Source organism: Mercurialis annua, linkage group LG2 (genome assembly GCF_937616625.2).
Source record: "Mercurialis annua linkage group LG2, ddMerAnnu1.2, whole genome shotgun sequence".
NCBI lineage: Eukaryota > Viridiplantae > Streptophyta > Magnoliopsida > Malpighiales > Euphorbiaceae > Mercurialis > Mercurialis annua.
Window position 1 is genome coordinate 13,588,496 of NC_065571.1, and position 144,179 is coordinate 13,732,674.

General features: G+C 31.5%; 6 protein-coding genes and 1 long non-coding RNA gene across 7 annotated transcripts; 3 read left to right on the plus strand and 4 right to left on the minus strand.

Annotated features, from left to right (window-relative positions):
* Positions 1 to 23,038: 23,038 nt before the first annotated feature.
* On the plus strand, positions 23,039 to 29,155 carry LOC126668228 (uncharacterized). Its single transcript, XM_050361437.1, has 7 exons — positions 23,039 to 23,076; positions 24,943 to 25,099; positions 25,506 to 25,522; positions 26,555 to 27,173; positions 27,260 to 27,833; positions 27,949 to 28,562; positions 28,724 to 29,155. The coding sequence occupies exons 1-7, from the start codon at positions 23,039 to 23,041 to the stop codon at positions 29,153 to 29,155; spliced, it is 2,451 nt and encodes an 816-aa protein (XP_050217394.1).
* Positions 29,156 to 29,411: 256 nt separating this feature from the next.
* Positions 29,412 to 31,616, minus strand: LOC126668230 (uncharacterized). Its single transcript, XM_050361438.2, has 3 exons — positions 31,173 to 31,616; positions 29,539 to 30,372; positions 29,412 to 29,429 (listed from the first exon to the last, which is right to left on the minus strand). The coding sequence occupies exons 1-3, from the start codon at positions 31,470 to 31,472 to the stop codon at positions 29,412 to 29,414; spliced, it is 1,152 nt and encodes a 383-aa protein (XP_050217395.1). The 5' UTR covers positions 31,473 to 31,616.
* A 25,215-nt stretch (positions 31,617 to 56,831) lies between these two features.
* On the plus strand, positions 56,832 to 114,024 carry LOC130015144 (uncharacterized). The gene is made up of 3 exons (XR_008790135.1): positions 56,832 to 56,970; positions 57,425 to 57,472; positions 114,015 to 114,024. It is a non-coding gene; the product is annotated as an uncharacterized LOC130015144 (long non-coding RNA).
* On the minus strand, positions 61,006 to 65,480 carry LOC126670771 (cytochrome c oxidase copper chaperone 1-like). Its single transcript, XM_050364592.2, has 2 exons — positions 65,315 to 65,480; positions 61,006 to 61,467 (listed from the first exon to the last, which is right to left on the minus strand). Exon 2 carries the CDS (start codon positions 61,446 to 61,448, stop codon positions 61,209 to 61,211), a length of 240 nt encoding a protein of 79 aa, XP_050220549.1. The 5' UTR covers positions 61,449 to 61,467; positions 65,315 to 65,480; the 3' UTR covers positions 61,006 to 61,208.
* Positions 66,509 to 67,730, minus strand: LOC126670769 (uncharacterized). The gene has a single exon (XM_056104755.1). It carries the CDS (start codon positions 67,438 to 67,440, stop codon positions 67,006 to 67,008), a length of 435 nt encoding a protein of 144 aa, XP_055960730.1. The 5' UTR covers positions 67,441 to 67,730; the 3' UTR covers positions 66,509 to 67,005.
* LOC126669590 (probable hexosyltransferase MUCI70) lies at positions 72,745 to 80,731 on the minus strand. Its single transcript, XM_050363097.2, has 9 exons — positions 80,317 to 80,731; positions 79,295 to 79,579; positions 78,886 to 79,099; positions 78,061 to 78,170; positions 77,785 to 77,984; positions 75,178 to 75,281; positions 74,207 to 74,394; positions 73,922 to 74,121; positions 72,745 to 73,149 (listed from the first exon to the last, which is right to left on the minus strand). Exons 1-9 carry the CDS (start codon positions 80,549 to 80,551, stop codon positions 72,958 to 72,960), a joined length of 1,728 nt encoding a protein of 575 aa, XP_050219054.1. The 5' UTR covers positions 80,552 to 80,731; the 3' UTR covers positions 72,745 to 72,957.
* Positions 114,025 to 122,559: 8,535 nt separating the features above from the next.
* On the plus strand, positions 122,560 to 129,313 carry LOC126668018 (probable serine/threonine-protein kinase At1g54610). Its single transcript, XM_050361211.2, has 8 exons — positions 122,560 to 123,564; positions 125,003 to 125,287; positions 125,383 to 125,700; positions 126,202 to 126,429; positions 127,459 to 127,559; positions 127,848 to 127,962; positions 128,212 to 128,682; positions 128,775 to 129,313. Exons 1-8 carry the CDS (start codon positions 123,139 to 123,141, stop codon positions 128,979 to 128,981), a joined length of 2,151 nt encoding a protein of 716 aa, XP_050217168.1. The 5' UTR covers positions 122,560 to 123,138; the 3' UTR covers positions 128,982 to 129,313.
* The last annotated feature ends 14,866 nt before the right edge of the window (positions 129,314 to 144,179 follow it).

Sequence of the window (144,179 nt, forward strand, 5' to 3'; positions counted from 1 at the left end):
TTCTCAATTATTTTACTCAACCCTAGCCGTCACAAACGCCTTTGTTCTCTGACTTTGTTCGTCAAAGAAATCCATCAAATTGCTTGTAAAATCGGTAAGAATTCTTATCTAAATTTCAGTTTTAGTTCATTAACGTAACGTCCCGTTTTTCATCAATATCTCATTCGTTTTTGCACCAAATCAAGCTCCGTTTGTTTTCTGTCGTAGCTAGGTCAGCCCTCTTTGATTCTACGCTTGGAAATCATATTTTGGTACGTTATTCTCTCCGTACTAAGCGCCGTCGTTTCACCGCTTTTAAATGTTCTAAGGCTACTTGTTATTGTTTGTTGTTTCCAATCTCTCCTTATAGTTGCTGCCCTTGTTCTTGAGTACTGAGGTGTTTATGTGTTGTATTTGAGATCAGTAAATGATGGGTTTTGCTTTGATTATAATCTCATGTGTTTGCTGTTAATGATCTTGTTTTTAAATCGTGAAATTTCTGCATTAGTTCAATCCTTCATTGCGCGTTATTCTTGTTCATGATGCTGCCATTATTTTATTTTGCTGATGTGATTACATGGTGTTGAGTGTTAAACTTCTTAAACTTGCATGTTATATGATATCAGGGGAGTAAGTCATTATTGTGGGTTGGTTTCTCCTAACAGTTGCTTTTTACGTTGATTTCGTTCATTGTTGAACCAACGTGGTTGAGTTGCCTCTGTGCATGGAGTTACTTCATTTTCATGGGTGTTTAGGCATAATTAGGACTTGTTTATGGCTTGAGGCTTAAATGTTGGGAATGCTTAATGCTTTGACTTGGCGGCAATTTTGGCATAAAACTTTGGCCACTTGATTACATAATATGATAATATCATTGTTTTGGTTATGCTTATTATGATATCCATAATTGGCTTATTTATTTCAATTATTAGGATATTCATAATTGGTTTTTAAATTCCAATTATTATAATTTTAAGTTATTTAAAAAAATGAAACTATTATTTTGATTAATTACTGATTATAAAAAAAAAAAAAACTTTTGAATATCGTTTTAATTGCTAAATTGTTAATTGTTAACACTATTTTAAATTTAAAAAAAATAATATTATTTTATTTATAATTGGCTTGATATAAATAGTTATACTCTAAAAAAATCGATAATTATTTTATAGCCTAAATTCATATAATTACTTATGTAATTATTGTCTAATTTAAACTTTAGCTTGACGTGCCAATTTGTCTAATTTACGTTTTAGCTTTGAATTTTTTTTTTCTTAACTTATTTTAATTAAATAAATTATTAGTAACTATTGGTTACTTGCGTCAAGTTAGTGAGTTCCGTTTTAAACATTAATTTATTATTTTATCAAATGGTTATTTTTTTTAAATTATAAAGTGTGGTTTATAATTTTGGATTATGTGTGGGTCGGGTTAGACTTCGGTCGCCAGACATTTGAGGTTAGTTTAGTAGTTATCGGTAACTCGGCTAACCCATTATTTATAATTTAAATTATTTTATTATTTAAATAATAATTAAGTAATATTTTTCAAAACGGATTTTATAGCGAACTCAATAGACTTGTATTATTTTTGGCATTATAATTTATTTGGTTATTGTGTTACTCTGGATTGCTTTGCCATGATCTGTTGCTTGTGCTAGTCCTATATGGTGTCTAGTACTCTCTAGAGTTAGGGTCTGTTTTTAATAATGATTTTATACCTTGTCTAGACCCGTCGACTTTTCGTACTTTAAAGGCGAACCAGAGTTAGGTTGCTTGCCAGGTTCACGTGGAATAGCAAGCAGTGAGTTTATATCTCTATTTACCTCTTTATTAAGCAAATATTATATTTTGTATATGTATATGTATAAACAGCTTTTGAACTGTTTTTCGATATTGTGGATTTGATTTGGAACGTGCTACTCGATGGGCATCATCGGGACTGCGTGCGCACCGGTAATGATTATGATATTGAGGTAGGTTTGAGATACGTCTCACCTTAGTAAGGGCACCGGTGGAAGATACGTCTCCTGGGCTCACTATTTATTAAGTGTTAGTCGGGGATCGGTTATTGAGATACGTCTCACCGACACGACAATGGATTTAGAATTGTGGTTTAGGGTTTCATTGATAATCCATAATGAAAATGTTTTATTAAACGTTTTAAAGGTTTTTAACTTAATAAATGTAAATGGTTATATAAACTCTACTCAGTAAATCTGACCCCGTTGTTTTCCCAAATTTTCCAGGTTTGTGATTTGAGCTTTTGTCGATCTCCGTTTCTTCATTCTCGGAGGTTCTTTATTTATTTTCAAAATAAAAGAGTCGAACTGTTTTAAACTCTTAGACCGCAATAGTAGTATTGGATTATTTATGTTTTGGTCTTATACTTATTGTTTTAGACTATTGATTGTTGATATAGTTCAACTATGATTTTATCAGCTTTGGCATGATTACAGTAACTTTGGTATTATATATTGATTTGCCATGTTGTTGGAGTTTAATTTGAAATTAAGTATGCTTTGAATATATGTTGCTTAAATGTACTGCTAGACTAGGTTGGAGTCTCGGTTGCCCCGAGCATGTGGTTTTCTGCAGGTACATTATTTTAAATGTTATAAATTGGTTATCCGCAAGGCTAGCTACGGGTTTTGGTACAACCATACCCATACCCTAGCGCCGGTCACGATTCATGAAAATGGGTCGTGACAAACTTGGTATCAGAGCTTTGATTTCAAACCAAGGCCTTTTAAATTGTTAAGTGTTTAATTGTTTGACATGTTAAGTGGTCAACTTGTCCTAGGAACTACTGCGGAATTAGGATTCGTGTCATGTCTTTTGAAAAGTCATCTTTTGTTTTAAAACTTTCTGCCTACACCAATAGAAATGTGTTGAGTCAGTCAATTTGATGTCTTGATTTAATGCTAATACCTTATACTGTTGATGCAATCTCACTTGAGTGATTTTAATTGCTTTTAATTTCTTGGGAAATCTTATGTTGGTAATTTTCCTAAATTCATACTTGGGTATGATTTTGTTTGATAAATTTTGGCGTTTATGCTTGAAATGACTTTGAGTATATGGTATGGTTACGGTTATTTTACTTGATGCGTTGGATTGATTTTGTCTTATTATTAAAGTACATCTTGGCTTTGGCCTCGATTGTTGATTTTAGATATGATTGTATGATGGGCTTCAGACTTGTTTTTTTCTAGTAAAGAAATTTTGGGTTAAACTTTAAACGTGTCTTATGGTCATACATTGTTTGACCATATGTTGTTTTAAGAGTTTCATTGAGAAAATTGTTTTATTCGATCTGTGTTTTGACACAGAATCAGAAGAGAAGTTTGATTTTGATTAAGTTGCCAGTAAAAAGAATTTTCTTGTTTTGAATTTTTGAGATTTATAAAATGGCTGTTTGAGATTAAAGATTTCTCATTTGAGTATTTTTTTTAAACTGCTGTTTATTGTTTGGGTTTCGTTGAGCTCATAACTTTGAAAGGATTGAAATTTTATTTAAATATTTTTTCAGATTTACAAATATTTTTAAATCGTTTTATAAACGGTTGTTTTGGGTTCGACTTGGGTCCCCCAAATTTTGGAGTTAAGCTTGGTAGTTGTAATGACTCGGCTAACTCGATGGCTCTATAGATTGAGATACATTGGGAATTCTTTTAAGCAATGAAATTATAAGAAGATATTTTCTGGATTTTTTTTAACCATGGGGCTCAACAAATTTGGATGTTTTGTAGTTGACTTTAAATTTCAAATTGAATTTTGAAGCGTACTCTTGAAAGATGATTTATTACAAGTTGATTTGGTACGAAAATCCGAGCTTGTTGTAGCATGTCTGAATTTTGTCTTTTAAGTATGTTTGAGTTAATTGTGTTCAATGACATGCTTACGTGGTTTATGGTTTATAGAATTCGTAAATTTTTGTTTTGTTTTAATATGTGATGTGTTGTCTTCTTTTAAGTTTCAATTTATTTGGAGTTTTATTTGATATTACTTTATACTTATGAGTTTTAGTGCAAATATCGTTTTCAAATTGTTATGGTGGTATCATATGATTTGGTAGATTGTAAGTATGGAGTTGGAGGAATATTTTGAGGTTGCGTTCGAGATTTTAGTTGTGCTAAGTGCGGTACATAGTTATAAGTAGATTAGAAAACATTCATAGAAGTTTCCGATATTGAATTTAATTTTTATGGATTAAATGATTTGGTTATGCTCAACTTATGTAATTACACTATGATTTTAAAATAAAATTTGTTTTATTAATTTGATTTTTGTTCAAACATTTTGGTTTATTGATAGAAAGGTATTTTTGTAAATAAAGAGATTTACATTGGTAAATTTTACGTCCTGATAGGAAGAAAGGAATTTTGTCAAATTTGATTTAAAAAGAAAAATTACTTTTTTCGGTTGAACGATTCTTCATATCGTGTTTTTGTTTGAGAGTAAGACTTAAGAGCGACTTAAATTCTGGATATTTTGAAACTTTAATGTGAATTCTGAATATGGAGGATTTTTCCACAGTTTGATTATTTACGAGAAAATGATAAATCATTTAGCAAGTTTGATTTACCGATCACATAAGTTTATCAGTTGAAAGATTTCACAAATTGCAAACTTATTTAAAATTAAGGGGAATCTGCGAATTTAAAAATCCAAATATTTTGAAAATTTTCAGGGGTTTACAAAACTTATGGTTTTCCAACGGTAAATGTACTTCGATTTTGATATATAAAAAGAAGGTTTAAAATGTGAAGTTTTTTAAAAGAGAGGTGGAAAATTTCAAATATAAAATGTTTTGCGTATTTGAAAATTTTATACTTTCATAGGTTGGATTAGAGCATAACTAACAATCCGGTCGGATAAATTGGTCGTAGTGATTTTTTGTTGTATACGAGGTTATAGTCAATCGATGAAAATTTTTGAGAATTTAGATTTGATTTGGGTATATGAACTAGTTGATTTGAAAAAAATCTAATGATGTGTTTGGTGAGTTTCGACAATAAAGTTGGTTGGTCGACACTGTAAAATGAGGGTTTAATTGTTGAGAGTTTTGATATTGTTTTGTTCGAATATTAAAATCTAACTGTATGGAATAAAGTTAAGTTTGTGAGACATAGTTAGGATGTAAGTTGATGATTGGATACTTAGATTATTACGACCTATTTTATTTTTGAATTATTGGAGAAATAACTAGGATTGAGATTTTGTTGCTAATCTGGAGATTATGTTATCATGAGTTAAGTTTACGTATTCTTTTGAATGACGGTAAGAGTTTTGTGTTTATGATTCATGAAGTTAATGGTATTATCGAAATTGGTTTTAATCGTTGGATCAAATGATTCAAATAATGGTTGTTTTTGGCCAAAATATTATTTAGTTATTGTGGAGTATTGTTATCGATTGCTTTGGGTGTCGAGCTCATTATAAGTGGATAAGTGAGTAGGTGTTGTAGAACGCAAGATTTTATCAGCTTGTGTTTTCAAGACCCTGTATGAAACGATAGAGTTTGGAATTGTAAGAACTATAGTTGAGCTTAGGGCTTGTTCTTGCACTTTGATAATGTGGAGTTAGCAATCATATAGATTTAAGTTAGTTTTGAAAGCCAACTTGTTAAAGAGTATTTGTGGCTCTCAATTGGATAATTGTTGATTATTCACATTATGATGATCGAGTGATCGTTGGGGCACTAAGTTGTTAGAATCAGAATTTTGCGCATAAATGTGTTGTGACCGTTTAAACTGCGAGTCAATTTTAGATTTAAAAATTGGAGGTCGAGTTTTTCATAGGTTGGGGAGAATGTAATACCCCATATGTTTTCGGCGTGTTTTGTCTTGTGTTGACCTTTCTGAGTGGAAATTTTGTTTGGAGTTATCACTGCGAGAGATTCGAGGTTTCGTTCTAGATTATTTTAAGTTTTTTAGTCAAAACTTTAGTGGGAGAGTTTGTTTTCCCTCGTTAATGTCATCTAGATATGGTGCTATCGTTTATGTCAAGTGAAAGTTAGTGTTATTACTTTTTGTGACCATTTGAGATTGTTTAGTGTATGAGTTGTAGTATTGAGTCATTGTTCGAGGAACAACCTGTTGAGTTTTACTTACGTAAGCGCTTAAGTTGTTAAGCACAAAATTACTATGTTGTGGCTTGTGGTGCCATTTTTAGCATGTTTGTTATTTTGGATTTTATCGAACACTCTGGGTGCGCGTTTATAATTGTTGACTAGTTAAGTAATGTTGAGTTCCGTTAATTTTCAAACTTCCTGTCGTTTTATCAAATGATTTTTTAGATTTTAAACATTGGTTTATATTAGGGTTTCCTCGGTTCGGGTTTGACTTGAGTCGTCCGACACGTGATTTAAGCTTGGAAGTCTTGGTTGACTCGGCTAAGTACCATTTTGTTTTATTTTAAGTTGTTTTACCAAATGGTTTGAAAAGGTTTCCGGATTATATTTTCAAATGGAACTGGATAAGGCTTAACTGTTATATGGTTTTGGTTTTATTGGTTACTTGGTTGAGGAATGTTTTTAAGAGGCCGAGTTCGTTATGCAGAATTGTAATTAGTACTGTCCTTGATTACCAAGACTATCTTGTTTATGGGTTTTTACGTTGGCTATATGCGTTTTCGTTCAGACAGCATATGGTTTTATGATATTCTTTTAAGCGGGTTGTGTTGTGTTAAATTCGAGGACGAATTTTTATTAGGTTGGGGAGAATGTAATATCCCATATTTTTGTTGATTTTTTTTCCGTTGAACTTTCGGTAATTATTTGATTTTTTTTTTTTTGCCATTCATATTATTTGGCCATCTATGGGCCATTCTTATTCTTATATAGCCCATGCATTGTGCATGGCCATACCCATTTTATTAACAGGTCTCTTAAGAGACCTGTTATTATTCAAATGGCTGCAATAGCACGCCTATTACTTCCTATATCTATACTATATATACACACATGTTTTCTTTACCTCTGAATAAAACGTTTTTAACCCTAATCATTCTCAATTATTTTACTCAACCCTAGCCGTCACAAACGCCTTTGTTCTCTGACTTTGTTCGTCAAAGAAATCCATCAAATTGCTTGTAAAATCGGTAAGAATTCTTATCTAAATTTCAGTTTTAGTTCATTAACGTAACGTCCCGTTTTTCATCAATATCTCATTCGTTTTTGCACCAAATCAAGCTCCGTTTATTTTCCGTCGTAGCTAGGTCAGCCCTCTTTGATTCTACGCTTGGAAATCATATTTTGGTACGTTATTCTCTCCGTACTAAGCGCCGTCGTTTCACCGCTTTTAAATGTTCTAAGGCTACTTGTTATTGTTTGTTGTTTCCAATCTCTCCTTATAGTTGCTGCCCTTGTTCTTGAGTACTGAGGTGTTTATGTGTTGTATTTGAGATCAGTAAATGATGGGTTTTGCTTTGATTATAATCTCATGTGTTTGCTGTTAATGATCTTGTTTTTAAATCGTGAAATTTCTGCATTAGTTCAATCCTTCATTGCGCGTTATTCTTGTTCATGATGCTGCCATTATTTTATTTTGCTGATGTGATTACATGGTGTTGAGTGTTAAACTTCTTAAACTTGCATGTTATATGATATCAGGGGAGTAAGTCATTATTGTGGGTTGGTTTCTCCTAACAGTTGCTTTTTACGTTGATTTCGTTCATTGTTGAACCAACGTGGTTGAGTTGCCTCTGTGCATGGAGTTACTTCATTTTCATGGGTGTTTAGGCATAATTAGGACTTGTTTATGTGTAATATCCCGTAATTTTTTTTTAAAAAAAAATTTGTCTTGTTCTATAATAATTTAAGTCAGTTGCGGATTCGTGGTTCTATTCGGGGATGGAGTAAATTGTTAGTTTGTCATTAGTTTGGTTCAAATAGGTTGGGCCTATTTTGGTTAGCACAAAAGCATTTTCTGCTTCCCTTGCATGGCCCATGCAAGGCCCATATATTTCTCTCAAATTATAACAAGACATGGCTTCTTAGGGCCTGAGACATGAATTATGGAAGCAACTATATCTTTCTTTCTTTCCTTATTCTGTCACGTTCCCTTCCTATTTGTTCCTCCTATTTATATTCGTTTCTAAACTAAATTTATTCTGACAATTATAAAAACCCTAGCCGTCATTCCCTACTGTAAAACACTGAAATTCTCACGTCCAATTTCTTCATCTTCTTGGTTGTATTTTCTTCCAGGTTTGTTCAAGATCGACTCTTTCGTTTTTTTAATCGATATCTCGTTCGTTTTAGCATCGTTTTGTGATCTTTCTCGTCTCAACTGAAGCTCGCAATACCCTCTACGATTCTACGCTTAAATTTCATTATTTGCTACGTTAATCTTTCTGTTATTCACGCCGTCGTTTCATCGTTTTTATTTGTACTTAATGTGTTGTTCTTGAACCGTTTCTGCCGATTTTGTTATTTTACCACTGTTATAATTCTTGTGTTTGGATGATTATTACCTCATGTTTTATTAGTTTGTATCTGAATCGATAAGGTTTGAGATTGAATTCCTTGTTCGTTTTGCTTTGTTCTTAATTCTTTCGACTGTGGTTTTGGATCATGTTCCTGCCGATGTCCTTGTTGAATTGGTTATGGTCTTTGTTGTTATGATTACTGTGATGTTTGGTTCTTGATGAAGATGGGTTCTTAAATTGATTTGCGTTTCATGGCTTGATGATGGATGGCGGGAGTAATACGGTTTCTTATTGTTTTGATTTTGTTTTCTTTGGTGAATAATGTTAATGGTAGCAGTGGCATTCTTTCTGAATTCAAAATGTTAATCGGTTTTGGTTAAATATTTGGCAGTGGCTTCTGTTCTAAACAAACTATTTTTACTTGGTTGAAGTTTACAATTTGATAATTTGCTGATGATGGTCACTGATTTGGATTGATTATGGCGAGAATATTGCTTTCATTTGTTGAGTTGGCTACGTCTGTCACTTTTTTAACATGTTCTTTGCTAATTCTTCATGGCTTGCATGGTTTTGGATATATGGCAACAAATTATATTCAAAATGCCATGGCCATTTAATTATTTCATTTGTATTGTTTGGTTAGTATTATTTTAATCCAAGATTATATATTTTTATTACCAATTTTAAAACCGGACTTTCGATTATAGTTTTGATTTCTAAATTATTATTTGTTAACGTTATTTAAATGCAAATATAATGTTAGTTTCGATTTTATTCTAAATTAATATGGTTATTTATAATTTGGAATTACTTTAGGCATTCATATTTTAAATTTAGATTTAATATTAATCTTATTATAATATAAATGATTTTAGATTTGATTATTTATTTTGACTATACTAAATGGGAATTGGGGATTTAGTTTTAATTTGAAAGTTTATCAAATTAGTAATATTATTTTCAAAACCTAAAATAATATTTGAGTTATTTAAAAATTAAATTAATAATTATTATTAATTATTATTTAATTAATAATTTGAGATTTTGGCTTAGCGGGCCAAAGTGATATTTTAGCTTTAAATTTATTATTAAGTTATTTGAAATATCTTGCCGATAATTGTAATTACTTGGGTTTCAAGCTATTGAGTTCATTTTAATATTTAATCAGATTTTTATTAAGTATTAAATTATAAACTGTGGTTTATAACTCTGGTTTTATGGATTGGGTCGGGATAGACTTGGGTCGCCCGACTTGTGGGATAGCTTGGTAGTTTTAAGAAACTCGGCTACCCCACTATTTGAGGAATTGATTTTATTTATCAATTAAATATTATTTTAATAATATTTTCGGATTGGATTTAAGTACGAACTCAATAGTCTTGAATTAATTACGGCATTATAATTTATTTGAGAATTGTGTTCTTCTGTGATTTATCTGGTTATTTAATTGTGCTAGTCCTACGTGGTGTCTAGTGATCTTAGAGTTAGGGGTCAACGGATTTTAACCTATTTATTATTTTAGACCCGTCGACTGTTCGTGTTTCGGAGTCTACGCAGGGTTAGCTGTTTGCCAAGATCGCGTGGATAAGCAAGCAGTGAGTTTGTAGTGCTATTTACCGCTTTATTAAGTACCGCATCGTATTTTAATATTATAAATGTTTGTGAACTGTTTTTACGGATTATGGATCTGGATTGAAACGAGCTACTCGATAGGCTTGTATCGAGACTGTGTGCACCGGTAAGTACTCTGGGAAACGGCAGACTAAAGTCTTGCTTACGCTGGTATATTTATATGACGAGGATTTGTTCACGTCCACTCTGGGTTTATCGGTATGCTATGTCATACTTACGCTGGGATCATTTCAATACTGTTTTCCATAATCATATTATATTAGTATAAAAATGTTTTGATTTAAGGGTTTTAAACTTAATAAATGTAAATAGTATTGCGAACTCATCTCAGTATATCTGACCCCGTTGTTTTCCCAAATTTTCCAGGTTTATGATTTGAAAGCTGGTCCACTCCGATTCTTTTGATTCCTCGGAGGTTTTCATGTTACTAAACTAGTTTCTGTTTTCGAACTCTTAGACCGCAGTAGAACTAGTTATTTATTTCATTTGATATTTCACTTTGGATTTGTCGATATATTCGATTATTTATATTTGGCATAATTACTCTGGATTACGATATTATTATATTTAAGGCATGCTGTGGAATATTCAAGATATTTAAGTTATTTATATTAGAACCGTAAAATAAATTGCTAGACTTAGGTTGGAGTCTCGGTTGCCCCCGAGCAGTTTCTGCAGGTTTAAATGTTTAATTGATTTCCGCAAGGCTTGCTACGGGTTTTGGTACAACCATACCCATACCCTAGCGCCGGTCACGATTCTTGAAATTGGGTCGTGACATTATGGCTTGAGGCTTAAATGTTGGGAATGCTTAATGCTTTGACTTGGCGGCAATTTTGGCATAAAACTTTGGCCACTTGATTACATAATATGATAATATCATTGTTTTGGTTATGCTTATTATGATATCCATAATTGGCTTATTTATTTCAATTATTAGGATATTCATAATTGGTTTTTAAATTCCAATTATTATAATTTTAAGTTATTTAAAAAAATGAAACTATTATTTTGATTAATTACTGATTATAAAAAAAAACCAAACTTTTGAATATCGTTTTAATTGCTAAATTGTTAATTGTTAACACTATTTTAAATCTAAAAAAAATAATATTATTTTATTTATAATTGGCTTGATATAAATAGTTATACTCTAAAAAAAATCGATAATTATTTTATAGCCTAAATTCATATAATTACTTATGTAATTATTGTCTAATTTAAACTTTAGCTTGACGTGCCAATTTGTCTAATTTACGTTTTAGCTTTGAATTTTTTTTTCTTAACTTATTTTAATTAAATAAATTATTAGTAACTATTGGTTACTTGCGTTAAGTTAGTGAGTTCCGTTTTAAACATTAATTTATTATTTTATCAAATGGTTATTTTATAAATTATAAAGTGTGGTTTATAATTTTGGATTATGTGTGGGTCGGGTTAGACTTCGGTCGCCAGACATTTGAGGTTAGCTTGGTAGTTATCGGTAACTCGGCTAACCCATTATTTATAATTTAAATTATTTTATTATTTAAATAATAATTAAGTAATATTTTTCAAACCGGATTTTATAGCGAACTCAATAGACTTGTATTATTTTTGGCATTATAATTTATTTGGTTATTGTGTTACTCTGGATTGCTTTGCCATGATCTGTTGCTTGTGCTAGTCCTATATGGTGTCTAGTACTCTCTAGAGTTAGGGTCTGTTTTTAATAATGATTTTATACCTTGTCTAGACCCGTCGACTTTTCGTACTTTAAAGGCGAACCAGAGTTAGGTTGCTTGCCAGGTTCACGTGGAATAGTAAGCAGTGAGTTTATATCTCTATTTACCTCTTTATTAAGCAAATATTATATTTTGTATATGTATATGTATAAACAGCTTTTGAACTGTTTTTCGACATTGTGGATTTGATTTGGAACGTGCTACTCGATGGGTATCATCGGGACTGCGTGCGCACCGGTAATGATTATGATATTGAGGTAGGTTTGAGATACGTCTCATCTTAGTAAGGGCACCGGTGGAAGATACGTCTCCTGGGCTCACTATTCATTAAGTGTTAGTCGGGGATCGGTTATTGAGATACGTCTCACCGACACGACAATGGATTTAGAATTGTGGTTTAGGGTTTCATTGATAATCCATAATGAAAATGTTTTATTAAACGTTTTAAAGGTTTTTAACTTAATAAATGTAAATGGTTATATAAACTCTACTCAGTAAATCTGACCCCGTTGTTTTCCCAAATTTTCCAGGTTTGTGATTTGAGCTTTTGTCGATCTCCGTTTCTTCATTCTCGGAGGTTCTTTATTTATTTTCAAAATAAAAGAGTCGAACTGTTTTAAACTCTTAGACCGCAGTAGTAGTATTGGATTATTTATGTTTTGGTCTTATACTTATTGTTTTAGACTATTGATTGTTGATATAGTTCAACTATGATTTTATCAGCTTTGGCATGATTACAGTAACTTTGGTATTATATATTGATTTGCCATGTTGTTGGAGTTTAATTTGAAATTAAGTATGCTTTGAATATATGTTGCTTAAATGTACTGCTAGACTAGGTTGGAGTCTCGGTTGCCCCGAGCATGTGGTTTTCTGCAGGTACATTATTTTAAATGTTATAAATTGGTTATCCGCAAGGCTAGCTACGGGTTTTGGTACAACCATACCCATACCCTAGCGCCGGTCACGATTCATGAAAATGGGTCGTGACAGTATAACCCTTAGGTTTTATAAAAGAATTATATACCATCTATCCATATTCTTAATAGAACACTGAGACTAGTATGATGTTGACTGATAATTATGTTTTACTAATCATACATATGAGATATTAAGTCAAATCATAGGTGCTATTTGAGAAATAAGGCATTAGATGACCCACTATGAGAATACTACATAGATTAATGTCATAAGTAATTCTCATTATAGTTCTATTAGTATAATCCTTTTACCTTTAAATCATCATGGATTTCTACATAGCTATTTCATATTTTGATATAGTCTTACATTAACTTTAACAGGATAATGAATAGATTGTCATTGGATATGAAAGTAACTATATGAGAAATGTGAGTGACTGAGAAGGAATTTGTTCCTCATTTATTTGGGTAAGATATCTATGGGGCCCTTGAAAAAGATAGACTGAAGGAAATGCATGTCCATGCTAAATGAATTGATAAAGAGTTATCATTTTCAGTCTACTTAGAGTCAAGAAACTAACAATCAAATATTATAAGGATGACAGGACTATGCTTTATATTCAATATGGATATCGAGAGACAAAGGGATTAAAATATTATTGTAAATGGTTAAATCGGATTGTCGATATTCGTATAACTTGGGTATTCATAATGTCTTGCTAGAGGCCACTTATGACTTGTGAGCTGAAATAGGGATTTCGGGCCTACTGCCAACGTTATATGAACCTACAGGGTCGCACACTAAGAACAGGCCTAAAACAGTTATGGGTTGTACAAGCCCATGTGATTAAGTGATTAATTATTATATATATATATATATATATATATATATATATATATATATATATATATATATATATATATATATATATATATATATATATATATAATTCGTAATATATATATATATATATATATTAATAAATATATATTAATTTGAAATTAAGGATAAGTGTTTTCTTTAATTTATTATTTTTTGAAGATAATAAATACTATATATGGATGATTATTAAAAAAGGAGTTTTTAATAAACATAAACTTGTAAGAATTGCAATGAGATTGAAATTAGAATTTGTCTCAAACCCTAGTGTTGTTGTATCACTATAAATACACATTAAGCAATTGGTTTGAGAATCACGAAATTCATTTTTCACTAAATCACTAAAATTCGAAATTGCTTGTGAAGCAATAGTGCTAGCACACAAGCACTAGTTTTGGCTTAGGTCTGTTTGTGTGGATACTCGTAGAGGACGCATTCTTTTGGAGGTGTTTCTGATCCGAGGCCAGATATCACCAAAGTGAACCACCTCAATCCTTCCTACATTGCTGTTGAATTCGACATACAAGTAAGTATTAATTCTGTAGTTAATATATTTATTCGAATTGCATGGATCTTTATTTGGATTTTAGATAAATTTTTGAAATTTTGCTGCATTATGAACCTAGAAAACCCAACAAACAGTGATAAGGATTCTCCATAGACGTGGCCAATTATAGAAAAATTGGACAAAAACATCAATACTTTTGACGAACCGTTTCAAATATCCTTTTTCCTCTTGTTTGTGTAAAACGCGCGACGAAAAATGATTTATTTGATTTGTGTACACATTCAAGTGCGAAAAGGATGACACGTGGATGACTGATGGAAAATTAAATAATTACTATGAAAATTAATTAACCACTTTCTTCAGCTGTTCGTCTTCTTTCTCAATAACCCATCTTTCTCTTCTAGGTCAAAATTAGGGGACTCTTATCTTAGTATATTAAGGGAGTTATTTTTAAATTAAAGGCTCTGAAGTTTAGAGGGTTGGATTTACTTTTTATTATAAAAGAACCATGGCGAATTTCATCGATTTTAAGATATTGAAGTTCTTCCACCGTATAAAATGACCCGGTTAGATTTCTTTGTTTAGTATGTCGTTTCTTCCTTTGATACTCTCTTTCACTGATTTTATTTACTCTGATGCTATGAAAATATGAATTGTGAGTATCATTATGGTATGGTTTAATTTATTCATTTCTGCATGTCTTTTATTGTACATTACTGTTGTGTAGGTTTTTTCCTATTAATTGTAGTTGTTTACTTTTATTATGGCAGACTGAATTTGGTTGATGAGCGTATTAAAATATTTTTGAAAATTAAACATGGATATATATTTATTTTTGAGCTTGAATTCATATATTATGTGGAAATTACTATAGATAAACTATTTGAGATGTAGATAATTTAAATTCAAGAGGGCTGGCTAACATAATGATGGGTTTAAGATATGGTCACATGCTTAAGATGATTTTGTTATCAAGAGAAGGTGAAATGAAAGAAGATATCGGGAAAAAAATTATAATGAATTTCATAAAGATATCAAAGTGTTGCAATCGTAGGGTGAGGAAAACATGTGCATGACATTCGCGTTGTTTCCATATCATAAAATAGACCAACCTAAGTTTTTGTGTGAGCTTGAGACTAAATTGTTGTTGTTGTTAGAATGGAGAAATGATGATGGTCATTCAGAGAATGTTTAAAGGTTCGGGTGGTTTTTGACATGTTTCTATTTGTTTATGTGTTTATTTTTTAATGGAGTGGTGGTTTATGCATGGGTTCATATTGGTTTTTTATGAATTTTTATTTGGGTTTGGTTTGGTGGAATTTTTGTAAATATAATTAAAATTTTAAGCGAGAGACGATCGTCTGAAATGTTTGGATCATCTGTTTTTAAAATTTTGGACGATCGTTTAGAAGCTTCAGTTTATAAACCAAAATTTCGTTTTAAAATTATTTTTACTCGAGAATTCAAAACCAAAACACTCAAACACTTCTCTCAAACTGATTTACTCTAATCCTAACCAAGTTCTTGAAGATTTTGGATGATCCTTTGATTTTTAAGCTCATCTCATCATTCTTTAAAAGAATTTGGTTTGCATGTGCATTTGGAGACTTGGAATTTTCTTTGAGCTTTGATCACTTTCTTTTCCACTTAATTTCTAAGGTCCTAAGGTTCATCACAAGGGTATATTGTCTGGTCTTTATGAATTGTTGGTTGCATGTCAAAATTGAGTTTGATTTTCATGGATTTTGGTCGAATTTTAGCCAAGTGCTGAAGAAGATGATGAATAATGTATCATATGCCATTTTTGTCATGATTTATGTTCACGCATGTGGATTTCTTTGGATTTTGATTTCTGGAAAATATGATATTACATGTTGTTTTGGTGATATGGTGTTTAATTAGGTTGCATGTTGATGAAATTAGGTTAATATTGCTGGAAATAAGTGTTTGGGTTGTTTTGCATGGCTTTACATGTTTGGTGTTGTTTTGGTGCGATTTGGATAATTTGGAAGTTAAGGTGCCAAATTGTCATTTTTGATAATTTGAGGGGCTAAACTGTACTTTTGCCAAATCTGGATTATTTGACCCTTAGGGGATGTTTTGGATATTATGATGGTTGATGGTAAGTTTGGTTTGTATTTCATAGTTTCTTTGAGTCGGTCAATGCTCCAAAATAATTTTTTAAGTGTTTTTACGAAAAATGATATTTTCATGATTTTCCAGTTTTATTGAAGTTTTGAAAATATATTCATTTTATTAGTTTGGATAAAAGAATATTCCAAGAAAATTATTATCTCTCAAGTTTTAGCGGAATTGTCGTTTTTACGAGGTTTCAGATTTCGGGCTTCAAAACGGGTATTTCGGTGAAAACGAGCGATGATCGCTCTTGAATTAGAAAATGAGTTTCTAAAAGTATAAAATATTTTATTTAAATATTTTATTCCAGAAAATGTATTTTGTCATGGAGCATAAATAGGATTCGAAAGTTTTATGAAATAGCGGAATGTGTGGTTTAAAGTTAGTGTTTTTGTTTGCTTATTGTGTGGTTTAGAAATCTCTACAGTTAGGAGTTTTCGAGTTCCACTTTTTTATTTGAGTTTTTAGTAGACCCGTCAATGTTCTGAAGTGTTGATTTGGACTATGTCTATGTGAGCGGAGCAGGGTTCCCGGTCGCCCAAGGCTTACGGCTGACTTCTAAATCTGGAAATGGTTTGAAAAATAGAGTTGCCACCTAGTTCAACTAGAAAATGCCTTTTAACCGACTAGATAACCTTACTCGCCTCCGGTAAGATTATCGTGCATCAGATCAAAGACTAGGGTTTGTGGACCTCCCCGAAACTCTTGTGCTTGGCTTATCTTTTACTAGATTTATTTACTAGACATATTTGTTTTTTTATCATCTCAACAGTATATGCACTTCACATGATATAAAAGCTGTAAATAAACAGGGATGAAAGCAGTAAACAAGTTTGACCCGCATATGAGTCGATCTGGACTGACATTTGAGGCAAGTAGCAGGTACTCCTAAACTTACATCTAACCTTAGAGGTTTCTAGCAAATAGTCTATAAGTCTGGTTGGTCTAGATTGATTACATGCACAAAACCTAAAACCGGATGTTTAAGTGAGACTGATTGATTTTATTAGGTGAGTCTTGAAAAACCTATACAACCGTTTACTATATTTTCGTATTAGTCCTACGATGTCTTAAGTGATGGGTTAGAATTGCATTAATTGGCTAATTTTATGTGATTACTCCTTCAACCAGTTAATTGATGGGCTTTTGGAAAACGATAAACATTGCAAACTGGCCCATGTACAATTGGTATACATGCTTGGTTAAAGATACTATTAGACCTCGTTGACGTATTGAGTGTTTGGCACTCGCACGAATTTTGACCATCAGTCTGGTCAAAATGGGCTCTCGGTCAGATTATAAGAGTTGTGTGTCTCGTTGATCCGGTTCTAATGATTTTATTTGGAGTCGATTTTGAATTCGGTATAGCCCGAAATCGGCTCTAGAAGTTGCTGGGCTTCTGGCTCGTAGGCCCAATTTATACACTATGTTACGTATTTTGAATTCTGGGTCCATTTTTGCCTTTTAATAATACAAAATACTAAAGTACATGAAATTATCTACGTTTGGGTTCAAACTGGGCCTGATTCGGAGTCCGGATGAGTCTGTAAACACATTTTGAAGTTCAGATCGAGGTCTGAAAGATCTAGGAGCAAATCTGGGAAGTTGAGGAATGAAGAACACGACACGGTGTGACTGCCGCCGCCGGCAGTTCATAGTGGCGGCGCCGCCACTTTATTCTAGCGGCGCCGCCGGTTCGTGACAACAGTTTCAGAATTTTTGTTTTGCTTCGTTCTCACTCGTTTCAAGTCCGTTTCTCATGCAAAAGTAGTCAAAAGCGCATAAAATTGAACAAGAAATTCAAATATAGCCTTTACAGAGTGTTTAAAGCTCATTTAAACAAAAATTAAATTTGGGCTGCAACTATTTTTAGGTCTTTTTCATGGCAAAAAGAGCTAAAATCACCTAAAACATGCATCTCAGGACTTTAAATTGATTGAGTTTTTGGATTTGAGCATAAACATGATTAATTACAGCAAATTAACATGTCTATCAACAATTTTATGGTAATTTGGCAATTAAACTATCAGGTCTAGCATGGGAATTTTTATGGAAAATATTAACTAATAAGGTAAACATACACCCTAATTAAATCATGGCACATGAAAATCAAAGGCACAAAAATAAAGGGTCCTCATAATTACCGGTCTGAGTCTTTGACTCGTTTGCTGGCCAAGTGGCTGCGGAATTCAGCTTCAAGTCTGTGCAGGGCTACTTTTTTGGAGAATTGAAGCGTTCTTATGTGTTTAAAGGACTGGATTAAAGTGCGATTTGTGTTTGGTGTGTGTTGAAAAATTTGGCCTAGGGTTTCTAAGGATAAATTCGAATTTTACTCTATGGTTTTTACCTTTCCAATCCGACTATTGACTCAAATAACTTAAGCCTGAATATATAGTGGTCAATTAGGTCTAGGGTTTAGTTAGAGTGTTCGAGGCTTTAAAATGTTTAAATGATAAGCCTTTATGTATTAGGATTAGCTAAAAACACTTAATATCTTATTAAATTCGGATTTAAGCTTGATGGCTAAGTAAAAGAGTGCTAAAAGTGCATTTTGGTGCCCGAAGGTGTTAAAAAAAGTTCTTTGGACCCTATAGGTTTGGGTGTGATCAATTTCAGTCCATAAAACTTGCAAATTGGCCCATAAACTTCTAAGATATTATAATTAGTCCAATTTCTAAACTTAGATTACAGTTTATTTGGATTTTAATGTTCTATTTACGCCTAATTACGTTTTGATCCTCCAAGTTTTCAATTTTGCGCAGACTATGCCTGCTTAGATTCCTGCAAGCAAATCTGTAGCTCGTCACCCGGACGGATTTCTCTGAAAATCATCATTGGAAACTTCAATTCCTTACCACTTTTTACCTGTCCGAAAAATAGGTGTCTACAGCGTAACAAGGAGCTTACGTTGGAGTAATATTTGTGGGAAAGCAAGCAGTGAGTTGATGCTTCTTTTATTTAAGTAATCAAATGCTAGCGATATTTTAATTGGTTTTTGAAATTTTTAATTTGGTATCGTTATGGAGACAATGAAACATGCTTTTTTAATGAACGACATTAGAACTGTGTGTACACCGGTGCAATAGTATTTTGAGATAAGTTGTATACGCGTATTATGGGCTGTGTAGCAATAGTACTCGGTCGATTAATTTCTCGTGCTATACGTTATTGATGTACTCGGTAGATTAAGTTTTCAAGCTTCACACCTTAAGGATTAAGTGAAGTTGGTGATGTACTCAGTGATTAATTTCTCGGGTTTCACGACTCTTTGGATGGATTGAGTTATGGCTTAAGTGTTTGATTGTTAGAACGTCTCAGTGGATTAAATTCTCGGGAGTCACGATCACTTGGATTCGGTTTATCGGAATTCTAGGTTTAGGGTTTCATATGATTCTATAACAATGATAATAAATGTTTTCAAAACAATTTTCTTATTAATATTTAAATATATTTGTATGAACTCACAAGATTTATTTTGACCCATGGATTTCAAACATTTTTCAGGTGTTTGTTTTAAAGCGTGTCAATTCCGATATTTTACTTCTTTATAATCGTTTTCTTTGATATTGTAAAACTTTTAAACTCTAGAACCGCAGTAGAAATATTAATATCGTTTAGCTTATGTTGTTTATGTTGGTGTTTCCTCGGGTGTTGTTCGAAAGGATCAATTTGTATGACAGAGTACGATATGTTTGCGCTATTGGCAGGTTTTATTATTATGTTATTGAATGATTAGATTGGTATGTTTAGCTTCCGCGTATGTTTATTTTATCGTTAATTTCCATGCTAGACTTAAGAGTGGAGTCTCGATTGCTGCCGAGCATTGTGGAATGTATGCTTTTGCATGTTTTATTATTTTCTGAGGCTTGCTACGGGTTCTAGAGCAACCGCTCCTGTCGGTCTCGATGCTGAGAAACTCGGGTCGTAACAAATTTGGTATTAGAGCAATGGTTTAGGTCGCATGATCATTGCTAGCTGATTGCGATGCATGCCTATGTGTTTATATGTTGGTTTTATTTTCTATGACTACTGCGGTATTAGGATTTGTGTCATGTTTTGAACGTCATCATTTGTTTAAAAAGAATTCAGCTATTATAGATTGGTGTGAGTCGTCTGTTGTATTGTTTGTTATGTTGTGTTTGTTTAGTTCGTGCGCGTAGTTTTTAATCGTTTATTCGTCTATCAGAATAGTACTCATGCTCGTGTTGCGGCCCAACAAGCTGAAAAAGTTCGTGATGAGGGTTCTGAAGAAGTTAACTAAATGTACATGTGAATGAACCTGCAAATCAACCTGCGAGAGCTTTGAGAAGAGCGAGGAATCAGACTGGGAATAAAAATAGAAATCATGCTCAAACTGAAGTTGAGAAATAGAATCAAAATTTTCATTAAAGCGAAACCATCATTTAAATTCAATTACTTCGTTTTTGGATAATATGTCTCTTAGATCCTTATAGCTATGACAAACAAAAATGGCAAAATGGGATCGCCTTGTCTGACTCCGTGTTGTAAACAAAAAGGTTTAATAGTATATTAATTGTCTACCCTTTGAAATGTGTACATAAGGTAGTATTTATAAACTTTTTAAGTAAAGTTAACTAGGGTTTAGTTTAGATTAAAACTCTTATTTTAGGTTGATTAAAAGTTAATTTCGAAATAAATAATATATGCCATGAAAAAATTGTAAAATGATTGTTTGGATCCTTGTGTCAAAAAGGACTTTTAAAAACACTAAGGTTTGACTTTAGGTAATTTGATCCGCAAATCTATAAATTGGCTTATAAACTTTTAATGCATTATGATTAGTAAAAAATTTAGACTTTTATCACAATGTTTAAATTTTTATTGAATTTTTGTGCCAAAAATGCTTCAATCCCTTAAGTTTTTTGCTATACGTCTATCTAATCCATTTGTATTTTGACAAGCAAATCGCTAACTCGTCATCAAGACGGGTGTCTCTGAAAATTATCACCGGATAATATAATTCATTTCAATTTTTTATCTATTTGAGAAAAGGGTGTCTATAACTACTATTATAATTAATTATGATTATTTTTACTTATTAATTTCATATTAGTAATTTGATAATAATTTTATAATTTTCAGTATCTTATATTTTAAATATTTTATAAATCTAACAGCAAAAGTTGAAAAATTGTTATTTTCATATTTCTATAACATAATATTTTGTTTGACTGCTCACAGCATTATTTAAACACACATTAAATTAGATGCCTGCTTTCACCAAACTATTTACCAGTTCAAACGCATTATTTTAATTATGGATAATACCAGCTCACCGAATTATTTAATTGTGCAAACGTCAAGTACATTAAATTAAATAGAGAAAAAAATTAAAAAAATGGGAGCAGGGACGAGGGCATGCAAGCAGAACATGCTGATTATAATAGTAACATAGTTTTCAAACGAAAGGATATAGTTTTTGCAGCTGACATTCATTTCTGCAATCTGTGTAGCATGGCCACTCCAAAACTCTCTCTTTCAGAAGCTATCGGCCGCCGTTTCGTTACGACATTCCTTACATCCTATATCTCAACTGGATATTTAAGGGTTACGATACAAAAATGACCCTAATATTTACCCCGTGGCTCACCTGACCCCTTAATGTTTTTCGAGTCTCAAAAATGACCCTAACGTTAATAAAATGGAACATCTAAACCCTTCCTCTAGACGGCACTTTTGAAAGAACGTTAACTAATCTACTTGGCATCTAACATAGCTAAAAGCCAATTTTGAAGGGATGTAAATGCCACATGTTCATGAATGTCTCTATCTCAAAGACTCCAACATCATCTGTTCTCTTCCCCGTCGTTACAGCCTCTCCACCTCCACTGCCATCTTCAACATCGACCTTTAAGCCACCACCATCCGCTCTATTCATGTCGTTTTCCCTCTATCAAACTCTTTCCACCTCGCTATTAATTTACATGGCTGTCATCACCATTAATCCCTCCGCCACTACCAGCTCGGACTGAAATTGGTCATCGATAACTATATACAGTACCATGAATGAGAAAGCGGAAAATTAATTATGAAGCAAGAGACTAAGAAAAGCTAATAATCTTTACATCTTTTATTTACTCAAATGATTAAACTTTGAAATTCATGGTTTTGTGCTAACTTTTTTATTGACTGGCAAAAAGAAAAAGAATCAAAACTAATGAATGTTGTTTCATGATATCTTCAAACGATTTGTCTCCTTTATTGGATACTGATTTTATTTTTAAACCAATCTTTCTATGTGGTATTTTTTGTTAATTCCATTTTCTTTTGTTATCTTTAGGAAACTGTTTACACCGACCCAAATAATTGTTGGATAAGAGCTTCATGTGGGCTTACAAGGGATTCAGGCCCAACGAAAAGTCTTTTAATTATTGCTTTTTTCTTCTTATTAGGAGTTTGTAACTCATTAGGAGTATTTTACTTTTTAGAATTTTAGTCCTAGTTGAATTAGGAGTCTTGATTATGAGGAGCTATAAATAGCTCAGAGCTTCATTATTTTTGTATCAACAAATCAATCAATCAAAAACCAAGCCCAGTGCTTTTTATCTCGCAATCTCCGGATTGTTTTAATTTAGGAGTAGTTTTCGGTATTAATCTCGCCTGAGTTCTTAACTCCCAGATTATTACTTCTTAGATCACGTGGTTAAGTGTCTTTAACCAAACAAGCCCTGTGAATATCTGCATAGGTTCGTTAAAGTATCAAACCTCAAACCGATCCCGATTATAAATTCAAAGATTCGAGTCCGGAATATTTCCAGGCGAACAGAAACTAACTACTTGGGGGTGATAATAATGATGCTAAAGACATGTCTAACAAGGTAAAGGAGGTAGTTCAACAAGCTCTGTAAAGAGAAATTCCATAAGTGATTATTCCGATGCTGGTCTCATCATTAATATTCATTCTTTTTTCTTGGATGTGTTCTATTTAACTGGCTGGTCTGTTAAAACACAACTCGTCCATGTTATTATGGCGAGAAATTGTAGAGAAAACTAAAGAAATCAAACTAAAAAAGTTGCTCAAAGTTTTTTAAAATAACCAAAGTAAGCATCATCAAACCAAGATCATGTGTTGATCAACTGTGCATGATTCTATCAATCTTTCTTCATTTGTCAATAAACGTAAGGAAATATACAGTAATCAGTATCCAATCCCTCAAATTGTCGCTCTTGTAACAAGAACAAATCCAACAAGAAGAATCAAATGAAAGTAAAAATGAAAATAAGGAAGCGTGCCTCTTGTCTTTGAATCAAATATATCTGATTAGAAAGTTGTAGAAAATTTCAACCAAATTTGCCGACAGGTTTTTGTGTCGAAGTAAAAAACAATTCAATTATCAAAAATAACAAAAAAACCCATCGGCAGATTTTGTTAAAAATGACTACAGCTTGAACTCGCTTGTTGGGATTCTGTTGAATCAATACCCACTTCAACTGAACTAATTTTGTTGGATCCAAAGTGATTAACACATTCAAACAGGAAAAGCCAAAAAAGAAGAAAAAAAGAAACAGGAGCCAATTTCTCTTGAAAGTGATAAATGATGCAGTAGCTATGAGTTAAAACGAAGAAGATGAAGATAAAAGAAAGATATAATTTTTTATTTAATCGTCTATGTGGCACTAGCATATTTTACATATGCTTTGTAAATATATATCTTTTTACTGTTTTAACGGCCACGTAGATTAGTTAACGTTCTTTCAATAGTGCCGTCTAGAGAAGGGTTTAGATGTTCCATTTTATTAAGCGTTAGGGTCAATTTTGAGATTCGAAAAACATTAGGGGTAAAGTGAGCTACGGTATAAACATTAGGATCATTTTTTTACCTTAACCCGATATTTAACGTGCGTCTCTTTTTCACAAATATAGCGTTTTCAGTGTATTAACATATCCTAAGAATTTTGTACTTTTTTTATTTTGTCATTAGGCATTTATATTTTTTTACTTGATCGCTTTCAAAATAGTTATATGAGATTTTTCTGTTTCTTTTTAGTCTTCCGAAATTTTTTTGTTTAATATCTGAGCGTGGATATATATTGACATTTTTTTTAATAAAAAAGACTATAAACTTATTTTTAAAAGTATAAGAACCAAAACAAGATATTCTTTTTTATAAGGCGAAATAAAAGAAATGAAAAAATACAAAAGTTTTAGTATAGATTTTGCCTTTTTTCAGGTATGAAATTTTCAGATCTCCGATAGATAATCTGTTTCTTTCCTGCAGTTTACAGGAACTCTTACTTTTTAGGGAACTAATCAAAATTGTCCCCTAAAAGTTGATTTGCAGGTTCATAATCCCCAATTTTACTGGAAGGTACAGTTATTTAATTATGTGAATTATTATTATATAACGTGAAATAAATTAATAAAGCGGTTGCTATATTAGAGTATTTAATAATATAATATTATAGTTACAAATTTGTAAAATGTTTTACAGGTAATAACACGGGCAGATATAGGTCTTGCTGATGCTTATATAGATGAGAAAAATACATATTTACCTAAAATACAAAAATAATATGTTAATATACATCAGCGCGGAAATCTTACAAAAAATACATCACGAATTTAAACCTTTTATTTTTTTACTCTCCTCACTTTTATAATTATAAATTTACTTCCACTATATAAGCTCATTAATTTCACTAACAACGAGGTTCCTTCCTTTTCTCTCTCAATTTTCTCTCTCTATTTTCTCTCTCTATTTTCTCACAGCTCGTTTTCAAGCTCTCTGTTTTGGAAAAATCTTCTCCGATTCTGCAAATTCTTAAATCCAGATCTCTGTAACAACTTTCAGATCTCGAAAAATAGTTCGTTCCTCATAATCTGCTCGAAAAACAGCTCGCTCTTGAAAAAACGGAGATTCTTGAAGGTAATTGACTATATTCGTGAATAAAATTGCTTTTTATATTATCTTCTTTTGATTATACGATTATAAAAATATGATGATATTTGAATTTTAACCTATAAGAAAAATCAATCTGATACTTATATGATATTGTGATGCAAATCTGATAATGTGATCCTCATCTGATAATCTGATACTCATATTGATGTTGTCTGATAATGTAATGTCATATGATTATCATATGAGTATCTGACAGTCTGATTATGACACAATGTGATTCTCAAATGATACTCTTGTGATAATTTGATATACTCATACTCATATGATAATGTGAAAAAAAAATACTTATATGATATTGTGATGCATATAATCTGATACTCATATGATAATGTGATAGTCATTGATACTATGAGTGTCATATGATAATCAGATAGTCATATTGAAGCTGTGAGTGTCATATGATTATCATATGACTATCTGACAGTCTGATTATCATATGAGTATCTGACAGTCTGATTATCATATGAGTATCTGAAAGTCTGATTATCATATGACTATCTGACAGTCTGATTATCATATGACTATCTGAAAAAACTGATTATCATATGAGTATCTGACAAAACTGATTATCATATGAGTATCTAACAGTCTGATTATCATATGAGTATCTGACAGTCTGATTATCATATGACTATCTGAAAAAACTAATTATCATATGAGTATCTGACAAAACTGATTATCATATGAGTATCTGACAGTCTGATTATCATATGAGTATCTGACAGTCTGATTATCATATGACTATCTGACAAAACTGATTATCATATGACTATCTGACAGTCTGATTATCATATGAGTATCTGACAAAAACTGATTATCATATGAGTATCTGACTATCTATCAGACTGTCAGATACTGTTATGATAATCAGACTATCAGATAGTCATATGATAATCAGATAGTCATATTGAAGCTGAGAGTGTCATATGATTATCATATGAGTATCTGATAGTCTGATTATCATATGATTATCTGACAGTTATCATATGAGTATCTGACTATCTATCAGACTGTCAGATACTGTTATGATAATCAGACTGTCAGATAGTCATATGATAATCAGATAGTCATATTGAAGCTGAGAGTGTCATATGATAATGTCATATGATTATCATATGATAATCTGACAGTCTGATTATCATATGAGTATCTGACAGTCTGATTATCATATGAGTATCTGACAGTCTGATTATCATATGACTATCTGACAGTCTGATTATCATATGACTATCTGAAAAAACTGATTATCATATGAGTATCTGACAGTCTGATTATCAGATGATACAATCTCATCAGATTATCATATGTTATTGTGATACTCTTATGATTATTTAATAATGTGATACACATATGATAATGTATCAACTGATACACATATGATAATATTTCAACTGATAATCATCTGTTTATCATTTTCAGGATGGAATTTATCCAAGTACTAATGCAACATGATGGGCAATGGACTGAAGATGGAAAGTATACTGACTTCAAAACGACAGGAATTTTATTGGAAATGAACTGCACATTCAATAGTTTTATCGAATTAGTATATCAAAGTTTGCAAGTTCAAGATACTGAAACTGAATTAGATATTCAATATCTAATCAGTGATGATTATCCTCCAGTCAAAATAGCAGATGAAAGAAGTCTCAGATTCTATATACAGTTAAAGAAGAGTGAACTTAACTTCACAAGATATCCAATCTGCATCATATTGAATAAATCTGCTTCTTTTTTGGAAACATCATCATCAGAAGCTGCAAACAATTCACTTCTTGTTCATGAAGACAATATAACGCAACTGGATGAACAAAACTCTAAAGAAACAGAAATGTCTTATTCAAATTTGGATATGATTGAATATGCAAACCTTCTCTGCACACTTCAAGAAAATCTTCCAGAAACAGATTTTGATGAAGATCATGTTGCAACCAATCAAGCAAATCAGAAAATAGAAGAAGGAGGTATATTCACAGATAAAGAAACATTAATATCAGAGATGAGCCTATATGGACTAAAAGAACACTTTCAGTTCAAGGTACATTTCAAATATTCTGATTTTGACATTTTATTATCATAACAGTTTCACAAAAATCTGATACTGTATATTATTAATAATTATAGGTCCAAAAATCATGCGCAAGACAGTACCGATTAAAATGCATAGATGACCATTGTGATTGGAAATTTTATGCCTCGAAAATTGGTCATACAAAAATGTTTCGAGTACGTAAGTTCAACAATTATCATACATGTTCTTTGGAGATGAGAATGGGAGACCTGAGGTTTGTCAGCTCAAAAACCATAGCAAAAATAATAAAGTCAAACTTGTTGGATATCAAGACAATTTACACACCTAATGACATAATCAGAGACATGAGAAATGATTATAGCATTAAATTGGATTACTGGAAAGCTTGGAAATGTCGAGAAATTGCACTAGAGCTTTTAAGAGGGAAACCAGAAAATTCATTTGGTCTACTACCGAGATATCTTCACATGGTGAAGCAAACAAATCCAGGATCAGTTGTAAGCTTACAAAGAAATGTGGATCATACTTTTCTTTATGCATTCATGTCACTTAATGCATCAATAAGTGGATGGAGTCACTGTATGCCTATTATGGTTGTTGATGCTACATTTTTGAAAGGACCATTTGGAGGTTCTCTGTTTTCAGCTTCAACTCTTGATGCAGCAGGTATGATTAATATCATTATCATCACGATATCATCATATTATCATTACAGTATCATTATAATATCATTACAGTATCATCGTAATATCATTATTTTATTTTGCTTCTTATTTTACAGGAAAAATCTTCCCTCTTGCCTTTTCAATAACAGATTCAGAAAATGATGCATCTTGGAATTGGTTTTTTAGACAAATCAAAACTGTTTTTGGTGTAAGGGAAGGAATGTGTATAATTTCAGACAGACATATGAGTATTAAAAATGCAATAGAAAGTGTTTTTGCTGGAGAAGTTCAACATGATATTTGCTTATATCATTTACTAAGTAACGTGAAAAGCAGATTTAAAAAGGATCAGAAGACAATTAAAGACCTGTTCAAAGCAGCAGCAAGAGCTTATACAAAGGAAGAATTCAATACTCATATGGCAGAAATGAGCAACGTAAATCCAGGAGTTACAGCTTATCTCAAAGATGCAGGTTTTGAAAGGTGGGCAGTTTCACATTCTGTGAACAAAAGATACAACATAATGACTTCAAATACTGCTGAGTCATTTAATGCAGCAGTAAATAGAGCACGAGAATTACCAGTTACGATGCTTATGGAATACTTGAGAAATTTGGTTCAAAGGTGGAGCTACAAGAACAGAAATATTGCTAAAGGAACCTTTACAAAATTGTCTTCAAAATATGATGCTGTCCTAAGGCAAAACTATTTAGATTCACTCAAAATAGAGGTACGGATTCATTCTTATCACAGTTAGAAATATTTTCATCTTATCATGCTATTATCAGTTTATTATCATTCTATTATCATATGCTATTATCAGTTTATTATCATTCTATTATCATATGCTATTATCTTTTAATATTTTTGACATTATCACATGTATATCAGGTAGAGCCATCTAATGATGACATATACACTGTTACTGAAAATGGTGATACCTCTACTGTTAACATCAAGGAAAAATCTTGTACATGCAACAGATATCAAGAAGAAATGATCCCATGTAAACATGCTGCTGCTGTATTAAACTACAAACATCAAGACCCAACTGAATATTGCTCAAAGTACTTCACAAATGAAGCAATGCTTGCTACATATGCACAAACTGTATACCCAGTTCCTAAAGAAGAAACATGGGAAGTCACTGCAGAGGTTGAGGATATCATTGTCTTACCTCCTATAGGGAGAACTAAGCCAGGAAGACCAAAAAAGAGAAGAATAAAAGGAGCAGAAGAACAAAAGAATCAAAACAAGTGCAGCAGATGTGGATATTATGGACATAATCGTAAAACTTGTAAAAATATTCCAAAAAACAGATAGAAAACTGTGATTTGAGATTTTCAATAGTACTATTTTTCAATAAATAAAAAAATATCATTCAATATCTGATGGAGTAATATCATGTTATTATCATAATATTATCATTACATTATCATCTTATTATCAACCATATATCATTATGATAAAATATTATCATATGTTTATCATCTAAGTATTAAACATATGATAATCATTAAAATATATAAAATCAGATAATCATAAATTTGATAACAGTAACGTATAATTATCATATGAGTCACAGTAAACCAAACATCTGATAAATGGACAACAGTTTATTATCATTTATGAATGTTATTATCATAATATTATCATTACATTATCATCATTTATGAATGTTATTATCATAATAAGAATCATAATACCTTTTCAGTTCCATCATCAAAAACCTGAAAATCAAAGTTCTGCATTTTCTTAATATCCTTCGGACTCCAACGCAGTAATCGAGGATAAACAGCAGCATTGCTCAAAGTACACAAATACTCAGGCACAGAAACCAATGTTTCATAAAACCAAAACTGAATAGCATGCGGAAAACCATACAAACGATAGAAAGCAGATTGACTTGATGCATTATGTTTAGTCCACAGCTTGTTCTTAGTAGACTGAACAAATAACTGGAATGAATATTTTCCCCATGGAAAATCATCATAATCAGGGCAGTCAAGCAAGTGAATGAACCGATCGTCAACCAAAGTAGTTCCAAGATGACCCAATAAAAAACACTGAACCATGTAAAGCTTTGCAAACTTTACAGCATCTTCATCATTCTCCCACACAGCCTCTTTAAATTTCGCTTCAATAACCTGACGGGTAATCTTGCTCACATCACCAAAATATTTATTAAAAAAATTACTGTCCTTAAAATGACCAGAAAACCTTGACTCATCACCAACACAAACAAGTCCACTAACAAGACCAAACTCATATAGACTGAATCGCATATTCTGCGAACCGTAATGAAACCAAAGCTCTGACAAATTGTTGTGATGAACTTCCCTTAAAAGTATGGCATGTATGAGTCTAAGACTCAGTACATCCTTGTCAAGTTCTAGAAAGACACCAAACCTACTGTTCTTGAACGTTGCTAACTGATCTTCACTAAGCTTCGATTTAATATGTTTCAGCACTGCATTCTGTGAAGCATTTCCAACTTTACCGACAAATCGATCCTTTGGACCAAGTAACAAATCAAATGTCTGCAATAAACACAAATACAAAGAGTATTATAAATGGTATCATAATGTTATCAGTTATACAAAAATATTATTATAAAAAAACATCATTATCATCATGGTATCATACTGTCATAAAATTGTCATCAGTTATACAAAGAGTATTTAAAAACATCATAAGAGTATCAACAGAAAACAAATATTTTATATTATCATCATATTATCAAACAACTGAACACATACAAGTTGCACAACATTATCACAAAAAATGACATATTATCATAATATTATCAGTATACACATTTATACTAATATAACGCTATCATCATGTTATCATCAACTTATCATCATGTTATCATCAACTTATCATCATGTTATAATCATATTATCATTCGATTATCAGTACACTTACCATCATGGTATCATACTGTCACAAAATTGTCATCAGTTATACAAAAACTATTAAAAACATCATAAGAGTATCAACATAAAAGCAATATTTTATATTATCATCATATTATCAAATAACTGAACACATACAACTACCAGAAAAAAACAACACTCTCAAAATGACATACTATTATCATAAGAGTGTCAACAGATACAAATATTTTATATTATCATCATATTACCAAACAACTGAACACATACAAGTTGCACAATATTATCACAAAAAAGCATATTATCATAATATTATCAGTATACACATTTATACTAACATAACGCTATCATCATGTTATCATCAACTTGTCATCATGTTATAATCATATTATCATTCGATTATCAGTACAATACGAAAAAAACACAATTAATCAAAAAAATACCTGAAATGAATCATTCTTATCCAAATTATCAGTACCAAGCCTTTTCCTCTTAATATCTCTTTTAGGTACCACAAAATTTGCTTTCCTTTTTCCAGCAACAGACTTCTGCACAGATTTTGATTTCTTTATTGCTTTCTTCTCTATTTTAGGAGCAACAGGTTTACTACCAATAGTCTTTTTCCTCAAACTCATACGGACCGGAGAATCAGAAGCTTCCTCCATTTCTTTAGGAGCAATGTCAGGATTCTTCAATTGAATCAAGAATTCCGATAATGTTTGATCAAAATCAGTATCAGACATAATGTATAATAAAAACTGGAGATAAAAAGTATAAAAAAACAAAATCAGTGATAAGAACTAACAAAATATCAAATAATTGTACATGCATTAACAGATTCACAAATTTTTAATACAAAATCATTTGCAATTCATATTGTAAGATAAAAAAAACTATTAAAATCATAAAAAAAAAACACAATCCTAGATCTAACACAACAAAAAATAAGATATAACAAAAGCATAACCGTTAAAAATAAAATAAAAAATTAGAGAAATCACTCACCGATGAACAATGCAGATGATAGAGCAGTAACAATGGAAGATACAACAATCAAAAAACGATACAGTGAAGAGCAAATAAATCAGAAAACACGAAAAGTGAAATAGAACGAGAACGAGAGAGAATAGAAGAGAAGAGAAAAGAGGGAAACAGGAAATAATGAGCAATAACTGCCCTAAGAGTATAAAAGAAAACTTTTAAATAAAACGGCGTAAAAAAACAATGAAACAGCGCAAATATAATTAAAAATGACACGTGGGAGTAAATACACAAATAACAATAAAAGAGGAAGTATTTTTTATATCTTTTAATAAGGGAGGTAATCTATATAAATATTTTCAAAATTGGAGTGTATTCCCTAATTTTCTCTATATAGATGGGGATATATCTTTTGCAGAAGATATTTTTATGTAGACTCGGTCTACCACGTCATCCGTAAACTAACCTATCACATTATGACACGTTATTAAAATGATGGCAATCTTATAAATTTGTTTTTTATTTATTTACACCTTTGAGTAGTAATATTACAAGATTGCCATCATTTTAATGATGTGTCATAATGTAATAGGTTTGGTCTACGGATGACGTGTTAGACCGAGTTTGAGGAAGGGCTTTTGCATCTTTTCATGGTAAAATTAAAATTTTGGTTCGTTTTAAATTAAATCAAATTAAATTTATTATTTTTTTCAAACCGTAGTCGGATTTTGAGTGTGGTTGATTTTGCGTCTTTTTCCGGTAAAATTAAAATTTTGCATCTTTTCATGGTAAAATTAAAATTTTGATTCGTAAGAAATTAAACCAAATTCATTTTACTTTCTTTTCAAACCGAATTAAAGTGAATCGGTCATTTTGGTCGAATTTTCAGTTTTACAAATTTTCCTTTGGTTTCTACCGAGCTGAATTGAATTTTTTCACTTTTAAAATCAATAGAACCAAAAAAACTCATTTTTAATAATGTTAAATTAAGCCGAATTAAATTCATTGATGTTGTATATTCCTTTCAAATACAAGTATGGTAGTTTCTTTTTACCATTCTGGTCAGTCACTATTTTTTTTATGATCGATTTAGATTTATCATATATATGGATATGTTTTAATATTTTAAAAAAATTCTTTGGTTCATAATAATGTTCTTATTTTTCTATAATATAGCAATTTTTATATATTATCCGGAAAAAAGGAATTATAGAAATACTGTTACAGAAAACTTATTTTCAAACTATTCCAATATATATCTATACTAAATTAAAAAAAAAAAAAACTAAAAATTCAAGAAATCCACCACCGAAGTTGGCCGGGGTGCATTTTTTTAGTATTCAAATCATGTCGTAATTTAGATTTAACGTGAATCTAATGGATTCCAGTGGTTTAATTTTTTATGAATCTTATATTATTGTGTTCCAATAAGTAATATTCACCTAAAATTCACCTACAATCCATTTAAAATCCACTCATATATAATAAATATTAATATATAGATGAAAGTCAACAGTCAACGGTCAATCTTCCACTGGTTAATAGATATCACCATTGCCAGCCGTTGACCACTGTTGACCATCGTTGGCCGGCTAAAATTCTGATAAATTTTAGCGACTAGTCATCGAACTTTGGTGGTTGGATGTCGGCCACTACCGCCGAACCACCACGATGTCTCTCAATTTACAGCTCTGTAAGTTTCAGTAAATTAAATTTATAAATAAAAAAAAAAAAATGGTAAAATAAAAAATATAAACTTTTAAAAGTTTAAAATATTTTTATAAATAAATTTTTAAAATAGATGAAATATATACTTTCCTCTAATCTAATTCTGAAAAAAAAGTAAGCAAGTGATGGTGTGTGACCAAGTTTTTATTGCATGCAGCTACTAACTGCCAACAGAGATGCAAATAAGTCGGCTCAAACTTGAACAAAAAAAAGGTGATATTTATGGAATCCGATCAGGATAATTCTCTCCGTCTCCGGTAATATTCTGATAATCGATGTTGGTTTTAGGGGTTGGTTGTTCTTAACAGCTGCTATGGCATCTCTAAAACTTTTTTGCCACCATGTTTTACGACAAAACAGTCTTACACAAGCTCGTGGGAATATCTCTTATCACTATGACTTGGTAAGAATTATTAAATTATATCATGAATTTCTTCCTAATACTTCCTAATATATATATATATATATATATATATATATATATATATATATATATATATATATATATATATATATATATATATATATATATATATATATATATATATATATATATATATATATATATTCCGTTAAAATTCTCGTCAAACTACCTTTACATATAACATTACCACCTTTATACGATTTTTTTGAAAATAACTCCACTTTTAAAACGTACAATTCAAGACATCACCTTTCATTTCTTTTCAAAAACAACATAAGCACGTTTTTAGATAAAATTTCGCTGACTTGGACACCCGATGTGTCTGTCACATGTCCTATCACGTCAGCAAAAAGGCACAAAAAATTGCCGGTGTTATTTTTGAAAAGAAATAAAAGGTGGTGTCCTGAATTGACACGTTTTAAAAGTCGAGTTATTTTTGAATATTCGTGTAAATGTGGTGATTTTATATGTAATTAATCCAAAAAAAATTGTAAAAATTTTAAGTTGGAATGATTTTTTTTATGATGATACAACTACTGTTAATATATTTAAAAAAGTAATTAAAGTAATCAATTTAAATACATCAAAAGGTAAGGATGCAGACTTTTATTTTTAATTTTTAAATATTGTCTAGTCTTTTTGTTAACTGAAAATGTGTATTAGAAGAGTTTACCATCTTACCTGTTGATATTGTTGAAATAAAAATAACTTTTGAAAGGTTAATGGTAGTTCGATTCATCCAATTTCTCTCAAGAGAGATGTCCGTTAGGGTGATATGATCTCTCCATATTTATTTGTTATTGCCGTAAAAGGATTAAAGCAGATTCTTGTTAGATCACGTGCCTTGGATTTCACAGAGGGTTATCGATATTCTGCGGATCAAGAGCCAATTTCTTTGCTTCGGTTTGCAGACGACACTATTTTATTCATTCCTTATAATATTGAGAGGTTAAGGAATTTGACTTATATTCTTCGTTGCTTTGAGCTGATTTCTGGATTGACTATTAATTTTCAATGAAACTCTATCATGAGAATTAATGTTACCGATCTTGATTTATTAACAGCTGCGCAGACGGTTGGCTGTAAGATGATTCTTTCCCAATCAAATATCTAGGTCTCCCCCTTGCTAATAGAAAGTTGTCTGTTAATTTTTGGGATAGCATGGTGGAACGTTTGATATCTCGTTTATCTTTATGGAAAGGTTCTCCGCTTTCACCTACAGGCAGGTTAATTCTTATCAAGTCTGTTTTGTTTAGTGTGCCTGTTTATTTCATGTCAATTTTTAATATGCCGAGTTTGATTCGGAAACAGCTGGAGTCATATATGATGCTTTTTCTTTGGAAGGGTGATGGTTCTTCTAGAGCTTTGTATAAGGTTTCTTAGAAGATTATTTGTCAAAGAGTTTTAAAAATGGGGTTTGGGTATCACTAATCTACATATTAGAAACCAAAGTCTTTTATTTAAATGGATTTGGAAGTTGAGAATTAATAATGAGGACTCTTTCACTGGTAATGTTATGTCTAATTGTTCGTTTGTGTGTGATTGGAAATTTTTGATGCTTGTTACACTAGTGGTTGATGTTTTTACTAAACTCATCCATTTCTGCAGCCTTACCTCGCCCATCTCGGTCTCCTCCTTTACAATCCAGTTACTATCGGAGTTGCCTTTCTTTGGGTCATGCAATTGAGTTCCTGAGGGATCATGCGTATTTAAGCCAATGGTTAAGGCTTTTTTATTTTGTGAATCTCTGAAGGTAAAGCAGAATAGGTCTACCAGTTAAGGTATTTAAGTAGCGTAAAGTTATCCCAATAAGACGTCCTTCTAGGCTGTTTTCTTCCTATCACATTTCCTGATAGGGCTTTCTCTTTCATTTCTCTATTTTTGAATGACTTTACAGTGTAATAAAAAAGTCTGAATAATTTTAATAAAGTAAGACATAATTTATGCTCAGCTAGGGATTCTATTCGCTTCGAGTTTTCTTGCCATGATAGACGAAGAACAGATTTGTTGCACGTTAAAGTAGTGAAAACATAACATAAGAGTAAGCCCAGACTCCTAGCCCTTTATAGCTACTTGAGGCTCACAGGAAAATTTATTAAAAAAATAAAAAATGGGCCATCGAAAATATTTTATAAATTTTTATAATTTTTTTTTTTTAAATTTTGAAAGGCGGGTTCAAGACTAAATTTTAATTTTGATATCAATTTTTCATTATTTTTTCAATTTAGTTATTTAACTCTAATTTTATTTTAATGGGATATTTTTCAGCCAAAAATGCATACTTACATAGCATCCGATTTTGCTTTTTGTTCTTTTTTGACAAAAAACTAGTTATGTATACATTATTTTCTAAAAATCTACACTTAAATTAAATTATTCATGTATACGTGATAAGATTTAAATAAAGAGACAACACACATTCAGGGCTCGCTTGGTTGAAGGTAAATAGGTTAGGAATGTTGTATTTTTTGAGAAGTAGCAATTTATTTTTTTACTTAGTTCAATTTATATATTTTACTTTCCGAAAATTTAGATGTTTGACTTCCCTTTGACTAGGGAAGGTTCCCTAGCTGAACCCAAAAAAAGTAGAACTTGCCTAGCACTTTTGTTGGATTTTCCTAATTTAACCTTAACTCTTTATTTGTTTTTTTTTAAATTTATATAAAAAAAATTAACACTTTAAAAAATATACCTATATTATTTTAAAATTATTATTTATAATAAAATTAAATTTTTTTATTTATATTCTTATCGATAATTTTTATATTATGTTAAATTAAACTAAAAAAATATAATTTATAAATTTTAATATTTAAAAAACTCTCTCAAATAGTACTTGAATCATAAAATAAGAGTTAATAAGCAAAAATAAAATTATGTATTGCTCGATTTAAAAAAGAAAATGTGTATTTGTTTAACAATATACAAATTATCAAAGGACATTTGTTAATTAAAAATATAATATATTATATTAAAATCAATTTTGTATCTCCCGGGAAGCAAAAATCGAAACAAGCAACATTATCAAACTTCCTGCGAAGTTAATTTCCCAAAAACTATACTTCCTGAAAAGTTGTCACGGCGCGATTCTCGGCTTTGAGACCGGCGCTAGGGAAAGGGAGTGGTTGCTCCGAAACTCGTAGCAAGCCTTAAAAGCACGGAAAACAACACATTTTCAAACATTTTAAAAACTCCGTTTAAAATGTTCCGGTAAAAATCATAATTAAACTTTGCAAATAATTTTCTCTTTCATTATTGCATTCTAGTTTCATAACCATCTCATTATTATTTATATTGCATCTCATTATGCATACACCATTTTATTATGGTTAATACTGCATTTCATTATGCATACATTTCGTCACATTTATCTTTGTGCAGACACTCGGACTTTCGCACATCATATACACATTAATATATATCAGAATTTTAGTGTTATAATAATATAAAGCATAAATAAGTCCGACGACTACTAAGGTGTTACCGTTCAAAATTGTAGCTACTACAACTCTATACATTATAAGCAAAAGGTCATCATACTTTATTCAGCCAGGGATTTCCAGAACAAGGAATTGAAAATCAGTACTTCAAACGACTCGCTTGTAAAAATTGTAAATTCAACGGGGTCAGTTATAAAAACAGAGTGAATGTGTATAACATGTACTAATAAACATTAATATGAAAGCCAATGGATTCCAAATTACCGATTCAAATGAAACCCTAAACCATGATTCCTGTTCCTATATGCTTTCAGAATAAGAATATAAATTTATTCCACTTTATTCCACGTTATTCTGGTTAACCTTTCAGGCCGTAAATTATTATTGTCGCCTTTTCACTTTTTAGATTTAACCATTCAGATCTCGGCAGTACTCTTGACTAGCCTTTGGTCGTATGTTTTCTGTTGCCTCTTAAGATTTGTTCCACTTTATGTCTAGGCCACCTTAAACTTCCAGACCGTCGCCTGTATTCACAGAGCATTTTCACATGCAAACACATTCTAAAATGCAATACCAGTGATCACACAGCACTGTTGCCGCCCAATAGTAAGCATGTTTCAATAAATTTAAATCGGTTATAAAACTAAATATTAGTTCATGCGATTTAAATTCAAAATAAAATAAAGCATTTACAAATCATGTAAAGCAGTTCACAAATATTTTTAATACTAATATTCATCAGTATAAGTTTTAAACACACTCAGAGTATTCGCTTATTCCAAATTTAAAATATCGCCCGTCGAAATTCAAAGCCTTTGTTCGCCGGTACCCGCGACAAAATTCACTGGATCTAATTTAGAAATTAAACATCAATAAATGTACGAGCAAAGGGTCAACGAGCCCCCTAAACTTGTGACACGGAGTAATCTAACCCAATTTATACTTTTTTGAGCAACTAACCCCAAAATTCTTTATTTTTTGAGTCAAATAACCAATAATTTTATTTTTAAAACATGTAAAATACAAATTGGAAGTGAGAGATGCAAAAAAATAATTAAGTATTTTTCTTATTGTTGCGATATAATTATCCTAAGTCCATTTTTAAAATAAAAATATAAATTATCGGGTTATTTGACCCAAAAATAAAGAGTTTTTAGGTTAGTTGCTCAAAAAAGTATAAATTGGGTTAGATTATCCCGTGTCACAAGCTCAGGGTGCGTTTTGTTCATAAATGTATTAACCTCTAAATTCTAAAATATACTCTAGACCGACTCACCCAATAAACTAAATAATCAATTATCCAAATTTTGATTCCAAATATCTCTTTCCGTGTCATCATATATCAATACGATAAATCCTATCCACATTTGTTTATATAAATTAATAAATAAACATAAAATTATAATTCTACACTTTTTAATATCCACATTATTTGTAAAATTTCATTTTTAGAAAATCCACACAATAATAACACACGTTAAAATCTAAAAATATTTTTCTGTCAAATATTCTTTGAAACCAAAGGCTCCCTCTCCCCCCCCCCCCGCCCCCCCCCCCCCCCGCCCCGATTACTGCAGGTGCGGTTCCGACAGTTACAACTGCCGAATGAGCATGAGACTGAGCCACCTTGCTCTGTTTCTTCTGCTTCGTTGCCGGTCACCGGATTTCGGTGATCCTTGGCCGGAAAACTCAAAACGCTTTAAAAAGTTCAAAAATCCATTTTAAGCATTTTAAGCACCAAAAATCATTTTGAATTTTTTTTTAGTTTCCACTTTCAAAAACAGCAGCTCCAAAAATTTAAGTAATTTATTTTCCATGATTTTAACATTATAAAGCCGATTAAATCATTAAAAATCAAACCTGATTTTTAATCCACCAAAACTCATCACTTTAACACTTGAATTCCATAAATCTCAACAAATAAAACTCATAATTTATTAATAAATAATTATTGCCCAGAAATTTAAAATAAACTAATTACCCACATTTTAATAATTTAGAGTTTTAAAACTCATAAAAACTGAAACCCACTTTTAAAAATATATATCCATAATCTTTAACATTTTTAATCCATAAAATCAAACTTAAAAACATATATTAAACCACTTTAAACAATCAGTCCATAAATTAAAATTAATTTAACTACCCATATTTAAAAAAATGATCAAAACCGAATCATAACAAAATAATAATTAACAAAAACCGAATAAACAACCAACAAGCCACAATCTTTAACTACCTAAGTATATATTTTAAACTCAAATGAAATCGAGAAATGAATATAAAAGTTTGAGCCGGAAAATATATTTTGATCGTAAATTTGTTTGTAGATTAATTATCTATGGAAAATGCTTGATGTTTTTTGTTTAGAACTTTTTGTGAAAAAATAAAAGGAAATGGATGTTGTGTTTTGGGTTGAGAGCTCGGCAATCTAGCTCTAACGGTGAATGAATATGTCAGAAGATGATAGAAAAACGGACTTAAATTACTCAAATACCCCAAAGCATTAAATCATAAATATATGGGCTGAAATAAATATTTTTGCGCCTTTAAAAATAATTAAAATAATTATTTTGACGTTTTTAACTTAAAATGGTAAAAATCACTTTAAACATGTAAAATTTTCAAAAGTCAAACTTATGGACAAACATATTCCAAATCACATTTTCACATTTATAAATTCTTTTCGTGAATTTAATAACTATTTTCGAGGTCATAATTAATTAAAATTGGACGTGCCGCGAAAATGGACACTTTAAATAATACGGGGTATTACATAAGTTAACTTCTCGAGAATTGCTATAAAACGAACCAAGTGAGGTCTCAGAGTCTCTTGTACAATATCATTTTTGTTCAGAGAGCCCTATAATATATTTTTGTTCTTCTAGTCCCTTATTTACTTGTTTCTTTTTGAAAGCGTCACCGGATGAGTTTAGCCAATAAAAATAAAAAGAAGAAAAATGTGACGATTAGTGATACCCAAACTCCCTTTTATTGTTTTTAAAAAAATGATCATTTATAAAGTACAATCAGGAAGAGTGGAAGGAAAAAGACCCAAAAACGGGTCAATCAAAAGATATCAACATAACAATCAAAACAATTAAATACATTATTGCCGGAAGAAGGAAAATGTGGATGAAACGAAGCATAAAACAAAACTGCCGTGTAGATACTCGAGCAAGCCTAATAATCAAGGAAACATAAACACCATTGAACACTCTCTTATTTCTTGCTTTCCATAACTTCCAAAAACTAAAAAATTAATAAAACGCCAGAAATCCTTGTAAATACCATGAGAAAAAGAAATCCATAAGCTGAAAAATTGGTCCATCGAGGAAAGATCAACGAAATATCACACTTAGTTAAGATAATGGACCAAAACTTCCAAGTAAAAGCAGAGGCGGATGTAGGTTATAAGGGGTGGGGTCCATGGACCCCACCTTTTTTAGGAAGAAAATAATTACCTATATATACATTTATATATATTTAATTAAACCTATTAATATATCATCTCTGTCTAATTTAATCAAAATCATTATATAATTACTTAGATAGTTTTTCTATCAAATTAGCTCATAATAATAAAATGATAAAATTTATTATCCAAACTATTTTTCTATTAGATGTCTAATATATATTTTGTTAGTTAAAAAAAATACTATAATTTAATTTTTTAAAAAATTTAAAATTCTTCACATGTATCAAATTAAAATTATAGATTTCCTATTAAATTGAAATGCACATTATAAATCATTGAATACAAACTAAAGTTCTAAACAATTGAAGTATAAAATTAATTAATGTACATATAAATTATTTATTAAGTTATTTTTATATTTTAATTTAATTTATATATAAAGTATAAATAGATATTTAAAATTATTTATTTTGTTTTATATTTTATTTATTAATTATTATTAAACTTTTAAAGTGTATATTAAACTAAATAATTTTTTACATTTTTTTATAGTTAATTATATTGAGATATATGGAAACATAATAGAATATAATTTAGTTTTTTAATTATTCGAATCTATACGAAAATAAATTTCTAGCAGAAATAAAATGGTGAATAATTATTTATTCACACTATTCAATATATACTTTTTTGTATAAAAATTATACATTCTTTAGAGGATAAAAAATTATACATTGAATAGTGTACATAGTAATATATTTATTAAATACTTTAATGATATAAATATTTATCAAAAATAATTATAAAAATATTTATATTATTTTAATATTCATATATATGGACCCCACCATTCAAAGTTTCTGGATCCGCCACTGAGTAAAAGGATATTGGAAAATAATGTGATTGCTTGATTCAGGCAAATTGCAAACCACACAACCAACACGATCCATTCAAAAAAACCTGGTCCCTTGCTAATAACCAGCTGAAAAAATGAACCCTTGGAGGAAGCTTTCAGATTGAAGAAATAAGAAGACTGCTCTTGGACTAATTGGAATCTGAAGACAATGGCTGCAAGGAAGCATAAATATCTGTGGGAATGAACAATGAACCGTCCCTTTCCAGCAGAAAATATTTGACTCAGTTAGCAGACTTGACAGCAGTTGTTGTTCTCCGTCGCCCACGCGACGCACCAATCTGGCTAAAAACACGTTTGAACAAACTGTCAAACCGAGAAGACAAAGATGAATTACTTAAATAACAATCCCTCCGAAACTAAGATACATTTTAGTCTTTAATGTTAATATTTCCGTTTTAGTTTTCTTTTTTGTAAGACAAAACCAATCTTAAGGTCTCTGTATTTTCTGTTTTTTCTTTTCTTCGACTCTGCATTTTTTGTTCATTACTTGGTCTATGTATTTTTAAAAATAGTTTTATAAAGTTCTTCTGCGAACAGAAGTGCAGAAGTGTGATGCACTCTTTGTTAGTACAGGGATCAAGAAAAATTGTTTTCGGTAGTATATAGACTAAGTAAAGAAATAGAAAGTGGTTAAAAAAATGTTTTCAAAAATAAAATAATCAAGTAAAAAAAAGCAAAAAAATCTAAAGACAAAGTAAAAAAATAGGCTTAATCACCAAAAAAAACCCCACCTTTTAGCCCCTTTTCAATTGCACCCTGACGTTGCAATTTTGTCACTTACACCCTAATTTGCAGCTTTAGTTTTCAATTCCACCCTCAAGTACTAAATTGATCTCTTTTCCATTTGAAAAAAGTTAAAATAAGTCATCCATTTTTAATTTTTTGTGTGTAAAAGAGTTTAAACGAGTAATTTATAAGGGTTTTTATGAATTTTTTTCGAGTGAAAAAGAGTCCAATTTGATCTTAAGGGTGGAATTGAAATCTAAAGATGCGAATTAGGGTGCAGCTGACAAAATTGCAACGTCAGGGTGCAACTGAAAAAGGGCTAAAAGGTGAGGGATTTTTTGGTGATTAAAAAAAAATACATGAAGCTTATGATAGGTATTGCCTTTTTATAAACAAAATCTCCTTAGAATAAAAATACACTGAGCCATACCATCACATAACCACTTAAAAACCATTTCATAAGGTATAAGCTAATTTAAAGTAAGATACTATTATATTGATCCAATACAAATATTTAAATTCATAATTTTTTTCATGTAAAACGTCATACATCTAATTATCAATAAGAAACACACTATGTAATTGATGAGTGTTTATCCCATGCAACTGTTGCGCCACGTTATTTTTACATCAAGCCAATGAGCATTTGCGATAGGGAATATTTTAATTATTACTTATTTTTTATATCATTTAATTTTCCACATGGCTAACGCACAATTGATTTGTTGCACGAATGACATGGCGCAACGGTTGTGTGCAATAATTTTTCGTAATTGATACTAGATGGATGAAATTAATTACGTGTGAAATCAAAGACACTGAATAATGTGGGTGTTTGGTTGAGTTTTTTGGTGGAGTTTTTAACTTTTTCTTTTCAAAAAACTCTACTAAATTGTTTAGTGAGAATTTTCTTGGAGTTTTTTGAACCTCCAACGGCTGCTTTTTGAAAAGCTCCATTTTAGCTTTTTACCAACAGCTGATAGCTTTTTTAGTATTTTTAATTATTTAAACAAAAATATCCCTATTAAAATATATAATTTTTTTAATATATATATATATAGTTATTTAAATTATTTTAAATACTCTAATCATTTATATATTATCTAATATTATTTATTTATATTAACAAAACTATAACTTAATTATTTTTTAAAATAAATCATAAATTTATCAAAAAAAATATCTAAATAAGTTTAAACTAAACGTTCCTTTTTATAAAAAAAATAATTTTTAATATTTTTATTGAATATTATATAATATAATATATTTATAAATTAATAAATAAAAATAAAAATTATGCTCTTTACGATCATTTTATATCTAAATAACAACAACTAATCAAATCTCACCAAACACGTATGGTCTATCAGCTATCAGCTATCAGCCAACATCTAACAACTATCAACAACAGCTAATATCTATCAGGTATAAGAAACAGCTGAACCAAACATGCTCAATATGCCAATTTGTTTTGCTATTATGAGTTTTATGTTTGTTTTAGACTCTGCATATCTAATTTATATAGATAGATATTTGTAAATATACAGTTGTATAACTGCATATACTATTTCCACTATTCCGAGTGGATTATTTAGTGGCTTCACAACTTATAAAACTACAATACTACTAAATCAATAAAGGTACTTTTTGCTTCCTTAATTTGGCATAAAATATTAATTAAGGACAATTTCATGTCTCTGGATAAAAACATCCATAAGTAGGTTAATTTGACTCATATTATCTCTTTTACTGAGGTGGCAAAAAATAATTGGAAGAATTGGAATTGAGATGGAAACAAAATATTGATCCATTTAGAATTAAACGGGTCAAACTAACTCAAACTCTTATTTTAAAGATGTTTTAGTTCAAAATGCCTAGTTTGAGGGTATTTTTATTCAAAGCCACAAAATTGACCCTATTCGACCTTTTGTTCCAAGTTGAAAGCCGAAATGAATCTTTATTGACTATTAAATAGAAATAACTTCCATGGCGTTTTAGTGTTTAAATATATAATATATAATAAATATATAAATATAATGAGCAAGAGTAAAAATAAAACGATGTTGAAAAATAAAGATTTATACATGAAAATTTAGACCAAACAAAAAACGCTACAGTATAAAATGTAAATTCTTTTAAAGATTAATAAAAGAAAAATTATAAAAATATAACAAATTATATTTAAAGCCCTAGAAAAATTAGACACTAAATGTCTCGGAATAATTGATTTTAGATGGCCACCTCAAATTTTTTTGAGAAAATTAAAAGAAAATTTCAAATATGGTGAATCTTTTTTCAAATGCCCACTCTATAAAAATTTACATTTATTGTTCTTTTTTTGTTTATACTTTTTACCCTTTCAATAAGAAAAATGGCAAGTGTCGTGTCAGTGTCAGTCATATCAGACTTGTTAGTGTGTCAGATGCGACAGCGCTCCTGTCACGGCCCATTTTCATGAACCGTGACCGGCGCTAGGATATGGGTATGATTGTAGCAAAACCCGTAGCAAGTTTTGCGGATAACCAACTTAAACAGTTAAAACAATGTACCTGCAGAAACCCACATGCTCGGGGGCAACTGAGACTTCAGCCTAATCTAGCAGTGCATATAAACAACATATATTTAAAGTACGCTTATCTCAAATAATTTCCAACAGCATGGCAATATATAAAATACTAACACTGTAATCATGCCAAAATTGATAAAATAATAGTTGGACCTATCTAACAAACAATAGTCTAAAATATAAGTAAAAGACTAAGACATAAATAATCTGAAACTACTACTGCGGTTTAAGAGTTTAAAACAGTTCGACTCTTTTACTCTAAAAATAAATAAGAACCTCCGAGAATGAAGAAACGGAGATCGACCAATGCTCAAATCACAAACCTGGAAAATTTGGGAAAACAACGGGGTCAGATTTACTGAGTAGAGTTTATATAACCATTTACATTTATTAAGTTAAAAACCTTTAAAACGTTAACAAAAAATTTTCATTATGGATTATCAATGAAATGCTAAACCACAATTCTAAATCCATTGTCGTGTCGGTGAGACGTATCTCAATAACCGATCCCCGACTACCACTTAATAAATAGTGAGCTCAGGAGACGTATCTTCCACCGGTGCCCTCACTAAGGTGAGACGTATCTCGAACCTACCTCAATACCATAATCATTACCGGTGCGCACGCAGTCCCGATGATGCCCATCGAGTAGCACGTTCCAAATCAAATCCACAATGTCGAAAACAGTTCGAAAGCTGTTTACATATACATATACAAAATATAATATTTGCTTAATAAAGAGGTAAATAGAGATATAAACTCACTGCTTGCTATTCCACGTGAAACTGACAAGTAATCTAACTCTGGTTTGCCTCTGAAGTATGAACAGTCGATGGGTCTAGGCAAAGTATAAAATCATAATTAAAATCAGGCCCTAACTCTAAAGAGTACTAGACACCACATAGAACTAGTACACATAACAGCAAGCCAACGTATAATCGAACACATAAGATTAAAACGTATTAAAACTATAACCCAAGTAGTAGAAATCAAATTATAGAAGTTATATACTAAATTACAATTCTAGTAGTTTATTAAACAATTTAATTTAACCCTAGTTAAAATCCACATCAGTGAGTCAGCCAAGTTAATTAAAACTACCAAGTTTCTTCCCACTTGTTGGGAGACCACAGTCTAACCCAAACAAAAACTTATTAAATTATAAACCCGAGTTTATAAATTAAAATACTTGATAAAATAATTATCTATTTAAAAATAAAATTTAATATCTTCAAATCCAAGTAACCTAAGTTACAACCAAAACTTAACCATTTTAAGTTTATAAAAGTTTAGAGACTAAAATATAATTTAGCCAATTTGATTTTCAAAATCAAAATTAATTACTCGTTCTCAATTTACTAAATTATAGAATAAACAAAATCCAAAAAGTTATCCTATAGACAAAACTTAACTTGAATAAGTTTTTTTTTAGAAACTTTAGGGGCTAAATTGTAAATTTGCCAAATTAATATATCAATCAAAATTAAATATAATTAACCGAGTAATTATATTAATTTAGATTATAAAATAATTATTGTTTTCAAGTTGTCAATTAAAATTGAAACGAAATCAAAAATTGCTATCAAAACAATAACAAAAGATAGAATATAACTTGTGGGATTTAATTAATATAAACAATATAAGTGAATGATCAACTTAGCCTATTAGCCATCCCTTCTAATTCAAACCAACTCATCCCTGCCTAGTATCACAATTTGAAAAGCCATTACAGTAAATGTCCATGCAATTTAAAGCTAACATTACAAGTATTCAAAACTAACCAAACCCATGAAGAAACAAAGCATGTCAATCTCACAACAAGAAAAATATGGCCACTGTCGAAGTCAACCATACATGTAACAACTACTAGAATTTAACACTAGCTATGATAAATCAAGGAGACTAATGGTCCTAGAGATTACGCATGGCAGCTAACAACGGATTCAGACGACGGCCGAAATCAACAACGACGGGAACAACAAAGAACAAACAATTCAAGCAATTTGATTTATCATTATTAACCAACATAGGTTACGGAAAAACAAGGTAATGGCAGTGGTAATAATGACATAAAACAGTAGACATAAAGGAAACCACACGGTAAAGTGAGACAGCGAGCAAAGGAATTGATTTTACGTACCGTAAACGATTTCGAAGCGAAACTATTATAAATATTGATAAGTAATGATGAAACGTCGTAGGGGACCTCAGCTTAATGCTACAACATGAGGGATATGAATCAAAACATGTCACGACCCAAAATATTGAGCCGCAACCGGCGCTAGGGAACGGGAGTGGTAGCTCCGGAACCCGTAGCAAGCCTAAAATCACTATTAATTTTTCGCAATTAATATAAACAAATAGCATAATACAACAGAAGAAAATATATAACATATATAAACATTTACACTAACTGTTCTGTTAACCTCGCGGGCTCTAGTTACCGTACCCTGTACGAACTGGCCTCGCGGTACTATATACATCAGTTAGTGTCTCAAAACATCTCACCGGCATCTGGGGCCGTGGATCATATATCAAACACGTAGCCTATCAAAAAGCATATAAAACAATGACAGCAGTTAATATATACAATCAAAATGAACTGCTGTCTAGGCTACTATTCTGTCGACACAGGACCACTACTGCAGCATTCACAGAAGTCAGAAACTAACATACACAGCTGACTCCTGCACTCCAAAATTGGCCTCTAGCTAAGTCCACAGACTAAGTACCTGAAAGATATCAAAGGTGAGGGGTCAGTATTTGGGAAAATACTGAGTGAGTTGACATTTACTAACAGTATTAATATAGAAACATAGCATCGCATTTTAAGAAAACAATAATATAAAAGATATAAACATGTATTTGATCCGTACGAAACTAATATCCTAGCATGCGACACATTCTTCGAATAATCATATATCCTTCAACCCAATCGTAAATCTCAAGCTGTGAGTCCAACTCACTGGTGGGCCCAACCCACTAGATACGGGGACTTCCAGGCTACAACGTAGCCGAGTTCACTCTCGTATCAAATTCATATCATATCATACGTATTCAATCATTTCTCAAATGCAAATACACTAGACTGACTCAATACTGGTGATCACACAGCCTATTGACACCCAATAGGTAGCTAGTTTCTTCGGATCGCATACTAGTTCTCGTATATAGAAATTAATAAAACATATAACATTTCAATCAATTATATATAATGCGATGCGTGTAAACAGTATACACATATATCTATATAAAATAACTTTAATATATAATACGTGAAAGTAAAGTGCAACTCACTGTGACCGCTATCCACTCTATAACAAGATCGACGTGGTAATATGCTCGTACTAGTACACCTCTAGTGCCCTCGCTGCTCGGTCGTACGTCTGATACATATTAATTAACGTTTAATAGTCAGACGTAAATTATATGTTTATAAGTATAATACTTTCATAATTTAAGTATTGGTTTCATTCCTAGTATTATTTACGTATTCAGAAATTCTTAGTCGTATCCACGACTCATCGAATACCACTCCTTTTATTCGAGAATAATATAATTTCCTTAACGTTTTTCATAAACATAGCTCGTGTGAAACATCGAGCTAAACCTCACTTTTCAAGTGATCGGGGTCTTTAATTGAATATTAGGGTTTAATATTCAAAATCTCGAAATCTCGTTTCTTTTTGGCTAAAAGTCCATTTTGGTCCCTTGGCTAAAAGTCCATTTTAGCTCCTTGGCTAAAAGTCCATTTTAACCCCTTCAAAAACGTCATGCGAGCAGTGCACGGCTTGGTTATGCGCGCGCATAGCCTGGGCTATGCGGGCGCATAGCATGGCTATGCGGGCGCATAACCTCGCCCGGCTATGCGGGCGCATAACCATGCTATGCACGGCCCGGGAAACGTCGTTTCCGGGCCGTTCCGCAGCACCCCGACCTACTACACATATCAACAACCTCAAATCCTTCAAAACCCACCATTTTGTTTTCACCAAATCGCTCAAACCGAGCCAAAACGTCAAATTTCATATCCCGCTTGAAAACAGCCTACAAATTCGAATACCACACCAAATTTCAAGACTTTTACCTTAATTTGAAGCTTAGGATAGATAGAGCCTTCGATTCCGAAGAATTCGCCGCGAAAATCGCTTGAATCGGACGTCGAACGAAAAAACCGTAAAGAAACGAAGTTAATCGATGAAAGTTGAAGCTTCTGGAACTCTCACCCTCTGATGCATTCCTTCATTCAAATGGTAATCCTTTATATTGAATGGCTAAAAGTCTATTCTAGTCCTTCCTTTCTTTCTTTGTTTCAATTTATCTTTCAAACTTTTCTTTCTTACGATTTAGTCTATAGCTAAATCGATAAACTCTTTTATTACAACGTATACGTATTATTTATATCCTATAAATAATACAAAACTCGATATTAACACTTTTCCGTCAAAATCTAATATTTCTATTTTCGACACAAAGTGGCTAAATTACCACTTTGGTCCCTGTACCTTATTTTGGACCTTTCTTGACATTTTTCCTTTTAATTCCAATTTTAACTTTAATATTGAAATATAACCTTAATTTTCTTATAACTAATTTCTCAAAACCGACCTACTTGAAATTTATTTACTTTATATTTTCAGAAATTCTTCTGATATTGCCACTCTGGCGAATCAAAACTGGACACGTGGTCCAATTAGATAATTAAATATTTTGGGATATTACAAAACGATAATAACGATATTGAAACGAGTAATGAAAAGGAATGACGTAAAACTTACCGGATTGAATGAATGAAAGGAGGAGATGAAGTTATGATTCCCGAGAGTTTTGGTTCGTCAAAGCCGGCTAGGGATTGTTTAGAACGATGGGAAATTAGGTTTAGAAAAATAAGAAACGTGAACAGAAGCTTATAACTTGGTATTTATATGGTTGGAAATTAAAGGAATGAATAAGTAAGAAAACGTAGTAATTTCTGAAATCAAAGTTTAAGTTTCTGCTTCCTATTAAAGCATTAAGCATGAATGGGCTTTTGACAAACCCAGCTTTACGTGGAAATAATTACATAAGTGTATGCATGGGCTCATTTCCATGGAAATTGTTCATTTACTTCTTTCCCTTTTTCTTTTAAAAAAAATCTAATAATATAAACAAAACACGAATTGAATTACGACCGAATCAACGAACGACTCAAATAAAATTAAATAAAAATATTTAATAATAATAATAATAATAAATTACCTAAAACTTGACGGAATGCAAAAATTAAAATTAAAAATTTAAAAATAATAAAGAAAAATACGGAATATTACAGCCCCATCACGCCATCTCATTTGTAACAATATATCAATGTAATTAGATATACATCTCATATACCTATATGATACATCTTATCTCTAATACATCACAAATACATATAAGAAACTATCTATTTCTCTTTATATGTTTCCCCTTCTAATAAAAAAATGATATGTGTTGCGTCTGTGTCAGTCATGTCAGACGCGTGAGTGTGTCAAATGTGTTAATATATGTGCCAGCATGTCAGTGTGATATCTTCTTTAACGCGCAATCTTATCAGCAATAATACATCAATACATTCCAAATACATATCAGATGCATATCTGATGCATCTAAGATACGTCTCCCATACATCTTAAAAACAAATCAAATACATTCTCTTTCAAATATATATTAATTTTGTGAACATGTCTAAGATGTTTTTAGATATATTTGATCAATTCATCCTTAATGTATAATTTATACATGATAGGTATATCCTTGATACATAATACATGATATATAAGTTATATATTTTTATAGCATGTGACACATATATTGTGATTTGAGATATGCTATAGGTACATTTCAAATACACATAAAATCATATATTTGAAAAAGAATATATTTAAAGTTGTTTCTGATATGTATCAATTATCTATATGAGATGTATCTCAAACGCATCGAGGCATAAACACCGACTCGTTGACTCAGTACGCGTTTAACACACGTGTTGTCCCATGATTGACTCGTTGACGCATCCGATGCACACATTGTCACATGACTGACGCCTTCTAACAAAATGACGTGTCATCGGTTTATTGGTAGAATAAAAATATATATTTTTTTATGAGTGTAATATTGTGGGCTAGTATATATATTCGGTAAAATAGGATATTTTTATTTTCCCAATTTTCTTAATAAAGAAGTTTACATTCTATTATTGTTAAGGGCATATATATTCCGTTTTAGATATATTAAGCATGTTTATTGATAATTTCAAACATTAAAGGCTTATTTGGCTTTTGCTATGGACAATAAATTTTTAGCTCTGAAAGATAAAATGATTTCTCCTTTTTTATCAATTCAGATTTATTTTTTCTGTTCCCCCTTTATAATGGCAATGTTACAAAACCTTGATTTAGACATGTAAGAAAAAGAAGTGTAAAGAAATTGTGAAGAGGACAATCACAATGCCCTATTCCCACTTGTTGATATATATGAATACAATTCCAGAAATTTAGTGGTGTGTGTAGATATTTGAATTTGATAGTATTTCATGGTTGTGAGAATTTAAATTAGTTTTTATAATTGGTCTCAACAGAATTTATTAAAAAAGTATATGGTTATAATACAATCACCAAATGTTATCTTATGAACCTTAAACAATTATGATTTAGCGGTGCGATATTTGTACTCTACCTTCTCTTTACACCCAGAGAGTTCCGCTTGCGGAAGTTTGATTTATTTTTTTTTTTGAATGTAGGAAACGGTGATTTTTGACATTTAACCAAAAACCATCGTCTCTTAACTTGTTTCTTTCTCTGTTTGTGTTGTTTTTTGAATAAATTGCTTATTTTCTGTGAGATTTGTGTTTGTTTTTGGGTGTTTTTATCCGTTTTCTGTTTTTATTTATGTATATTCTTAACTTGTTCAAGATTTTTCAGTGTTTGTTGAACCTTAATCTTCACGTCCTTGAAGATTCAAGGTTTTCATATCATCATCGTTCGAAGAATATTAACGGTGGAACAAGTGGTTAATAAAAATTACGAGAGTACCATTGATGATAGAGAATTCTTAACACTTGAATTAATCTTGTTTAATCACCTTTCAAATTTGTATCTGTGAATTTTTACTATGGTTTCGTTTTTTGTTGTAATCGAATATAGGTTTCAGTTGCTTCTCTTTTTTTTGTAATTTTGATATACGATGTACTTTAACTTCGGATGTAACCAATTAATTCTATCAATATAACTAATGTCTGTGTAAGCGGAGCGGATTTCGGGGGCGCTCTCTCAGGTTCATGGCTGACTTCAGATCTGGTGGGTTTTGAAAATAAGGAAGTTTTTACCTATTTCAATTAGGAAATGTCTTTTATACCGACTAAACAACCTCATACTCTTATGAGTGAAATCATCGCACATCGGACCAAAAATCGGGTTTCAAAACTCTTGTACTTTAACTAATTAATCACAATCGATTTACAAGACAAACAAAAAATTCTTACAAAAATTTCCATCTTTGTCCACCTAATCACTACTATACGTTTTGAAAGGAAAAATATTAATATGTTTCTTAAGAAAACAAGTTAATATTTTTATATTAAATACAACAGATGAATATTTTAAGAAATGTTTTAATTTTAGGTCGAATTTTTAATAATTAATAATTATAATTTAAAATAAATTTATATAAATAATGGTTAATATTTAATATTTTATAATTTATAAAATAGCAAATAAATATTTTATTCAATTTAAAAAATTAATTACAATTATCTATTAAAGATAACTTCTGAAAATTAATATAAATATTTTATTCAGTTTTAAAATTCATGAGAATGCTTCATTGATATAAATATTTTATTCAACTTGAAAAATTAATAAATATTATCTATCACTAACCATTAGTAAAAATTAAATAAGTGTTGTATTTAAATTAAAAACTCATAATAATATTTATTTGATCCTCTGATCTTAATTATATAAATGTATGAATTAATTTATACATTAAATTCTCAACACAATGGCTATTGTTTTACTTAAATCAATATTTACTAATAAATGTGAAAATACTTTGCATGTTTAAATTATTACTCCCTCCGTCCCGTTTAAGAAGTCCCATATTCTATTTTGGGATGTTCCATTTAAAAAGTCTCATTACTATTTTTAGAGTACTTTTCCATTGAATACCCTATTTTACCCTTATTTTAGTTATCTTAAAAGAGTTCTATGGAAAATTTCACTATCATTAATAGGGGCAAAATATGAAAAAACATGAAAAGACAAGAATAATTAATGTTTTCTTAATCTGTGTGTAAAGTCAAATGGGACTTCTAAAATGGGACGGAGGGAGTATTTTTCTCACAAAAGCAACAAAAACGAAGAAAAAACAAAAGATAGATGTTATCTATATTCTTTTCTCTCTTGCTCCACTCATTTAAATTTGATTGTTATACAATTTAAGAAGTTGAGAACTTACAAATTATTAAAAGTTTTGTTCGAAAAAAGCCAAGAAATGAAAATGTTAAAAGCTATATTTCTTGAAAGAATAAACAAAAGAAAAAAAAGAATCATATCTAAGGAAAAATAGTGAGAAAAAAGAGAAATGAAGTTGACATGAGAGGAGGATAGATGGCCACTTCCTCCATTATCAAGATTCCTTCGGCTTCTTCCTTGAGAGGCGTGTGCTACTCTCATGCCTATGTGGGCCTCTCTCAATCCCATCCTTTTGGGTCCCACATATCATCTTATTTACTTGAAGAAAATACACCATTTATTAAAAAAAATAAAAAAAAATTAGGCTTAATATCTTAAAAATCCTGATCTTTCATTCTCTTTTCAATCCTACCCTGACGTTGTAAATCTATCAATTTTACCCTATTTTGTATTTTTTTCATTTCAATTGTCCCTAAAGCATAAAATTGACCTTTTTTTACTTGACAAAAATATCTCTAAATTAACCCTTTTTGCATTAGAATAATTTTTTATATTAAGTTGACCATTTTTAAAAAAATTATTGAACTTTCGTCAAATAAATAAAGGTCAATTTTGTGCTTCATGGTACAATTGAAATGAAAAAATGCAAACTGGGATAACATTGACAATTTTTCAACGTCAGGGTAGGATTGAAAAGGGGATGAAAGATCGGGGTTTTTTAAGCCATTAAGCCAAAAAATTATAAAACTACATGTTAACTTTTTTCATTTACAAAAATCCTAAAAATATTTATAAAAGCACCAAAAAATAAAAAATAATTACAAACATATGGTGTATACTGTGGGTATAATGTCAGTATACTAAAAACTAACATTATATCAACATTATACCAATATTATACCAATATTATGCATACTGAAATTTTTTAAAATAAAAGTTTATCAAAATTACATCAAATCGTATACTAAAAATTAAATTAATAATATATCAAAATTATACCAAGAGTATACACATAAAAATATACTGAAATTTTATTATTACACCAACATTACACCACATCGTATACTAAAAATTAAACTAACAATATACTAAATTTCTACCAACAATATACAAATTCTCTAGTTTATTACCAACTATAGTGAAAAATGCGTATAAAAAAAATTATACATGTTATCAACTATAAAATATATATAAATATATATAATTGATATACTGAAAATATACCAATAATAAACCAAATACTATTTTTAAATTATCTGATTTATAGGTTTAATATTCCGAAATTATACCGACATTATACACATCGTACTTTTGTAAATAATTTTTATTTTTGGTAATTTTGTAATTAATTTAAATCAGTCGATATTTTTGTAAATAGAAAAAGTTTACAGGTATTTTTATAAATATTTTTAAAATTTTAGGTAATTTTGTCATCGTCCCTATTCACTTTCATTTTCATTTTGTATTTTAAAAATTAAACCGGTTCAACCATAATCTTAAAATTATTTTCGATTGAGTCTTTTTAAAAAATTAATAATACAGTTTACACTTTTAAATTTTTAAAATAAAATAAAAATTTAGAATTATTGTCGTGTAATGTACTAGTTTTTCATTGACTAGTTAAATTGTACTTTATTTATTAAATTATTAATCTATTTGCTGATTAAAATTATATATAAATTTATTTTAAAAATAATATAAAAATATTGTACAAGTTCTTTAAATATATTTATTAATATTCAACTAATTGAATTAATAATAAAATCGGTTCAATCAGTTCAACAATAAACTAACAGATATATCAATTTAGTCTTCGGTTTGATTTTTTAATTGTTGTTACTTTTATATGTGTTACTGTAGAGATACTTTTAAAAAAATCTATTTTTCTATATTTTTCTAAAAAATATTTTTAAAAATATTTATATGTTAAATTATTTATTTAGTTAATATATTTACAACTTGAATGAAAACTACATATTGCGTGTGGGGAAGAAGTCTAATAACTACTATATACCAATTGCATCTTAAGACACACGATTTAAATTGGATGACATGATTAAGAACAACTAATAAAAACAACAAATAATCAGACTCTCAACTCCCGTCACTTCAAAAAAAATTCAGTAAACTCTCTATATTTTGTGGCGGCGCTAATTCATGATACTTATGAATGAAAATATCTTTGGGGCTGTCATTTTAAAAAGAAATGGTGACGCCACGCCAGCTGATACGTTATCAAAAATTTAAAAAAATTAAAACACTCAAATATCCCTAAAAAATTTAACCAACCCAACTCAATCAAACCAAAAATCACCCATTTAAGCCTAAACTACCCGCCGACTCAAACCACACACCGACCCAAACCACCTGCGCCTCCGATCGTTTTTCGGGTGCAAAGACGAATTGCTGCTCGTCTTCTCAAACAAGAGAAGACAAACAACGCTCGTTTGAGTGTTCTTGAATATCATATGTGATATGTTCTTCAAGAACAGATTCACATCTGTTCAAAGTCTGTTCTTGAAAGAACAAAGCGCTGTTGGAGAAGACGACGGCGGCGGGCGGTTGTGAATGGTGGTTGATCGGATGGTTTGGTTGAATTTATTGGGGTTGGATGGGCAGTTTTTGATTTGATTGAGTTAGGTTGTTTAAATTCTTTTATGAGTGTTTTGGTTGTTTTAAATTTTTTTTGAATTTTTAAGGATGTATCAGCTGACATAGCGCTGCCATTTTTTTTCAGAATGACGGCGCGAGGAGTATTTTCATCCATAATAATTGTAAATGAGCACCACCATAAATTATAGAAGGTTTACCGAAAACTTTTTGAAATAAAAGGGGTCTACTAATAGGAATGCCAAAGTTGAGGGTCCATGGAGATTCACTTTTTTTACTCTTATTATCAAGACTCCATCCAAGATCTGACTTAGGCATCGGAAAATGTTCGAACCAAACACCGACTCGAATTCTTGTGATCCCCGTTTTATCTTAACAGGTTGGAGTTTAGCTGAGATCACCATCATCAAAACCATCAATTATATTAATAGACAATATTATATTTTTTTGAGGATATATATCTACAAGTGAGATAAAGATACTAAAATATTACTACTTCCATTCCAATAGATTTTTCCACTTTGAGAAAAAAATTTGTTCCAAAATTTTTTTCCACTTTTAAAATGTAACAATTTTTATACTCAATTTTCCTATATTACCTCTATTTAAAATTCATTAATAAATATATAAAGATATGACAAGAAAAGTAAAAAAAATTTACAAAACTCATAATAATGAGTGTTTTTTTTAAATTGTGGGTAAAATAGACAGGTCTACTGGGACGGAGAGAATATATTACGAATTTTTCAAATAAATTATGAGTAATTGCGAGCCTATCCCAATATCTCATCTTATGGGCCCCACAATACCCTCTCCCATAGGGCCTTGCCCTAATCTTTCCCTTCTCTATAAATGCAACCCCGGAGTGCATACCTTGAAGCCATACCATATTCATCTTCAGCTTATCCTTACCCTAAGTTTTCTCAACTTCAAACTTTACCAAACCTATCACCATGTCTTCATGCGGCAACTGTGACTGCGCTGACAAGAACAACTGCGCGTAAGTATCCCTTTTCTCTTTCTGATCAAAGGGAGAGCGTTTACGTAAGAAATTGAACTTACGATCTTAGCAGTTTGCTGCCCAGCTACTGTATATCTAATCAAATCTTTTATCAACCACCTTTCTGTAATCGTCCACTCTTTTATATTTCCATGCATATGTTTTTTCTTTTATTATGTTTTTTAGAAAGAAAAAAAACGCTGAAACATACTATTTGACGAGTTTTCGTGTAATATTTTCAATCATTTCGCGGCTGTTATATTGAGGATGATGTTATGAGTTCAATATATAGTTTAGTATTTCTTTTATTTGATGTTACGTACGTGCGAGCTAAATTCTTGATCTTCTTTTTCCTTGACATAAACATAAAGTTTTCAAGAAAATATAGAGCTCGAAAAGATTGGATTTAGAATAACTTTATATATTCTGACATTGTGAACTTCAAAATTTGCAGAAAGAAGGGCAGCAGCTACATCCTCGACATCGTTGAGACTGAGAAAAGGTACATAAATCAAACTTTTAGTTTGAGCAAAAATTTATAGCTAGTCTAACCAAATCTTTTAAAAGTCTCGATTATACTCAAAATCGTATTATATAGTTTTTAATCTTTAAGAGACTCATCCACGTCCTTGAATAAAATCTCTCTTTTTTTATTCAATTCCAAAGCATAAATGAAATTGAAACCAAATAGTGTGAATTTTATTATAATCGAGACAATATCTTAATGATTTGGTTAGAGCTGAAGAATTTTTTGTTAAAAGTCTCGATATTTTAAATCATTTCAGTTTTTAAATAAATATAAGTATAAATTACTAACAAACTGTAACTCAAATAATATAAGTGTATAATTTATTAGTCATATTTTACTTATATATACAAATTATTGCAAATCTATATTAATGTTAATTAAGTTTGATATGATTGGTTTTCGCAGCTTTGGGTCATTCATCGTGATGGATGGTCCGGCAGCAGAGCACGACGGGAAGTGCAAGTGCGGTGCTAGCTGCACTTGCACAACCTGCACTTGCGGCCATTAAAGCCATAACAACAAAGAAGATTGAAGTGTGAGGTTGCAGTGGAGTTTCTAATAATTTATGTAAAGTTTGTGATAAAATAATTTGTGGTTTGTGTTGTAATAGTATTGTCAAAGTGATGTAGCCACCACTGTATTTCCTTGCATACTTGTTGTGTAATTGCCATTTAAGTATGGCTTTATGTGTTCTATAATTAATCAATTCCTGCTTCTATAGTACTTCTGCTAATTTCAATCATCGGTTTAATTTCTATGCTAGATATATGAATGAATTCTAATAATTATGATTTATAGGTGAAGATTAATTGGTTTTATAAGTCATTTCTTACCAACAAATTTATAAATTAATACAAACTTGAAAAATTACAAGTAAAAGTAAAGATTGAATTTTTATTTTTAACCTGCAATTAAAATATGGCTGTTAAATGATTAACTATTGAATTTGCAGAGATAAATAATTGACTAAGATACTTATTTCAATATAAACTTCAGATAATTTTTAATTAACCATCATAGAAATGAAATAAAAAGGACTATTGGTCTTTCATTTATGCATGAATGATTTATAGATATTTTAAGAAAGTTTAAATATTAACTTTGAAATATTTTGAGGCATTAATGCCCACAAAAAATGTATATGTATATATAAAGAGATATATATGTTACTTGGGTTATGAATTATTTATATCCTCGTGATTTGAAAAGATTCATAGAAGCCATCGGTATTTCTAGAAAAACTAATTTAGACCCTTACACTTGACACAGTTCCACCACAATGCGAAGGCCGTCTACTTTTTGCAATGTATTCTATTTAACGCTGATTTGGAAATTAATTTAATTGAGAAAAGATCATATATACCCTTAACATTTGAGTTAAAGATCATATATGCTCTCATGGTTCATAAATGCCAATAACATTTTTAAAAAGGCTTATCTATATCCTCACACTTAACATTGTTCCACCACATTGAGAAAACGTAAGTGGTACACCTTTCTAAATAGGTGATCCTTACCACAAACATTATAGGCATGAATAATCCGTCGTCAATTAATTTAATTTCCAACTCGGCATTAAACGGTGCAAGTTGTAAAAAAGAAGCGGCATTCGCATTGTTTTGGAACGATGTTAAATGTGAGTATCTAAATAAGTCTTTTTAAACATGTTAATTGTCTTTATGCGTCTTTTTAAACCATAAGTATATAGGTGATTGTTAGTCCAAACTAAATATTAAACGTATTTTTAAAAAAAAAATCACTTCGTAATGGAGATTGTTGCACACACATGGAGGTGCGAATGGTGAGTACCTTTATAATACAAAAATGTCAACTTCTAAGTTAAAATGACCCACTTTATTTGAATGATTTTTATGATCTTTTATGCCAAGTTGAGGAGGTGAAGTGATTCTTTCTTCATTGATGTTGAGACTCATAACCTGAATATGGGGCACCTAAATATTCCTTGACAAAGAACTCAAAAGGCTTAATTACTTAAAAAACTCTCACCTTTAATTTTTTTTTCGTTCATACCCTGACCTAGGAAAATTGTCACATATACTCATGAACTTGTCTTTATGTTTCACCTCTACCTTCGAGGTATTAAATTTACCTCTTTTCATTTGCAAAAAAGTTTAAAATAGTCCTTCATTTTTAGTATATATTCTAATTACACGTCAATGTTATTAATTATACAAAAATTGAATTTTTTTTTGAAAATAATAATATTAGCGGTTTTTAATTTTAGGACTTATTTGAGCGTTTTTATAGATGAAGTATTTGTTTGCAATTTTTTTATTAGAAAAAGGTATAAAATAACCCTTATATTTAGTTATTTTCAATAAATCATCTTTTTTTTGAAATTTGGGGTAGAGGTGAAACATAAAGATAAGGTCATGAGTATTTGTGACAATCTTTCTAGGTCAGGGTATAAACGAAAACAAAATTAAAAATGAGAGTTTTTTAAGTAATTAAGCCAACTCAAAACACCTTTTTGGAGAATATGTTCTTCAAAACTGCAGGTTGCCAAGTCATGCAATAATCAATGGCGAGCAGAGAAGAAACAATAAAAAGATTAGAATCTCTGGTCAAAATCTTGCTTAGACTGCACTTTCTGAATTTAAGGCTATATTATTTTGTTTATCAAAATATTTTTGTTACAAACTAAAAAATAGTCATCTCATATAGAATAACAATTCTATGAAATTACTATTTCATAAATTAAAGTAAAAAAAATAGCCATTATATACAGAATAGTTATACTTATTTCAAGCATCAAACATAAAATAATTCATTTTTGAAAATTCAACCAAACCAAAACTTTTATTTCTTTCATATGAACAAGTTTCAGTCAAGCTATAATCAAATTGAACATAACCAAAGTAAATAATCATTAGCCAGGTGTGCTTTCTATTCAAACCAAACCAAAATTTGAACCGAACCAATTTCAGTCGGTTCAGTTTTAGTTTGATTTAATATTTTCAATTCTGTTTGCAACAAGAGTGAACTGAATTTCTTTTTATTGTTAAAATCAAAATAAAAAATGAAATATTGTTTTATTATTTCAAAAATACTACTCCCTCCGTCCCAATAGAGTTGTCCACTTTGCATTTATCACACAGTTTAAAAAAAGCAATTATTGTTTATAGCTTTTATAAAATTTGCATTACTTTTCTTGTCATACCCCTATTTAATATAGGGTCCACTTGCAACTTATTTTTATTAGTGGATTTTAAATAGGGATAATATAGGATAATTGAGTGTAAAAGTTAGTTACTTTTTGAAAGTGGACAAGAATTTGGGACAAAAAAAATTCTCAAAGTGGACAACTCTATTGGGACGGAGGGAATAGTATATTGTTTGGTTCAACTCGATTAGAATTACCTTTCGCACACTAATAATATTCATCATCTTACCATAGCTTCCGCATGCGTTGAACCATCAGGAAGTCTCTTCACCAACAAAAACAATATCTAACATGAAGAACCAGACAGCATCAGCAGAAAAGATGAGACAACAGCACAAACTAAGTTTTCATCAATGTATACATCCAATTTCAATTGTTATAAAACAGATGAAGTTGTCCCGAAACACTAACCCTTTTCCAGCTTTATTCCTCAACTATTAAAAGGCAAGTATAATTCTGAAATCAATTTTCCTATACCCTCAAAACTAGTAGTATATGTTTATCAGCTTAACAATTTGATCAATTTCAAATATTAAAGCCCTCGGCACGAAGGCATAGACGATGAGCCTCGATCCATTTTGCACAAGCAGATTCACCATGCTCCACAATGCATTCATCTCTGAGCCTCTTTGTATCAGGACAGGCACAACATATCTTCTTTTTCGGCTTTTCTGGTGCAGTAGTAGTAATTGACGGACCCTTATTTTGTTCCGAACCTGGCAAAGCTACTGTTGAGGAAGCACCTTGCAAAGGCAGCGCGCCCATTTTTATTGAAATAGTGGTTCTACCGAACAAAAAATGAAAAAACATCAAATTTAAAGCACAAAATAAAAACAAAAACAAAAAAAAGCTTTGTAAATAAATAAATCCAATTAACGCCATTTCTATTCTTTTCAAACTTTCAGCAAAACATATTGATTTCTGCTAAACAATCCACAGTATGTCAAACATCAATGGCTAGACAAGGCCAGATAAGTGTGTATGCTCTTCAATTCTAGCAAAATAAAACTCAGGTGCATCAAATAGCAAAATGTCAATATACTTTCATATCCTAGAATTTTAAGGACTATAATCTTTACATATCAATCCTCAAAATTACAATTAAGTTGTGAAAATACCTGCATCACAAGCTACAGGTTTTCACTAATAATTCTGTTTCAATGGGGAAAATAGGCAATACTGAATTAAATAATGCACAGGTAAATATTAAGTAAACATTACTACATCATCATATTTGAAAAGGTGATATAATTCTCCAAAATCAACAATCTCATAAAAGAAGTGCAAAATACAGACAACAGCCTTAATATTGTCTTCATTTGGAAGAAGCTATGTTTGCATGGAAGCAAAAATGTTGAAACGAAAAAACCGCGAAAAAATATTTTTTATAAGAGTAGGTTATAATTTATAAATATAAACTTTTTGAGTTTCAAAAGATCTATGAAAACGGAAACGAAATGCGAAAACATAGAGTCGACTTTGCATGCAACAAAGTGGAGAAGTAACAACATTAGCATCACTAAACTGTGATTCAAAGTTCATTTCTATATCTTGACCACCTTATGTTAAATATTAAGACAAAGTCTGCTTCATAGCATTTACAAGACTACTTGACAGAAGATATTTGCAAGATGTATGTTGAATCTATATCAATTTATTTAGTAGTCAACAAACAAGGCATTATAAACAGATAATAACCGCCCTAAAAAAGAGCTTCATTTTTCTAAAAGTCCGTGCTATTAAACTATTGTTGCTATTAAATCGGTCGGGACAAAGTACTTTGCCAACCTCTTATCTGAAAATTAATTGATTACATTTGAGTAGTTATCAAATCATTTTCCACCCATTCCATACAAGACCAAGAGTCCAGACGATGTAAATTGATTACCAGAACAAAATACACTGATTCAATTCATGGGTAGCTTAAAATGCATCGACTTAGAAATGTTGAATCAGTAATAGGTAGCACGGACACGAACGCCGGGACACAAGACACTTGGATACGGACACGGTAAGACGGTGTTATTTTGAAGTTTCCTATGTAAAAATTGAAGTTTCGTTTCCGAAACGGGATATGTTGATTGAATGAAGTGTCCGTGCTACCTAGATATCATATTATTCAGTAGTTAATGAGCAAAGCATTATAAACAGATAATAACCGCTTTGAAAAGGAGCTTCATTTTCTAAAAATTCGTGCTATTAAACTAAAGTTGCTATCAAATCAATCAACCTATGATCTTTACCGAAAGAATCAGCATTCTGATGAAATAGACCAAACAAACTTATGTAAAATTAAAATATAACCGAAATTCTAAATAAATTTAGACCCACTTCATAGGGTATAGGTGGTAGGATTAAGTGTCAGAAAAGCCTCACTACCCACTTCATGGAAGAAAGGATAAATCATTTAGTGTTTTCATTTTTTTTGAAAACCCAATTATGAAAATAATAAAATGCATAAATTGCTGCAAGTAGTGAATCTCCTTCTTTCTTTTTTGCAGCAGGACAATATAAACAATAAGCAAAGAAAACAAGAAATGCTAAAGCTGACAATCTTATCAAATTAAGTTTTTAAATTTTGTAATCTTACAGTAACTGAAGGGATTGATTGCTTTATGAAATAGATATTTTCACTGTCAAACTCAGCAGAAGAATCCAGAACAATTGGAACAGAATAGAATAGCAAAGAAGTGGCAGCAAATTAGGGTTTTTTTTTTGTTCCTTCTTTTTTTCTATAATTATTTTCTACCACTTTTTGGAGCTTTTATTTTTATGGAGAAAAGGGTCAAATGAACCCTTCATGTTTAGCTCATGGAACAAACTAAATCCTTCATCTATCCAAAGGTGCTTAAACAAGATTAATATTTTCAGAAAGACACTATTATGCCCTGATTATGGACGGTGTTAAGTAGAATCTTTTTCCATATGACGATGATGGGATTATGTCCAACACTTATTCAACCTACGGCCATCCAATGGCTCTCTGCGCTAACAAACCTACTATGCGTCCTCCTAGCATTTCTATATTGTTATATTCGGAAAAATTATTTAATAGTTGAAATTAGACAAAAATAAAATTTAACAATTATCTATTTCTTCTTTCTTCACATTTTTAAAAATTAACACAACTTTAGCACCACTTAGCCAAATCAGATGTCGAAATTCACAACTTGTATATTATCAGCAATTCTTTTCAATTTTTTTAATTTTCATATTACAATTGTTTTTAATAGTTTTACAATTTTTTAATTCATTAATTAAAGTTCAAATGAAAAATGTGCATTTAATTTGTAATGGCCAAATAGTGAAGTTCATTTAGTAGTTCTAACTTCTAAGCTAAATAAAGCTCACTAAATCTTTTTCTTTTTTCCTCTCAAGTTAGTTATTTTCTAGTCAATTTTGATCAATTCCGGAGTGAAGGAAGGGTTTAAACTCTAGAATTAAATTTCTAGCTAATGAAATGGCTTTTCTTATGTTCAAAGCTGATAAAAATGGGAAAAAAAATCCATTTTCAGTAGCTATTTTTACAGTCTTGTTTGGATTTAAGGTTAACTATGGCTGTTGCTGTTAGAGTTGTTGGACTTCTTTTTAATTTTTTATTTTTTTAACAGCATGATCAGCTTCCGACAGCTACAACCTCAAACTCAGCTCTAATGCAAACATGTCCTAGAACATAATTGTAGTTTTAGATGACTATTTATATTTCTCGGCCTCCAATCCAAATAGGTCCTAAAATGTAGGGCTGTGCACAATTCCGGGGAGCTGGAAAATGTAGGGCTGAACCACAAACCGGGTCTCATACTTCACGGAAATCTGGTTTTGTGAGGTTCATAAATTTATTATTTTGGTACGACTCAATATGAAAATTCAGTTCCAATAGATCGGGACGATTCGAAATGATTATCACTAGAACTAAACAATTAGTCGACGCCTAACAATAAATATCAGTAAAAAAATAAACAATTACTAATTATGAGAAAAAGGGCTAAATACTACATAAAAATAGAGAAAGCTTAACTTATATTGTTCAAGATACTAATTAAAAAGTGAGTCAACTTCACTATGTATATATAGTACCTAAATTATCATAACTCATAATTATATTGTTTGATTATTTAGAATTATATACAAACAGTCAAGGATCATAATCATCATCTATATATTTCTTTGATTAACCCAACAAGCATACAAAACAATTCTGAATAGAAAAGCAAAGGCAATAAAACAAACTCCAACACCATCAGTTGATGAATTTTGGAAGCAAATTAGGAGAATTCCAGCAAATAATGCCATAAAAAAAGAGCTCCACAACATAATTAAAATGAATTATGAATGTTGGCCACACTCTAACAGAACTGCTGCTTCAACTTGAGGAAGATAACCAGGAATTATATCTAAATTGTTTGAACCAAAAACCTATTAATTTATCTGAAATTTGTTTAACCAAAACCTAGAGTTATAATAGTCCAATTAAATTAACCAAATACAAACCACAAATCATTAATTAAGTAACAGCAACTAAAAATCAGACCTAGAACAAATATATGATTCTCACTAAGTCATGTATTTTTCAACAACCTAATAAACATATAAAAAGAGGCGAATTAGCGGACGGACAAAAGAGAACGAACCGAAATGTATTGATTGCAGCGGACGAAAAGAGACAGGACTGGAAGCGACGGCGAAGGCAGCGGAAGCGACGGCGAAGGAGGGCGGATGGCGGCGGCAGCGAGCTTAAAGGGCACCTGGAAGAGGAAAATGGTTTTGTATGAATTTTGAGTTTATGTTTTATTGTTAGGTTTCATTTTCTTTTACTCAATTTTATTTAGTCAAAATAAAATATTATAAATAAAATTACAAAATTTTATTTAAAATAAAATTATAAATAGGATTATATAAATAATTTAAATTAATTTGAAAAGTAATATAATTATTAAATTATATTTATTCATCGTAAAAATACATATATAACTTTAATTAAAATAAATAATATTTAACATATATTGAACAAATTAAATAACTTTACAACCATATATACTGATATTGTTTGTATATTTTAACAATTCCTGGTATATATTTTCTATAGTCATAATTAATATGTCAATTTTAGTTTTAATAATGTAATATAAATGAAAAACGATTACATTATTAAAACAATATTATTGTAGTGACTATGAAAATATAAATTGCCAAACATATTATTTTATCTTATAATATTGTGAGCTTACAATTTAATAATTAATCTTAAAAGGAAATACTATAATTAAAAGAAATGTAAAAATACTATAAAAAAAAATTATAAATTCAATTATTTGATTGTGGATACTATCGGTTCTAAATCTTTTAGGACCGATCACTGTTCAAGAATCAGATTGGACCGAGAGGTTCTATTGGTTGAATCGAAAACCAATCAGTTGTCTAGTCTAAAAAAATACAGATTAGTCCCACCGGATTGAACCATATCTAATCGAAAAAACCTTATCAAACCGATTAAAAATTAATATGAATTAACGATGGCAAAATCCATCAGTAAATATCCAAAACACGTCAATCTCCAGTTTTTTTTTATTTAATTTACTCTTGAACCGGCTCGACCGCAGTTTGGTTTTTAAAACAATGGAACTCATACACAGCTCTGCAGCTATGCACATTTCACTTACATTTTTTGTTTTGTATTGAAATGAAAGAAGAAGAGAACTCTACTTTACTCTAATTTATTATACCTGTGCCAGGCAGGCAAATACCAGTCATAATTGTTGATTAAGCAATTGAAACTTAGATTTTGTACAAAAAGAAGTGAAAAAACTAGCACTGAAACAGGCTGATTGGCAGCAAAAAGATAAAATATGTTTGTTTAAACTTTAAACAAAAATTACAAACCAAAATTGGCTTCAAATGTGATACATATCAGCAAAATTTAAGTACAACTTTTGGAATTCTCATTCCTCAATCATCAAAATATGCACAAATGGATCCATTTACAAAGAAATTGAGAGCATTATTGAATCTAGAATTCAACAAGATTTTGCATTTCACCTTCCAATTTTCTTCACTTCTATTTCCAATCTACAATCCACCAAAATTTCCACAAATCCGCACCAACACATCAACATCTACGTACACTATGTTGCACAAAAACGAAAACACTAAAATAGAAAACGTTGAACAAAAAAGCTGCAAAACGACGTTTTTCTACAACAGTATGCTATAAACATAAAGTTCCAAAGTTCGATAAGTATTCTTAACACAAAAACGAAAGACTCAACAAGTTTTCGTGCAACATCGGTTCTATAACTCAAAAGAAAAAACACAAAATTTTGAACTAATCATACTTCTCTCTCCAAGAGTAAACAAGAAAGAAAACCCAAGAAAGAGCCAAAGCAATATCCCCAACAACTTGTCTAGGCAAATCATGGGCAAGATCTTGAAGCTTCATCTCAAAGTAAATTCTCCAAATAGCCATAGAAACATGAAGCAAAACACAACCTTTAGCAAAGAAACTTTGAAATTCTCTATCTTTCACAAATGCCACCATGAACAACAAGAACCCAATTGCAAACAAAAGCAGCCCAGAAAATGAATCAGAAGTTTGGATCAAAAGCTGGTCATTTGGGGTTGACCCTTTAAGCTTGGTAGCCACCTCAATTCCATGAACAAAAATGGACACTTCATTTGTGTACAACATCATTAATGCCCCACTTGTTAAAGCTACCAAAGAATGAAGCATACATATCACACAAAACCCAGATGAACCCATCTTTTTTTTCAATCTAGTTCACCACTTCAAACTCATATCTTGTTTTTTTTTTTACAAAAATACCCTTGATCTACAAGAAAAAATACCCATAAATCTAAAAAAAGTAGATCAACCCATTAATGAAAACATAGAAAGATTCAAAATTGTCAAACACCCAAATACTTAAAAACTGTATTCTGACCTTTATAAATGAAGTGAAATGGAAGTGTTGAAGAAAAGCCAAAACCCAAGGGATTGAAATTGAGGAGGAAATGAAATGGGAAGTAAAGGGTTTTAGAAGGGAGTTATTATATGTGATATTAATAGTATGCTTTTATTTTGGAAATAAATATCTAGCTTAATTGATTGAAATAATTATGTGGGTCACCTTAATTAATCTAGGCATAAATGTGAATGATTAATGCAAATTTTCTTTGGTTCAAATTGATCCACAATTTAGAACAAATATAATTATTTAAAAATTAAATATATTTAGATAAAACTGAATTTTTTTTATATAAGATTTTAATGTAATAATAGTTTTAATTTTAGTAATTCTTTAATTCTTTTAATTTTTTTATTATAATTAATGAAAATATATAATAATAATTAATTACTTAAAATATACTGCTATTATTAAAATATAGGTGCTCTTTTTTGATGGAATGGGGTATTTGTTTGATCTTTAATTATCTTTTTAATAGTTTATCTTTATTTGATTTTGCTAACCAATAAATACATGTCGGTCACATACATATGGATCCACATTTGAACTTTCAACTTTTTCTTTTTTGCATGTTGTTGGAGTTGGGTAGGATCTATTTTATTTTAAAAGAATAGGACTTGTTTGATTAAAATAAATAATATTAAGAGAATAATTTTTTACGAAGTATTAAAGAAATTGTGATAATTTTTTCATTAATTTTTTCAGAAGAGTTCAATCATAATTTGACTAAAATATAACATTTTAAAAATAAATTTAGATAATCTTTTAAGATTAGTTAAATAACTAGTATTTAAAGATAATATGTTTTTAATATTTATTAAATAGAAAATAAGTCTTTTTTTTTTGAGTAATTCTAAGTATAGGGGTGAGAAAAACTATGCTTAAACCAAATTAACCAAAACAAACAATATGGACTTTACTTAAAATGTTTTTTTTTTTTTCATTTTGTTTTTAGTTTTAGATCTTTCTAGGAATAATGTAATACTTGAAATTATTTTGTAGAAGTGCTGTTGTTTATCCTATCACAGCTTTGCTATGCTGTGGGAGATCTTATTGGTCACCTCAATTACAATGCCAAAATTGGTAAGGCTGCCCATATAGTTAATTATTTGTATCCATGATCATATGATCATATCTCATAAAAATAATTAATTTATTTGTTTTTAATATCAATGAAAAGGGTAATTTGCCAGTACTGAATGGTCAGTTAATACTAAAATATTTGTTGAAGGATTTCTCGTATGACACTTGGTGAACCGATTTTGAAATGCTCAATAAAATCTAAAAAATTAAAAAGGCAAAATCTATCTTTAAGCCTTTATATTTAAAAAAAAATTAAATATCTCGTTATTTCTAATCTTTCATCTATGTTTAGTATTTATATTAATCTATTTTTAATTATTAGGTTCTTTTTTGACGGAAAATGAGCATAATTACACTAGTCGTACGTGTGAGATCGAACAATATATAGCCAGTAGGAAAGAAAAGGCGGTAGATGATAATAAAAAAGGACACGTCTGCATGGGCGGAATAGATGATGTCAAATTAACTTGACAAGTTGATAAAATATGCCACATCATCAAACTTTAAGGAGGACAAGATATGCAAAAAATTATAAGTACAATGGCCCCACTAAATAAAAATAGGCATAATGGATTAAAATGTTAAATATTTTCGACCTTTTGAAAATGTATCCAAATTTTTAAAATATTATAAATTTATTCCAATTTGACTTATTCGTTGAAAACTACCCAATTTTTCAAAATCGATTTGATATTTTTTAAATTTAATTTATCTGAATCATGTGACATCCCAATTGATTATTCTTTTTTTTCAATTTTAAGAAAACTTCACACGTTCAATTGTTATAGTCAGCATAACTAAAACAATTTTAGAAAACGGGTAGATTTACAACGAATTTATCAAATTTGGATAGATTTACAATTTTTGAAAGTTCGGATATATTTCCAAAAAGTCGAAAAGGTTTGGCTTTATGACATAATTTAAAGAAGGGATGAGATAAACACAAATTTTAAAGTATAGGGACCTTTTAATATTTACGACGTGAAAATTGTTGATTACTTAACGAAGATTGAGTCAAACGCTCACAACTTACGTCCATAAAAGGACCTGTTAAATAATATATAAATTTGTAATTGAATAATAAAAATTGAAAAGGTACCATATATAAATAAAAAAAAAATACAGGGATTTTTCAATGGATTAAGTCAATAAAAATAACATTGACAAATAAAAATAATGACAAATATGAAAATCCAATGTCAAAAATAACATCCTGATCTCTATACTTCAATCAATATTGACAAATAGAAGGGTTAATGTCAAAAAAAATCACGAACTTTACACGTTCTTTCATTTTAATCACGAAGTTTAAATTTTTTTTATCTTTATGCATGAACTATCACTTTTTCTCAAATTCATACACGGTGCTGAGATGACACTCATTCATTGGTGTAAAATAACCTTCACCTAAGCGAATTACACCAATGGAGTCGTGACACCTCAGCACCGTGCATGAAATTGAGAAAAAGTGGTAGTTTGTGCATAAAAATAAAAAAATTTAAACTTCATGATTAAAATGAAAAAACGTGTAAAATTCGTGAATTTTTATGATATTAACCCCAAATAAAAATATGAAAATCCGATGTCAAAAATAGTACAAATATAGAAACCTAAATATGTAATTTGCCAAAAGAATTACCATCCTTTGTTTGATAGTCAAAAGTAAACTTGACATCAAAGACAAGATTGAGGTGGATGAAATGATGGTTGCAATATGGATATTAAATACTTTACTATTATCTAGTCTCAACATAATAAATACTATTATTGCTTTCTTTTGTGTTGTAAGCCAACCCCATGCCAACCATTTTTCATTTTATATAATTATCACAAAGAGAAATCCATTTTTCATGATGCATCCAAACATATCTGTTGAATTGTCCTATATTTATATTTTTAAATATAGAATATATAATATCTCAAAGATTTGAACCTTTCCCTCTCTATTATAAGAAAAGAAAAATGGTAATTTTATTCACACCAAGTATTGATAGGGACAAATTAAATTTCTTTAATCTTTTTGTTTATTAAGAAGGGAGGAATAGATTTAGTTTAAATAAGGATAATTTTATCAAAACTATTATTTTATCTCTATTAATTTTTACTCTGAAATTAGCACTATCCAAAATATATTGGTAAATTTATAACTATTAATTATTATAAAATAAAACATTTACAAACATACTATTTTATTTTTTTCTTTATAAAAATATTTTTCATATTTTCAAAATATTATCTTATCTCTTTTATTAATAAAAACACCATTTCCCTCTTTTTCTCCATTTTCTCCACCCGAACCCTACTTTTATTTTTTCTCTTCCTCCATTAATCCTATTTTTAGTTTCACCTTAATCACGCCACCAACATCAGCCCGCTACCGTCCGTCTCCGCCACTACACACGGAGCTTTCATCGCCACAAGAAGCCCGCCGCCGTTGCAAGAAGCCCGCTGATGTCGTAAGCCTGCCGCGCCGGTCGTCCTCAACCTCAACACGTTGTTGTCCCCTTTACACCTACATCGTCGCTGCTATCTCCTCCACACTGCTGCCATCTGAATTTAAAATTATATTTATATGTATAAATATAATATTTACATGTATAGATATATGATTTGTATGTATAAATCTATGATTTATTGTTGTATGTATATATCTATCCATTTTGTTTTTAGATTTTCAGTTGGGCTCCATCTTCATCTTCTCTGTTTTTTAGATCTGGTATTTTCATTTTCAGATCTGATATAAAAAAAAGTATATAATTATGTACATATTTTTTTAACAAAGCTAAAACTTTCATCGATGTGAAAGAAAATTACATAGATGAATAAAGTACTATATTAAAATAATGATGAGGGCTGTTAATACAGTCATCGATTAGGACTTTTTCAACCATTAAAAGGTTACCTAAAACATAAATGGTTCAAATAGAAAATACGATCTTGAAACCGCTTGATTCTTGAAACTTCAAACTTTTTAAGTCTCATCTTCAATATAGATCCATAAATTATTTTCCAAGTCTTAGATCTACAACAACATTTAAAATTTATTCAATCAAAATAAAATACAAACAAACACCTTAAAAAAACTTATTGAAACAAGAAACGTAAATCTGCGATTAAAGTACTATGGGCAGAGAGAAGATAATTTTCCGATTATCCGAAAAAAGCATCTTCTCTCACCCTTAAGACTATGAAGAAGAAAAAAGCCTTTTAGTTTTAGAGAGAAGGTAGAGCACTAGTTTTTAGAGAGAGAAGGTATCATAAATCATATTATTATAATGTACAGATTATATGCGTATTATATACCAAACAAATATAAAAACTGGAAAATTTGAAAATTAATATAAAAATCGTATTTTTGTAAATATTAAAAATTCATATTTTTGTAATTATTTTTTGTATTTCTGTTAAGAAAAAATGCTAGTATCGTTGTAAATATTTTTATTTTTTTCGGTATTTGTGTAAAAACCTCAAAAATGTTACTCTTATTTTTCTTTATTTTTATAAATTAACTATTTATATTTTTTTCTACTTTTTTTAGATCTATTTAACCGAAATTTTATTTATATGCAAAGAAAATTTCATTAATACTTGGAGGAAATACTTAATCTTAAGAAAAATTACTACCTCTCACTAAAATAGATAAACTTTCTATTTTGGACATTCAAATATATATATATATATATAATAATTAAGTTTTTTTTTACGAGAATAATAATAAGTTGAATAGTCGATTTTATCCTTCAGTAATTTATAAAATTTTAGAAAATTTCCTTAATCATCATTTTAGTATTTACTTTTCCCAAAAGAAAAGTTTATAATAGATTTTATAATTGGAACTATTATTTCTTAATCCCTGTGCAAAACAAACTTTGTTCATCTTTATGGACGGGGTAATGATAATTTTAATTTAATTTAGGAAGATAGTTTATTGTTTTTCCTTAAAAATAGAGAAATTAGATTTTACTACTTAATTTCTCAATTTTTCAGCTCAGTCAGCAATGTTAGTCAGGATCAAATGGCTTTGAACAACTGCAGCTTATATGGGGATTATTTGGTATGTGGTATATACAAAATAAAAGAATGAATAGATGTCCACAATTTTCACACAAAATTTTGATCCACTCTTGATCCTTTGATCACTAGCAATCAAATCCTCCTTCCTCAAGATGCATCATAGCTAAAGATATTGGAAAATTTGGAAACAAAAAGGCTAAAATTGATTTCTTGTCCTATAAAATAGCCTGTTTGAACCGGTCACCTGCCACGGCCTTCCGGTGATGTCTTGCACTATATCTTCTATCTTTCCCACGCCGAGAAGAACTCCTCACTGGATATCTTCCGGCTGAACCATAACGTCGCATGACCGGTGGTCCTCGGACAATGGGAGGTGGTAGGTGGTCTAATATCTCTTTGTGATAATTCTGCACATCAAAAATCAGGTATAGGGGAAAACAATCATCAGAAAGAAAAATAGTTAATCATAATTATGAAGATCAACAAACAATAAACTTCTTTGGCATCAACCGTATAAAGAACCATTTTCATATCGAATTTTAGCTTCGATTACAGACATGGACAGAGAGAATAACACAAATTGGATGAACCACCCGAAAACTGCCTTAACATAAATTCAGACAAGATCTACTAAAGTAAAAGATGCCGTCTATAAATTTGCGTAGAAATTGGAAACAACAAAACTTTTTTCCATAAGGAGTCATTTTCATGCTCGAAACTAAAACTACACATACAAGTTACAACTAAGAAATAAGATGACACTCAGCAACCTTGAGAATACGGTAAAAATGGATGCTCAAAATGTTAAGCACAAACAACAAAAATAACAGTTATAATAATTTTAGTGGACCAAGACTAGCTCATATAGGAAAAACCATTCTAGTATTATGATCATTAATTCAACAAGACAGAAATTGCCCCCAAACTTGCACGCAGTGGACAATTAAAATCAAAATTACCTCTTTTGTCGGGTCCTTTAAACTTGTCAATTTTTATTTATTAGACCAGATATATCAATCTTGAAATCAAATGTAGGGGCTAATTGATGAAACTTAACAAGTTCAAGGGACCAAGTAATAAAAAAAAGTTAATTTTATTGTTAATTGCTCATCTCATATAAGTTACAGGGGCAATTCGTGGTCGCATTAGTATAGAAATTCGGAGACCATGAGTATTTACCTGAAAAACAAAATTGCGCCTCTCACAATCCAAAAACATACTTATGCTCCAATCAATTGTTTTCATTATTCTATCCCTTACTGTGGAAAAGCTTAACTGATCTCTAGCAGTAAACCGATCAACTTCGTTGAACCATAAGCATGTAAACAGATTAGTAATGGGAATATGTTCTCTGATTATAACGCAACCTTCTGGAACATCTGCAACAACCCAGTGATCAGGCTACAGAAGTAGAGACCACGAAGCATGAAAGTATAGCTTGCATACACAGAATCATGCACATACCGCTAGTTATTGGAAGTTTAGCCCGAGTGTATGGTGTGAGGCCCTCGCTTTTATATAAATCAATCTGGTAGTCAATGGAGGAATTATCATACTTCCCAGCAGCTTTATTAGCTTCAGCCTCTACAAAAACATCGAAGCGTCTATAATGTCTCGAGATTGCAAAACTAGCATTTTGGCTCCATAGAAACCTGAAAAAAGAGAGAGAAGAGAAGAGAGAGAGAGTTTTTATCAAAGTGTTCTGAGATCAAACTAAAACGCAACCTAAATGCTGCATTAAGTCCAATTTTCTACTGTATAAGGATGTAAAGAACATGATGATCAATGAGAAAGATGTCGATCACAAAAACTGCTTCAAAAAATTGCTATTAAACAAGAGCGATGACAAATTTCTTTGTCCCATTCAAAGAAAACAAGTTTCTTCATAACTGGTTTGATATCCAAGGAATTTCGCAAGTCAAATTAAGATTCCAAACTGGAAATTTCAAGTTCTACTCCCATTCCGATAGGGATATGAAGGTTTATGGAATCATACTGCCATAGCAGGCTACCCCTATTAAGCAGCTAAGCGCCAAAGTAATCTCCCAGTGGACAAGTAAAAGAGAAACAAAAGTGTGATTGAATGTAAAGCATTGCTAACCAGGTCAACAAAGCAAAACAAACAGCCTGCATTTTCTAATAATTCAAAGTACATTACTCTTAGTAAACAAATTCAGAACCTTAGAAAGTCGAGTAACAGGCTTGAAGAAGGTAATGACCAGCTCCGGAAAAGAATAGAAAAGCCTAGATATGGCGCCACAAAGCAACGATAATGCTTTGATGTGCATCAATTTGATGCACTAGAAAAATTAAGTTTAGAGTTCATGCACTCAGTTGAATCCTATTTTCTAATGTTCAATTTGATGCACTGTATCTTGATGTTTAATCCAACTATTTAGTTAAAGCAGCAAATTATAATAGAAAATAGGATTTACCTCTCAAGAACTTTATACGGGTCCTCAACAAGCCGGAGCTTTCCATCAATCCATATAGAGTATCGAACATTAGGAAAGATCCTATGCAACAGAAGCTTTGGGACCTGCCTCATTTACATACAGCGAATAAAACTTCACTTCTGGAACCATCATTATATGTTTAAAGAATGAATACAACAAAAATGACTTGCACATAAAAAAATATGAGTAGGAGAGTGCACCAAACCGCACCGAACGAATAAACCCAATCGAAAATGATTGGTTTAATTTATTAACTGTGAGTTTTTGAAATATTGTAGTTCGGTTCAATTTAATTTTTATTTATGAAAAACAGAAAGAAAAAAAATTGAACTACAAATATAATATGATTTTCTAATAAATAACATTAGATTGTAATGTATTCAAGTGGTTAGAATGTATGATCTACTATTTGGACAATGTTTGAACATAATTTTAACATCTCCTTGTTCTTTTTATTATTTATTTAATTTTTCTTTAAAATTAGAAAGAGGAAGAATTGCTTGTATTTTGGTAAAACCAAAGTGAACCATATTTTAACTCGGCTCGGTTTTTAATTCCGTCAAAACCTATAGATTTTGATTAAATCACTTATGCACTGAACCAAAAACCTAATTCCACACCCTTAACTATGAGACATTGATAAATGGTTGATTAAACAACACTTTCAGCTAATCTACTATGAGAGCTAAACAAAAACTCCTGCTTTTCCATAAATCATATGAACATTAAAAAATTATGTCTCAGAAAACCGATGAGCAAAATTAAATTAACAAGCAAATATTTAACTGCTGGCTATTCTTTTAAATGAGATAATATAAAGAGAAAAAGGAAAGAGAAAACAAGTGAAATTTTCTCATTTAAATACTTCTTTGGCAATATGGAGAAATGGTATCATGCTGAGCCAAATTACCAGCATAATAATTCACAAGGCGGAAAACTACATCGATAAATGTTTCCAAAACATATGCAAAACAGCAGCTACTGCTCTCATTCTACAATATCACACAGATATGTATATGCCTTTTAACTCCATTTTTGTATAGAGATTTTGGTTGGGATTGAAAACCTTAGATTTTAATCATAAGTAGAAACAAATTCTAAAATTCAGCATGATATCTGGAAAACTGGAAATGATGTATTTCACCGGGGAAAAAAAAATTTATGAGTCTATGACATTTGACAAATATGGAGAGACCTTGGGGCCCATAAGAAGGGTGCTTGCCAGTAAGGCGAAAAGACAAGGGTCCTAATCCTTAGAATTGCCTTCTTAAAACTATAAATGCATATTTTGGTTAAAACTGCTTCCCAAATTAATTTGATAAACAATATCCAATACTTGGATTCCACGGCAAGCAACCATAAAAGGGCATATATTAAATGCTTAGACTTTTGGGGAAATCTGGTAGATGAGACTTTATAATAATAGGTGCATGTGAACAAGAGTGGATTTTTCTTTCAATTTCAGAACTGGTTTAGATTACTTGGGGTTTGGGGCTGTTTCCACTCTAGTTTGAAGGTAAATTTTTAAGATCTCAAAATCTGATTAAGGAAGGAGTATGTTTCATACCAATTCAGACAATTCAAGTACATTTGCAATTCTCCCTACAAATACAAAGTAATAGAGTGATAATCAAACCACATTAAGGCTAATGACAATGAGTAGTTTGTGCTAAACTTGCTTAGAGCATACAGTTAATACATCTATATTTCAGAAGAGCAGCAAACCATTTAGGCATGTCATGTCATGTCAGTAACCTGTTATTTATTTCTCTAAACGACCTCTCTGTGAGCCTATGTGAATCTCAGGCTCAGAAGCAAATTGAAACCCAAAAATATAAAAAGAAGTCTTGCAAATCCACAAGATCAGCACTTGAATCCCCATAGTCTAAGTTTTCTAGAATGCTGAATTTTACTTTATGTAACTCTTGATCTTGATAGATAAATTAATCACTACTCTGATTATTTGTCATAGTCCCCCAGTAAGAAATAACTAAAGGATAAAGCAAGTAAAAGCATCAAGAAAATAGTGCATGATAACCAAAGATGAAGGAACTTTTTTTTTCCTAACCTCTCCCAATAGCTTTCAAAAGTTATACTTAAAATGATTTCTCATAAAATCAGATAGCTTTGCTAATCTAAATGTCTATTCTTAAAATTCTATTTCCATGCCTATCCGGCCTATGTATTAAAGTTAATATAGTTATAATTCACATTCAAAAGAAAATATGAGCCACAGGGAGTTGTCTGAGACTCAAGAGTTTAGATCCTATAAAAAAATTGTTTAAGAAGGAGGATATAAATGTAAAAGTCTCATAATGGTAAGGATCGGCTAATGCATATTTGGAGACAAAGGGGAAACACACAAATAAACACCATTCTTTCCCGGCTTTTTCTACTATTTTCTTTTTTGTCTACTTTATCAAATTTCCCATTGGATGAAAGTGATAATAATTAATCTAACGGAGGTGACAAATGGACAAAGTAACATTTAGATTGTAAGAAAACACAGTAGCTGTAGAAGAAGGCACCACCACCTCTAGTGCAAATAAAAATCTGAGAAAGACACATTACAAAAAGCAAACTGACCTTTCCGTTACGTCTTGGATCCGTGTATGGAATATTATGGACAACGATGATCCTCCATAAACCAACTTTCATACTCTTATCCAGAATACTCACATTCTTCATATATGCCTCAGTTTCTTCATCAATAAACATGTAGAAAGGAACATCTTTCATTGCTGCTTCACTAATGTTCTTGGGCTGTTGTATTAAGTCATAATTCCCTGCAGAAAGTGCAATGGTAAGGAAAGAATAAAACAAGAAATCTTAACATAGCTTATGCCTTATGCACAACAATACCAAATATGGCTGAAGCAACAATGACGTCATGAAACTGCTCCAACTCCCTCAGATCAGCTTCATCTATATCAAATCCAGTATGGAGACCGGGTTTACTTCCTTTAACAAATCTAATAAAAGAATATGCATCAGCAAGAACATTAGGTGAATTCACAAGAAGAAAAGTATACATTGTTGCTATACGAGAATTTAACATCAAAATAGAATTCTCATAACAAGGATATACATGCAAATTGACAAAAAAAAAAGAGTAAATGAAGCACTAGTAGCCGGTTACTTTTGCTTGATGGGCCAAAACCTTAGTTCATATAAGTGCAAAATTGTATGAGTCTTAGTATAGCTGAATGTACAACGAAGGGTTCTCAGGCCATCACATGTACCTGTTTTCCTCACATATCTGATTTTTACTGTTAACCTAGGACATCCCACCCTCTCTCTCTCTCTAGAATGTGCACTCTTTGAAATTCCATTAGCTCTCATGTACTTTATCAACAATGTTTATTCACCTTCATAAAATACGCATATCCAGCAACATCCTATTCACCATCATCATTAACTTACCCATCCCGCTTTAAATTCCCCCTTGCAACACTCATAGCTTGTTCCCGAAAATGGATCACATACAGAAGGCCCATTAAAGTAGCAAAAACTCCCTATGCTTCTCATAGTCACACCCTCCTTCATCTCTGTTTCTTTTTAGACAAACAGATCACATGTATAGACCATAGGTCAACAGACTACAATTAACATATATCTTTCGTTCAGGAAATTGTCAATGCTAGTGTTTTATCAAAAAAAAAAATTTAAAGACAGAACGATACCTACCCACAGTGCACCTTCATGGACTCTCTTATGTCATAAGAATCGTTCCTCTCTTGTAAAGAAGGATATCCACCAAATTCAGAACCACCAAGTGGTTCAGTTTTCAGTGGATTTTCATCAACAACATATGTCAGGTTGTAAAGCACTGGTGACACTGATGGAGAACTTGGCATTCTAGCTCTCGCCTGCTCTGCCGGGAGATAACATACCGGACAGGCTGAATGACAAACAAGCAAAAATAAATTCAGTATTATGTAAGCAGGAAACATAGTAAATTAAGTAATTCCAACAAAATATGGTTTTTAATACTCGTTACGTGAAAATTCATCTTGTTAAATTCAAACATAGAAATAAGCTGTTTTTAGTTCATAAATGAAGAAGAGCAACTACTGATAAATGATTCAAAACTTACGGCGTGGTCCACGTCGTTTTCCACCAGGTGGAGGGGGAGGAGGGAATGAAAACTCGTGGCATGGATGATCTGATGAACCATCACTGACCTCAGTAGTTTGACGGTAAGATATAGGGGTTCTAGTACTATCATTTATTTCGCCAGTGTCATTATCGGCTTGCTGGTCACTTGAATCAGCACCTGCAGCATGAGGTCGCCGGAGAGAAGGGGGAGCTCCTCGACCATTATTTTCCATGTAATGAATTGAGCCACCACTTGGTCCCTTAATATCTGGACTAGAACTTTCTGGTGCATCATCGGATAAACATATATATAAACATCAAGTAGTGTTTTATTCCAAAAGCAAAACGACTTTGTAATTAAGATACAAAGAGTAAACAAAAGCTAATAATATCGTTTTTTCATTAATCCTTATAACCATCTTGGGCTGAATACTCTATTTCATAATATTGCTCATCAGTCTTCAAAACCAAACAAAAGGCAATAAATGATCATACCAATAAAAGACAAACCAACAATGTACCTTGTTTAAGCATAATCAGCAAATACCCAAAATCAACTTGACAACTTTCACAATGCAAAACCCACAAAGTATAGGTAGCACAGACACTTCATTCAATCAACTCGTTTCAGAAACGTTTCGGACAAAACTTCACTTTTCACATAGGAAACCTAGTGTCCCGTTTTCCGTGTCCGTATAGGTAGCACAGACACTTCTATCAATCATCATTTTCCTTTTCGCAACGTTCCGGACATGAAACTTCACTTTTTACATAGGAAACCTTAGAATAACACACCTTCCTCGTGTCCGTATCCGAGTGTCTCGGTTTCCCGTGTCCGTGCTATCCTTTATATGAATTACTCAAAACATTCCACTAAAAAACCAGGCATTTTAAAACTACTAAGCATACACCCTATTTTAATTCTAAAAGGAACCCATAATCCTATCTGGGTCACTTAAAATTCCTACGCAAACTACACACAAATCATTTAAACCAAATGAAAAAGCAAAAAGAACAAACCTTTACTAACATTGAGAGAACCCCAGATGAAAACAAGAAGAGCAAGCCCCACCAAAAGCATCATAGCCACCCGTCTCCGAGCTAAATAATAACGGCAGCAAACAAAGGGGTTGAAATAACGGTCCTTATCCTTATCTTTATCTCTCAACAAAAGCATTTTGGAAGAAGGTTTTCTTGAGAAGCCATAGCTACTAACTCCGCCTCCTCTTGGGCCCAATGACAACACTCCTGTCATTGTTTTTTACGATTCAAAACCCAAATGCTTCTGTTCATCTCCCAAAACCAAGAATCTGCGGTTTTGGGTTTGATTTGAGAGATCCAGAATTGCGGTTTTATGGGATTGGAGTCTGTTGTTCTTTCAGAGCAAAATAAAGAACAACAGAACCAATGCCAAACGACTTGTTTGATTTTGTGAAAGGACATCATCTTTTGTTTTCTCTATTTTTTTTTATTTTAATAACAATAGTAAAAATAACAATAGTAAATTTAAATTGATTAAAATTTAATTTATAACCTTTTTTTAAAGAGTAATTTATAGGCTTTTGGAGTGAAAACGATGTGATTGTTGATATTTGGATTTTTTTGTTAATTGTTTGATGTGGATCTATTTAATTATACTAGTTTCGCATTACGTGCAATGCACGTGGCTCGTAACGTAACTCGTCAATGAACATATTAGTAAATTTATTGTAATTATATCAATTTTTTATTTATAATTAATATTAAATTAGTTAAGAATTTTTATAAAAGTAAATATAATATATACGGTTATTAAATTTTTTTCATACAGAATTTTTTCTTGTTTTGGTTTTATGATAACCATACTTAAATAATTAACTTAATTTTATATATAATATGTTTAAAAATAATAAGATAAAGATTTAAATAATAATATATTGATTAAATACATTGTTTTAATTTTGTAGTTCAATCAAACTAAAAGATAGCTATTCCTACTAATTTGATTGGAGATAATTTAGCTATCTATTTTAATTACGACTTTAATTACATTAGTGATTAATTAAATAACTAATTAGTTAATGACTATAAAACCTTTATTTAGTAATAAACTGAAAAGGATTATTCAGTAAATTTGCTTGTCCCCCCCCATCCGTGCTTTTATATATAGTATAGATTTTAAGTAAATCTAGTTGAATTTTATATTAAATTATTATATTCATATTATATCAATAAATTCAAATGATTTTTAGTAGATTTTATGGTAATTTTTTTTTGGCAGAATAGCAATTGTATTAATTTCAGTAAATAGAAGTACATAATGTTTGTGAGAACTAAATAACAAAGGTTACATGTCACGATCCAAAATATTGAGCCGCAACCGGCGCTAGAGAACGGGAGTGGTAGCTCCGAACCCGTAGCAAGCCTCAAACCACTATTAATTTTTCGCAAATAATAACGAATAACATAAAACAACGGAAACAAATATACATATATAACATATAACCAAATATATACACTAACTGTTTAAAATCCTCGCGGGCTCTAGTTACCGCCCTGTACGAACTGGCCTCGCGGTACTAAATACAAAAGTTAGTGTAATAAAACATATCAACGGCATCTAGGGCCGTGGATAAAACATACTTCATGTAGCCTATCAAAAATATATAAACAGGACAGCAAGTAGTATGTACATTCAAAATGTACTGCTGTCTAGGTACGACTCCTGTCAACGCGGGACTACTACTGCAGCATTCACAAAAGTCAGAAACTATACATACACAGTTGATTTCTGGACTTCAAAATTAGCTTCTAACTAAGTACACACACTAAGCACCTGAATCAAAGGTGAGGGGTCAGTATTTGGGAAAATACTGAGTGAGTTTGCAATTTACTAACGACATTATTATAAAACATAGCATCGCAATTCAAATCAATATTAATACAAAAATACATATGAACAAGTACTCGATCCTTTCGAAACTAAAATCCTGAACATAGCTAAATTCACTATTATTCAAATCATACTGATCCAAATGGTCTGACCCGGGAGTGCTCACACTCAACCACGTCAGTCGTGACATATCTTTGAATTCCAAAGTGGTGGGTCCAACCCGCTGGTAGGTCTAACCTACTAGATACGGGGCTCAGGTCACTCTAACCAAGTTCACTCTCGTATCGCATTCATATCTCAGCTTTTTATAATCATATCATACCTTATAGTCAGACACGTTAGACTGACTCAATTACTGGTGATCACACAGCCTATTGACACCCAATAGGTAGTTAGTTTCGTTGGATCGTATACTAGGTCCTTGTATACAAAATTTAATCAAAACATATAACAATTCAACATATATAGTGCGATGCGTGTGTATATATATATATATATATATATATATATATATATATATATATATATATATAATATGCTTAATCACCAAAAATGCCAAACTTATACGTTTTGTGTCAATTATAGTCAAACCTTTAAAAATCATCAGATTTAGCCAAACCTTATATGTTCTGTTTCTTTTTTAGCCATTTTTTAATCGAACCGGTTTTTCTGACACCGTGTCGTCCACGTCACCGCCAATTAAGCAATTGGCTGCCATGGCAGCTGAAATATTTAAATAAGGTTTGGCTATAACTGACACAAAATGCATAGTTTTTGTATTTTTTTGGTGAATAAAACTAATTTTAAAATTAAATTATTAAATGTTTAATTATATTATTATAAAATTCAAATATATTTAATAAATAATATTTTTATTTAACGCTAATTAAAATTAATCTATTTTTTTACTAAATTTAATTAATTCTAATAAATCGTTTTTACATATTTGATGGATATATAAATTAATTTAAATTCTATTAAAAATAAAAAATGTCATATTCATCTTATAATTTATTTATTTTTAAGTTTCAGTCGTCGGTTCGTTGACACCGCCGCCGTTTGAGAACCAATTGTTCGTCTGACAGTAATATACACAACAAACATACGACAGTGTTCATAATTCAACTATACACATATAAACATAAAAACAATCACTTAATAGACTGCTTATTTAAAGCACGAGTGTAATTTTTTCTCATTTTTTTCCTTTAAAAAGTGAAGCTCATTGTGGTGTAATCAATATATATCATGATGTTTATAAGCATAAATATGTCATTTTACTCGGCATAGCAAAAAATTTACCTTAATTTACACATAACTATTTTATTTATTATCTAAACCCAGTCATAATAAGATCTCAACAACATTAAAAATAATAAATCAAGTTAAAAATCATCATGAACATTAAACACTTTCACCAAATTTAATTCAACATTAATTATTAAGTAATACATTAATTCATTTTTTTAATTACATATTCATTAAAATATATTATAATATAAATTTATTAGATTTAATTAGGTTTAATAAACAATTAAAATTAATTTTAATTAGTAATAAATAGGAAATATCAATTATTTTAAAATATATATAATTTTTATAAATGATAATTAATTTATTAATTATTAAATTTAAAATTAGGTTTATTCACCTAAAAATACCAAACCTATTTCTTTTGTGTCAGTTATAGCCAAACCTTATTTAAAAATTTCAGCTTCCTTGCCAGCCAATTGCTTAGTTGGCGGTGACATGGACGACACGGTGTTAGAAAAATCGGTTCGATTAAAAAATGGCTAAAAAAAATAGAATATATAAGGTTTGGCTAAATCTGGTGATTTTTAAAGATTTGGCTATAATTGACATAAAACGTATAGGTTTGGCAATTTTTGGTGACTAAGCCTATATAATATGATATCAAAATAATTTTAATCGGTAATACACGAAAGTAAAGTGCAACTCACAGTGACCGCTATCTAAGTAATGATGTGGTCGATCTGATAGTATGCTCTCGCTAGTCCACGTCTATTGACCCCAATAATTGCTAACACGTCTCAAAACGAAGCTTAGGATCGATAGAGGACGAGATTCTGAAGAGATCGCCGCAAAAATCGATCGAATCGGACGTCGAACGGAGAATCAGCGTCGAAACGACGATATCGATCGTTATTTCTCAATCTCTCTCGATTCTTCTTCTATGTCTCTGATTCATATTCATAACCATATATATCATGTTTAAAAGCTCGTTTTGATCCTTCTCTTCTTTTCTTATTACATAATAACTTGTAAACTTTTCGTTTGTCCAATTTAGTCCATAGCTAAATCAATTAACATTTTAATTATGACTTATACGTATTATTTATATCCGATAAATAATACGAAACTCGATATTAATACTTTCTCGTCAAAACCTATAAATTTCCATTTTCGAGGCGTAGTGGCAAAATTATCACTTTAATCCCTGAACTTTATTTTGGGCTTTTCTTGACATTTTTCCTTTTAATTCCAATTCTAACTTTAGAATTAAAATTTAACATTAATTTCCGCATAATTGCTTTCCCAAAACCGACCTACTTAAAATTTATTTACTTTAATTTCTCTGAAGTCTTTCCGATATCGCCACTCTGGCGAGTCCAAACTGAACACGTGGCCCAAATAAATAATTAAATCTTTTGGGGTATTACATTCTTTCCCCTTATAAAAATTCGTCCTCGAATTTTCATAAAATTTGTTGGGATCTTAAAATTGTACTTATACCCTTCTCAACGTCCATTAGTATGTTTTAGTCACAGCTTTTTCTTTTACCTTAACTCTTAGCTTTCCACTTACAGCTGTGACTTCATACTTGTTGCTAATCGATTATCTGTCTTGTTCATAGTAGCTTCTTGCTGTTGCATAGTTGAGAATCTTCTCATTGTCACTTTTGTCCTATCCGTTATCTTTCCAAAATAGTGTGGCTTAAGACGTATCGTTGATATCGTAATCCTGACGTCATCTACAACTGGTCGTGATCTTCCTTCTGTGTCACGACCCGAATTCCACCCTAATCCAAGTCACGACCGGCGCTAGGGAATAGGAATGGTTGTTCCGAAACCCGTAGCAAGCCTAGAACCTCTAGAAATTTTTCGCAAATACTATTACTGGATCGTACCTCGCGTACGATCCGTTTTCAGAAAATACCGTTATTCTTTTCTCGTTTTACGCAAACACATTTCTGAAAATATACATATAAGCGAAATCTAGGTTTCAGAAGTACTGGTTAGATAACCTCGTTATCTCAACCCTCGCTTCCTTCTGAAAACCTGGCGTATAGGCATTGGAAAGCCAGGGACTTATCTTTCGCTTGCCTCAACACACAGGCATCCCCGTTTCCAACCATACGCCACTGTTAATATGTTTAATAAAATAAGCGGACACCTTGCGTCTCGCAACGGTGGTATTAAACATATTAAAATACACAGCGGACCGGTTACACATAGCCGGCATATATAAAGCATACTGTTTTTGACCCTCATAAAAACACACGAGGCCGACTCGGTAACTAGATACAATATGCCACTAAACAGCCACCCAAAAGGTATACACATGCACTAGATCCTATCAGAGTATCTAAACAAAGGACTAGTGGCACGGCTGCTGGCACATCACACTTATACTATTGCAGCATACTAAGAGTACAAAATCCTATGTACATTACCAAAGAAGAGCTTTCCTGAAGTAGGGATGTGGAAGCTCGACTGACCTCAAAGTTTGTTTCCTGAAAATAGGATAACAACAACGGGGTCAGAAATATAAATATTTCTGAGTGAGTAAACAGTTTACAGATAAATACCAAAATCGCATTATATATATAAAACAGTTATATATAAAATATGACCAATTACGTCGATCCATATGAAACCCTAGTTCACAAATGTCCTAACAGACACACTCATCTTACGAGCTTATGGACAACAGAATAAAGACCGTGAACTGAATCACTGCCGTCCAATTCTGTATCTCTGGTACCTGGACCGTAATCAGAAACTGCCTTCGCGGCTTATTCCGCGACCGTAACTGTATTACTGCCGTCTCAGGGTTTACCCGTGAAGTCAGGGCATCTACTTTCCCAATGACTTACACGACATGCATACCTCTATACCTCGACAGAAGTACATCTAAAAATCGGTGTTGGTGATCACGCAACCCTATTGCTGCCCAATAGGTAGCTCGTTCCAATGGACCTTTCTTGGCTAGTTTATACTACTGCGATTTATGGATTTAAAATAATTGAATACTGATATTCAAAAGTAAACACGTAAACTCACAGTACTGCTAAGTAACTACTTAGCCCTGCCGTATGTGTGACAGACTCCCTGGAGTCCTTGTCTGACTGCTGGACAGCTAGTCGGATCAAACATACAAAACACACAAGACAACACATCAATACCCATTTCTGGTATAAATATCTATGTCCTGAAACCTATGTTTAATCAAATCATGCAATTCACATAACACATAGCACATATGGTCTCTTTCTCTTTAAAAACTATTTAAACCGTTTTCACCTCGAGAAAACGTTTAGACTTCACTCTAGAAGTCCTTTTAGGTATAACAATGCCTAATTAAAATCATTTAATAGTATAGACTTGATTGTTAAAACAATTCACAGTCGTATACTAATTATTTAGCAACATCATTTGCTAAATCTTTTAAACCGGTTAAACGTCGACTTTAACTCTTTTAAAGTCCTTTTTAAACGTTTAACTTTACTTTTAAAATCTCATTTTAAAAGTCTTTGACTTAGGTTTAAAAATATTTATTTAAAATATTTTAGTTTCGGTCAGACAACACATCGAGTTACTAGGCGAAAACATTTCAGAATCGCCCCTCGAAAGTCCGCCGAAAAAGTCCGGAAAAGTCCCTACGCACACGTCCCGCTAAGTCACTGTGCTTCCGCACGTGACTGGCTGTGCGTTCGCACAGCCAGCTGTGCGTTCGCACAGCTGACTAGCCGTGCGTTCGTACAGCTCGTGCTGTGCGTTCGCACAGCACCTTGCTGTGCGTTCGCACAGCTTGCTGTGCGGGCGCACAGCAAGTCAGCCCCGGGAATTTCAATTCCCGGGCTGTTCCGACGTGTTCCTTTTTTTTCCAAAAATGTCAAAAACGCCCTATTTTAACGTCCTACTACACGTATACACAATCCAATCACAATTCGAACGTATATTTCAATCGTTCGATACGGTAACCGTTTATAAACGAATATATATTCGAAATATATCGAAATATATTAAAATAAACGTTTAATACGGGATTAATACCTCGATTACTCGAGTAATCGTCGAAGAAACGGAGTTAGAATCGAGAAATGGACGAATCCACGCGAAACCCTAACTCTCGCACTATTCAGAGAGCTAAGCAGCTCTTTCAAAATATGAAATGAGCAAAAATGGTTGCTGTGTCCATTTTTAATTCATGTTATAACATATATATAGATTTGGTCAAAGTGCAATTTAGTACTAGCTCAATCATGCACTTTAAACCAACTTCTAAACTAGTCGTCCGTAACCCAAACGGAAACGACTTTTAAATTTCGTGGAACTTTACCCAAAAATTTAATAAAATATAATAAAAATAAAAATATAATTTTTATTCTTATCCGACTTATATTTTATTCTTAATAAATCTCTGAAGAGTTATTAGGTCCAAATTAGTCTCACTTGACTAAAATTACTACGCCCAAATTCTCTGAAACTTTGACGATAGCTTCGTCAAATTATTTCGCGAATAATGACACTAAAATTATTCGCTCGGGACTTATATATTATTTTATTTTAATTTGGACTAACGAATAATATTTAATTAATTTATAATTAAAACTAATTAAGTTAAAGAATCTAAGGACCAAAGGAAATATTTTTCCTTCTTGCTCACCACGCATTCCACCGCCCTCTTATATTCTTATTATTATTTTTTTTTTATTTTTTTTTTAATATATATATATATATATATATATATATATATATATATATATATCTTAACTTATATTCGTTAATTACTCGTCGAGACTTCCTAGTTTCGACATTTTAATTTCGGGGTTTTATCCGAAATATTAAACTCTCCGATAAGAGTGGTATATTGATATATTAATTATCAATATATTTTTATCTTACGACTCCAGTCGTATTTCTTATTCTATTAGTCTCGTTCATATCCCTTTATTAAAATTTAAATCTCCGATTTAAATTTTAAACTTCTATTATTACGATATATTTTTAGGGATACTTATAAATTAAATTTACGCTTAAATTTAATTTACATATTCCCGACTAATAAAAGCTTTACACGTGGCTTATAAATTACGGGGTATTACATTCTCTCCCCCTTATATAAATTCGTCCTCGAATTTACATACATTTTCTTCTTTTACTTATATAGCCAACAATACTTTTTATATTTCTTGTTTTATGCTTTTCACAGCATAAACATTATTGTTGTTGTCTATAGCATATCATAAACATTACTGCCATCTATGGAATAGTTGCACAGTTATGCATTATTGTCAACTTACTACCTTTCTTCTATCAACTTCTCTATCTATACTTCATTTGTCCTTATAGACCGTATACTTTCCGTTATTAGTATACAAATGTTTATATTAGCATCTTGCAGTTCTCCTCTAACTGCATCTTACAACTCTCAATCGCTTTACATCTCATTTCATTGTACTTTCACTTATAGGTTCCTAACTTATAACCTTGACTTCTGTTATCAGAAATCTTGGTACTCCTTTACCTCGGGTTATTCACTTATGTTACTTCTCTCCGAGCTTACTTTGGTTACCTGGATCGCTTATCTCGAAGCGTCCATTTACCAAATAAATTTGGTACTCTTATAGTTGGCAATGTGTTCTACAACTTCCGTTTAGACTTCGAGTTAAAATTCCTTCTCGAATATATCGGAAATCGATCTCAAAGTTGTCTCATTGAGCTAATTTTAAAAGACTGCGAAACTGCCGGCATGGCTGTTATTGAAGCCAATGAACCAAGCATTTAAACCAGTCTTTTTCCAAATATTATTTCATATTCTTATATTTTGACATCCAATCTACAACTTTCATAAAGAGTCGAACTCAATTCGACCTCTTTTCGGTTTCCAAAATCGCCCTTGAAGTTGGCTACTAGCCATACTTATATTATTTATACATTTTATTACTTTTCCTTTTCGTTATACTTCTTCGCAGACAGTACAAACTTTGAATTCACTTATGGGATATCAACTTATTACTAAGTCTTATGATATCACCTTTGAATTCACTTTCATTTTACTCCTTGAACTTTCTAGTTCACTATTTATTATTGGTCGTACATTTTATTGTACCTTTTATAATTAAGATTTTTAATCTTATTATAGATTTTTCATATCTTTTACTTGTTTTAGGGTAATGTTGGTTAAGTATTTTTAATCTCTAACCTTACCCTATTCATCTGTCTGAACTCTTGTTCCACAAACAGACTACTCATCATATACTTTTCTCATGATTCTATATCTTGTATAGAATGTCTTTTATCTCCTCATCAATCTATAGTAACTTCCTGTTACAGATTGAGTTACTGGGTTTCTCTCGCTAATGATGTGGTTGCATGGGTGTAAGGGTAGGTTATAACCTAATATCTCCCATGAAACACCTTCCCAACTTGTTCACAGTCACCGCAAAACTATACTCCTGCTACTAGTTTTCGGTATATCCAAGGTTAATTGTAATCGTTAACCTCTTTCTCACATACATATTCTCCTTGTTCACAGCTATCAGTTATTATAACTGTACTATAGCTGTTACTATCGCATTTAATTAACTGACTATCAACTTTAGCTCCGTTTTCAAACATTTCACTTTGAAAACAAAATGTTTATTAAACATTTTTTTTCTACTTTAAGTCGGCCATACTTTATACATTTCTGGCCCGACATTCAATATACATGTACACTACATGTATATTCTGTTACCAGGCAGCCTAGACCTCATAGTCATAAGGCTCGGTTCTCAGAATTTTCATCTTTTGAATCTAATGTCTTATCATAGTTTTCAAATTCAGTTACATATATGGAGCTTATGTTGATAATTCCAAGTTAATTAAAGTTTACACTTCTCATCATTGTCACTTGCACTTTTGACTTACCGCCAAAATTTCGTGCAAGTTCCACGACAATATCTTCATCATCAGGCGTCGTCTACCTCTCCGTTCGACGATCGCAACGGCTAAAACTTAGATAACCGTCTTGGGATCATTATATCCCAATATCAAACCGATCTAACGGTTCGATTACATGTTATTAGGGTTTTACTATACCCTGTTAGTTTTCCAGATAACTCTGAAACTCACTTGTTTAATTCACTATCTCCATCTTCATTACACCTTGATAACATCTTTATCTAATGTTGGTTCAAGGTTTGATGTACTTTTTAAGTATATATTTTATTCGTTTTATGACTTAGTAATCACTTTACCAATGAATATCTGTTAACATGACTTAACCAACTCTGTCAATCGTTAACATATTCATTACTTCTCTTTGTTCATATCAGAACTAGTAGTGTACCTACTTAGTTCTGAGAATACTCATACTTCCATTCACTATCTTTCTTTTAGATGTTCGTTGTTGTTTATCAGTTAAGTGCGGAGGTTTACTCCTCTCAGACTTATGAATTTTGGTTTTATCTAACCACTCGTATGGATTCAAGAGATATGTCCATTACTGACATCAGTTCTGTCTGTAAGACTAATCTCCAACCCGTTTAATTAAACACGTCTGTATGACTTTGTTCACAAATAGCTACTTGAAGTCAAACAAACCGAGTCGTGTTCAATTAGATCCTACTCTCTTATCTTAATCGTGACAATTCGCTATTGTCTATTCTCGAACTTTTATTTACCTTAAAAGTTCACTACTAGACTTCTAACAGTCAATTTCTGAGTAAGAATATAGATTCTCACTTTCTCTACTCTTCCCATACTTTCATTAATCTCTAATGTCTCAGTATGAAACATTAGAATTTAGGTCTTTATTATTTATTCTGATAATAAAAACCGTTATTCTATATCCCCTTTTTTTCCTATCTACCTTGTCACTATCACAGAGTTTTCGTTTGAATACATACAGTTTTGTCTCGCGTACACTAACGCTTAACAAATACAAATCAATTTGTCAGACAAATACAATCTGTCTCGTCTGAGACAATTATAATTTGTCCTGCCTGCAGGCCTTTTAAATTCACTTTTCAAAAAAATGGTGAATTCGCAAATTCACGGTTCAAAACTGTTTTCATACAATTGTGCTTCAGGGTGATGACATCTCTCATCCCCAAAGAGTTGCTATTTCAATTCACTTTTTATTGATATACTGATATATCAATATATATGATGCATGCCCTAATCAAAATCATTTTATGTATATATATGATATATATAAAATTCAGGTATGCTTCTTCTATAGTGATTTTTGCAACATGCACCTTTAATGCATCTGAGCACAATTATATGTTCAACTGTAAAACAAAACTTTAATAAGTTTCTTTCAAACTACTTCTCTGTGCCATTTCAAGGTTTTCCTAATCCTCACATTAGGATTTATTGTTCTGTATTCAACATTTACCTTTTATGTTATTATTCATCGTTATGCTGTTTATTAACAGTTATTATTCATTAGTATGTGTGTTTTGTTTAAGGATATGCTTTATCTCTGTACTTTATGTTTTCTAGTTTTAGTATTCCGTACTAAAACACATAAATGTACTTACTTAAACACAAGACATATGTCTAAATGTTACCTGATGATGATTGTTGAGGCAGCAGTGCCTCTCGAATCATCGGACCTTCTTCTCGTTTGCAACGGAGTTTAACCATCCATTTTCGGATACTTCTCAAATGGTTCACTTCTCCTAAAAAGTGCTCCAGCCTGAACCCTTTATAGGCTGGTATAACAGTAGATTCAGACACTGAATCATAACTGTCATCAATAACATCTATGTCTCCCATTGATCTCTCCAGATCCTCGAATTCGATAACATCATCGTCCGTATCCATCTCATCAACTGAAGCAAAATCTTTAGCCTCTAGGAACAATTGGCTGATCGGGCAACCATGTGGATCAGGCGCAACATGTAGCTGAGCTCGACTAGGCCCAAACATGTTGAAACACATGTGGCCATAACGCGAGTAGCCGATATAACAGTTATAGAAAAACACATTTTTCATATAACACACAACACCTTGTAAACATATAAAAAAAAAAGCACATAGCAATCACACATATAGTTCAGAGAAAATCTAACTATTTTCTCGAACAAACGCTTCTTCTAAAATCTTCGCCTCATTATGCATTCGAACAGAATCAACTTCCTTGAATACTGGTCAATTGATCTGACCATTGCGTACTACTCTAATAGAGCGTCTCGAACACAGGAACATCTTATATGTCCCCTCGTTAGTGTCGCGTTTCAAACACAAGAACATCTCACGTGTTCCTGATCAAACATCACATGTACACTACACATGTATACAGATTTCTACTTATAGCTGAATGTTTTCAACGACTGAAAACTGATCAAGACATGACTCGAATCCTATGTTGCTGCAATAGTCTACTAAGAATCCCCACAATTCTTAACACAACTTACTTAACAGTATCAGCAACAGTAATTCAGATGGTCGAGTACTTAAAACGTTGCTCTGATACCACCTTTGTCACGACCCGAATTCCACCCTAATCCAAGTCACGACCGGCGCTAGGGAATAGGAATGGTTGTTCCGAAACCCGTAGCAAGCCTAGAACCTCTAGAAATTTTTCGCAAATACTATTACTGGATCGTACCTCGCGTACGATCCGTTTTCAGAAAATACCGTTATTCTTTTCTCGTTTTACGCAAACACATTTCTGAAAATATACATATAAGCGAAATCTAGGTTTCAGAAGTACTGGTTAGATAACCTCGTTATCTCAACCCTCGCTTCCTTCTGAAAACCTGGCGTATAGGCATTGGAAAGCCAGGGACTTATCTTTCGCTTGCCTCAACACACAGGCATCCCCGTTCCCAACCATACGCCACTGTTAATATGTTTAATAAAATAAGCGGACACCTTGCGTCTCGCAACGGTGGTATTAAACATATTAAAATACACAGCGGACCGGTTACACATAGCCGGCATATATAAAGCATACTGTTTTTGACCCTCATAAAAACACACGAGGCCGACTCGGTAACTAGATACAATATGCCACTAAACAGCCACCCAAAAGGTATACACATGCACTAGATCCTATCAGAGTATCTAAACAAAGGACTAGTGGCACGGCTGCTGGCACATCACACTTATACTATTGCAGCATACTAAGAGTACAAAATCCTATGTACATTACCAAAGAAGAGCTTTCCTGAAGTAGGGATGTGGAAGCTCGACTGACCTCAAAGTTTGTTTCCTGAAAATAGGATAACAACAACAGGGTCAGAAATATAAATATTTCTGAGTGAGTAAACAGTTTACAGATAAATACCAAAATCGCATAATATATATAAAACAGTTATATATATAAAATATTACCAATTCGTTGATCCATATGAAACCCTAGTCCACAATTTTCCTTACAGACACACTCTTATCACGAGCTTATAGACAACAGAATAAAGACCGTGACCCGAGTCACTGCCGTCCAATTCTGTATCTCTGGTACCTGGACCGTAATCATGAAACTGCCATCGCGGTCTTACCCGCGACCGTAACTGTATTACTGTCGTCTCAGGGTTTACCCGTGAAGTCAGGGCATCTACTTTCCCAATGACTTACACGACATGCATACCTCTATACCTCGACAGAAGTACATCTAAAAATCGGTGTTGGTGATCACGCAACCCTATTGCTGCCCAATAGGTAGCTCGTTCCAATGGACCTTTCTTGGCTAGTTTATACTACTGCGATTTATGGATTTAAAATAATTGAATACTGATATTCAAAAGTAAACACGTAAACTCACAGTACTGCTAAGTAACTACTTAGCCCTGCCGTATGTGTGACAGACTCCCTGGAGTCCTTGTCTGACTGCTGGACAGCTAGTCGGATCAAACATACAAAACACACAAGACAACACATCAATACCCATTTCTGGTATAAATATCTATGTCCTGAAACCTATGTTTAATCAAATCATGCAATTCACATAACACATAGCACGTATGGTCTCTTTCTCTTTAAAAACTATTTAAACCGTTTTCACCTCGAGAAAACGTTTAGACTTCACTCTAGAAGTCCTTTTAGGTATAACAATGCCTAATTAAAATCATTTAATAGTATAGACTTGATTGTTAAAACAATTCACAGTCGTATACTAATTATTTAGCAACATCATTTGCTAAATCTTTTAAACCGGTTAAACGTCGACTTTAACTCTTTTAAAGTCCTTTTTAAACGTTTAACTTTACTTTTAAAATCTCATTTTAAAAGTCTTTGACTTAGGTTTAAAAATATTTATTTAAAATATTTTAGTTTCGGTCAGACAACACATCGAGTTACTAGGCGAAAACATTTCAGAATCGCCCCTCGAAAGTCCGCCGAAAAAGTCCGGAAAAGTCCCTACGCACACGTCCCGCTAAGTCACTGTGCGTCCGCACGTGACTGGCTGTGCGTTCGCACAGCCAGCTGTGCGTTCGCACAGCTGACTAGCCGTGCGTTCGTACAGCTCGTGCTGTGCGTTCGCACAGCACCTTGCTGTGCGTTCGCACAGCAAGTCAGCCCCGGGAATTTCAATTCCCGGGCTGTTCCGACGTGTTCCTTTTTTTCCAAAAATGTCAAAAACGCCCTATTTTAACGTCCTACTACACGTATACACAATCCAATCACAATTCGAACGTATATTTCAATCGTTCGATACGGTAACCGTTTATAAACGAATATATATTCGAAATATATCGAAATATATTAAAATAAACGTTTAATACGGGATTAATACCTCGATTACTCGAGTAATCGTCGAAGAAACGGAGTTAGAATCGAGAAATGGACGAATCCACGCGAAACCCTAACTCTCGCACTATTCAGAGAGCTAAGCAGCTCTTTCAAAATATGAAATGAGCAAAAATGGTTGGTGTGTCCATTTTTAATTCATGTTATAACATATATATAGATTTGGTCAAAGTGCAATTTAGTACTAGCTCAATCATGCACTTTAAACCAACTTCTAAACTAGTCGTCCGTAACCCAAACGGAAACGACTTTTAAATTTCGTGGAACTTTACCCAAAAATTTAATAAAATATAATAAAAATAAAAATATAATTTTTATTCTTATCCGACTTATATTTTATTCTTAATAAATCTCTGAAGAGTTATTAGGTCCAAATTAGTCTCACTTGACTAAAATTACTACGCCCAAATTCTCTGAAACTTTGACGATAGCTTCGTCAAATTATTTCGCGAATAATGACACTAAAATTATTCGCTCGGGACTTATATATTATTTTATTTTAATTTGGACTAACGAATAATATTTAATTAATTTATAATTAAAACTAATTAAGTTAAAGAATCTAAGGACCAAAGGAAATATTTTTCCTTCTTGCTCACCACGCATTCCACTGCCCTCTTATATTCTTATTATTATTATTTTTTTATTTTTTTTTAATATATATATATATATATATATATATATATATATCTTAACTTATATTCGTTAATTACTCGTCGAGACTTCCTAGTTTCGACATTTTAATTTCGGGGTTTTATCCGAAATATTAAACTCTCCCATAAGAGTGGTATATTGATATATTAATTATCAATATATTTTTATCTTACGACTCCAGTCGTATTTCTTATTCTATTAGTCTCGTTCATATCTCTTTATTAAAATTTAAATCTCCGATTTAAATTTTAAACTTCTATTATTACGATATATTTTTAGGGATACTTATAAATTAAATTTACGCTTAAATTTAATTTACATATTCCCGACTAATAAAAGCTTTACACGTGGCTTATAAATTACGGGGTATTACATTCTGACCATCATTAGCGTCAATTAACCCTCACTTAATACTCTTTTGATTTAGTATCCTTGGTAATCCTCATTCTTAGTGGCGTACTTTCATAAGTGTTCGTTCTTCTAACGACAAATCTGCAACTTTTTACTTTTACTGGCATTCCTTGTTGCCATGTTTTCCTTATTAGGCGATTGTCTTTAATTCCCATTTCTCTCTTCGACCTACATTTTGTCTACCTTAATCGCTGTGTCGTAGCGATGTTGAGTCTACAACACCTTCTCTGGCTCTCATGGATTCCACGTGGTTTTGTTAATCATAGTCCTTTACTCCTTTTTCCTTTGTCTTAAACGTTTCATTTCATGTTACTCTTAATCGTGCAGCTTGTACAGCCGCTCTCATTTACTAATATTCCTCGCATGCTTATCCTCTTTACTTCTCTTCAGTTGCTCCTTTGAAGTTCGTCTCGAGTCTCTTATTGACTTTTCAGTCAAAGCTATCTTTTCTTTTACGTTACTATTCCTTATTCACGTTGACTCATAAGAATCTCATACGTTCCTTAACATTTAACTTTCTTAAGAATCCTTCATTCAAACTAGCCTTTGTTCAACTTCATTCTTACTTTATCGTAGTTTCACGACTTTATTTTCACTTCTCAAAATATCGTCTTAGTACTGATTGTGACCATTCCTTAGTTCGTCTTTATTCTGTCTTTCATCTTTTCTTGAAGTGTTTCCGCCTATTCATGACATTTAGATTTTACTTGACTTTGTAACTCCTAAAATTAAGGAATAGTTTCAGTTTCGTCGTCCTATACACTTTATGCTTCTATAGCACTTATAATGTGATTCTAATTATCTTAGGAGCTTGACTTTTCCTGCACCTATATGAACTTTTGTCCTTATGCTGTCGTGATTTCTTAAGCATATTTCATTCTTACCCATTCGATAGTAATAAAGTATCGTCTTGTCCTTTACTTGTTATATCTATTGCGTCCTTCCTCCGTTTATAACAGTTCTATTGCTATTGTTCTATTCTGATAATCTTTCTGGTGTATGATAGGAGTAAAATACTCCTATTTACTCGAGTCGTTTCATTACGTTTTTTTATGCTATTTACCGTGAATTTTGAGGTGTTTGTGTGCCTTATTATGTGTTTGAGCTTTTCAGGGCATTGAAGCGTTTTGGAGCGTTTTATGTGAAGGAATCGATAAAGAATACAAGGAGCGAAGTCTTGTCGAAAAAGCCATGATTGAAGCCTGTCTCGATCGAGACAGACACTTATGGAAGTGTCTCGATCGAGACAAGAGAGTAATTTCAGGCAGTAGCTTTTGGAGAAGCTTGTCTCGATCGAGACACATTCTTTTAATGAATGTCTCGATCGAGACTAAGGTTAAACATTGGGCTCAGATTTCGAATTTTGAAGACACAAGACTTGAGGCCCACTTCCTTATTTAGCCAAACACTCATGTAATAGGTTGTTTTTATTCCCCTTTGGAGAGTATATATAAACACTTTTATCTCTATTTTTAGGGTATGTCTCATTAGTGTAGGAGACATCAATTTTTAGTGTAGTTGTAATTCCTTTTTCTCTCACTTTTATGTGGGAATCTTTATTATTCTTACTGTTCTTGATACAATTTCCAGATTTTGGGTTTTACACCCACTTTAATGCAAGCTTTTATTATTAAATTTTCATTATCTTGTTTATGTTAGTGCTCTACAACCTACTTAAGGTAATCTTTCTTACTTTTAATATGTTTATTGAATGTTGTTTAGTGATTAATGTTAGAGTAGTTATGGTTTGCTAAACCCCTTGTTTGGGGGTTGCTTATGATAATTGTGTGATGATTAGTTGATTAGGGGTGGTTTGTAATTAGGGTTTGATGTGATTTTTGTGCTTATTGACCTAGGTTAGATTGATCTCCTAATCTATGGTTTTTGGACTAATTGCTTAGGCGAGGGTCACTTAATTAGTCGGATTTAGAAATCACATGTTTAAGGCTTAATCACGCGAGAGCGGTTTAGGTTTTATTTGGTTATAAGTTAGCTTCATGATTGGATTTGATTGGTATTATCGAAATCTAATTACGCGAGAGCGATTTAGATTTCGGTATATTAATCTAATTTCAATTAGGTCTAATTGCGGACTCGAGAGAGCGGATTAGGCATTTTAGAAAGACTTGATCCAAACCAATATTTCAAACAACCCCCGGTTACCTAGGATTCATAGATTTGATTAGCAACCCTTAAACGCTTTTTACTTCTTGTTTATTCCGTTGTTTAGTTAATCGTTACTTAATTAGTTATTTGCTTAATTTAGTACTTCTTTACTTTTGGTTGTGTTAAGTTAGTGTTATTGCAACTCATGCTATTTGTGTGCTAAACGAATTGAGTGACAACTAAACTCATTCTCATCATAACTCTACATTCCTCGTGGGTTCGACAACCCGGACTTAAAGTCCACTTTTATTACAAGTTGGTGAGTAAAATTACCAACATTGTATTTCTAGAACTTTCATCTCCCTATTTCTTTTTGTGAAGTCTTTAATTTATATGCGTATCTTACTATGCTTTCTTCCTGTTCCTCGCACTTTTTATATTTACTCATGCACATGTCCATATGCATTACCTTTATCTTTACACTAGACTTCCACAATTTAACTTTTCTCCTTTCAGTTAACGCAACTTGTAACTCTTAATGCTGATATTAGTAAGTTCACTTAATATCAGTCATTTAACATCATTTATCTCTTGATCTATCTAACTTCGAACCTTCACATCTTATAAGATTATCTTCTTCGTCGTTTCATATCCTTTACTTCCTTTTTAATGTGATTCCCTATGCCTTTTAACGCTGACATTGATAAGATTACATATTCTTCAAATATTGCTTGATAATCATTATATTCTTCATCCTTGCGTATTCGTTACGTTTCTTTCGTCTAACATGACTCTCTGTCATTTCATCCTTTCTTCTAACATGAGGATAAATACTGTATCCTTAGACATTGCCAGCGCATCGCATCTTAACTGCGTATGCTCTCCGGCGATAATCCCTTCCTCGTATTTTACTTTAGTGTAATACCCCGTAAAATTCCAGCGTTTTCCCGACAAATTTTCTGATCGTTAGAAATAAAATCGGTGTTTTGGTCTGATTCATTTTGAGTCGGGATTGAGTTGATTTTGTGGTTCAACCATTTAATTTTTAATTAATTTAAAAAGAAAAAAAATAGATTTTAGTGGATTCTCGAACGAGAATCCACCTTTCCAGGCCTGGTCTCGTTCGAGACCAGGGGTTCTCGAACGAGAACCAAGTCCAAATGGGCTGTTCTCGTTCGAGAACATTACAACCCATATGACCCTTTCGTCCAGCCCACTTCGAACTCATTTTCGACCTACTTCCACTCAATATTTAAAGTTGACTTCTAAACGAAAAACCTAGATCACGCTGCAAATAAACCCTAGCCGTTTTCCTTTTGTTCATTCGCTGAGTATCGAAGCCGTAATCGTCCTCCAAAGGTCGCTGTTCAGTAAGTGTTCATGATTCCAATAATTTCAGATTTTGCTTTTGAACGGCATTACGTAATTTGAGTCGTTCTCATTCGTTTCTAGGTCGAAATCAAAACCGTTTGATCTCAGACGTTCTAGACTCACGTACCTACGTTTTCCTATCTCGGTTTTGCAAAACGGTACGTAATCGATCTAGTTTCAATCGCCATACGGTTACCGTTTTCTAACTTTGCATAATCTGTTCTTGGTTTTAATAAGTTGCTGCCGAATTCTTCTTTTCCTTTGGCCATGTTTTGCTTGATGAATAGTTACAAATCTCTTAGTATACTAACTGTAAATTGTTTTGGATCCTCGGTTTGTAATTGTGCCATCGTTAATTGGAGTCTCGGTTGAGTTTTAAATATAATTATCATTGTTGCCGATTTGAGTTCGGTTGCCATGCTACGGGTTTTTTATTGGTATTGGTTTGATGTTTTCACTCCAAGGATTGTGTTATTTAGTTGAATGTTGTTGAGTCAAGATTTTGTTTAAGGAATTGATGTTCTGAATCTTCAAAAATGGCAGCAAGCTTAGGCGGGGGGTTCTTTGGGTTTGAAATGTAGATGATGGTCAATTGTCCATTATGATCATTATATTGTTTAGTTTAAATCAAATGAGTCCCTCTAGTTATTTTTGAATTTAGATTTGATTTACAATTATTAAATTGAAAACGGTAGCTATTTATAAATTTAGCTAATATAATTACTCGGGTAATTTAATTTAATTAAGAATATCAAATTTGCATAAAATTGCTTAAATTACAATTTAGTCCCTGAACTTATTTTATAACTTAATTAAGTGGATTTTTGGTTAATAACTTTATAGTTGGTTTTAATTATAAACAAAAGCAATTAATTTGATTTCGGATATCAAATTGACTAAAGTACAGTTTAGCCCCTAATTGGTTAAAGTACAGTTTAGTCCCTAAATTTTTTTAAACTTAAAATGGATAGATTTTTGGTTTGTAACTTGGGTTACTTGGAATTGAAGTTATTGAGTTCCGCTTTTAAAATGGTTTATTATTTTATGGAATTATTTTTTAAATATAGACTCGGGTTTATATTTGATAAACGTTTTGAGTCGGGTTAGACTTGGGTCACCCGACAAGTGAGGTTAGCTTGGTAGTTAATGATAACTCGGCTAACCCACTATTTGGAAAATTATTTATTATTTAAAGATTATTAAATAATATTTATAAATTGGATTTTAAGCGAGAACTCAATAGACTTGTATTAATTGGGCTTTATTACCTATTGGGTATTTTTGTGTTGCTTTGGATTATTTAATTCCGACGTGTTATTTGTGCTATTCCTATGTGGTGTCTAGTACTCTCTAGAGTTAGGGTCTGTTTTTAATAATTATTTTATTTGTCTAGACCCGTCCACTGTACGTGCTTCAGAGGCGAACCCGGATTAGTTGCTTGCTGGTATTCACGTGGATTAGCAAGCAGTGAGTTTGTACTTACTATTTACCGCTTTATTAAGTAAATTGTTATTTTAATATTAAATATATATACTGTACGTATATTTCGAACTGTTTTTATATTATGACTTCTAGTTGGAACATGCTACGTAATGGGCATCATTAGGAATGCGTGCGCACCGGTAATGATCTGGGAAAGGTAATTATGGTAATGTGGTAACTCGGTGTGAGCATAGCTCTCGGGACCAAGTAGAGTAACTCGGTGTAGTTCAGCTCTCGGGACTCTGATATAAGTGTGGTCAGTGGTAACTCGGTGTAGCTCAGCTCTCGGGACCAGACCTGTTGGATGATGTTTATTATTTAGAATTGTGGATTAGGGTTCCAACTATTATTCTTAATATCGTATTTAAATGTTTTAAACGGTTTTAAAGGTTTTCCACTTAATAAATGTAGATAGTGGTATAAACTCATCTCAGTATATCTGACCCCGTTGTTTTTCCAAATTTTTCCCAGGGTTATGATCTGAGAGAGTCTGGTGATCTCCGCATTTACTTTTCATCGGAGGTTCCATTTATTTTAGTAGAACTATCAAACTATTTTATTCTTAAACCGCAGTAGTTGACTAGACGTCTTTATTATTATTACAGTTGTTTGTCGGATTTGTAATACCCCAAAATAATTAATTAGCTAATTGGACCACGTGTCTAATTTTGATTCTCCAGAGTGGCAATATTAGAAGAATTTCTGAAAAGATAAAGTAAATAAGTTTCAAGTAGGTCGGTTTTGGGAAATTAGTTATGTGGAAATCAAGGTTATATTTCAATTCTAAAGTTAGAATTGGAATTAAAAGGAAAAATGTCAAGAAAAGCCCAAAATAAAGTGCAGGGACCAAAGTGGTAATTTAGCCACTTTATGTCAAAAATGGAAATTTATAAGTTTGACGGGAAAGTGTTAATATCGAACTTCGTATTATTTATCGGATATAAGTAATACGTATAAGTCGTAATAAAAGAGTTTAACGATTTAGCTATGGAATAAATCGTATGAAAGTAAAGTCTGAAAAATAAATGGTAACAAGGAAAGAAAGAAAGGATCAAAGTAAGCTTTTAACCTTAACATATAAGGTTTTAGAATTTGAATCAGAAAGGAGAAGAAGTATCCAGAGAGAGCGAGAGAAATTCATTCGATTCCGTCGTTTCGCCGCCGTTTCTCCGTACGACGTCCGATTCACGTGATTTTCGCGGCAATCTCTTCGGAATTCAATCCTCTACTGATCTTGAGCTTCATTTCAAGGTAAAGTTTCGAATTTTTGGTGTTAAAAGCAAGTTATAGGCTGTTTTAGTTTAGGAATTGGAATGATTGATTTAAACTCGATTTTTAACGTTTTTGGAGAAACAAAGTTACGGGTTTTATCGGAAACGAAGTGGTTGGTGTGTGTGGCAAGTGATAGCACGACGGGAAGCCCGGAAACGATGTTTCCGGGGACTGCGTGCAGATCGCACGTGGTGTGCGATCGCACACCCGTGGTGTGCGAACGCACACCTGTGATGGTGTGCGAACGCACACCTGTGATGGTGTGCGAACGCACACCCACAGTGTGCGAACGCACACCCATGGTGTGCGAACGCACACCACCTTGTGCAGACGCGTATTCCATGAGGGACTAAAACGGACTTTTGTCCGAGGGACTAAAATAGACTTAGCTCGACGTTTTACGCAAATAACGATAATGTAAAGTATTAAGAGAATTATATAACTCTCGGATACAAGCAGTAGTATTTAATACGTCGTGGACACGACTAAGAGTTTCTGAATACGAGAGTAATACCAAGAATGAAACCAATATTTAAATTATGAAAATATTATACGTATTAAAGTATGAAGTGCACGTCTAATCATAAACAATTTATCAGACGTGTCAGTGAATAGTGGAGTCAGTAGAAGCGGACTAGCGAGGGCATACCATCAGATCGATCATATCATTTCTTGGATTGCGGTCACTGTGAGTTGTACTTTTACTTTCACGTATTAAAACTATCTTATATATATATATACTGTTTTCACGCATCGCATGTTATATGATTTGAATAAATGTTATACGTTTATTTAATTTCTGTATATAAGAACTAGTATGCGATCCGATGAAACTAGCTACCTATTGGGTGTCAATAGGCTGTGTGATCACCAGTATCGAGTCAGTCTAGTATGATTGCATTGAGAAATGATTTGACACAGCTGGGAGCTGTTGATGAATACGAAATTTACGATTGGGTATATGATTTAGATACGCAGAGTGAACTCGGCTACGGTGTAGCCTGGAAGTCCCCGTATCTAGTGGCTGGGCCACCAGCGAGTTGGACTCGCAATTGATATTTACGATTGGGTTGAATGATATATGATTGTTTGAGAGATGTGTCGCATGCTAGGATATTAGTTTCGTACGGATCAAATACCTGTCTATATGTTTTATATTAATATTTTCTTGAGGTGCGATGCTATGTTTTTATATTAATACTGTTAGTAAATGTCAACTCACTCAGTATTTCCCCAAATACTGACCCCTCACCTTTGATGTCTTTCAGGTGCTTAGCTTGTGGACTTAGCTAGAGGCCAATTTTGGAGTGCAGAAGTCATCTGTATATATTAGTTTATGACTTCTGTGAATGCTGCAGTAGTGGTCCTGTGTCGATAGAACAGTAGCCTAGACAGCAGTTTATTTTATTGTATATATTCACTGCTGTTATTGTTTTATATGCTTTTGATAGGCTACGTGTTTTGTATATAATCCACGGCCCCAGATGCCGGTGTGATAGTTTGAGACACTAACTGATGTGTATAGTACCGTGAGGCCAGTTCGTACAGGGTACGGTAACTAGAGCCCGCGAGGTTTTGAAACAGTTAGTGTAAATGTATGATTATATGTTTTATATATGTACATTTGCTTCCGTTGTTTGGTATTGTTTATTTTATATTATAATTGCGAAAAATTAATTGTGATTTTAGGCTTGCTACGGGTTCCGGAGCTACCACTCCCGTTCCCTAGCGCCGGTTGCGGCTCAATAGTTTTGGGTCGTGACAGGATTGGTCTGACTAGTTATATTGCTCTGGCATGTTATATGATTATTTCGGATTATTTATGTTATGCCTATTTTTAGACTCAGAATTGGATAAGCATGTTATATTAATTATTGAATATTATAACTGCTAGATTTAGGCTGAAGTCTCGGTTGCCCCCGAGCATTGGTTTTCTGCAGGTTTAATTAAATTGTATGTTATAAGAAAGGCTAGCTACGGGTGTTGGTACTACATTACCCATGCCCTAGCGCCGGTCACGATTCATGAAAATGGGTCGTGACATTTAGCCCCGTTAGCTTTGTTGCAATAATCGTTAACATGGCTTTATTCGGTTATTGGAGTTTATTTTACAAGTCTTATTCTTATTTATTAAGAATATTTTATTATCTATCACAGGGGTTTACATCTGAGTCTACTTACAAAGCAAAACTATCTCAAAACATCTTTTGGCTGGCCAACTCTTTAAACCACTTTTTATAAATCGTTTGAAATCGTCAATACAATTGTAGCTCAGAGTGATGACACCTCTCATAACCAAAGAGTTGCTCAAAATCGCATTTTTTTCTTAATCATTGTAAAGATATGATGCATGATCTATATTTTGAAAATCATTCTTTTATGCATTCCTATCGTGACTATGCGATGTCATATACGATGACTGAGCACAACTGTACCTTGAAAAATCTTAAAAACTTTCATAATGTTCATAAAATCGTAAGTTTACTCTAGATTGTACACTCGGCGACTATTAACGGCTTTCTTTATTGTTATTTGGTACATTATAAATTTTTTTGTATTGCTATCACTTTCTGTTATTTTTCCGACTATTCTTCTATCACATCACTTCTTTTTCCATATCTCTGATAACTCAATTCAATTCAAAGTTCTCTATTGCTGTAATCACTACATCCACCTCTTCAATATACTGTATCACATCATATACAAACACAGGTACTGATGTTTTACTTCGATTCCCTTTTTGTAGCCCATCCTTTCTTTCACAACTTCTAGAACGTAATATAGGAATTACGTTCGTGATAGTGTATTATGTATTGTTTATTATATGATTGCTTTTGCAAATTATATTTATATGTTCTTTTATTAGTCGCGTGTTTATTAACATCGCTTCCTATAGGTTCTTGCTATCTGAGACATTATCCTATAGGCATATTCTAATACTGATATTCTATTATGCAATGCAGCAAACATATATACACAGTATTGCAAACATATAAATACAAATACTCAAAGCATATAAATCACTGATACCTGGAGGTGCCTAATGCGGAACGCTAGGTTCCCTGATGACTATGCCTGTATGTCGGCCCCTAACTCTTTTACCGGAGTTGCCTCCGCCTCTATGCACAAAGTGGGGGTTGGTCCTGATTCTAGAGGATGTGTTAACGTAATCCGGATGGAACTCACGCCTAAAATAGAAGGGTCGAACGGGATCGCCCTCCCACTCACGGTCAGTCTCGATCCTACGGGCCATCATATTCAGCGTTCCAAAATGTTCACCTACACACTCATATAGCTCACCAAACTCAGGTACTAAGCCTCTGGCGTATCTACAGTTGATGGTTCTGTTATCTTCGTTCAGATCAAGGACTCCCTCAACCATTCGCAAAAAATCAAAAGAATACAGCCCTACTGTTAGCATCCCTCTAGAAAAGGAGCGCATCTGTCTCCTAACTTGATTAAAATCTATATGTGCTTGACCATTTGCTATATCTGCATCTTCTCTCAAATTGCGGTGCCTCCGCACGTTAATATCTAAGTCATCTAACAGTTCTGTACTCCTTCTGTACTCCTCAATATCTGAGTCATCTAACAGTTCCTCTTCTTCAAAGTCCTCTTCTTCAGGATCTTCTTCTTTTGATTCCTGCTCTAACTCCTCTTCTGGATCCTCCTCCGGATCTTCCTCAGGATCCTCCTCTTCTTCTTCACTATATTCTATTTCTGGCGGTGTACTCTAACTCTGTTTCCAGAAGAACTGCCAATCTCTGACATAGACATATAGCCATTCTGATAAATTTCTGGCCATCTTCTAAGATTTGTGTGGAATCCATTCTGATGGACCCCAGATGGTTCGCATATTTCGTTGTGAAACCCATTTTGAAATATAGGAGTCGCTTCCTCCCATTCTTCAGCATCATGTGACTGAGCTCTGTTCTGCCCAGACATGCTGAAAAGAAACAATTTCAAACATAAGCGACCATCTGAACCTATTTCCACACACAATTCCAATATTAACTTATAAAATGCTGTAATCATTTAGCATTTAATCCAACCGCACGTAGATAGCAAGCAAATAACCATTTAACAATTCGAGCGCAAGTAGTAAACACTTAGTTGCCTCAGTCGTTCGTATACGCAGATACTAATCACTTAATTACTAAACTATATTGGTTCGCACGCGTTATATAACATACTAGCAATACACATATAACACAGACACAAGCAACTAAGGTCCGACTCTTTTGCTGCAGTAGTTCCTAGTTTACTTACTTGACAGAGTATCCCAAATCAAATAGATATTGAGACAAAACTGACAGTGGGGACCAACTGCTCTCAAACAAACACTGAAACAAACTTGCAGTGGTAACTGGACCAACTGCTCTGATACCAACATTGTCACGACCCAAAATATTGAGCCGCAACCGGCGCTAGGGAACGGGAGTGGTAGCTACGGAACCCGTAACAAGCCTCAAACCACTATTATAATAATAACAAATAACATGAAACAACGGAAGCAAATATACATATATAACATATAACCAAATATTTACACTAACTGTTTAAAATCCTCGCGTGCTCTAGCTACCGAACCCTGTACGAACTGGCCTCGCGGTACTATATACAAAAGTTAGTATAATAAAACATACCACCGGCATTTGGGGCCGTGGATCAAACATACTTCATGTAGCCTATCAAAAACATACAAACAGGACAACAAGTAGTATGTACATTCAAAATGTACTACTGTCTAGGCTACGACTCTTGTCCACGCGGGACCCCTTTGCAGCATTCACAAAAGTCAGAAATTATACATACACAGCTGATTTCTAGACTTCAAAATTGGCTTCTAACTGAGTCCACACACTAAGTACCTGAAATACATCAAAGGTGAGGGGTCAGTATTTGGGAAAATACTGAGTGAGTTTGCAATTTACTAACGACATTATTATAAAACATAGCATCGCAATTCAAATCAATATTAATACAAAAGTACATATGAACAAGTACTCGATCCTTTCGAAACTAAAATCCTGAACATAGCTAAATTCACTATTATTCAAATCATACTGATCCAAATTGTCCGACCCGGAAGTGCTCATACTCAACCACGTCAGCCGTGACATATCTCTTAATTCCAAAGTGGTGGGTCCAACCCACTAGTAGGTCCAACCTACAAGATACGGGGCTCATGTCACTCTAACCGAGTTCACTCTCGTATCGCATTCATATCTCAGCTTTTATAATCATATCATACCTCATAGTCAGACACGTTAGGCTGACTCAATTACTCGTGACCACACAGCCTATTGACACCCAATAGGTAGCTGGTTTCGTTGGATCGTATATTAGGTCCTTGCATAAAAAATTTAATCAAAACATATAACAATTCAACATATATAGTGCGATGCGTGTAAACAATATATATATATATATATATATATATATATAATATGATATCAAAATAGCTTTAATCGATAATACACGAAAGTAAAGTGCAACTCATAGTGACTGCTATCCAAGTAATGATGTGGTCGATCTGATAGTATGCTCTCGCTAGTCCATGTCTATTGGCCCCACTACTTGCTGACACGTCTCGAAACGAAGCTTAGGATCGATAGAGGACGAGATTCTGAAGAGATCGCCGCAAAAATCGCTCGAATCGGACGTCGAACGGAGAATCAGCGGTGAAACGACAGTATCGATCGTTATTTCTCAATCTTTCTCGATTCTTCTTCTGTGTCTCTTATTCATATTCATAACCATATATATCATGGCTAAAGGCTTGTTTTGATCCTTCTCTTCTTTCCTTATTACATAATAACTTGTAAACTTTTCGTTTGTCCAGTTTAGTCCATAGCTAAATCAATTAACATTTTAATTATGACTTATACGTATTATTTATATCCGATTAATACGAAGCTCGATATTAATACTTTCTTGTCAAAACCTATAAATTTCCATTTTCGAGGCGTAGTGGCAAAATTACCACTTTAATCCCTGAACTTTATTTTTGGCTTTTCTTGACATTTTTCCTTTTAATTCTAATTCTAACTTTAGAATTGAAATATAACATTAATTTCCGCATAATTGCTTTCCCAAAACAAACCTATTTATAATTTATTTACTTTAATTTCTCTGAAGTCTTTCCGATATCGCCACCCTGGCGAGTCCAAACTGAACACGTGGCCCAAATAAATAATTAAAACTTTTGGGGTATTACATTACAATAATAATTTCTAAAAGGAGAATTTAATGACTTTTTAGCCATTTCATGGGTCATCCAAGTACACATTCGCTTAACATATGTAAAGTAAACGAACGGTATAAAATTATGACTTCTATTATTGATGGAATATCTTTCACGACTCCGGTGTCTTCGCAAATTCGAGTGATATTATTCCTGAAAGACAATGAGAACTACAATAATTGATAAAACTCAAAATTTTCATACAAATCATAACAACAACTGTTACTATATTATAGATGCATCAGAACTTATCTTGAACATTGTAGACGGTAGAGACCTTCATTAACGTTATGGTAATTTAAAAAAAGCTAATCTTGAGATAAGTGAAAAAAAATTGGTTAATTGGTCAAGTAAAATAATAATACACATTAAAAATTATTTAAAATACGTTCAAGATTCAGTTATATATAATAGACGTTGATATCATCATGCCATTGTCAACATATCATTATTGACCATAGGGCTATACAAAAAAAAATCAACCAAATCACATTAAATAGGCCTAATGTCTTTAAAAACTCTGATATTCCATCCCCTTTTAAATCCTACCCTGACGTTGTAAATCTGTCAATTTTATCCTATTTTGCATTTTTTTCATTTCAATTGTACCCTAAAGTATAAAATTGACCTTTTTATTGGGCAAAAATTCTCTAAATTGATCCTTTTTGCATTAGATTAACTTTTTGTATTAAATTGACCATTTTTATAAAAAATTGAACTTTTGTCAAATAAATAAATGTCAATTTTATACTTCAGGGTACAATTGAAATGAAAAAATACAAACTGGGGTAAAATTGAAATTTTTTTAACGTCAGGTTAGGATTAAAAAGGAGATGAAAGGTCAGAATTTTTTAAGACATTAAACCAATTAAATATTATGGTTTAGAAGATTTTTGATTTGATTTTAATTTTAAAAATAGAAATAATAATTATTGATCTGGTTTGCGATTTCAAAAATTATAAACCAACATAAATCAAATCAAATCAATACATACATATCTTTATTAAAATTAAATATTATAACAATAAAATAAAAATTTATCACTATTTTTTAAAACTGTACTTGATAAAATAATATATTTAAATATCATCTGATGAAATAACTCTTATTAATTATAATTTTAATATTTGTATATTTATTATCGATTAATAAATATTATATTAAGATGTCATATTAATATAATGTAAAAAATTATAACAAAAAAAATTAGTCATTATTATAATTTGTTATATAGATATAATATTTATTTTTATGATGAATAATAATTTTAAATTATTAAATTTTTTATTTTAATTAATAAAAAAAATTATTGTTGAAGATGGTTTGAACTGATTTTAAAAAAAAAATTATTAAATCAAACCATTTTGCTAGTTAGTAATCTGTCTGCTTTGATTTGGGTTAGAAAATTTGTCAAACCAGTATAATTGGTTTGGACTAAAATATCAATGACAGCGTAGCCAAATTAAACCATGTACACCCCCTGACCATCTCAAGTCGACCACCGAATTTCACTCATCTTATCACAGTCTGCCACCACGGACCACCGTTACCCACTGTCCAAACTATTCCATTTTCAATAAAATTATAAGTACATATAAATGAAAATAAGAAGTGTACTTTCTAAGAGTATCTCCAATGGAGGTTATTTTTTTATGCTAAATTTAGCATGAAAAAAAATAATAAAATGCTATAATTAGCATAACGTTCTGTTTTTCCCAATGTATAAAGTTGAAAATAAGAGTCATAATAATTTAATATGACAATTCTTTTTTAATTTTTTTTATTATTTGATAATTGTTTTTATTATATATTGTAAATAAAAATTAATGTAATATTTTTTTGATAAAATGAGTTTTTTAAATAAAACATTATTAAGAAAATCGATGAATTATATATTTATCAAACCTTTGAATTTGTTAAATAGTCTGATTTGACCTCTGAACTTGATAAACACATAAATATTGAACCCCTCCGTGTCCACCTGTCACTTGAAATATTTTAGAAGAAATTATGTACGGAGGGGTTCAATATTTACGTATTCATCAAATTCACGGGTCAATCGGATTATTTAACAAATTCAGAGGTTCGATAGATGAGACATTAAGTTGAAGGGTTAGGTGGGTTTAAAGATCAAAATTTAAAGATCAAACTATGTATTCAGCCATTGAGAAAACAATAGTGAAATTGTGGGACAAAGAAGTGGCCCATCATGTTAGCTCACCCCCATGTGTTCACAACAGTCACATAAAGCTTTGGATCTCAGTTTATAGGCCCACCATCATACCAACTCATTCATTTCACACATTAATACCTATCCACTCCCCTACCACATGCCACAGTTTCTTTAATTCGTATTATCTTAATTGTTCTTTTCTATATATACATATAATATAATATATAAAGAGAGAGGAAAATAAAAAATGTGACACATTTATTTAATTACATTTTTAAATTTTATTATTTTAAAATATACTTAATTTAGTTAATTATCGCTCTAATTGTTTTTAATAAATATGAAAAAAGATGAAAAGATGCATATTCATTTAATTAATTTTAGTTTACAAACCGAGTGATCTGATTAAAACTAAATTAATTAAGCTAATTTATTTATTTAACTGAACTAACTATTACAATAATTTTAACTAAAATGAAAATATTAAAAATCTAAAATTGAACTGATCGAATAAATTAATAACTTATGTAACTGATGAAAGTAAAAATTGTGTTTTACTTAACTTAATTTTTAACTATACGATACAAATAAAAATAATTTAATAACTGAATAGATTGAAAGCATTATATTGAGAAAATTAATTAAAAAATAATAAAATTAAATAAATTAAATTGGAAATTAATGACATTTGAATCATAGTTTATTTTTGGTTACTAAAATGTAATAAAATTTAACAATCAAGTAGAAACCAAAAGTTTCTTGTCTGCATACTAGAGCAGTCATGACTCCTATGACTTGCTTGGATTATATTAACAAAATATATATTAAGAATACAAAGTTGGCAACTAAAACAGAAAATGTATGCTATGATCATGATGAGTGTTCAGCTATATGGAGACATAGCAAATGCATGGACAAACAAATGGACCAAACTCAAAAATTATAGTTTTAAAAAATGGACCAAACTCAAAAATATAATTTTAAAAAATGGACCAAACTCAAAACTATGGTTTTTTCTTTTCTGATTATATAAAGATATAGTTTGTCTAAACTTGAATGGGTCCCAATTACTTTGGTTATTTGTCTCAAGTAGAGAAGACAATACCGTAAATGTTTATGTAGAAAATAATCACATAAATGACAAACTATTCAATTTATGTCAAAATGAATGTATATGGAAGTCTGGGAGCTTTGGTCTGGTTCGCAAAGCTCCTAAGACATCCTTCTGAGGTCCTGGATTCGACCCAGGTCTCAGCAGCCAGTGTGCTGATTTAAAAAAAATTATATATAATCACAATTAACTCCCGCTGACCCCCGCTAACAAGTAAAATAGGTCTATCTTTGGCAAAAAAAAAGAATGTATATGGAACGTTTTGTTGGGTTTTAAGTACCATTTTATTAGATTGATATTTGTATTTTATTTTTTCAGTGTGTAATTATGAATTTGTTTTTGTATAATTTTTTTCTTTTTGTTAAAAAAATACATTTTTTTTATAATTGAGAAAGGTAATGATTGTGGGAAAAATCGAACCCATGACCTAACAAATTATTGTCTAGCGTTTATATCATTTGAGTTATAGCTTATTTATTAGCAAATGTATTCTTAAGTCCTGTTTAAATATTTAAGTAAAAATCATTTTATATTATTTGTAAATTTCAGTTAGCCATCAGATCATAAAATGTTATATTTTATATAGGATCAATCTATTGTCAGCGGAGTAGGGTTCGGGACCGCTTGTCCAGATTTATGGCTGACTCCGGATATGAAAAGGTTTGAAAAATAGAGTCGCCAACCCAGCTAGAAAATGTCTTTTCTACCGATTAGATAACCTTACTCGCTTAATATGGGTGAGATTATCGTACATCGGACCAAAAGACCGAGTTTGATGGATATTGCCGAAACTCTTATCGATTACGTTTTATTTACTGGGCATATCTGCTTATTTCTCATCTCGACATTCATGCAATTCATAGGATAATATACTGGAAAGTAAATACATATATATGAAAGCGATAAAGGAAAGCAATAAATCATGTGAAATGCAGCAGGTATTCCTAAGCATACATCTAACCTTGGAATGTCTATTAGATAATAGACAAATGACTGGTCTGGATCATTTTATATGTATAAAGCCTAACTTTATTTGTGAAAACAGCCCAAGGTTGATTATTGCTCATAACAGAAAATCAGGTCAAGTTCTAATTCTTCATCTTGATTCCTTAGTAATAAGATCAGCTAAGCCTTATTTGGCCACTCCAGGAGCAACTGTTCATGGCCATTATGGAGAAATCCTTTACGAAGGAGATACATTAGTTACATTTATATATGAAAAATCGAGATCGGGTGATATAGCACAGGGTCTTCAAAAAGTGGAACAAAGTGCGTTCAATTTTATCAATATCGATATCGATATCGAGAAACCTAAAAAAGAGAGTTGAGGGTTGGAACGAGTATATACCAAGAATTCTTAGGATTCCTTGGGGATTCTTGATTGGTGCTGAGCTAACTATAGTGCAAAGTCGTATCTCTTTGGTTAATAAGATCCAAAAGGATTCTCGATCCCAAGGGGTGCAAATCCATAATAGGCATATAGAAATTATTGTACGTCAAATAACATCAAAAGTCTTGGTTTTAGAAGACGGAATGTCTAATGTTTTTCAGCCGGAGAAAATAATTGGATTGTTGCGAGCGGAGCGCACGGGACGTGTTTTTTAAGTGAGATTGATTTTATTAAGCCGTCTTGAATGCTCATACAACCTTCTAATTACATTTTCATGGCAATCTTATGATTTCTAAGTGATTTGCTAGCCTTGCTGAATTTGATTACTAATTTAAGTGGTTTAATCCTTTAGCCTGTTAATATTGGATTTGGACATGCTCTAGAGAGCGATAAACAATATAAACATTCCCATGTGCAATTGATATACATAGAAGGTTAAAAGTACTTTTAAATCTTTTTGATCCAGAGTGTTTGGTACTTGTCTGTTGTCTAACAATCTGTATAATCAGAATCATGACTTGGTTAGAATACATAAGGTGTTCTTCTTGTTGATACAATTCTACTGATTCGAACCAAGATTGATTTCAAGTTCAAACAAACCTGAAATCTGGTCTGGAAGTCGCTAGTTTCGTCGAGCTTTGGGCTTCCAGACCCGGTCGTCTTGGCAGATTACAAATATGAGCTTCGAGGCTCCAGATAAATTAGACAGGCCTATTACAAGCAAATTAATGTCCTACAACTAATTACAAGTTTCTGGGCTCAAACGGTGCCCAATTTCGAGTTCAAACAAATCCGGAAACACAAAAACAAATCCAGGTCGGGTTTGGAAGGGTATGGGAATGCTTTGGGATCAAAGAACAGAAGGGAACCACGACACCATTAGGAGTGGCGGCGGCACCACGACTGAGGTGTTCATCGTTTGGTTCGGTTTTTCATACAAAACACTCAAAAATCGATTAAAACCCATAAAACAGATACTGAAATTGAAATCTAAGCATCTTAAACACTCAAAAACAACATAAAACGTGATTTTAAGCAGATCTAATGGCAAATATGTCAAGAACAGTAATTATGGAAAAAAATAGTATATGGCTAAACATGCAATTCTACCTACAGATCTGATCAGATATGGCACGTGAGAGTGATTAAAACATGTAAAAATCCTAAAAAGAATGTTTCTAATATAGATCTGGTCTAAATATGGCATAATCGTCAGAAGTACAGTTATGACAGCTATGAGAAGAAACAGTTACAACAATTTATTAGTTAAAACAACCGATCTTGGCTGATCAGGCATGTAAACAGATAAAAAAAGGATAGAGATTATGATTGGGTTTTTGGAAGTACCATTCTGAGTCTTTGGCACGTTTTCTAGTGATTCAAATGTGAAATCCAGCTTCGGATCAGTGCGCAATAGGGCAGTTAGAATACTAATTAAAATACAATACTTATAATACTATGTCAATATAATTGTTTACAGTATTAGCTAAAATAGTATATATTAAATATTTAATAATTATTATTTTAATTATTATTTAATCTTTCAAAAATCTAATTAGAAAATACTTTTAATTAATTACTAATTTAATTATTATTTAGTCATTTATGAAGCTGTTGGGATTTAACCATTTTTAGCAAATCAAGAATTGTTGTTAAAGCTATAGAGTTGTTGTAATAAAATGAAGCTGTTGAATTTTGAAGCTTGTTGCGTCTAAATAGAGAAATAAAATGAAGTTGTGAGAGTAAATATGAAATGTGATTTGAGGTGTTTCTCCTTTAAAAAGAGTAGAAACATGAGAGGTTGTTTTAGAAAAGAATAAAAATTCAACAAGAGAATTCGAGTTACGTGGAAACAAGAGAGTTCGAGTTATGTGGAAACAAGAGAGTTCATTGAGCTGCTTTTCGAACATTCATTGTAGAAGTGACAGGTACTGGCCATAGTAAATACAAGGAGAAGATATAATAGATTATTAGAACTAAATTTCAATGCAACAGGGTCATTGCCCTCTCTTTTCGACCAACTAAAATAGTTATGCAATCTTTGAGAAAAAAATAAAATAGTTATGCAATGAAATTAATTGATGAGGTAAAAGAAATTGGAAATTTGGAAAATTATAAACTTAATATTTAGAAGATAAAATATTTTAAATTATTTCACATAGTCATTCAATCAATAATATTTTAATATATAAATGAATAATGCAAATTATAAGCGGAAGTATGAAAGTTATAAACAGTATGGCGTGCATCACCAAAAAAATCTCACTCCAATGTTACACTTAGATTAATCCATATAAATTAATTACTATGCTTTTCTATTTAATATACTATTTTTATTGTAATTAGAACTGTAGTATTTCTATTATATTATCATTCTAATTATGAATTTGAGCTTGTATATCCATCTATAACCAATAGGTTGTTTTCTTTCATGTAGATTAATAATGATCCATGTTTTATTTGCTCCTTCATTAAGTTCTTTCTGCATAGCATCTCTCCAACATTCTGACTTAATAACTGCATTATACTATGTTTTAGGCGTAGTGGCTGAGCCTAAAGTTAGAACAATATGTGTTGTAAAACTATGTGTTAACATAATAAAAATAATATGAAGAGTATTAGTTGTTTTCAGCAAGACTCCAATAATATTTTTTTTTGTTTTTGTTAAATAATTTTTTTATAAATAAAAGTTAAAATAAAGTCAAAATTGCATTTTTTTTAAATTATGAGTATAATTTTTGAAATTTTATAGTATTTTTATAAATAAGTTTAAAAAGATAATAAATTGTGAATTTTGTTTGAAGAAATAAAATTGGGATTATTTTAAAACTACCATACGTTTGAAAAAATAATTACAACATTTTTACCCATTTTTTCCATAATTTCCGTCGGCACCCATTATTTATAAAATATTTTTAACATGGCTGTGAGCGGAGCAGGGTTCGGGGGCCGCTCATCCAGACTTATGGCTGATTTCTTGATCTGGAAAAAGTTTAAAAATGAAGTCGCCACCTAATTCAACTAGAAAATGCCTATACCGACTAGATAACCTTACTCGATTATGGATAAGATTATTCGTGGACCTCCCTGAGACTTGTGTGCTTGACTTATCGGTTACTAGTTTTATTTACCGGACATATTCATTTTATTCTCATCTCAACATATAATTAGCAATCCACATGATATAATACTTGAAATATAAACAAGCCCGAAAGCGCATAAACACGTAGACTCGCATATGACTCAATCTGAACTGGTCATGCAAGCAACTGGCAGGTACTCCCAGGCATTCATCTAAACCTGGCTGCTTCCAACAAGTAGCTAAAGTCTAGCTGACCTGGATAATCACATGCACAAAATCTAAACCAGAAGTCTAAGTTTGATTGATTTTATTAGGCGATCTTAAATGTCTTATACAACCATTTAATACATTTTTCGCAGTATTCCTAAAATGTTTAGGTGATTGGATGGAATTTATTTGATTTAGCTAATTTAACGTGATTAGTCCATTAGCCTGTTAATAATGGATTTAGCATGCTTTTGAAAAGCGGTATACATTGTAAACGTGCTCACGAGAAGTTGGTATGCATACAAGGTGAGTAATACTTTTAAACCTCGTTGACTTTTTGAGTGCCTGACATTCGCGCGGGTTTGACCGTCAGTGTGGTCAAAACTAGTTCTCGGTCAAAAAGCAGAAGTTATCCGTCTCGTCGATACAGTTCTATCAGTTTGAATCGGGGTCGATTCCAAATTTGGATGGTCCCTAAACTCGGCCTGAATATGGCTAGGTTTGCCTGTTGCGGGCTCTTGGTCCCGATTTTTACTTTATGTTACACTAGTAAATTTTTAGGTACAAAATACATCAAGTATGGCCCGTTATAATACGTAAAATTAAAATATATTGGATTCTCTACATCTAGGTTCAAACTAGGCCTAATTCCGAACCCAACCGAGCCCGAAAACCTAATTTGAAGTTTGGATCGAAGTCTGAGAAATATGGGATTGAATTCTGGGGAGAGGAGGAAGAACATGCGGTGCCGCCACCTTCAGTGTCAGAGGTGGCACCATATATTGCCGGCGCCGGCACCGGCACCGTATATTGCCTGCGCCCATAGTCCGGCTTGGCGGCGACGACGTTTGGACAGTAGGGACAGCGGGTCATTTTCAGCTCCATTCTCACTCGCTTCATCTTCGTTTTTTGTGCAAAAACAGATAAAACGCATAATACAGAACAAGAAAAATATATAGAATATTCTGGGAAGGTTTAAAAGCGAATTAAACACCAATTTTTTTATTTATATAATTGTTCTTTTATTTTGATACTACTGATTTCGTATACAACGAGTTGATTTATATTTTTATGATGTTTTTGGTGTTTTACTACTGATTTCGTACACAACGAATTGATTTATGTTTTATAATATAACACTAGAAAAACCATATAATTATACACCATAAATACACTATAAAAAACACTCTAAACACCATAAGAAACACCATAAAGCCAATATAAAAAAACACCATAAAATAAAAAAAAATAAAAAATTTATTGACACAAAACATTAAAAAAGTAAAATATATTTATGAAATTAAAAAACTAAACAAAATATTTTGATTAATAAAAAAGATATTAGATGAAAAAGGGTTCAAAAATAAGGTAATGCGCTAAACAAGTTTTAGAAATAGATAACCATAATGTTTTGAGAAAATCACACTTTTATTACAAATGCGGTATATCTTTTCTTAAATGGCCACTCTTTAAAATGTTTACATTTAATGACCAACTCTTATTTACACTATATATCTTCTTTTTCAATTTCTTTACAAAGAATGTCCATACCAAAATCCTTGTTCATCATCTCTTCACCACGGAAACCTGCGACTCATCACCAGCAACAGTGGCGACCAACAACTCATCACCGACAGCATCGGCAACTCATCACTTTTCTACTGCTCGATTTTCCTCTTCTTCAAGGTCTGTTCTATACTCCTCTAGATCTAGATGTATTACTCAAAACGAAATTTGATTCAATTAACCTAATTGTATATGTGTATGATGTAATTTATTCAATCTAATTCTTGAACAAGTGTAAAATTTTATGTTTGTGGCTATATGCAACCCATTATATAAAAAAAATTTCTTAATTGAGAATGGAATTTTGAAGGTTGATAAAGAAAAATCGATATATGAAGGTGAGTTTTATGAAAATTATTGGTTATTAAATGGCGGCTTTATGGTGTGAGTTGGTTTGTATAGCGTAGCCGTGTCGAAATGTCTGTAACCGAGTTCAATCGCTTGAAGAATCGCTGATTAATCTCATCTGATCCTAATAAAAGAGAAGGCAAAGTTCCCATGCCCAGTAATGGCATCCTCGTGTCACTACAGCTAAGAAGCACTTCTGGAATATTAATCAATATATTCTCTATGCTTCCATTTTGATCTTTTGCTTAGAAATTATATTCCACTTTTTTTTTGAAATAATGGGTGTTTGACTATTCCTTTTTGTCAATTATATTAGATAATGTTGGAACATTTACGGTATTTTCAATTCATATAAGCGGTGATGGTTTTGTTCTTATTCAATGTGATTAAGATGAAATGTAGGTAATTCATTGACTATTGCACGGTGTTTTTCCTTTTCCGAAATCATAGTTATGCCTTTCATCAGTTTCTTGATGATCAAAGTGTTATTCCGATCCTTAAACTTGATTACTAGTAGGTTCCTTTGGAATTTGTTTCGCAGAGCTATATCGATGCGGAAAAAGTTGTCATTTTGTTGTAAGAAGTTTAAAATACTTCGTTTTACTTTGAAATTTTGAGATGTAGAATGTTATGATTCTTTAGAAATTCTGAAACGCATCTATAATGTTTCTGAGTTGTATCTTATCTGTTTATTAGATGTATCTGAAATGTATTATTTTTATATTTTTATATCTTTGTGTATTATGTGATATTTATTAATCCGTTTTTGCTTACTGATTTTCTCTTCTGTTTGCAGTTGTATGGTTTCATCAATCTTTTTTGCAAGAAGTTTAGTGTACTACTTTTATTTTGAAGAATGTAGCTGAGCTAGTTTTGAGACGTATCTTCAATGTTTTTTTAGATATATCTGTAATGTTTTTAAAATGTACATGATTTTGTGTCTGAGATGCATCTGAATTATCTATGAGATTTAATTTGTTATGTAAATCAGAAAAATGAAAATATTTACATTTTTGATATAAACTCGTGTGTGTAAGATTAACTTCAACTGATGATAAATTTAATGAAGGCATTATATAGTTATTTGTTCAGTTTATTATGTATATACATATTGGATATATCAATGATACATCGTATATACACCACTGATACATTGTAGATAAATTACTGATACATCATATTTTGATTATTTTAACGAAATAAATTTTGTAGATACATCATAGATTATAATTTTTACAATCATATGCTCTTATTAACAACATATTGTTTGATTTGTCTCTAACTAAAACTTAAGTTGATTCAGTTTTTATGTACATGTTATTATGTATACATATTAGATATAGAAACGATACATTATACATACAACATTGGTACATCGTTGATACATCATATATACATCATTTATTATATCTTCTAAAATCAGTCTCCAATTCATAATAATTATTTTCAACGAATAAATTTTGGAGAAAATGATACATATTAGATACATCGCCGATGCATTATTTTCTATAAATAAAAGTAATTCAAATATCTATATTTAAAGAACCCATTATGACAAAACCACATACTTAACTAATTCAAGTTTCTGGGTTCTTAGAGACCTGAAACAAATTCATTCAATAATAAAAAAAACTAGTACAATTATCTAATTAGTGAAATTGGTTGATTAATTAACCAAATAAAACTATAAGAACTGAAATTGAGTTACATATATGTTTTGATACATTAATGATATATAAAATATACATAAATAATACATTGTAGATAAATTGCAGATACATTATAGATACACAGCTGATACATCGTAGATCCATATTTTTATTTTTGGATTATTTTAACGAAATAAATTTTATAGATACAACATAGATTATAAAATTTAAAATCATATGCTCTTATTAATAACATATTGCTTGATCTGCCATAAAATTTTAGCTATCTATAACAAAAATTTAAGTAGGTTCAGTTTTTAAGTATATGTTATTATATATATATATATATTAGATACATCAACGATACATTATATATACAACATTGATACATCGCTAATACATTATAGATATATCATATATATTATAACTTCTTGACCGTCTACAACTCATTATAATTATTTTCAACGAATAAATTTTAGAGAGACTGATACATTGTAGATACATTGTCAATACATTATTTTCAATGAACAAAAGTAATTTGAATATCCTTATTTAAAAAACTCATTATGACAACATTACATCCTTAACTAATATAAGTTTCTGAGTTCTTGAAAACTTGAAACAGATTCATCCAATAATAAAAATTTAGTACAATTGCCTAATTAGTGGAATTGGTTGATTAATTAGCCAAATAAAATCATAAGAACTGAAATTAAGTTGTAAATATATTTTGATACATTAATGATACATAAATGATACATAAATGATACCTGTTTAAATAATTCTGACACGCTGACACGCGTTGATGCGTGACTGACACGCTTTTTTGACACGCGTGTCAGACGCGTTACTGTCACGTTATCACGCGTTTTTACAGCTGTTAACACGTTTTTTTTGACTTTTTTTTTCACTTTTAAGTATGATATGTGTCTATTATTTAGAGGTTGGCTAGTAAATATAAACTTTTAACAGATTTGGTTATGATTGTAAAGATTTTGGGTTTGGGCTATTTGAGTAATATTTGGTCTATTTTGGAATATTTTTGTTTTTTTCTCTAATTTTTTTCAATAAAATTCAAATAGCAAAACAAAAAATTTGGAAAAATAATAATTTTACTAGTATAATTTTTTCTTAATTTATTTTTAAAAAATTAATAGAACAATAATCCTTTAATTTTATCTATATTATATATAAAAACACTGATGGAATAGAAAAGGTGATTAGGAGTAGGGACATACATGTTTATCTTAATGTCCATTTTATTTTATGAATGATTATTATTATTAGTTAAAAAGACTATTGAGGTAATGATTGGAGTTAGAATACTAATTAAAACACACTACTTTTAATACGACGTCAAAATAATTGTTTAGAGTATTAGCTAAAATAGACTATATTAAATATTTAATAATTGTTATTTTAATTATTATTTAATTATTTAAAAATATAATTAGAAAAAATATTTTTAATAGATTACTAATTTAATTATTATTTAATATATTCTATTTATATTATTTATAAATAAGATAAACTATTTCTAATTAACTACTATTTTACTCCCTCTGTCCCAATAGAGTTGTACATTTTAAGAAATTTTTTTGTCTCAAAATTCTTGTCCACTTTTAAAAAGTAACAACTTGTACACTTAATTTTCCTATATTATCCCTTTAAAATCCAGTAATGAGTAAATTAAAACTAAATTGGATCCTATATTAAATAAGGATATGATAAAAAAAGTTAAAAAAAATTTACAAAATCTAAATAAATAATGATTATTTTTCTTAAGCTCTGTGATAAAAATAAAATGGAAAACTATATTGAGACGGAGAGAGTACTAATTATTTAAATATAATTTGTAATTATCAAATAAATATTGAACAAATATAAATATTATTTTTCAATATATAATAAATATAATTATTTGACAAGGCACACTATGAATCACGTGTAAAATATGAAAAATTCTTAGATAGACTCAGTCCACCACGTCATTCATGGATTAAGCCTATCACGTAATGACACGTCATTAAAATGATGACAATCTTATATTATTACTATTCAAATGTGTAAATAAGTAATAAACAAATTTACAAGATTGTCATCATTTTAATGACGTGTCATTACGTGATAGGCTTAGTCCATGGATGACATGGTGGACTGAATCTACCTAAAAATTTCTCGTAAAATACATAAAAAAACACTAGTCAATAAAATATGATTGGTTATACAACAAGTATTAATATTCCTTGTATATTGCTTTATTTTAATTTATTTCCATTAAGATTATTATAATATAATAATATAATGAATTTATTCATGACTCCCCATTATTATTATTATCTTTTTCATGCTTCAGATCTCTCTCTTTCGATCTTTCTCTACACTACAAGCCCTAGCTTTCTGTCTCTTAACTGTTCTTTTGTTCACTTTCACATCACACTAAGCTTAGCTACCATTTTTTTATCATTCTGAACCATAATGATATAATTTCTATAGTGTGAGTGTTCTTTCTTTCCTAGTTCTTTTTTCTGTAGATTTTGATAGATTTAAGGGTTTGTTTGATGTGAAAGTCTGTATTTTTATTGATTATTTCATTGCATTTTAGTGGGTGTTCCATTAAGTTGGTGCTTCTTCAATTCCATTGCACAATACTAACAATTTATGTATCATTGAGAAGTTTCTAGTGTTAACTTATAGTAAAGCTGTAATCTTTGAACTAACTTATAGTAAAGCTGTAATCTTTGAAGTGGATTGTTTTGCTTCATCTTTCAAAGAATATTCTTTGGTTTGTTTTATGCAAAATGGGGGTTAGGAAGAACAGTATAGAGATGTCCTTGAGTGAAAAAGATGAGAAATTTTATGAGTGATTATTGACTCTAGAGAAGGGTGGTGTGAGAGGAGGTTGTTTATGTCTATAATGGGTTGTATTTGTTGTAAACCACATGCCATTGAGGATAGTAAAGAGAGCCCAAGAGAGAGGCTCTCTAGTAAGGCCTCGTCGGACTTGCGGGTTTCGAGGGCTACATCTTCGAGGAGGGAGGAGGCGTATAGAGCGAAAGATGGGTATGATAGTAACGATGGACGGGCGATGTTGATCGATAAGCATTCGAATGGTTCGGTTAGAATACATGGTGGTGAAAATATTGGTGACAGGAAAAGGGAGAAGATGGAGTACGCTGTTGCTCAACATCATCCGGGGATGGGTACTGTGCCGAAAGCAACTGAAGGGGAACAAGTTGCGGCAGGTTGGCCTTCGTGGCTTGCTGCTGTGGCTGGTGAAGCAATCAGGGGATGGCTGCCGCGGCGTGCTGATTCATTTGAGAAGCTGGATAAAGTATGCTCTTTTTTTTTCTTTTTCCTTTTTAAGCGTGTTTGATTGTATGTTTATAGTTGTAATTACGGAAGCAGGGACAGTCAATGTTTTATGTTCCCTTTTATGCTGAGTAGCTTAATTGAATGTATATTCATAGTTAAGAGTTTGGTAAACTAAATTCTTTGTTAAGCATCGGAAACACGAATTGTAAGTTAGAATAGGGAACCTATTAGAATAAGTGTCCCTATATTTGGTGTGAACATATATTTGGTGTCAACATTTCTTGGGCATGCTGGATGTGTTTCTTTTCTGTTGATTTATACCTGCTGGTTGAAATAGTTTAGGAAAAATCACGGTGCCAACTTTTCTTGTGGTATGTTGGGTGGCTTTGATGGTATTCAATTCCTAGCTTTTGATTGAGATAGGTTTGGATAATATTTCCTTCCAGGAAAAAAATTCCAAATTTAATTTCTACTTGGGCGATGTGTAGCTGTCACGTTTCTTTGTTCTTTTGAGTTGGCTCCTTTGGAATACATTTTAGTCAGAAGTTTTGTTATTACTTGTCAATCTATGCAAAAAACTTGGAAATAGTGCGATAGAGTTTTGATTGAATCTTGAATGACTGGCTATGATTTAATTGGAGAAGGTTACTCATTTGCTGAACCAGCAAAAGTGACTAGTGGTGCAAAATTGTCTAAAATATTTGTGATAATTACATTATCTTGTTTGTAGTAATGATATCCAAAGTTTGACTAAGTCGTTGATGATGTGGCTATTTGTTAGAGTTTCACAATACTTGGCATGGTTGACTTGTCAAAAGACAAAATTGAAAATATCATTGGGTAAACATGGATACAAGTATAGTATTATTGTTGTTTTCTGCTCTGCATGATATGTGAATTCCAAACTCTAGCTATCTCCGAGGTGTTGACTGTTAATTTCTTGCTAAAGTTCTGCTTGTAACACTTCTAGAATCATTCAAATTACTCAGATCATTGGAACTAGAATGAAGGAGGAGTTTGTTTTATGTCATTATGCCCTTTGTAACTTCTTGTTCAAAGTGCGTTTAAAGTTACAAAAGAGTGGTACTAGAAGGAAAAAAACTCTTAACTATTATCAGCTGGATTCTTCCAGAGCTTTAACCATTGATTCTTGAAGGTTTGAAAGACTCATGTAATTGGTTAACTTAATGTTCTAAATATTCTATCCCTCCTACTTTTTACTGTTGGAGCTAGGAAGTATGCTTACTTTATCTATGTCTTGCTTGTATGATAGATTTTTAGTTGTAAATTCTCTAAGTATATGTGTAAAATACTTTGAGACGTCTGGATTTTTCGTTTTCCGGCCCACAAGTGATTTTAATGGGTTTATCATTTCCTTATTTGGTGTTCTGCTCTTTGTGTTGACATTATTGGATGGGTTTTTGTTGTCTTCTTTTGATGACTTCATTTCGTTGCAGATTGGCCAGGGAACTTACAGTAATGTCTATAGGGCTCGTGACCTCGATCAGAAGAAAATCGTTGCTTTGAAGAAAGTAAGATTTGACAACCTGGAACCTGAAAGTGTTCGTTTTATGGCCAGGGAAATTCACATTTTGCGTAGGCTAGACCACCCTAATGTAATAAAACTAGAAGGTCTAGTTACGTCGAGGATGTCTTGTAGTTTGTACCTTGTGTTTGAGTATATGGAGCATGATTTGGCTGGGCTCGCCTCTCACCCTGGACTGAAATTTACTGAGCCACAGGTACATAAAATGCTTAATCACCAGGCATCACATGTGTTATAAGCCTTCTTGTCTGTATTCCAGCACTATATACTAATTAATGCATTTGTTCATAGGTGAAATGTTATATGCAACAGCTCTTACAAGGACTTGATCATTGTCATAGCCGTGGTGTTCTACACCGTGACATAAAAGGTTCTAACTTATTAATTGACAACAACGGTATCTTAAAAATTGCAGACTTTGGTCTAGCAAGTTTTTATGATCCTGCACACGTTCAACCGCTCACAAGCCGAGTTGTAACACTTTGGTACCGCCCTCCGGAACTTCTTCTTGGAGCCATTTATTACGGAATTTCTGTAGATTTATGGAGCGCAGGTTGCATACTTGCAGAACTATATGCTGGCAAGCCTATTATGCCTGGAAGAACTGAGGTGCATTCTCTTATTTTTCGCCAGAAATTATTGGTTTCTGGAGTTTTGGACTATCTGTTATTCTTTTTTCTCCTTTCTAGTGCATTTTAGCTCTTGTGACGCTGTGGATTCTAAATATTCTGATCTTTAAGACAATAGATTCAATTTACACTTCTTGCTTTGGTGTGCGACAACTTTCTTTGCATAATAATTACAATAGGCTTCAAATGGTACCCACCATTAAAATAACCAAATCCAACCAGGAGTCTTGTTTGTCAAGAGGATAGAGGATCTTAGTCCCGTGGGTTCCTTTTTCTTTTACTTATATCTAATTTTTCATACAGGCCGCTCACACCTATTTTATATTTGAATGAGATGGAATTGGTTGGACTGAAGTAATAAAAAGAAAGAAAACAATAAGATAAAAATTGATGGTCATATGGTGAATTCTATTTATGCTTCTCTATTTTAATCCGTTCTCAATTTTACTTTGTGGTGCTTGACTCTTAATCTGGCTTGTAGGTGGAGCAGCTGCATAAAATTTTCAAGCTCTGTGGCTCACCTTCTGAGGATTACTGGAGGAAATCAAAATTGCCTCATGCCACTATCTTTAAGCCTCAACAGCCTTACAGGCGCTGTGTTGCAGAAACATTCAAAGAATTTCCTGCACCAGCTCTAGCACTTATGGAGACTCTATTAGCAATTGATCCTGCAGATCGTGGAACTGCAGCGTCTGCTTTGAAGAGTGAGGTATGAACTATAGATAGACAAGTTAACTAGACAATCTTATAAATGCCTTCTTTCTTTGGATTTTTTTGAGCAACTTTGCCGTTATGATACTGATATTCTAAATTCAGTGTGCAACTTTAGGATCTTGATTCTTGATATATGTTCAGCAATGCTGTTGACACTTGACAACCTTAATTGGATTTGATGCAGAAGAATTAGAAAAGTTTAGGATCTTGATAAATGATATTGTTCATTATAAAGTTTTCTAATTGTAGTTATTAACTGATGTTAGGTTTCATTTTCCTAGTTTTAAGGGATTTCTAGGATCTTTAAGTTGATAATTTAATAATTTAATCAGTAGCTACATGTTTCTTTTGCACTTATTAAGGTGGACAACTAATTACAGGCGAAAGGAGCACCGAGGAGCCAATTAGTCCTAGCGTGTGAGCCGGCCGAAAGGCGCCGGAAAGAGGAATCACACAATAAAATTTGTTAAAATTATAAATGTTTTTTTAAATGTAAAATAAAAGAAACAAGCACAAATCCAATAAAATTCTGTAACATTTCCAAAAAAATTAAAAGCAAATCAAATAAAAATAATTCAATAGAGTGTTGAGATTAGGGGTTTGTTTAATTTGCAACAAGTCAAAATTGCCCTAAATTTCCGAAAGGCGTTCCTCAAGAGCGCCTCACTTCATGGGAGAGGCGTGCCTTTGATGACACTGCTATTTAACTTTAAGCCTTTTTGGTTCATTTCCGGACTTCGAAATTTATTATACTTGTATTTTGAGTATAATTAATGCATAAAGAGGATCTAACCTTGTGAAGCTGCTTCCGATTGTGTCACGGATGACATTAAACAAATACTTGGTTTTCAGTTGTCAAACATCATTGGTGTGAATTTCTGTGCTGTTGTCATTGAAGAAATAAAGCAAAATAACTCAAATGATTTTTGGGTTTATGGCCAAGTCTGACACATTTTCTGTTTTGCTATTTTTATTTGGTATCCTGCTCTTGATTGCAGTTGACATGTTTGGTACGTTTTTACAGTTCTTTGCAACAAAACCTCTTCCTTGTGATCCTTCAAGTCTGCCAAAGTATCCTCCCAGCAAAGAGTTTGATGCAAAATTACGGGATGAAGAAGCAAGAAGGTAAGGAGTGTAGCTAAATAGGAAAATGGTATACAATGGAAATGAATGAATCAGCTCTTTTATCTTTTTTCTTCCGAGCTTTAGATAGTAACATGGTTCCTACTTCGGTGATGCAAAAGAGTTATTTAAAAGGGATTTGTATTTCGCAATAGCCATGTTGTGTCTCGTTATTGTTGCAATTTAGAAGTGCTTGCTATGTTTGATCCTACTATTGTATCAGTGCAGAAGCTTTGGTCGGTTATGGTAGTGTCTGTTGACAATCTTCTTACATTCTGTTTTCATCAACAGACAAGGGGCAGCTGGAAGCAAGGGCCAGAGACCTGATATTGAAAGAAGAGGAACAAGAGAATCTCGAGCAATCCCCGCTCCTGATGCCAATGCTGAACTGGTCTTATCAATGCAGGTACCTTGTCAAATACCGAGATTATTATAAATAAGAGATGATTTTTAATCTGTCTTAGAATAATGATGTTTAGGTTGGGTCATCAATCTAGTACATGGTGTGGAGCTCAATGATCCATAAGAGGAAAAATATGAAACTAATAAAAAACAAATTACAAGTTGGATTTGGTGAAAATCGTAAACGAGTCAAAGTTGCTGCATATGACATTACTGCTTCTGTTTTTTTAACTTGATGGTTTTCTTAACACAGAAACGGCAAGGTCAATCTAATTCTAAAAGCAGGAGTGAGATGTTTAATCCTCATCCAGAAGAAGTTGCTTCTGGTTTTCCGATTGATCCACCAAGACCTTCACATGCTGTAGAATCAGGTATGGATCCACAAGGGCATCAACATAAGAGAGCCTCCCATTCTGGACCTTTGGCTCACCGTGCTGCATGGGCCAAGTCTGGTAGAAACCCAGATGATGCTCCAAAGGTTTTGACTGCGGCCGACTTGTCATCAATGTCGGGCTTAGCAGCTGCAAGAAGAAGTTTGCTATCTGATGATCGAAGAGATAGGTCTGGCTTATCACAGCCAGAAGTTCCAAAGATAATATCAAGGTTTCCAGGATCATTCAAGGAAGCCTCTGAATCTTTTATTCAACACGACCAAAAACATCAGGGAATCTCAGGTTCTCTCCAAAAAGAAGATGGACGAAATAGCAATAATGATCCAGTACTTGTGAGTTGTCAAATTACTGTGAAATACTTATGCTTCTATTTCGTATGCTTAGTTGGATGACTGATTCTTCTTGCTATTTATTCAACGCACAGGTTGGATACGGGTCGAAAGGTCACAAAATTCACTATTCTGGCCCGTTACTAGTTCCAACGGGGAACATGGATCAGATGCTGAAGGATCACGATCGTCAGATACAAGAGGCTGTTAGACGAGCTCGTATAGACAAAGCAAAGGTCAGAAAGGTTCAGGCTGAAGGGAACCAAATATCAACCAACTCGATATTTGTTTCTGGCCGCTGAGCCTTATTCAATACCCCAACCGAGAAGTAGTGCAGGGAAGGAAGATCACTGCAGAATAAGGTGGCTGGTGATTTTTCCATGTTAAATACGAGTTTGAGTTTCCGGGTGGGGTTTTTCTGTACAGCGCGGTTCTTAGCTAGAAGCACATAACTGACCGATAACATCTTTCCGCTGCTCTCTGCAGGTTATTGTGTGTAGTTACATTTTGATTGTTGTAGAGCAAATTTATTAGTCATACGCTATAGAGCATAAAACATGAGATTATTTATGATTAGAAATGTTGAATCCATTATGCTTAATTCCACTCTAGTTCAGTAGCTGTTCAAGCACCAGTTCTCTGTGATTTTTTCTCTTTGTTAATTTTTCTTCCCAGATTCTTTGAATTATAGCTGAATAAATAGTTGGTTGATGGTTCAAGATTAAGGTGCACATTAGGTATCAACTTGATAACAAAAATCAAAACCGAATTAAATTTATAAGGATGAATTTTTTTTCAAACCGAACCAAATTAGCGGGGACGATTTTCTGTTCGGTTTGTATCAAAAATTAATTAAAAATCTTTTACATCCAGAATTCGAATGTAATTTTTTAATACTTTCGGATCATATCAAATTGAAATTTTTTGTTAGAAAAATTATAAAAATAGCATAAAATCGGTCATTTTTTATTTTTTTATTAAATTCACTTTATATATAATTTGTATCCAAAAGTTTTCACTTTGGTACGTTCTATATAATAGATATCTTTGAAGTATTTAATATGCTTATACAATTTTTTTATAGGTAAAAACATAAGCATAAAAAGTGATTTTTTGATTTTTCAGATGAAGATGCAACTTTTGGACTTAAAACGTATTTTTCAAAACTAAGGATTCTTTTAGGTACTTTTGTGGATTTTTCTGTTTTTTTTTTAATTTCCATTATTTGGCTTGGTTTGAATTTACATACTCTTAATTTTAGCCTGAACGTGCCTTGCTTGTAGGATGTGTGTTCGGTTTTAAATGGAAGCAAATCGAATCACATTTGCTATTAAAAAATAAATTAAACCAAATCAAAAAATTGATATTTTTTAATTGAATTAGTCGGTTTGGTTAATTTTTTTAAATTACTTATGTTATTTTAGTTCGGTTTGCTCTTAAATTACACTATTTTTTAAATAATATTAAACCGAATTGAATCTTGGTTCAGTTATTCAATTTGTTTCGATTTTTGGACACTTTTTAAACACTTTGGCTCCTCATATTTTATGTCGATAATGACGCTTTAAGCATTGCATAAGCATTCACGTGTTTTTAAAATTATATGACGTTCATTCTTGCACATCATTTCTGGTTGGGAGAAGGGGTAAACTTTACTATTTTTTTTTGGCCAAATGTCATAAAAAGGCCAAATCTTTTATAAAAGTTTCATAAAAGTCCTGACGTTTCAATTTTGTCGATTTTGGCCAAAAACAAATTATTTGGTTTCAGTTGTGGCCAAATCTCAATTTGATTTCAATTTGTCTATGTGGCGCCTATGTGACGCCTATGTGGCATGCCAAATATTGAAAGTTCAGGACTTTTGTGAAACCAAATAATCCATTTTTGGCCAAAATTGACAAAATTGAAAGGTCTGGACTTTTGTGAAACCAAATAATCAGTTTTTGGCCAAAATCGACAAAATTGAAAGGTCAGGACTTTTGTGAAAGGTTTGGCCTTTTTATAACATTTGGCCTTTTTTTTTCAAGAAATGCTGGTTATTTATTATTCTTAAAATTTAAAATTTAAAATTTAAATTATCAAATATCAAATTCATATATTTAAATATCCAGTGAATAAAAATAATTATAATTATAATTTTAATAAAATAAATAAATTTTACATTATATAAAATATATAACAAATTAATATTGTCCATCATCCAATTTATTTATTTTAACAAGTTAATGTGATATAATAAGTTACGTGATAATAAAGTAAAACAAAATTATAAGAAAGTTTAAAATATCATTTTTTTCTGCTTGTAAAAGTTTAAGGATAAAGTTAAGTACTCCCTCCGGTCCATAATATTTGTCGCATTTGTCTTTAACACAAGAACTAAGAAAATAATTAATATGTCTTAATTTATAAACACTTTTACTAAATTAACCCTACATTGAAACTTGATTACATTTATTACTATCATTTTCATTTGTTTGTTGTATTCTTTCAATAAATTAATGGGGGGCAAACATGGAAAAATAGTAATTAATGCTCTCTTGATATTATAACATGACAAATATTATGGACCAAAAAAATTTCTCAAATGCGACAAATATTATGGACCGGAGGGAGTATCAATTTGCCTTTTGAATTTATGCGGTGGATAATTAATATAAAAACTATTTTTTAATTTAATATAACAGTTTTGATTTTTTTTCTTTGTAAAATATTGAATTATTTGATCAAAATTACATAATTGACAAAAAGCTCAATCATCTAAACTTTTTTCATCTTTTTAGCTTTTTATTTCTGGTGTAAATTTTTAAAATTGTTATAGACAAATTTCCAACATTAATTTAATTGTAACCATGTATCCAAATTAGAATGAGATTTGTTTTCTTATAATACTCTTTATATTACTTTATACTATTTTAATTTTCTCTTTTACCACAAAAAATTCAAACATATAAGACATAAAATGCTCTATGATGATTAAGCCTCTATGAAATGCTCTATGATGAAAGTAACCAATTTCAGTGTTAGTTATTGCTAACGTATTTTAGATTTGAATAATTACTGGGTATAATCGTTGTGATATATCATTCGTGTAATAAACCAATTAAGCGCTAGCCATGTGGAAAAATTATTGATAAAAAAATAAATGATAATTAACAGTAGATTTTTATCGCAAACCCTCATTGGCTTGTTGTAAAAATGACGTGACGCAACGGTTATGTGTGATAAACACTCTTTATACTTTACGTGTGTTTGCATATGTGGTGGACTTAAACATTATGCAACACATTTAGTGAATTTGACATTGCATAATGAAGTAAAAGAAGTACTAATAATTTTTAATTCTTTCAAAAAAAATGTTTAATTTGACACTTTTATATTATTTTATTGTACGATTTAACTTGAGGATATTTGATTGGTAAATTTCAGATTTTAAATTTTATTATATATTTCTAATTTAGATTATATATTTTTAAAAATAGATAAAATAAAATAAAATAATATCACATAGTTGGCATACTTATAATATTGGTATGAAATATTTAATTAAATAGTAGTATATTTCCTAGATGATGGGTTCACTCTCACATGATATTTAATAAAACCTTTGTTTAACCAATGGGAGTTGGTCCAAGTGGTAAGCGGCTTGGTATCGCTTAAGCAAGGTCTCGGGTTCGAGTCCTTGTGAATGCAGAAAATTCCCACTGGAAGACTCACCCACCATGCCAGGTGCGCGACACGGGTCGGATCCGGATTAGTCAGGGCGAAGCCTTGGAAACCGGATGGGCTTACCAAAAAAAAAAAAAAAAAAAAAATAAAACCTTTGTTTATAATCCTATATCACAAAGTTGCATTGCATTTGAAGGACGGCTTAAGTTCAATGAATGTTTTGCATTAATCAATAAAATCTTTTATGAAAACATAAGCAAATCTTATCCAAAATTCGTTTTTATATACTATCTTCTTTCAATAAAGATTTAAAAAATTAATTATTTTAATTATCTCAAAATATAAATAAAACTATTATTTTAATTTGAATAATTAAATTAAAACATCAATTCTACTCTCCATTAATTTTAATCACTTATATTATATTTTATATATTAATATTAAGAATCCTTTTATTTAATAAAAAAATTAATGATAATTTTCAAATATTTTTCTAATATAAAAAGTAATTAGAATTTTCGAAATAAAAATAAACAATGTTCAGAATAATTAAATAATTAAATTAATAGTAAAATAAAAATTCACAATTTAACAATTATTTGTTATTTCTCGTTTAAAATAATTTTTGTTTGTTTTTTTAAGGACAAAAGTGAATTCATTTTCTATAGTTTAAACTTATTTACCACTCTACCCAAATTTTGGACCCCTTTTTATCAAAAACTATTTTTATTTACAAATGACATTTTTTATGGTTTTAATTTTTTTTAAAAATACATTTTTTACTTTTTTATGTTTTGAATGTCTTTTTTTTATAGATTTTTTGTGTGTTTCTGTTGGTGGTTTTTTTGTTTCTCTAGTGTTTTATGGTATTTTCTACAGTGTAATTTTATGGTAGTGATCAGGGTGTACGCGTACGCTTTATATAACATTTAATAACCCTATCCGAATACAATTCCAACAGTACAAACCAACATAATAAATAACCGGTTAAAATATTTTGTATAAACATATAGTTTTAACGCAAATTCAGTTTTATTTTATAAACAACTGGCAAAAACCCTTTTGTACAAACACGCGGTATTCAAAACTATATATACAAAATAGTAGTTTCATATCAAAATAAATCATTTAAAAATGAACTACTGTGCGATAGACTGAACTACTCTGCAACTCTAGAGTAACCTTATTCGAAAAGGACTTCCAAAGAAAGGATTAGAAGTCTTATCACGTCAAAACTCTAGTAAAAGGGAAATATCAATAGGGTCGATATTGAGTGAATTCGCAGAATTACTCTGAACAACTAAACAACATCCGATATAATTCAATTCCGCAATCAAAACATCAAATTGATACGAATTCGATCTATTCCATACGATAATCGTTTTAAATTCAAATATAATCCAAATTCTATATAACCGAATTTAAATTAACAATTGTTGCCTCGAATACTAGCAGGTCAAAAGAAATTCGACTTAAAAACAAGAATCAGATTAAAAAATAAACGTTAACCCTAACTCGTGCGATGAGGAAACAAAGAAGTGAGATGAATTTGAGCTATTGCAACTCAAATGAAATGAAGTTATAAGGTTTAAAATGTTGGGCTAAATTCTAAACTAATCTCTGACGACTTACGCGTTAATATAACCCTAATTTTTAAATATTCATGTATATCTAAGATGGAAACTAACTTCTAATTTCATGAAATTTTATCCAAAAAATATAAAACGAATAAAAATGTAATTTTTATTTTCATAGGACTTATATTTTATTACTAATAAATCTTTGAAGATTTATTGGGTTTAAGTCAGTCCCACTTAATATAAAAATTACGTCCAAATTTTATTAAATTTTAACGGTTGCTTCCTAAAAATATTTCATAAACAATGACCTCAAAACTATTCACTCGGGACTTATAAATTATTTTATTTTAATATATAAGCATTTGTAATTCCCGATTAATAAAATTTAAATTTTTAAATTTAAATTTTACTCCTATTGCTATTTCATTTTTAGAGACACTTATAAATTAAATTTATATTTAAATTTAATTAATGTTATTCCGGTCCCATTAAGTCACTCCATGTGGCTTAAATAATAACTTAAAATTTTTAGGGTATTAGACTGCTATTATTCAGACTTAATTAATATAATGGTTTTTGTGATTTCAATTTGTTTTATTGGGACATATTAAAAAAAATACATGAAAAAAGAAAATATTAACATTTCTTAACCCCCATTTTCCGACTTGATTTCTCTAGTTCAGCGTGTTATATATTTTATGTTGCCAATCTTATTTTTTATGTTTATTTAACATGTTTTAGTCATCACTTATTTTTCTTCTTCTTCTTATTTTTCTTCTTCTTCAGATCATTCAAAGAAAATAACTAACAATTCAGCAAATCAAGCCGAAATCTTTAGTTCATAACAGTTCAACAAACCAATTTCTCCAATTTTAGCATTACTTCTTGAAAGTTTATTCTGAATTTGAAATCTAGTTTCCGACCAGGTCGAACTTTTAATTCGTAATCAAATCAAATCAAATTTTGCTTGAGTTCAGGTCCAACGATCATAATTTCTCCAAAAAGAAAAAAGATGGTAAACTATTAGTTTCTGTTGGGTTTTCTAGGTTCATAATACAACAGAATTTTAATTTTTTTTTTATTAAAAACCCAAAACAAGAACCATGTAATTCGAATAGATAGAGTAATTGCATAATTAAAACTTATCTGAATGTCGAATTCAATCAACAATGTAGGAAGTAAGCGAGGTGGTTCACTTTAGTGATACCTTACCTCAGATCAAAAACGCCTCCAAAAGAACGCGTCCTCTACGAGTATCCACACGAACAGACTTTTGCCAAAATGAGTGCTTGTGTGCTAGCAATATTGCTTCACCAAGCAATTATGAATTTAGTGATTTAAATTTTTTTGCATTTTTCAACCCTATTTCTAAGTGTGTATTTATAGGCATACAACACTATTAGGGTTTGAGTCAAACACGTGTGTTTCAATCTTATTGTAACACTATATATTATAAGTTGATATTTATCAAAACTCTTAATGATATATATACTTAATTAATTATCTTCAAAAGATAATACCTTAAAGATAACCATTGTCTCTAATTTCAAAATTCACTTAATTAATAGTTATTTATATTTAAAAATAATATTTATATTTAAAAATAATATTTATATTTAAACAATAACTAATAATTTAATTTAGTTATTATATAGTTATAATTAAGACAACTTTTTACCTTAAAACGAATTAACTATTAATTCAACTCTATAACTATATATTCAAAATATATCTTATATATTTATGTATCACATTATTTTCTCGGGGTTATAAAGCCCATACATGTTTTATACATGTTCTTAGTGTGTGACCCTGTAGGTTTATACAACGTTGACAGTAGGCCCGAAATCCTTATTTCGACCCATAAGTCATAAACGGCCTCTAGCAAGACATTATGACTACCCAAGTTATATGAATATCGATTATCCGATTTAACCATTTACAATAATATTTTAATCTCTTTGTCTCACGACATCCTGATTGAATACAAGGTATAGTACTGCCATCCTTATAATATTCAATCATTGTTTCCTGATTTCAAGTATACTGAAAATGATAACTCTTTATCAATTCATTTAGCATGACCATGCATTCCCTTCAGTCTATCTTTTCAAGGGGCCCATAGATATCTTACTCAAATAAATGACGGACAAATTCCTTCTCAGTCACTCACATTTCTCACATAGTTACTTTCATATCCAATGACAATCTATTCAATTATCCTGTTAAAGATAATATAAGACTATACCAAAATGTGAAATGGCTATGTAGAAATCTATGGTGATTTCAAGGTCAAAAGAATTATACTAATAGAAATGTAATGAGAATTACTTATGACAATAATTTATATAGTATTCTCAAGGTGAATCATCCAGTGCCTTATTTCTCAAATAACACCTATGATTTAACTTAATATCTCATATACATGATTAGTAAAACATAATCATCAGTCAACATAATACTAGTCTCAATGTTCTATTAAGACAAGATATAGATGGAATATAATTCTTTATTAAATCTAAGGGTTATACTATCAAGTCACATACTTGATGAACTTAAAAAGAATTTACCATTCAAGTATTTTAATCATAATATAAAATGATAATAAAAGTGCCAATCAATTAATATCAAAAAGTTAAAGTCAAAACATGGTCAAACATGATTGACCTAGTGCATATCACTAACATATTTTTCTCTAATTACAAATCTATTAAAAACAGTTTCAAACAGTATCAAAATATATCTAAAACACAGTTTTATAATCGTTTTAAAAGAAGTTTATATAATGGTTTCAAACAGTTTACAAAAGTTTCTAATAGTTAAAAAAAATAGTTTCAAACAGTTCAAAAAGGTTTTAAACAGTTTGCAAATATTTCAAATAGTTAAACGGTTTCTAAAACAGTTTCAAATTGTCTCTACAAAATTAAATTAGTTTCCAACAACTTCTAAATAATTGCAAACAATTTCCATAAACACAATTTGCAACCTTCATCTAAAAATAGTTTCAAACAAAGTTAAAAAACAATTTCAAATATTTTATAAAAGTTTTAAGCAATTAAAAAAGAGTTTTAAATAGCTTACAACTGTTTCAAACAGCTTTTAAAAACAGTTTCAAACAGTTTTTAAAAAATTAAATTAGTTGCAAAAACAGTTTCATAAACACATTCAAACAGTTTTTAAAAACACAATTTGCAACCTTTATCTAAAAACAGCTTCAAAACAAATTCAAAAAATTTATAAAGGTTTCAAACCGATTACAAATATTTCAAAAACAAACAGTTTCAAACACTACTGTCACGACCCAAAATATTGAGCCGCAACCGGCGCTAGGAAACGGGAGTGGTAGCTCCGGAACCCGTAGCAAGCCTCATTTCACTATTAATTTTTTGCAAATAATAATAAATACATTAAACAACGGAAGCAACAAACATATATATATATATATATATATATATATAAACATTTACACTAACTGTTTTGTTAACCTCGCGGGCTCTAGTTACCGTACCCCGTACGAACTGGCCTCGCGGTACTGTATACATCAGTTAGTGTCTCAGAACATGTCACCGGCATCTGGGGCCGTGAACCACATATAATACACGTAGTCTACAAAAATATAAACAAGACATCACGTAATATGTAGACTCAAAATGTACTGATGTCTAGGCTATGACTCTGTCAACACGGGACCACTACTGCAGCATTCACAGAAGTCAGATACTAAACATATACAACTGACTTTTTGACTTCAAAATTGGCCTCTAGCTAGGTCCACATACTAAGTACCTGAAAAACATCAAAGGTGAGGGGTCAGTATTTGGGAAAATACTGAGTGAGTTGACATTTACTAACGGTATTAATATAAAAACATAACATCGCATTTCAAGAAAACAATAATATAAAACATATAAATATGTATTCGATCCATACGAAACTAATATCCTAGCATGCGACACATCTCTCGAATAATCATGTATCATTCAACCCAATCGTACATTTCAAGTTGTGAGTTCAACTCACTGGTGGGCCCAGCCCACTAGATACGGGAACTTCCAGACTACACCGTAGCCGAGTTCACTCTCGTATTGAATTCATATCGTATCATACATATCCAATCATTTCTCAAATGCAAACACACTAAAATGACTCAATACTGGTGATCACACAGCCTATTGACACCCAATAGGTAGCTAGTTTCTTCGGATCGCATACTAGTTCTCGTATATAGAAATTAATAAAGCATATAACATTTCAATCAATTATATATAATGCGATGCGTGTAAACAGTATATATATCTATATAAAATAACTTTAATATATAATACACGAAAGTAAAATGCAACTCACAGTGACCGCAATCCAATCAATAATGTGGTCGACGAAATGATATGCCCTCGCTGTCCCACGTCTACTGACCTCTCTGCTCGCTGACACGTCTGATAAATAATTAACGTTTAATGATTAGACGTTAATCTCGTATTCCTATACGTATAATACTTTTAAGTTTTAGGGTTTAGTTTCATTTCGATGAAGTTTCAAGGAGTTTTCAGGACAATGTGCAGGTGCTGCCTGCACACTGACACTGTTTAGTAAAACGACGATCTCTCTCAATTAAACCGTTGGATCAAGATGAAATTTGACAGAGACGTTCCTAAGAGGCAAATCTATAAACTGACCGTTGGGATTTTGAATCTGCTAAGTCGTTTTTCGGGGCTTTTCAACCATTCCGACGTGCTATACATTCAACTATACAAAACCCGCATCTCGGTTTTTATTAAAACGCTATAATAACATCATAAACGTCAAATTCATGCTTAATCTCCAATCTCACTAAAAACAGCCATAAAATCTATTGTTTTCGCACCAAATACCGACCTCTTACCTCGATTTGTTGCTTGGAGTTGATAGAGCGTTCAATTCCGAAGAGATTGCCGCGAAAATCACTTGATTCGGACGTCGAACGGCGAAACGGCGGCGAAACGATCGTAATCGGCGATAACCTTTCAATTCTCTTGATCCTTCTCTGATTCATATCTTCTTCTTCTTATATTTCTTGGCTAAAGTGCCATTTTGATCCTTGTTCTTTTTGTTTATTATCATTTATCTTTTAAACTTTTCTTTTATTCAATTTAATCCATAACTAAATCAATAACTTCTTAAATTATTACCTTTACATATTATTTATATCCGATAAATAATACAAAGCTCGATATTAATATTTTCCCGTCAAAACCTAAAACTTCCGTTTTCGACACCAAGTGGCTAAATTACCACTTTGGTCCCTGTACCTTATTTTGTACCTTTCTTGACATTTTTTTTCCTTTTAATTCCAATTCTAACTTTTGAATTGAAATATAATATTAAATTATCCGCACTAATCTTTTCCAAAACCGACCTACTAAAACTTATTTATCTTAATCTTATCGGAAAACTTTACGATAACGCCACTCTGGCGAGTCCAAACTGGACACGTGGTCCAATTAGATAATTAAAAATTTTGGGGTATTACACTTACAAAGTAAAACAGTTTACATTGGTTTCAAGCAATTTATAAAGGTTTCAAACAATTTAACACGGTTTTTAAAAATAGTTTCAAACAGTTTACAATAGTTTCTAACAATAGTTTCAAACAGTTTACACTAGTTGCAAACACTTTATAACTATTTCTAAAAATAGTTTCAAACAGTCTCGAGAAATAAAGAAAACAGTTGCAAAAGGTTTCATACATTTTCAAACGATTTTTAAAATTAATTTCAAAAAAAATATGAACAAAATCGTCAATAATAATTGATGATTAACAAATAAAAAAATAGAAAGAAGAGGAAGTCTCAAATAGATAGTTATTTAATTTATTAAATACTTAAAAAAAATAAAAAAGTCGATTCCGACCCCACCACCGTCCACCGTACTTTCCTGGTTTACGAACTGGCCGCCGTCCACCCAAAAAAAACCATCGTCACTAGAATGTTGTCGTCCCTCGATGGTCTGTTCTTCAAGGAAAAAACATCGAGGTTTGTTCTTCAAAGAAGAACATACATCGATGGTCAGATAGTCTGTTCTTCAAGGAAGAACAGATCTAGACGTTTGTTCTTCCTTGAAGAACATATTCAGCCGTCTCTTTTTTGCAGGCAAAGCATTTTTAATTTTTTTTCGTAAATCGACTTCGTTTTTATATTAAGGGTATTTGTTAAAGCATATTAAGAATGTAGATATATTAGAATCAATTAGTATATTAATTAGTAGCTAAAGTATATGCTAATTCACTACTAGAAAACTGCTTAATCGCGACGGATTTTAGCGACGGATTTTAAATCCGTCGCTAAAATGAAGATTACCGACGGAATTAGCGACGGATTTTATATCCGTCGCTAAATCCTACTAAAAATTGGCGGGATTCATCCCGCCAAATTTAGCGACGGAAATTCCGTCGCTAAAATGGCGGGATGAATCCCGCCAAAAAAAATGCACTTTTAGCGACGGATTTTAGAATCCGTCGCTAAAAGTATATCAATTAGCGACAGATAGTTTAATCCGTCGCTAATGTCTAAATTTTAGCGACGGATTAAATTATCCGTCCCTAAAAGTCCTATTTTATTAAAAAAATATTAATTAACAAAAAAATATTTAATAATTAACAATATTTATTTATTAAAAATAAGTAATTATTAAAAATAATTAACTATTAAAAATTAATTAATTAATTGTTTTTATTTAAAATAATTGTTTATTAATTATTTATTTAAAAAATAATTTGTATGAAAAATAATTATTTTATAATGCGGGAGTATATAAATTACGAGTGTAAATATTTCCTCATTTTAGTTATATTTAAATATAATATACATACATATGTAATAAGAGTTTGAGTTGGTTAAGATGGAGCTGCGCGCGGGGGAACTCCAAAGTTAAAGAGCTTTGGATGGGAGCAATTCAATGATGGGTGACCTACTGGGAAGTTAGGTCGATTGCGAGGATTGTTGGTGGGTGACAGTGTGTGGTCTATCGCGGGTGAGTGGGTTACGGTGGGCTATTGATTAAATAAAATTTCATTTTACAATTTTAATTAAAAAAAATATTTTTTTTAATTTTAAAAAATTAGCGACGGATTAAAATCCGTCGCTAAATTCCGTCGCTAATTTTTTTTAAATCCGTCGCTAATTTTTTTTTTCTGTCGGTAAAAGATTTTGCGACCAGAAATCCACCGACGGACTGAGTCCGTCGGTAATCCGTCGCTAATATCAATTAGCGACGGATTTTAGGCATTTAGCGACGGAAAAATCCGTCGCTAAATGCCTGATTTCTAGTAGTGATTGATTATGATTGACTGTTCTTGATTATGTCGTAGAGTAGGATTTCCTTCCTCGAATAAATATTCTATACTTGTATAAATATCTTTATAATTGTTGAACATAGTACACAACACATTATTCTCTATCTCTGTCTTATTATATGGTATTAGAGTATTAGTTTATAGAAAATAGAATATTTTTTTCCTGCCTAAAGAAGCAACGGTTCTTTATGCCTAACAAAGCAGATCTGTTTCTCACAAAACCAGTCAGCCTCAATTTTTAAGTCAACTTCTTAGGATGATAATCTATTCTCTCTATCGGTACGTTTCTAGAATTGTTTACAAGTTTGCGTGCTCTGTTGTTCGAGTTTTGCACGGGTTAGTTTGATATTTTCTAAATAAATTAAATTTAAAAATTGTTGTTGTTTGTTTATCTTGTCAAAATTATGACGGAAAATAAAATTGTGATTTGTCACTACTGTCATAAATCGGAACATATGAAGCGAGATTGCAAGAAGTTACAAGTTAAGAGATCTCAGTTTATTCGTATTGCATCTACGGTTAAAACCTTTGTATATACGGTTACTATTTCTGCAGATGAGTACGCCAAACTCAATCTAGTCTAGTTGATGTTGTTGCCGAATTAGGTAAATCTAATACGTGTCTAGTTTTCTCATCTTCAAAATGGTTATTGACTCAGGTGCCATAGATCATATGACAGGTAATCCTAGTTTGTTCTCTAAATTTCAGTCACATCAGTCTAATTATTCTGTTACTTTAGCCGATGGGTCGTAATCTTGTGTGGTTGGTTATGAAACTATTATACCCATGTCATAATTACCTTTGTCATTTGTTCTTTCTTTATCCCAATTATCTTTCAATTGATGTCTGTTAGTAAACTTACTCGTACTTTGAATTGTTCTTTCACTTTCTTTCCCGATTACTGTTTGTTTCAAGATCTTATGACGAAGAAGATTATTGGTAAGGGACATGAATCCGGAGGCCTCTACATCCTTGATCAAGAAATACCAAAATTTATTGCTTGCACCAGAATTGTAACTCCTTTTAAAGCACATTGTCGGTTTAATCATCCTTATCTCCTTTTATTAGAAATTTTTTTCCTCAACTTTATAGCATGTTATCTCTAGATTGTGAGTCTTGTAAGTTTCAAAACATCACCGTCTTAATTCTAGTTCAAGAATCAATAAACGAGCTAGTGCACCTTTTAAGTTAGTACACTCTGATGTTTGGGGTCCTTGTCCAGTTATATCTAAAACTGGATTCAGATCTTTTGTTATTTTTGTGGATGATTACTCTAGAACGACATAGTTATATTTAATAAAAAATCGTTCATAATTATTTTCTCATTTTACTAATTTTCTGTGCTAAAATCTAAACTTAATTTAGTAAGCTTGTGCAAATTCTAAGAAGTGATAATGCTAAAGAATATTTGTCAAACACCTTTGAAAATTATATGGTGAATCATGGTATTCTTCACCAAACTTCTTTTTTGGACACACCATCCCTGAATAGTGTTGCTGAAAGAAAGAAACATACATCTTCTTGAGACTGATAGACCTTTATTATTTCAAATGCAAGTTCCTAAATATTTTTTGTCTGATGCTATTTATACTGTTTGTTTTCTAATCAATAGAATTCCTTCCACGAAACTATCTGGTGAGACTCCCTATCAAGTTCTATTTCCTAATAAAATTTTATGTCGTTGAACCTTGGATATTTGGTTGCACTTGTTTTGTTAGAGATGTCCGTCCTCAGATAACGAAACTTGATCCAAAATCTTTAAAGTGCATTTTTCTTGGATATTCTCGTGTGAAAATAAGGACATAGGTGTTATAGTCATACTCTTATCAAGTACCTTGTATCAGTTGATGTCACCTTCTTGAAAATATTCCATTTTCTTTATCTTCAGGTCCTACTAGTCAGGGGGATGATGATGATTTATTAAATTATACTATTATATCATGCTCTATACCTCCTCCTCATGATCCGCCTAAGCCTCCAATAATTCAAACATATTCTTGTCGGACACAGCCGTTTGATCATGTAATTGCACCTACTTCATATCCTCCAGTTCCATGTCCTGAACCAACATCTTCGTCATCAGATCCGCCTTTGAGCGATGATCTTCCTATTGCTCTTCGTAAAGGTAACGTACTTGTACTTACCCTGTGCCGTCTTTTGTTTCGTATGACCATCTGTCATCATCATTTTGTTCTTTTATTACGTCGCTTGATTCTGTTTCTGTTCCTAAGTCTGTAAAAGAGGCTTTATCCCATGCTGGATAGCGTAAAGGTATGATTGAGGTAATGAATGCTTTCCTGAACCTTAGTTTATTTACCTGTACGAAAACTGACTATTGGATGTAAATGGGTGTTTGCTGTTAAAGTTAATTCTGATGGCTCCATCGCTAGGTTAAAAGCTCGCCTTGTTGCTAAAGGTTGTGCTCAAACATATGGAGTGGATTACTTTGAAACCTTTTCTCCTGTTGCTAAGCTTACTTCTATGAGGCTATCTATTTCAATAGCGGCGACTCATCATTTGCCTTTACATTAGTTAGACATCAAGAATGCCTTTTTTTCATGGAGATTTTTAGGAGGAAGTCTATATGGAGCAACCACCTGGTTTTGTTGCTCAGGGGGAGTATGGGACAGTATGTCGTCTTTGCAATTCCGTGTATGTCTTGAAACAAAGTCCTCGTGCTTGGTTTGGCAAGTTCAGTGACGCTATTGAGAAGTTGGGAGTGAAGAAGAGTAAATTTGATCACTTTGTTTTCTATAAACAATCTAATAGTGGCATTATACTATTAGCAGAGTATGTGGATGATATTGTAATCATTGACAGCGATTCTATTGGAATTTCATCTCTAAAGTATTTTCTGCATACATAGTTTCATACTAAAGATTTGGGAGTGTTGAAATAAATCTTGGGAGTTGATGATCAAAAGC

Bases quoted from the DNA above. Each gene is read 5' to 3' on its own strand.
- LOC126668228 (XM_050361437.1), top strand. From the start codon at position 23,039: ATGTCTAACAAGGTAAAGGAGGTAGTTCAACAAGCTCT. The intron at 27,834-27,948 runs GTATGATTAATA...CTTATTTTACAG, and splicing joins TTCAACTCTTGATGCAGCAG to GAAAAATCTTCCCTCTTGCC. The intron at 28,563-28,723 runs GTACGGATTCAT...CATGTATATCAG, and splicing joins TAGATTCACTCAAAATAGAG to GTAGAGCCATCTAATGATGA.
- LOC126668230 (XM_050361438.2), bottom strand. From the start codon at position 31,472: ATGTCTGATACTGATTTTGATCAAACATTATCGGAATTCTTGATTCAA. The intron at 30,373-31,172 runs GTATTTTTTTGA...TGTTTATTGCAG, and splicing joins ATAAGAATGATTCATTTCAG to ACATTTGATTTGTTACTTGG.
- LOC126670771 (XM_050364592.2), bottom strand. From the start codon at position 61,448: ATGGGCGCGCTGCCTTTGCAAGGTGCTTCCTCAACAGTAGCTTTGCCA.
- LOC126670769 (XM_056104755.1), bottom strand. From the start codon at position 67,440: ATGGGTTCATCTGGGTTTTGTGTGATATGTATGCTTCATTCTTTGGTA.
- LOC126669590 (XM_050363097.2), bottom strand. From the start codon at position 80,551: ATGACAGGAGTGTTGTCATTGGGCCCAAGAGGAGGCGGAGTTAGTAGC. The intron at 78,171-78,885 runs GTAGGTATCGTT...TTCTTTTATTAG, and splicing joins TCCATGAAGGTGCACTGTGG to ATTTGTTAAAGGAAGTAAAC. The intron at 74,122-74,206 runs GTATGTGCATGA...GGGTTGTTGCAG, and splicing joins TAAACTTCCAATAACTAGCG to ATGTTCCAGAAGGTTGCGTT.
- LOC126668018 (XM_050361211.2), top strand. From the start codon at position 123,139: ATGTCTATAATGGGTTGTATTTGTTGTAAACCACATGCCATTGAGGAT. The intron at 125,701-126,201 runs GTGCATTCTCTT...TCTGGCTTGTAG, and splicing joins TTATGCCTGGAAGAACTGAG to GTGGAGCAGCTGCATAAAAT. The intron at 126,430-127,458 runs GTATGAACTATA...ACGTTTTTACAG, and splicing joins CGTCTGCTTTGAAGAGTGAG to TTCTTTGCAACAAAACCTCT.